Below are 138,929 nucleotides of genomic sequence, written 5' to 3'. Positions count from 1 at the left end.
GAGCAACTCCAGTGTAGGAGCCCTCCCCCCAGACAATTCACTATTTAATCCACCTAGTGAACAGTAACTGCCCTTAATGAATAGTGCATTCCCCTGTCAATTGCCTTTTGCATCTCCACCCCTGCACTGAATAGCCCTGGCAATTGGCAATAAAATATTAATATTTTTTTATTTATAAAATAATACATAATAATTTTATTTGTAATTTCGGATAAGATTTTTAATCGTTCTCGTTGCACCACGTGTCATTATCCGAAAAGCCAATAGCAATAAAATTTTTGTATTTTTGTATTTATAAAATAATTCAAAATAATTATATTTGTTATTTCGGATAAGATTTTTAATCGTTCTCGTTGCGCCACGTGTCATTATCCGCAAAGAAAATTATTGGTGATGGATTTCCGATAAGATTTTTAATTGTTGTGTCAAGGCACGTGTCATTATCTGAAAAGACAATTATTGGTGATGGATTTCTGATAAGATTTTTAACCAATCACGTCGTGCCACGTGTCACAATCCGATTACAATCTTTGAGGATAGATTTCCACCAGATTTTTAACGAATGACGGCATGCCACGTGGCATTATCTACAACCTAATCCCTTCTAAATCCTCCATATAATCCCCCATCCATCCTCATAAATCTCACACCAATTTTCTCAAGATCTCTATCATTATTCATAGTTTCTGCTTCCTTCTTCGCCAAAATCCCTATCATTATTCATAGTTTTTGCTTCCTTCTTCACCAAAATCCCTATCATTATTCATAGTTTCTGTTTCCTTTTTACAATGTCTTCTTCTTCTTCTTCAAAGATGATGTGGGAAATCGAGCAAGAAGAGGAAGAATTGTTTAACCAATCACAAGGAATGTTCAATGTTAGGGATTGGGCCCAAAATGAGATGGAAGAGGATGACGAGCGTAGACGAAGAGATGACGAATCAAGAATGGCAGGAGCCTCACAATCCCGTCGAGTCGTCCAAGCTGTGGCTCATATCTGCAGGCCCAACCGTGCTGTAAACATTGATAGAAACAGGCAACGACGAGGTCAGGAGCTCTTGGACGATTATTTTGTCCGTAACAGTGCATTCCCTGAAACATACTTCCGACGTCGTTTTAGAATGGAACGACATTTGTTCAACAAAATCATGGGCGCTGTTTGCAACCATGATTCTTACTTTGTGCAAAAGCCGGATGCTTTTGGTGCTATGGGTCTCCTGCCTCAGCAAAAAATTACTGCTGCCTTGCGGATGCTTGCATATGGAGCAGCTGCAGACCAAGTGGACGAGATAACGAGGATGGGACAATCAACCATTCTTGAGTCCCTCATGAGGTTTTGTTCGGCAATCGAATCTATCTACACCGCAGAGTACCTCCGGAGACCTACTCATATGGACTTGCAAAGGCTTCTGAAGAAAGGCGAGATGCGAGGTTTTCCAGGGATGATTGGAAGCATTGATTGTATGCACTGGACTTGGAAAAACTGTCCAAGTGCATGGCAAGGCGCTTATGGGGACAGAAAAGGATCAAAAAGTATCATTTTGGAGGCGGTGGCATCTTTTGATACATGGATTTGGCACGCCTTTTTCGGGGTTCCGGGAGCTCAAAATGACCTCAACGTCCTTGCCCAATCCCCAGTGTTCAACGATGTCCTGCAAGGAAATGCACCAAAAGTCACGTATGAGGTCAATGGACGTATGTACGACGGGCCATACTACCTAGCTGATGGCATTTACCCAAGGTGGTCAACATTTGTCAAAACAGTGCCACGTCCGCGCAGTGCAAAGGAAAAACACTTTGCAAGATGTCAAGAAGGGTGCAGGAAGGATGTGGAGCGTTGTTTCGGTATCCTCCAAGCTCGCTGGGCGATCATCAGGGGTGCTGCCAGATTGTTTGATGTAGAGTCGCTTCGATCCATCATGATGACGTGCATCATTCTTCACAACATGATTGTGGAAGATGAGTACGATTATGAAGCCGTTGATGAATATGAGCCAGACACGATGAACAATTCAAGAACACGTATATATTGTGCTCATGACGCCACCGATGAGCCCGTGCAACATGAGCCATTAGAAAGGGATGGACGTTACAATGAAAGGATCATCCAACGATATACTGCACTTCAAAGGTCAAATATGCACAATGCCCGCCAACTTGACTTGATAGAGCACCAGTGGGAATTGAGGGGTGCTGACGATACTTAAGTTCATTAGTGTTTGTTTTTATTTGGTGTGTTTATTTTATTTTATGTGGTGTGTTTTTTTAGTTCATTTAGTGAGTTGAAATGTAATTTTATTTTATTTGGTGTTTGTTTTTATTTGGTGTGTTTATTTTATTTTATGTGGTGTGTTTTTTTAGTTCATTTAGTGAGTTGAAATGTAATTTTATTTTATTTGGTGTGTTTATTTTATTTTATGTGGTGTGTTTTTTTAGTTCATTTAGTGAGATGAAATGTAATTTTATTTTATTTGGTGTTTGTTTTTATTTGGTGTGTTTATTTTATTTTATGTGGTGTGTTTTTTTAGTTCATTTAGTGAGTTGAAATGTAATTTTATTTTATTTGGTGTTTTTTTTATTTGGTGTGTTTATTTGGTGTGTTGATGTTATTTTATTTGGTGTGTTTAAATGTGTTTTGAATAAAGTACTAAGTTCAATAAATTGGAAACAACATAAAGTACTCTATTCAATGAATAAGAAATTACAACCCGAATAAGAAATTACAACCCGAATTGATTGGAAAATTATGGGTTCGTGAATGGATGATAACCATCACCTAACCAATTTGTGGTGCTAGGATGATCTTCTCTTGTCATGCTAGGATAATCTTCTCTTGTGGTGCTAGGACCATCTCCTCTTGCTCTCGCTTCTCTTGCACGCCTCCTTCGCAACACATCCGCTTTCTCTGACTTCCAAAAATATTTAGAGTCTGGAGACTTCCCTTCTAAAGGCTCATTCATAATGTCACGATCTCGTTCAGCCATTCTTTCTTCTCTTCTATGTTCCCTTTCTTGCCGAAGTAGTTCTCTTTCTCTCTCATCAGCTTCAAATTTTCTCTCAAAAGCTGCAGCTTTTGCATCCTCTCTAGCCTTATCAGCCTCAAATTTAGCCATTTCCCGGGCCAAATTCAATTCACCTTGGCGGGCAAGATCTTCCATATACTTTGCATAATCATTCTTGGAAGCATTACCTTTTCTCTTTGAAGCCTTCTTACCTTGAGGCCTAATTGGATAACGGGTCGACCTCGACGCTTGTTCAACGGGGGGCGTTTCAGGCACTTCTTCATCATCTTCATCATGATCATGCGAGGCATGCTCAGGTGTAGAGTGTAGAGGGGTGCTGTTCATGAAAACTTCTGGACCGATATGCACAACTCTAAATTTAGGACAATCTTTGACAATATTCCAACATTCAAACCGGGTGAATGTTTTGTTTTTGCTTTTGGTTTTGGCACCATACCAAGCTTGTGCTTGAAGTTCCTACACAAACAAATAATTATAATGAGAATAGGTAACACATAAATAATTATAATGAAAGTATGTAACAAATAAATAATACAAACAAATAATTATAAATGAAAGTAGCTAACAAATAATTATAATGAAAGTAGGTAACAAATAAATAATACAAACAAATAAATATAATGAAAGTAGCTAACAAATAATTATAATGAAAGTAGGTAACAAATAAATAATACAACCAAATAATTATAATGAAAGTAGGTAACAAATAAATAATACAAACAAATAATTATAATGAAAGTAGCTAACAAATAATTATAATGAAAGTAGGTAACAAATAATACAAACAAATAAATATAATGAAAGTAGCTAACAAATAATTATAATGAAAGAAGATAACAAATAAATAATACAAACAAATAAATATAATGAAAGTAGCTAACAAATAAATAATATATTGTTACCTGATCCGTTAAATTTTCCCCACTTCGAAGATTACCACTAGCTTGTGCCAAGGCGTCTCTCCACGTACTAAACGATTGACTAAGTAATTTCCAACGACTGGACATCGATTCCTTAGTTCTTTGCCCACCAATTTTCTCAAGATAATTGGTATGAATAAGACTCCACATTTCTCGCAACTGCATCTCATTACCCGTAATCGAATCATGAGTAACTTGAACCCAACTAGTACACAACGCAACATCTTCAAGAAGCGTCCAATTCGTACCTGGTTGAGTAGTCATTTTGTTGGAAAAAAATTGGATTGAAACTTTGAAAGAAAGATAGGAATGTGGTTGAAAGTAGTTGAGAAAATATGAAATTGTGGTGTAGGGTAGAAGATAATGAGAAGGTATTTATAGGTGAAGTGAAATCAAAATTTTTTATAATTTTTCATAATTTTTTTTCGGATTTTTAAGAATTTTTTTACATTTTTTTTTAATTTTTATTCACCTAATTAATCTCTGCCGTTGGATTTAAAAAAATTTAAATTCCAACACTCCAGATTGTGCCACGTGTCACAACGGTAACATTTTAGATTTTTAAACTGTTTTTTCTTTTTTTTTTTTAATTTACAAAGCCTAATAACGTGGACCGTTGATCTTAGATCAAACGGATGAAATTAAATTAGATTTTTAAATGTTTTTTACCGTTGGAAATCCAACGGCCCATAAAATAGGACCGTTTCAATCAAACGGACATGGGGAAGCCACGTGGCTTCCCCAACGGTAACTTTTCAAAACTGAAATCGCGGGCCCCTGCCCTGTTTTTTTGTCGGACGACTCGCGCCCACGCGCGCGTGAAACGCACGCGCCTGACGCAGCCCTCGGGCTCTCGGGCTGGCAATCCTCGACGGGCCTGCTCCTCGGGCCTCGCCTGTCGCTCGGGCTTCCATACGCTGGAGGTCATCCCCCCAGCAATTTGCTACTGTTTGACCCACTGGCCCCCGAGCAACCTCCCACGCTGGAGGTGCTCTTATAATTGGCTAGTCCTAAGGGAGAGCAGTCTTTTCTGCATTCAAATTCAAATTTAATTATACTGTTTTGATCGAATTTATTATCTTGTTAAAATAAAAATTCGTCACAAGCATGTACAACTTCATGTAATTGTTTAGCCACGAAAATACATTTTGCTCGTTTACTCGATGAACAATGTTAAGTCCATCGAAGCTAGTGGTTAGGGATCTGCTGTCCCTAATTTTGTATCTCCTGCCATATCTCATTCTAATTATGTCATTTAATAACTCTTAATTTAACAGTGTCAACGATTCTTAATATTTATTTAAAAACAAAAATTGATTCATTAAAGAAAATTGAAAACCAAAACAAGAAGTCTGAAAGTCCTTTTTGTCAATTGTCTGAAAGTCTATTAACCTGAACGGCTGGATAAAGAAACAAAAAGTTGAACCCCATCAGTTCTTAATCAATTCCCAACTCCTAAGCAGGCTAAACCTTTTTTCCTTGCCAGGTTCAATTCCTTGTGGGTGCTGCACATGGACAACTCGACCGAGGACTTTCACAGAGAGCCGGCGAGCAAGATGGAGGCTGCGAAGGGCGAGACGATGCGGTGCCGTCTGTTTTAGGCTGGACGAGAAGACCTCGTTGTTGATTTGGCTATGGAGGCTCTGACGATGGTGCTGTTTGAGGATTTTGAGAGCGCACCACCGATGGGATTGGGGTTTGACGGTGAGGAAGGTGGTTCAAATCAGACTGTAAAAGTCATGAAGCCAGTGGCCAGTTTCAATCGATGATTAAAATTTTGAAGAATGGAGGTTGCAGGCGAAGAAGATGAAGTTTCAGAATAACCCGGAGAAGGTAATATGTAATAATTAGGGTTCTCCTTAATAATTAGGGTTCTCTTTACTTTCCCACTTGGAATTAGGTTTTCCTTTACGCAGAATAACCCGGAGAATGTAATATGTAATAATTAATAACCTAATACAAACCCTAAGTTAAGGAATCCTACTACTTGCAGGAAACTATTTTAGATTCTAATTCCGAGTACAATTAGGGTTTGTTTCCCAGTGGGAGCCAACGAAAACTGTATATATATAGAGGAGTTGATCAACTTTTCTTAGAAACAAGAAAAGCCAATGGACTCGTCATTTGGAAAGTTGATTTCTAAATCTCTAAAGAGACCTGGCGATTTATTTTTCCCCACCCATGGCAGCGAACTGGCCCCTCCTGACCTGCAGACTAAAAAAATTCGCATGACTTACAAGGCAAGCGTGGAGTACGGTGGACTTAAACCGACGGCTGATCGACAAAACCCCGCTGCCGACCGCGATGAATCGTCCAACGCTCTTCCCCTTGATCCAAATCCTACTACTGCCCAAGGAGATCAAAACGCTGATTTGTTTTTGAGTCCATCTACACCCAACAAGGCCAAGGCGCCGATTAATATTGCTGATGGCACTTCGGTTTTTTCTGCTCCTGGTTCGTCCCGTTCCCGCGATCAGAGGTGTTCAACAACGCTGGATTTAGCCCGAAATTGGCCACGTCCCGTTTGGCATAGCCCGTGGAAGATTTACAGGGTCATCAGTGGCCACCTAGGATGGGTTCGCTCTGTTGCTTTTGATCCAAGCAACAGATGGTTCTGTACAGGATCTGCAGACCGGACAATCAAAATATGGGACGTAGCAAGCGGGACGCTACAACTTTCTCTTACCGGACACATTGGGCAAATACGAAGTCTTGCCGTTAGCACCAGGCAACCCTATTTGTTCTCGGCTGGCGATGACAAACAAGTCAAATGCTGGGACCTTGAACAGAACAAGGTTATCCGTTCAAATCACGGTCATCTTAGTGGCGTCTACAGCATGGCTCTCCATCCGACTCTTGATGTTTTAGTCACCGGGGGACGGGATAGCGCATGCCGTGTTTGGGATGTTCGTCTCAAGAATGTGCAAGTTCATGCATTGACTGGACACGAAGATGCAGTTTGCTCCCTTCTCACTCTCCCAACGGATCCACAAGTTATTAGCGGGTCTCACGATACAACTGTCAAGCTGTGGGACCTTAGAAAGGGAAAAACCTTTTCAACTTTAACGCATCATAAGAAATCGGTGCGGGCAATGACACATCATCCTAAGCTAGATCGGGGTAATTGCTTCGCATCGGCTTCAACAAACACCATCAAAAAGTTCAACCTTCCGAGGGGGGAGTTTTTGCACAACATGCTCTCCCAACAGAAGTCCATTATCAACGCGATGGCCGTCAATGAAGATGGAGTTATGGCTACAGGAGGCAACAACGGTAGCTTGTGGTTTTGGGATTGGAAGAGCGGCCACAACTTCCAGCAATCCCAAACAATTGTACAACCGGGCTCGCTGGAGAGTGAAGCTGGGATTTATGCTCTTTGCTACGATGTCACTGGCACAAGGCTGGTTACTTGTGAAGCTGACAAGACAATCAAGATGTGGAAACAAGACGAAAAGGCCACCCCGGAAACTCATCCTCTAAATTTTAGGCCTCCTAATCTTAGAGACGTTGGGCGGTTCTAGCTCACGGTGTGCTTACTTTGTTACTACGATATTGAAGTTTTTTATAATGTTTATTTTAATTCTGCTTCATAATGTATGCGTTATCATCATGGCTTGAATTTTATATGCTCAGTGTTCATACTGCAGTAGGAAGGAAGGCAAGAAAGTGAGTGTAAAAAGTTTTTCCTTTGCGTCCTGTTGCTGATGCAGTCTTTAGGTTTATGTTGTTGTATGAATCTCTGATTCCGGATGTTATCTAGCTTTGCTTTTATGCCAACCGACTGTTGGTAGGGTGGTTGAGGCAAAGAAGACGATACATAAGTGAGAATTTGTTGAATAAGACATTCTTCTGGCTGTTATTCTAGCTCTGATTAGCCTTTCATTTTTTTGTTTTTGATTGGTCCTGTTTCGCGGGTTTGATTTCCTCGAGCAAAGTTTGAATCTTAATATTGCAGTGAAAATATAGGATATCAAGCTGGAAAACCCATCGCGTACTCTTTGATTATTGCTCATGACATGAGGTACCTTGGTGCCGAAACAAATTTGAACTTGCTGAATATGAACTCTAGTGTGTATTTGTGTGCGTCTGTGTGAACAGTATAAAGATCGTCGTTTTTCCCGTTTAAGATTTGAAATTCAAGTGTGCTTATTAGGCAATCTGAATTCACAGTATTCAGGTGCAGTTGTCCGGTAAAAGTCAATGTGTTGGAATGTATATTTGGAATTTCTGCAGAATCTCCCAGCAGGAATTCAAGCATCGGGGTCGTCATGTCTTCAGTAGAAAACAGGAATGCTTGATTGCCGAAATTATGTAAACTATCTTGCGGTGGACCTGTTTGTTGAAATGCTGTAGGAGTACTATAAGAAGATTACATATTCGATTCTGGCCAATGACTCGGTTCAGTTTGTGTACTTGGTCTGCAATTTGATTACCAAGGCTTTTCTTCTTCAGCGGAAGAGGAATGGTGCTGTTGCGAAGAGGAGGAAACGAGGTGGGTTTTGTATTGTTTGTGTTTATTTAGTTGTCCTCTAGGTGTTTCACGTTTTGCTCCAGTGAAACTTAATTGTTAGCAGATTGAGGTTCGTTTTAACAACCCTCCATCTCTCTGTGTGTTGCTTTCAAATTTGCATACTGTTTCCCATGATCCTCACTTGAGTCTTGAGATATCCTAACATCACTGTTCCAATTTCTTGCAGTCTCTCCGTTCCAAGTACAGAGGCAGTGTTCCATTGCTTCTGATGAACACAACAACGACACATGAAGATGCCTCTAAGGTTTTATACTCATAGCAGCTTGTGTAATATAGGTCTTGGAGAAATATTCCAATTCAAACTTTGATATTCATCCTTTAAACAGTTTTTCATATCTAACTCGTATCTTATTGAATACGTGGTTGTTTTTCTTTTCCTTCTCCTTTTTGGGTTATTGGAAGCTGGATTAGGACTTACTTGTGAATGTATATGTTCTAATTTACACAGACCACCATCCAATACATCTATCATGCCTGTACAATCACAAATTAATTTCCCTTGACAGTAAGCATATTGTTGACCAGTTACACTACTTCTGTTCCTTCTGGTCATGGAGCATTGTTCCTTTCCCTTGTGAGAAACATGAATTTGAACCAATGTATAAAATAGTACCTGCCGAGAGGTGGTATCCGAAAGGTAAACTTGACTAATATGTTAAACAATTGGTAATGAACATTTCTATTCTCTTTCAGTTTTAGGCAGTCTTGTCATACATTTGCATTCAAATGCGGGGTGTTATAAGTAAATTGGTGGTGTTTGAATGAAATTTCAACTCAAATGAGGGGTGTTATTGGAGACACTGAATGCTTCCTTGTGTAAAACTGTCTTTAAATTATTTTCCAGGATAAAAGGGTATTTTCCTCAATGCAGGACCAACAGGAACACCAAGCAGGATGCAATATGATTTTGATGAAGGAAGATAATAGATAGTGTTAGACATCATCCATGCGTAACAGTTTTCAGATTTGCATTTACTAACTGGTTTAAATATGAACTTGTAATATGAGCAGTAGAAAGTCCATTTTTTCTCTGCTTAGATCTGAACAGTCGAGTGTGTTATTAGGAAATTGGAAATCGGAAATCATGGTATTCTGTTTCAGCTGTCCTATACAAGTTGATGATATATTACTGGAATTTCTACTGAATCTCCCAGTGGCATGCATGCATCTCGGTTGTCATGCTTTCTTTAGGAAACAGGAAATTTTTTTGCAGAAATATATATGTCTCTCTTGGAGATCATAAACAAATACAACAAGGCACAACGGACAGTTATTTTTCATTAGTTAGATCCGGCTTTTAGTAACCTTCCAGGGCTCAAGATGCAGTCAAGAACAGAACTGCAAAATCTCTAGAAAGGGCTTACAGGACTGGCGATTATTTAACATAGAGATATGGAAAAAAAATCCAAAGTCCAAACACATGAAACTATTTATAACTTAAGCTTGCCGTGATCACAGTTTAAGGGTCACCAGCATGGAAACCTTTATGCTTGTAGGATAACCCACTCGTGTTCTGTGATATCGTCAAATGATACACTAGCTCATCAAAACAGAAAATGGTGCACTCACTGCAAGTGAAGATAAGATATAGTCTCGCTTCACATACCATGTATGATGCAAGCAATTTTGTTTCCGAGGGGCTGCTTTACTTAGATGGTCATCTCACTTGTTCTACGAGAGAGAGCTGTGAGTCGATGTATACATGCACTCTACTGATATGGACAATTCAAATACATGCAGCTTAACCTCTATCTCAAAATTGCAAGTCAGCTGGGAACAACTTACTAACTTGGACTCATGGGTGTCAGAGGCAAGTGAATTTTACAGGTTGTAAATTGAAAAACTCACCGATTGGTCATTCTGCGTTGAATAATGTAAGTGTTTGTTTCCTCGTTTAAAATGCATCGGCAGTTTAACTGTTGTTCCCCACAGTCGGCTTCCTCAAAACTTCAATCGGAGCTACTGTTGCAAGTGTCTCACCAAATAGTATAAAGGTACGAAGTTGGGCTGAATATGTTTTATGCGATGATTTATATAGTAATCTAATTCTAATTTTTCTATTGCATTAGCAATCAGCCCAACGATTTGATTGATTTTCTTGCTTGCCCAATCTAATGGTCAGCATAATTGCACAACATCAATGCATATAGATTCAGAGTGCTCAACTCCCATCCTATCATCTTAACCATTTGAGTGATTACAATAGATTTCTTGAAAATAATCTTAAGGTTACTCCCTTTTATAAATGTCTAGAGAAAAACTTCGATAGGCTGCATTTCAAGTGCGTGTGTTTCATGGTGAAAATTTTAATTTTTTTTAATGGGGGTAAGGCTAGCCGACATTCACCTCTCCCAGACCCTGCGTAAAGCGGGAGCCTTGTGCACTGGGTACGACCTTTTAGTATTATTATTATTATTTTTAAACTCAGTTTCTAGTCTATGATGTAAGAGAGAAATTAAAAAATTGAAAATTGAAGCCTACGGGGTTTATATATTATGGACTTCCAGTTGTCTGGTTTTCCTTGGAGTCAACGAGGTTAAGTTTGAATTTGATGACCATTGTTGCCAAATTTCAACGAGGTTAGTACCAAATTCATTAGGGAAACTCAACCTTACCAAATTTTGTAAGAAAATCAAACAAGTAGTCAATAAAAGACGGCTCATTCAGTTGAGACGTCAAGTAGAATTTACATGCCAATAAGCTTCATCCTCGAATAGAACTTACATGCAATTGAAACGTCAGAGTAATGATATTACAGACTAATCATGCAATGTTCTACAAACTGATTAAAACACATGACAATACATGATAGGGGTGTGCTATCCACACACCCCATTTTACTTATCACACACCTTTTGATAATTTCTGTCTGTTGATCTTTTTCAATTCATCCGATCCGACGGCCGAAAATTAAAAAGATGTGTGAGAAATAAAATGGGATGTGTGGATATCATACCCATACATATGATGAATCTGTGATATTACCATGTTAAAATCTGGATTGTTGTTAAGTTTCACTGGTCTTAACTCCGAAAGTATTAGTAAAAAGATTTTATTGAATGCTCCGCAATACCGAATACTCAGGAAGTTTTAATAGGACATGAAGTGTGAAGATTGTTGGATCGGTGTTTGTAATATGACATACAGAAAGTAAAACCTAGATGCATCATAAGTTGGCGTGCAGATTTACCTGGACGGCACATGAGTCAACTACTTAACTACTTCCCAGATGACATTTAATTTAAGGGTCCGTCCCCTAACTCGAGGAATGCCCATCACAAGGAGAGATTTGTCAGTATACGGGATGGTACATCACGTGTCATTAAACAAATTGTGAGATATGTGTGCTAAAAAGTTAATACTTTAAAAAATAAAATTTCTCATAATTCATATTAAAACATGTAGTGTACTGCTTGTGTTTCCGTCACAACTAAAAATTTCTCCACCACAAGCAAGAAGTTAACATTGGTCAACTTTGGTTTTGCCATATGAATATGGTACGTCACTCCCTTTGAACTTTCACTTGTTTTCTTTTCTCTTTGGTTGTAGAGATATTTCTCTTTTCTCTTTTCTTTTTCTTTGGTCGTGGAGATTTCGATACATTAAGTACCCGTGCATAAATCATGTGTCCAAGTCGTAACAGACTGATGTCGATTCTTGTTTCAACAGTCTGTTATGGTGACATTAGAAAAAAATTGATTTTGTTTCTAGGTTGTACCAGCATTTTAAAAGAATCACTTACCATATGTTTCTTTATAAAGCAATTTTAATAAAAAAACACTTTTAACGAAAGTGCTTATGAGCATGTGTGCATTTTACACATGCATAATGCATACGTTTTTACTTTTCTTAACAAAGAAGATAAAAATATTAGAAGTTGGGGGTTCAAATTTGAGCTAACATTTTACAAGTTACCTTGAATATAAGTTTGAAATGTCATAACACAAGTTATCAATTATAAATCATAGAATATAAAAAGTATCGTACATCTATATTATAATTCGTAAATTATCGTATAATATTTTTATTGAGGTTGGTATTGAATTTCAAATCCTAAAAGGACTAAAAAAGAAGTTAATCCCAAGAGTAAAGTAGCTGGAAACAAAGGAAGGTTTGAGGCTTTATGCAGCTTTGTGCCGATGGCAGAGCCACCTAAATCCTTGGAGTAACGAGCACTCCAATATTATTTCCAAACAAACATGGACTTTGATTCCCGATTAGGAGAATAAAGTAAACACCAATTAAAGCTCTTTTACTCCTTAATTGCATTAATTAGTTGCTTCACCCTCTAAGAGTATTGCTAAACAAGTCATATAGTTTGTTTGGTAGAACAATCATTAAATAAACAAATGAGGAATCATGAATTAACAATGGCACACTCTACTAAATCATAGACCATACATGAGGTTACTCAAAGATTCAAAAAGGATATATTTTTTAGTATGCTTGGAATACGAAGTGATACACTATGTCACCATACAAGTGGAGAGACACTTGAAAATTAAAAATTATCTTCACTTATATAATAACATAGGACATGGATCCTTTCCGAATCCATTGGTCCTAATCCACCAACTCACATTATATGGGTCATTGAAATTTAATCTAACGGCTGCAAACATGATCCTATTTTAAAAGTTATAATAATTTTAGTCGTTGGATCAAATTTCAATGGACCAGATGATGTGACTTGGTGGATTAGAACCAATGGATCCGAAGAAGATCCATGTCCAATAACATAGATCAAGTTACTCAAAGATTAAAAAAAATGGTGAGATTTTTTAATGTGTTCGGAACACAGAATGATACATTAGATGTCGTTATATAAATGGAAAGACAATTGAAAATTAAAATTAATCTCTATTTATAATAACATGTCGTGTATCACTCTGTATTCCGAACACACTAAAATAAATTTCCATTTGAAGGACGTGCAATGCAATCCCAATCACAATTCCAATCTCAATCCCTACCACCAATGGCAAAGGTGGTGTTGACGTTTGGGTGTCGCTATCGGGGACATGCACGAACGTTTCCTCATGGAATTTAGTGTTCGTGTCGACGTTTGTATTCATCAATTAATTGTTTGCTGCTTATTATTGGTTTACTGACTTCACACCTGCAACGTGGGGCCTTGCCAAGTCACCTACGCAACAACATATATGGCAGTACACGAGTCCTGCTTCCAACATTTTGTATTTGTATTTGTATTCGGTTTTTGTATAAAATTTATTTAAAAAAATATTAAGATTAGTTTAAAGTTTTAGTATAATTATTCTTTCTTTTGTATAAAATGTGAAATTACAACCACAACAAAAAAAAAAAAAAAAAACCCTTCAGATAAGCATAATACAAATATTTCTAACAACAAGCATCAACGACAAAATTCACCGTTATAGAAATATAAATGTATAACATATTTTTCTTGCTGTCCTGTTATTATATTTATGATACATAAGTTTATTTGACTAAAGATCTATGGTTGGCGATGTGACAAGCTTATCTATCAATCAAAATTTGTGTTTTGGTACAATAAAATTACAAAATTTCTAATAATCTTTCTTCCCCGTACTGAAATTACCTTTATACCTTGCGTACGTACAAAATACAAAGAACGAAATCCTACAAGTGAGCATAATATTATACAATTACAAACATAAAGCAATGAAAGCATGGATTTTATTTTAATTTATATTTCACTTGCGGAGTATCAAGAGAAAATCTTTTTTCTTTTTTTTTTTTTTAAGAAAAAAAAATCAAATCAATTTTGGTAGGTGAGGAATGAGTGGACAAAACAAAGGGAAAGGGTCAAGATATTAAGATGGGAAGGGGAAACCCATCTTAAGATTCTTAACTATCCACCATCACCAAAAAGTTGTTCTTCTTTCTGTTTCTTTCTCTTTTTATTTATTTTGCTCTCTCTCTCTCTCACTTTTCCTTTGTTGTTAAGAAATAATAATATTACTATTAATAATTAAAATAAAATGATTTTCTGATTTGTTTTTTCCCTAATCATTTCAGTAGAAATGGTAAAGGTAGGCTAGCCGACCTTATTGTAATTGTCAAAGAAGTGTAGCACAGCTTTATCATCTACGAGACGACGACGTTTTTTGGACTCACTATTAGAATGGAAAGAAAAAGAAATCAGATGGAACAACCAACGAATACTGCTTTGGTCCTTACCCTCAAAAGTCATTTCTCTTTAGAGTTAGATATTTAAAATCATTTATCTTTAGAGTTAAGATATTTATGTTTGGGTAATGCGGGAGACTAACTTTATAGATGAAATTTTAGAAACTAAATAATATGAAAGTTGATAATTTGTTTACTTTTTAAACGTTGATAAACATGCTCATTCATATTGGTGACACATCGTTTAGCTTGCAAATTTTATCTTTAAATTTAATCTCCTTAGCATTATCCTTTATGCTTACGTACAAATTACAAGATAAACATTTTATATGGAATGCATTATTGAGTGACGCGATCGGAGGCCACATAAAGTTAGGGGATCAAAATAAATAATCTTATACTTTTATGTGAGATGTACTATCAAATGACATGTCAAGATGGAGACCCAATTAAATTTTTGTAACGAACTTTTGACACAACAATATAAAAAAGATATACTATATACTACATAATGTTTCGATCATAATTAAATATTAAACTCGTTATTTATCAAGGAAAAATAAAACCAAATCAGACAATTGCACAACTACATGAATTTGAATAAAAATAAAAAAGTACTTTCCCAACCGTGAAATTTTAATGAACAACGTAAGCCAAACGCCAGCGTCAAAACCAACACACACGGAGAGAATGAAAACCCACACGTTCCAGGGTCAAGTAAAACCACATGACGCCACGTGTCAAATCATTTGGATGCGTACTCCCATCCCAACCTCACGAGAGATTTTTTAATATGACCATCACACGAGATAGTATATCACGTGTCTTTATATAAATGATGAGTTATGTACGTTAAAAGGTTAATAACTTAAAAATTAAAATTTTTCATAATTTTTATTAAAACACGTAATGTATACCATCTTCCCGAATAAAAATTTCTCCAACCCCACCACTCACTGACCGCTATAAACTTAATAGAGATGCCTTTACGCTGCCACAACAACTGCCGTCTCTCGCTCCCTCTCTCCCTCCTTTTTACTTCCTTTTATTTGACTCTGCCTGCCATTAAAGCTTCCGCCTCGAGCTTTTGCTTCCAACAAACAAAAACCAACAAAAAACCAACGACCAACAAACAAACGCTAGCTCCTTCCAGCTCTCTTTCTTTCTCTCTCTCTCTCTTGTTTCTCTCTCTCTATAATTATGCTATGGTGAATTGGCGACGGTTGTCTTGTTGATATCTGAGCGCGAGAGAGAGAGAGAGGGAGGGGGTTATGGGGGCGTGCGTGTCAAAGCCGGAGGGGTGCGTCGGAGGGAGATTGAGCTCGTCGAAGAGGAAGAGAACCCGGAAGAGGAGGAGAGACGGGCGGGCTAAACAGACTCCGGGTCGGGCCGGTCGGTTGTCGGAAGGATCGCCGGACAAGTTTGATCGGTCCGCCCCGCCTGATCGCTCCACCTTCAACAACCCCACTTTCCAAGGTCCATTTTTTCATCTCTCCCTCTCTCCCTCTCTAGAATCCTCTGTTTTATAAGTTGTTAAATGGTGAAATTTTGGAGCTTTTTGTTTGGAATTGAGTTATTTTTCTGGTATTTATAATTCTGGGTTTTTCTTTTTTTGTTCATGGGAAAATTTGAGCTTTCTTGTGAGTACTTATCTTGATAATTAAAAGAACGTGATTGATTAAGATAATAATTAAGAACATCATAATTAAGATTGAGCAATTGACCAGAGAACATGCTGTAATTTTCTTTGAGAACCACCAAATGTTTAATTTATGCTATGATTTTGTTTCTGGAAAGGTTCAGTCTTTAAGTAAATCCGTCTCGGAGCTAGTTCATATTTGATATGAAGCAAGAAGATATTGCTACTGAAAGATTATGTTGTCTTGGTCTTTTAATGCAAATGGCATTCTGGAACAGAATTTTATCCGACAGATTATTCAGGATTTCGGTGGCATTTTCTTTTTCTTCGAACATTGTAATTCTTAAATTGCGTTTTACTGTAATTTTTTCTATGGCAATGGTTCCTGATTGTTGTTAAAAATGTCATCGCATCCGCAGAAGGTAGTGAAGACGCATGGTTTGATCCGGTTGCAAGATTTGAGTCCGACTGCGATGAAGATTTCCATAGTGTTCAGGATGGTAAAGTTTCACAGATGTCTGATTTCAGTCATATTGTATTCATTTTCATGTTTTTTTCTGATTAATTAGATGCTTTTATGTTTGAATTACTGAAAGTCTTGATATTTGCAGAGGTGTTATCTGTGAATGGATTTGAACGCGTATCCGTATCAAGCAATTTGTCATTGAGAGATGCCAATTGCGGAGAGTATAATATTATTGACCTGCATGCCTCATCGGCTGATCAGATGCATAAGAGAGGGGATTCTGCAAACAACTCTGTCAGTGTAGTTTCTCAGAAGAGCATTAATCATATCATGAGTGGTAATGACGTTGATGGACATTCGACTGCTGAAGCAAACCAACCTGTGTTCCTTGATGAAATCTCCTCTTCTGTGGATGAATCTTCTACCAAGGAGGAAGGAATATTGGACAATTGTGGGATTCTTCCAAGCCATTGTCTGCCTTGTCTTGCTTCAACTGTTCCATCGGTTGAAAAGAGAAGGTCACTGAGTTCTAGCCCTCCAAGTGCAAGGAAAAAGGCTGCCATAAAACTTCCCTTCAAATGGAAAGAAGGACATCCTAACGCAAGTTTATGTAAGAACCAGAACTATGTTTTGATGTGCCAATATGTTACATGCAAATGGTAGACACACATATTATCCTTTTCTTTTTTATCGTATTATCATGAGTATGCATTTTCTTTAGTCTTTAGACGCAGTATTGGCATTCGTCAAGCAGGTATGTTCAGTTTAGCATAAAGATGTCATAATATTTCGTTGTAAGTCTTAGTGTTCGTATATTTTAAGCATCTTGACTCTTTAGTCTAGCGTAAAGATATCAATATGTAATTCCTTTAACTAATCCTTTTTTTTGGGCATATTTCCAGTGTCCTCAAAGATGCTTCTGCAAAGACCAATAGCAGGTTCTCAAGTTCCTTTCTGCCCTATGGAAAAGAAAATGTTTGATTCTTGGTCACATATTGAGCCAAATTCTTTCAAAGTTCGGGGACCGAATTATTTTAAGTAAGATTCCCAGAGGAAAGTATTCAATTACTTAAAGCACTAGTACATGTACATATGTACATATGTACATTCATATAGGTATAGGACATATTCATAAATAAATTCACACACTTTTTATGTTAACATAATCTAATAAAAAATAGTAGTAGTTGTAAAATAGTGATTGTAAGTGGCGTCCATCAAAATTTGATATTCTTTGTTGCAGGGACAGAAAGAAGGAACATGCTCCCAGCTATGCTGCATATTATCCATTTGGTCTTGACGTATTTTTATCTCAGCGAAAGATAGATCATATAGCTCGGTTTGTCGAGCTGCCTGTTGTTAGTTCTTCTGGAGATCTTCCCGCTATTCTTGTTGTAAATGTACAGGTAAGTTTGATCTCCCTCTCCTCTCCCCGCCTCTCTCCTTTTCTAATTCTCCTGTAATGCACAGTTGTCCATCTTTTCTAATACTCTGTTATTCTTATGCGGAGTATGCCCTTAGTAGTAGACTTCCCAAACTATCCAGCTCGGATTCAGAAAATAAGTTGAATCGAAATACTTTCTAAATAGCCAATAAGCTGTAACAGTTGAGGAGTTATACCCTTCCACCTGTGACAATAATTTTCCAGGCTAGGTTCTAACTTTAAGGCTCTCCCACTCTACCCACCGACCACCGTCCACCGCTTAAACAAAGGTCGGGGCCAGACAAATGCATCTTGCTCGTTTTAAATTTGTAGCTCAAATTGAGTTCAAGATGGGTAGTTAGTTTAGATACCTTCTCGTTAGTTAATGAGATTCAAATGGCTTTGCTTTCTAGATATGTGTAAATATGTTCAGATTTTGTAATACTGTCCTTTTCGTTAATTCTACAGGTACCGTTGTATCCTGCTGCAATTTTTCAGGGAGAGACAGATGGAGAAGGGATGAATTTTGTTTTGTACTTTAAGCTTAATGATATGTACTCTAAAGAACTTCCACCTAATTTTCAAGAAAATATCAGAGTAAGATGGAGCCTTTTTGAAGATTCTGTTGTATTCCCATTTCATATTGAACTTTATTCGTAAATATCATATCTTCATCAGTTATGATGCTGGGGGGAATCGTAGCATACCTTAATAATTTACTAATCCATGTCCATGCCTTTTTTCAAACCAGAGGTTAATTGGCGATGAAGTAGAAAAGGTCAAAGGTTTTCCTGTGGACACAATTGTTCCCTTTCGAGAGAGGTTGAAAATATTGGGACGTGTTGCTAATGTGGAAGATCTTCACTTGAGTGCACCGGAGCGGAAACTTATGCAGGCTTACAATGAAAAGCCCGTTCTTTCACGTCCTCAACATGAATTTTACATGGTGAGTGTGTTTGGATTACTTTAATTGCTTACTTCAGTCTTCCAAATTCGCAATCGATTTATATGGCTTCTTAAGTGTTTCTTTTCTTGCTAACCGTAATGGATTTCAGGGAGAAAACTACCTCGAGATTGATTTGGATATGCACAGATTTAGTTACATCTCTAGGAAAGGGTTTGAAGCGTTCCTAGATAGACTAAAGCACTGCATATTGGATGTCGGGCTCACGATTCAGGTGATTTTCCCGGTAGCAAGTTTCAAACTTCTATAATTAATCCCTTATTCTGTTCGTTTGCTGGCCTTTTGAAGTTATTCATCCATACCTTATATTTGCATTTCGAAACAGGGGAACAAACCCGAAGAGTTGCCGGAGCAGATCTTATGTTGTATACGATTGAACGGAATTGATTACATGAACTACCACCAACTGGGGTTGACCCAAGATCCCCTTTAACCCCCCCTGTAAGTGATGGGATTATGTAAATCTTATAATTATTCATTAATACAGCTCAAATTCAAGAAGAAATTCTGTCATCTTTTGTGTCGTTTTATACTCTAAAGAATCTCCATGAACTGAGGCAACAAGCATCCTTCAGTTTTCAAACTACTTAAAAGATCAGATGCTTGAAAGAAATATAAATTTATATAAATCGGAGATTTAGAGCTCTATTCCAAAAGTTATTTGGCTGCATAGATAGGAGGCCTTCAACTAGGCTTTGCAGGGAGCCAGAGGCTTTCCGCATAAGCCATTGTTTCCGGAGTAAGAGCTTTTCGGAAAGTCACTGAGCGGTTTACCCTCTGGGATTTTCCCCTCCAGAAGATTGTCTGATAAGTTCAACGTTTTTAGCTCTCTCAACTTCAACAACCCGTATGGAATTTTCCCGGAAAAGCGGTTTTGCTGCAACTCGAGAGTCTTTAGCATGCTTAGATTTCCCAAGGCCTCTGGCAAGTTGGAAGCTAACTTGTTTGCGTGGAGATCAAGCAAAATCAACCTTTGCAAGTTTGCGATTGAGTCGGGGATCTTTGAAACAAGTGAATTATCGGACAGGTTTAATGAGTAGAGCGCCTGAGCAAACTTTCCATCTCCAATCCATGTCGGAATGCTTCCGGTGAGATTGTTGGCTGATAAGTCTAGTTCTTGTATGAGAGTCAGAATCGTGCGTAAGAGCTCTGGAATTTGGCCCTGAATTCCGCAACTTGCCAAGGAAATTCGAGAAAGAGGCAACTCTGCAAACCATTTTGGAACGGAGGAGAATCTCAAACGGTTGAATGACAGATCGAGCGAGTTGAGATTTTTGAGGGAAGACATCTCAGAAGGCAGTGATCCTTGAATCATATTGTGAGCGATGTTGAAGTATGCAAGATGTGAGAGTTGACCAATGGATTTTGGAATTTCTCCTTCAAGCTTGTTATTTGATAAGAAAGCAACTTCGAGCGAAACCAGATCTCCGAAGTTGGGTGGTATTTTTCCGATGAGTCGATTATTCTGCAGCCTTAAGAGCCTGAGAGAAGTCATTTTCGCAGAGCTTGACGGGAACGGAATTGGCCCCTCAAGAAAATTAGTGTCCAACCAAATAACTTGAATGGCTGAAAGATTAGCCATTGAAGGTGGAAGCTTACCGGACAAAAGATTGTTTGAAAGATCAAGGTCTTGCAAGACTTGCAACTGACCAATTCTCTGTGGGATGTGACCAGTTAGAGAATTGCTATTAAGATCCAAATGCACCAAATTTGTCAAACTTGCAAGTGAATCTGGCATACAACCCGAAAGGCGATTCGAGTACAATTGTAGCGAACTCAGATTCTTAAGGCTACCAATGCTTGATGGGATTGACCCAGAAAATTTGTTCCCAGGCAGAAAAAGTTCTTCTAGATTTGAAAGCCTACCAATGGATTCTGGTATTGGTCCAGTGAGGCTGTTTTTGTAGAGGTAGAGCTTTCGGAGACTCGGAAGGCGAAAGCCTATGAGTTTTGGGATCTTCCCGGAAAGGCCAGAGTAACCACCAAGATGCAGAACTTCAAGGAATGATATGAGAGTTATTTTGGAAGAGAGAGAACCTTCCATCCAGGCATCGAAAGGAGCATCATCTTTTGTCATGAAGCCTGGTAGGTTGATCTCTGTCACTCTGCCGGTCCTATTGTCGCAGGTAATGCCATCCCACGCGCAGCAATCACTGCCAACCCATGTCGCTAGGCGGTCGGAAGTGTCAACGTGGATTCCGGCCTTGAAACTGGTTAGACCTTTGAGGTCATCGGGGTTGCATGCTCGGTTGGGACTCGTGTTTCCCTCTCCAACTGTTGAGAGGGTGATGAGTAGCACAAACCCCCATAGAAACTTGGTCATCTTTGCTTAATTAATTGGGGATTTGGAGAATATTTGTTCTGAGTTTAACTTGTATTTTAGGGCTTAATATATATAGGCATGGTCGGATAAAACTTGTCTTGTACTTGAAGAGTAAATCTTTGCAACCATTTTTTCGACTCGTTAAGATGCCATAATTATGCACTTACTTTGATTTGGAATCCAATGGTTGAAATGCCTTAATTATGCACTTACTTTGATTTGAAATCCAATGGTTGAAATGCCTTAATTATGCACTTGCTTTGATTGATCATGTATTCTTGTATTATTGTTAGTAGCGAAGTTAGAAATTCTACCAATGGGGAGTCAACCTTAAATATCCATAAACTTAAATTGAAAAAAAAAAAAATCATGAATGCTTATATAATAACACAAAATCATAGTTTGAAAACTCATTGAAGACAATTTAAAATGTATTTTGTATATTAACTTCTAAATTTCTAAAATTGGAAAGTATTTGCAAACTTGTTTTACGCATGAAGAGTAAATCTTTTGTACTATTTGTGCAATGTGTTCACAAAATTCAATATAAAAGTAGATTTTGCATATTGTTTGTGATCGTAGAATCTTGTATATCCAGTATGATAAACGAAAATCTTATATGTATTTTGTAAACTATTTAATGTAGGACTAGAGCAAGGAAACACGATGAGTTGCTTATCTGAGTAATTAATAATTATACTGTAACGTTTTATGTTTTGTTTCTAACATAGGTAGATCAAGGATGGCAATGGATCGATTTGGAAACGGAAATGCTATATCCATCTCTATAACCACAAAAATTAACCATATCCATAACCGCAAATTAATCATCGGGTATTATCTATAATCATAACCACCGGATAATGGATTTTTTATCGGTTAACGGTTATATCCATCTTCATTAATACAAAAAATATATTCGCCCAATTGACGCATGATAATTTAGTAAATATTAATTTCGTCATTAAATATTTGATGTATAAAATGATTTAATTAATGGATCTTGTGGAACATAAAAATTAAAGCTAAACATTGATAATGTTGGTTGATCTTTGATATCTCGCATAAATACTATTAAATTCTCATAGATTTTGATTAATATCAAAACTTTTGAACTTTGCCCCAAAATAAAACTCACACAATGCAATTTTTGTATTCTCAAGGTAATGGATTCGGTGAATAATGAAATACATATAATTATATTATATATTATTCAGTTCGGATTCGAGTACGGATATGGATTGGGACCCCTCTAACCATATCCAAAACCATAACCGAATAATATTCACGGTTTTTCCCCATACCCAAGATATACCCAAATTTTCATACTCAAATCCAATCCATTCGGACGGTTATCCACGATTATCAGGTTTAACGGTTAGAATTGTCATTCCCTCTTTTTCCTTCCTTGAGAATTTTTTCATGTGGTTTGCCCAGGACGAAGTTTTTTCAGGACCACTTTCTTATCCATGCTCTCAAATTAGTTCCTTTAATGACCAAAGAAAGTGTTTGCACGTGATGGTATTTACCAAAACACAATCCTCCATGTGATGGCCTTGTTTATTGTTTAAACAAGTCAAAGGAAATTAATGAATCAGAGTATTTTGCTTCTAATTAATCATAAAAAAATGTTGAATTCTCCTTTTTCTAGTAAACTAAAGAGTGGTTTGCATTCCGATTCATATTCCCATCTACATATGTTATATTTCCTAATTTAAGTTTGAAATTATTAAACATACTAATCTACATGTGCTTCTACATATGTTTTATTTCTTAATTTAAGTTTGAAATTATCAAACATACCATTCTACATGTGCTTCATTATCTTCTTCAATATGTACAAGACGTAACATGAATGAGAAGCACATGTAGGTTTAGCCAGTTGTTTATGATAGTGTTTGGGCCCAAAATAATAGTTTGGGCCGAAGGTAGGATCATCCTCGGCCCGGGAGGCCGTGCGGCGAGAGGGCCATGGATCGTTCAACCCGTGGGCTTCCAAGCCTAGGTCGGATAGATCATAACGCAAGTCGAGTCCTAGTACAATGAGGAGTCTCGGCGGGATCAGTAACCCAGAAAGCGAATCCGGCTCAGTTAAGGACTAGGTTCACAATCCTAGTGAAGATAGGACTGGTCGAGGTGGTGTTGATCCGGAAAGGAAGACCTAGTCCGAGTAGGATTTTAACTTGGATTCAAGATACAGCGCTATAAATAGGGGAAGTTGTGCGTCAGAGAGGGACCCCTGCAAATCAATACAAAATTGCCCTGCGCAAATTCTCAACAACTTGAGATCTTTTTCCTTTTTCTTTTTCGCTGACACATCTTCCGTTGGCATCAACAGCACTGTGGAAGCAACCGGTGATACCTTAAGTCGGCATAGATAGCTCTGTCACCGTAGAATTAGTCGTTCTCGCAGTATCTTCCGTTGGCATCAACAGCACTGCGGCGAGAGCGGTTGATTACCTATCCAAGTCTCGGTCGAGAAGGGTTTCTAAATCCTTATTGGTCGAGGTCATCTCATTAGCCTTCTCGGCGAAGTGAGGTGTTACAGTTATTACATTCGGCACATTGAAAGCCGAATTTGATATTGAACTTCGTAAGAATAGTAACCTTGTCTTCAGGTTTGAGAGCCCAAGAGGCCGAGACGTGTTCCTTTCTCGGCCGCAATCGCAAGACGCAGAAGTCAGCCGCGCACCCAACGCAACATCAACAAAATTTACTCCGAGGCCGAGCTCGGCCGACGAGTTGGCACGCCCCGCAATCACCGAAGGACGTAGTTAGCTTTTAGATTACTCGGCCTGCGCGCCACGTAGGCTTTGTAGTTTCTAGGGTCAACAGATAGTATCTTCGGCCCCGAACTTACTGACCAGCAATTCCATATAGCTCATCGTCCAACACATTTGGGTTTAGGCAGTTATTTATGATAGTATCTCCAGCCCTGAACTTACACACTAGTTGTCAACATCTTTATAGCTATTTGAGCTACTTCGGCAAACCAGTCGTCCTCCGGCTAAACACTGCCCAAAATAAATAGCTTTATCAAAGGGTTACACTTACACTGAGCAATGCTAATAGTTTCATCAAAGGGTTACACTTACACCGTGTGCTAATATTCCCTGATAAATTGATCACTGAAAAAACAAAAATAGCTATCGAGCGAGTTTTACAATGGTGCCATTTGATTCCGAGTGCCTAAAGAGATTCGCATGTGTCACCGGTTGTTTATAACTATGTATCTATCTTTCTCGGCACAAATTAATTTTTTTTTCAATTTTTTTTCATCAGATGTGATTATGAAAATTAGAGAGAGAGCGAGAGAGATAGAGAGAGATTGGGGACCTTATCACTCATGGCGTGGCATTTGGTGGTGACGTTGACATCGTGGTCGAACTGGGATGTTTTGAAGGCCTTGAGGCGATCTTTGAGTGGAAGATTGCCTTCGAGTTCCCACGAGTCTCCGATGCTCGACGAAAACGATCCGTGTGAAAGATGTGAAAACGTCGTCGAGTTCATTGTTAATTAATGTCAATTAACTGTTTAATTAATTGGTTTTCACGTTTTAATTAATCTGTAAGCAAAATCAATGCGGTGATTTCATGATTTTGGTCAGAGAGATAGAGCTTGCAGTGGGAGGAGGAAGAGGAGGCAGACACAGGCGGGAAAACGATATGCTCATCCTTTGCAACCATTTTACAAACACTTAGGACTCGCTCGCTTTATTCTATTTGGATTTGTCGTAACCATCCGTTGGCCTAAAGAATGGAATCTATCATAGCCGTTGGATCTTCACTTATATAGTTTCGTGTTTTGTTTGTAAAATTGTTCGTAATATTAGAATTGTATCTGTTTGTAAGTGTTTTTATAATGACTAATTAAAAGTGTTGCTAAGAACATTTAACAAAAAAATTTTAAGTATTTATAAAAGCAATTTGAGGTGTTTTTTAAGTTTTGCACATGAATTTCGATAAAAGTTTCAACCTGTTTTTTTATACAAAAGATATAGAGAGTGGGAAGGAATTTTTTCAATAAAAATTATTGTGTGCTTCTAACCGAAGTTTTTTTAATTAGCAAAAACAATTACGAGTAGAAATATTTTCTGCATAAGCATTTACGAATTTCCGATGCATGAAATAGCTCCACAATTTGACTTTCGTAACAAAAAATATAATCCAAATAAGAATAACTGGTAAACTTTTTGTTCTTATCAAACATCAATTTCATTTGAAATTTGATTATTCCCAAACAAACAATAGGAAAATAAAAATACATATTTTCTTCTTGGTAAACATTCTATTTTCCCGTGCCATTTATTTCTACATAAACATTTAACTAGGCTAGAAAAAGTATACTTAAATAAGCTAGTAAATCAAAGTTTTAAAAACATTTGAAAAAGGGACACTTTGGATACGGTCCTAACTACCAATGTTATTTGATTGAAACCTTTGGAGTTTTTAGTTTTTGATGGAAGTCCCTGACATTAATGTATAATGTGTTTCTATGTAGGTATTATATTTTTAAATTAAAAATAAAATTTGTAGTTATTTATATTAACGAGATTTAAATTAAAACCCATAATATATGGGATTAAAAATATTAAAGATAAATTATACTCTCCAATATATTGTGTATATACATGTATACATGGATACGTTCATAAAAAAACTAACCAAAAAATTATTGTACCAAAACTTGGGTATATTTTTCAAAAAAAGAAAAGAAAGAAAAGGGCTTAATAACATTATTAATTTCTTCTATTAAACGTGACATGGATACATTCTCAAATCAACGAAATAGAATGTACCCTTATAAGTTTAAAAATAGATTATTATTAAAAAGATTGAATGAAATTTATATAAAAAATGGGTACATATTATATTAAAAAAAGGGTACATTTTTCATATAACAAATTGGTATATTTAAGAATGGGTACATATCAATTTTTTATAAAAATTAATGGGTACAAACTTATTCTTATTTTATTTTTTATATATTTGAAATGTTTGAATTGAAGATTAATTAAGAGTTTAATAAGGGTGCGAGTATTAAAACTCTAAATCAATTACTAATTTTTATTATGAAAATTATGTAACTTACATGTAATTCATTAATATATTAATGCTAGGAACTTTGATCAAAATATAAAGGGTAAAAGACTGTTTACTACCCTCATGTTTCATGGTTTTCAACATTTAGTACATCAAGTTTTTTTCGTCTCAGAGTCATACATAAAGTGTAAATTTTGGGACAATCTCATACATCCTTTAGTCAAACTGTTAAATTTGCCGTTAATTGTGACGTGGCACCCATGTGGACAATGACTGGGCGCCACGTGTCAGCCACGTTTTTTTTTTTTTTTCTTTCTTCTTTTCTTCTTCTTCTTCTTCTTCTTCTTCTTCCACCCGACTGCAACATTTTTTTTTTCCTTCCTCCTTCTCCTTCATTCCCCTTTTTCTCCTTCTTCCTTCTCTTCCTCCGAATCTGGGGAAGTTTTTTTTTTCTTCCTCCTTCTTCCTTCCTCTTCTTCTTCTTCTTCTTCTTCCTCCGAATCTGCCCAGATTCGGTTTTTTTTTTTTTTTTTTTTGAGGAAGATGAAGAGGAAGGAGGAAGGAAGAAGGAAGAAGGAGAAGAAGAAGGAAGAAGGAGGAAGAAGAAGAAGGAAGGAAAAAAAGAAAAGAAAAAAAGTTGCAGTCGGAGGAAGAAGAAGAAGAAAGAAGGAAAAAAAAAAAAAAAAAAAGCCGAATCTGGGCAGATTCGGAGGAAGAAGAAGAAGAAGAAGAAGAAGAAGAGGAAGGAAGAAGGAGGAAGGAGGAAGGAGAAGGAAGAAGGAGGAAGAAGAAGAAGAAGAAAAAAAAAAAAACTTCCCCAGATTCGGAGGAAGAAGAAGAAGAAGAAGAAGAAAAAGAAGGAGAAGGAGAAGAAGGGGAAGGAAGAAGGAAGAAGGAAGAAGGAAGAAGGAAGAAGGAGGAAGAAGAAGAAAGAAGGAAAAAAAGAAAAAAACGAATCTGGGCAGATTCGGAGGAAGAAGAAGAAGAAGAAGAAGAAGGAATAAGGAGGAAGGAGAAGGAAGCAGGAAAAAAAAATTCCCCAGATTCGGAGGAAGAAAAAGGATAAGGAGAAGGAGAAGGAAGAAGAAGGAAGAAGGAGAAGAAGGGGAAGGAAGAAGGAGGAAGGAAGAAGGAGAAGGAGGAAGAAAAAAAAAAAATCCCCAGATTCGGAGGAAGAAAAAGGAGATGGAGAAGGAAGAAGAAGGAAGAAGGAGAAGGAGGAAGAAAAAAAAAAAGTTTGCAGTCGGGTGGAAGAAGAAGAAGAAGAGAAAGAAAAAAAAAAAAGTTCGCAGTCGGGTGGAAGAAGGAAGAAGGAGAAGGAGGAAGAAAAAAAAAAAAGTTTGCAGTCGGGTGGAAGAAGAAGAAGAAGAGAAAGAAAAAAAAAAAGTTTGCAGTCGGGTGGAAGAAGAAGAAGAAGAACAACGTGTCACAAAAAAAAATGTGGCTGACACGTGGCGTCACGTCATTGTCCACATGGGCGCCACGTCACAATTAACGGCAAATTTAACAGTTTGACTAACGAATGTATGAGACTGTCCCAAAATTTACACTTTAAGTATGACTCTGAGACGAAAAAAACTTGATGTACTAAATGTTGAAAACCATGAAACATGAGGGTAGTAAACAATCTTTTACCCAAATATAAAAATTGATAAGATCTTAATCAATGAACATTAGAACCTAGAGATCAAATACTAATTTTTCTTTTGAAAAATAATTCCCAAATATAAAGCTAGCATCCCATGATTTTATTGGGCTTGAGCAACGGCTTCTCAGTCGTCACCGTCCCATCATTTCCGGCAAGAGCCCGGTACTTATCCTTCCTGGTGAACCCGGTGCATTCATACGAAAGGCTGGCCGCTATAACCCTCTGTATATAATTCGCCACCTCATGGCTCGACTTTCCGCCCCCATACGTCAGCTTAGCTGGCAGCTTGTTCAAAAACGTCACCTCGTACGCGGGGCTCGGGTTCATGAAGAAGTAGAAGGGGTCCATCCCTTTCCACCCACGTGCGGTGGTCCCGTGAAACATGCTCATCTTGTTCACCATCGCCACCGGGACCAGTTCGTCCGTCAGCTCGGCGAAAAGCGCCGAGAATCTCAAGAGGAAGGGCTCTCGACACGTGGTGCCTTCCGGGCAGATTGCCAGGTCACCCTCTTCTAGAAGCTTCTTGATCATGGCTGCGTCGAGGGCCCGATCGCGGTTGAGGCGGACGGTCTTGATTGGGGAGATGAACTCGGAGAGGCGAGAGACGGAGTAGGTGACGGCGGGGATGGGGCGGCCGAGGGCTGTGGAGAGGAAGATGGGGTCGAGGAGGGTGCGGTGGGAGCAGATGAAGAGGACGCCGGTGTGGCTGGTGGATTTTTTGAGGGCAGGTGGTGGGGTGCCCTTGACGGTGACACGGACGCCGAGGGCCCAGAAGGCGTAATAGACGAGCGGCATGGGGAGGAGCGCCCCGGCGGCAATACGGAGGCAGGCGAGGAAGAAGCCGATGGGGAGCCAGAGGAGGGTGAGGAGCGCCATGAGAGGTGTTGGCTTTTGAACAAGGCGGCCGTCGTGGAAGATTATGGGCTTTGGTAGCTTGTCGTTTGTTACTGCTTCCACTTTTGGTTTGGCTGGCACCATGTAACCCTCCTGCAACAATTTTTCACATTTACATGTTTCAAGTAAATTTAGTTAATGACACAAACAATGCTAGAGAGACTAAAATTGTGAAATCTAAAGGACATAGAAGTTAATGATTGATTTATTACTTACACGTCGATAAATGTGCTTATTCTTATTGGTGACACGTCATTTAGTTTGCAAATTAGTCTTCAAATTTGGTCTCCTAACATTACCCTAATGACACTAATTAAAATAAAACAAAAAGTAATTGTAGAAATGTCTTATGGCATGTAGTATTTACCCTTATTACAATTTTCATAACATATTCCTACTGACACTTCTTGTGTTTTGGTGCCTTGTACAGACTTCGGACACAAGAATTCCTCTAAATCGAATGGATTAAGGATTAAAATTAAACAAAATAAAACTAAAAACGAATAGCAAGAAAATTGTCGAACCTTGCACAGTTTCATGAAAGGAATGTCAGTGTGTCTATCACCAAGCCCAATCTCTGGCAGGACATCTCCAAAAGCCTTCTTAAGAGCATCTGCCTTGTTCTTTCCCACAAGCACACCAGGTGGGGAAACAAACCCTGTAGCCTTACCCTTATAAGTGGCCACTTCCGTCCCCAAAACGGTGTCGAATCCAAGAAAATCCTTCAAAAACGGCTCCACCATGATCCTCGGATTTGCAGTAAGAATACATCTCTTTTCGCATGCAGAGATCACGCGCCAAGACTCCGGGTGCAAATCACTCGAGTAAAACTTAGGCAGCACGGCTCTGGCCACGGACTCGATCTCCGAAACCCTAACCCCGGCAAACGTTGCAAAGATGAGAACTTGGATTCCGGCTGATTCCGAGACAAAGTAGTAGAGGAGTCCGGCTAGTGGTGTAACCAAGATCAAGAACAGGAGCCTTAGTATCCCACCAACCTCAAAAGCAATGAGAGCAAAGTAGGGGAAAGAGCTCCGGCCTCTAAGCAAAGTCCCGTCCATATCGGCGACCACTGTGTGCTTTTCCCGTCCATCCGATGTGCATTGATCAACCGTCGGGAAGGTCGTCGTAGTCATATTGTAACAACTTTTGTTGTTGTTACAAAGTAAACTAGAGATAGTAAATATTGGCACACTAAAACTTTGATGATACAATAGAGGAAAGAGAATTTGAACTCGGGTTTAACATCTAGAAAACTATAGTACTCTCTAGCTGATTTTTTTTTTTTTTTTTTTGAAATAGAAGTTGTGCATGCTAGGTATATATAGAGAAACATACAATTTAATGCCAGGGTGTGTGACAAATATGGATTAGGGTCTAATTAATTGATTACAACAATGAGGAAAAGGTGGCATTGATGAGAGGCAACTTAGTTATTTATGGAAGATCCAAGGGTAGGAGACCCTTGTTTTTGGAGTAGCAGCAATTGCGTGCGCGGCAATTTGCTTGTCGTTATTTGTTTCCACCGCCACTCGTTCGTTTGTGTGTAGTTGAGCATTTTACAGATGCATATGATAAAAGCTGAGTGCGACTTTCCTTACCAGATAACTGTTAACGTATATAATTAATTATTTTTTGCTTACTCAACATGTATTATTCATGCAATACAGCGGGATGGCTTAGAGCTGATAAATTAGTGATATGACATGTGTCATTCATCTGTCAAGTTATTAATCCAATGAATGTAATGTCTCATGAGCTAATAAGGAAGACTATAAAAAATACATTTTCAGTTCATGAGACATTACAATCATTGGATTAATAACATGACAGATGAATGACACGTGTCCTATTACTAATCTATCAGCTCTAAGCCATCCCGCTATATTCCATGAATAATACATGTTGAGTAAGCAAAAATTAATTAATTATATACGTTAGATTAGTAATAGGACACATGTCATTCATATGTCATGTTATTAATCCAATGAATGTAATGTCTCATGAACTGATAAGGAAGGCTATAAGAAATATGTTGATGCACAAAATCAGCGAAGACTTTGGTACAACAGAAAGTGTCAGGTTTTGTGACCTTCGCTTGGTTGCTTCGGTCACTAGTGAGGATAAGTACGTAAATGAATAGAGACAGAGAAGCAAACACAGGATGTACGTGGTTCACCCAGATTGGCTACGTCCACGGAGTAGAGGAGTTCTTATTAGTAGTGAAGGGCTTACACAAGTACAAAGGATCAAGCTCTCAATTTAGTGAGTTCTTGTGAATGATTTAACACAAAATGGCATTAGGAAATATTGTGGGGGAATGACCCCTATTTATAGAAAAACTTGTAGCTTTGTCACATTGACATGTGTCATGTTATAATTGGTTCTTGATGTTGACACGTGCTGCGCTCTGATTGGCTTCTAATCTTGACACGTGTCGAGTAGTGATTGGCCTCCTGGTCGGAGGGGAACTCTTCTGGGTCCTTGACAGTATAGCGTTGGCCGGTGCTCGGTAGTTTCGGGATTGGTCAAGTATGGTACAAACAGTGCTCCCCTAAGTTCCCGAGTGAGGGAAACTCCTCGGTTGGGGACTTGCAAGATCCAATCCCTTGAGTAATCACGAAACTTCTAAGTACCGAAGTGTGGTCTGATCTTCATCTGCCCTTCTCTGGAAGTACCTTTCCTCCATCCGGGAATGGTGTATTTAGCTGATGTTGACGCACAAGGTAATGTATCAATTTCACTTGAAGCTTAGTTGTAGTTTCGGGCTTAGTCAAGTGTGATACAAACCCTATAGTAGGAGTCCCCCAAGTCGCCGAGCTAGGAGATCTGCCGAAAGAGGTGACAGACAAGGTAAGCAGTCAAACTTCCAAGTAAGCAACCCAGGATCAGAGGTTTGACGTCGGCTTCCGGTTGATTGTTCTCATTCTCCTTGTCTCTCATTCAACTGCCAGGATAAGGAGAAGCAAATGGATAAGAGATGATATGAGATACTTTTGCTTTTGAAGAAGTAACTTTCCACAGGCTTATTCTTGAACTGTGCTGGAGGGTGTTCTGGTGCCCTTCAGAGTATAAGGCCGACTCAAAAATTTGAGGGTCAAAACAAGTCCATCAAATCTAGAGTACGTTCGACCTTGATGATATGGGATACTTTTGCTGTTGACGGAATAATGAATGTGGTATGGAAAGGTGTCGTGCTGTAGTGATCTGTTTCAGCTCACCGTTGAACCTTCTGCTTCAATCTTTTGCATGGCAGAAGTGGTGTGCAACCTTTGCATTTAAATGGTCCTTCAGAACATTCCTTCATAGTGACTCATCCACGCTTGGCAGCTTCAGTGTAAAGAGCCAATATCTGATCAACTGTCATGAGGTATTTGCCGGTGGAATTCGTGACCTTGACAGCAGTTGAGGATGAGTACTCGAGAGCAATGCTAAGTAAGCAACCAGGCAAAGGCTCCAGGCAGTCAGTTCCAAATTGGAGGTTTGATTTCAGGTTCCGACTGACTGCTCTCTTTCTCCTTGTCCTGCAGGTGTGGACAAGGACAAAGACAAAGACAGGGAGAAAGCATGATATGGGATACTCTTGCTTTCGACCCTGATGATATGAGATACTCTTGTTCTTGGTGTGGCTTATTTGCTGAGGTATTATCGGGGGGAAATAAAGCTGAGTATTTCGAGAGGTTATGTTGAGGGTGCCTTTTCGAATGCGAGAAAGGGTTGAGCATTTTTGCAGGTTTGCCTGTCCGTTGAGGAGGGAGGTCAATGTATATAGGGATTTCCCAATAACAAGTAGTAATGCTATTCCTTTACCCTTCTTGGTCACAGCAATGTAGGGGGAGCTGCCAGCTTCACGTGTTTTAATTTTGTCAGAGCACTTTGAAAAAGTGGTATGTGGTATCTGGAAAGCTGATATTACGTGTGGAGATTACAGACAAGCTTTATCTAAGGAAATCTGGCTCTCGAAGTTCTGAGAGTTGTGCCTCTTCGGTTTTCGAACAAGCAATCCCGTCGAGGATCTGACTCTCGAGATTCGGAAAGCGGTGCTACTCCGGTTTTTGAGAAAGTAATTATGTTGGGAGTCTTTTCTCGAATGTGAGTAAAGGTTGGACGTTCTTGCCAACCTGTCTTGCCGCAAAACACGGAGGTCGACACACATAAGGACTTTCCAGTTGTCAAGCAGTGGTGCTGTTCCTTTACCCTTATGGGTAATAGTAGGGTAGCTGGAACTTCGAAATTCTCGTGCCTAAACTTTGTCAGAAATCTTTGACAAAGTTATATGTGGTACCCGAGGAGTTGATGGTGCATATGGAGAGCGGTGATTGATCAGTAAGATTCACGTGCTTTCTACTTCACCAGAAATCTTCGACAGAGTGCCCGTAATTTCCGCAAAGCTGATTGTGCATGTGACAGGTGCTGACGAGGCTGAAAAAGCAGGTGCTTCTTCGATTTCTGAGATCGGCCCTCGTGGTCTCTGAGCAGCCCAGCTTTTGAGAAAGCAAACACCTCTTCGATTTCTGAGATCGGCCCTCGTGGTCTCTGAGCAGTCCAGCTTTTGAGAAAGCAAACGCCTCTTCGATTTCTGAGATCGGCCCTCGTGGTCTCTGAGCAGTCCAGCTTTTGAGAAAGCAAACGCCTCTTCGATTTCTGAGATCGGCCCTCGTGGTCTCTGAGCAGTCCAGCTTTTGAGAAAGCAAACGCCTCTTCGATTTCTGAGATCGGCCCTCGTGGTCTCTGAGCAGTCCAGCTTTTGAGAAAGCAAACGCCTCTTCGATTTCTGAAGCTCCGTCGAGTGCAGATTTTTATAGAGGCTGGCATTAAGTTCCACATCACACTTGAATCTCTACCAGTAGAAGCTCATTTCTTGCACTTCTAAGATCTTGATTTGTCTGACCTCTTCCTTCTTCAACACATTTGAAAATGTCTGGACCCTCCGACCGTCGTTTTGACTTGAACCTTGGAGAAGAGACAGCCATGCCTTCTCCAGACAACATATGGCGCCCATCCTTCATATCCCCTACTGGTCCTCTTACCGTTGGGGATTCTGTGATGAAGAATGATATGACCGCTGCAGTGGTGGCCAGGAACCTTCTCACTCCCAAAGATAACAGACTACTTTCCAAACGGTCTGATGAGTTGGCTGTTAAGGACTCTCTGGCTCTTAGTGTTCAGTGTGCAGGTTCTGTGTCTAATATGGCCCAACGCCTATTTGCTAGAACCCGCCAAGTTGAATCATTGGCTGCTGAAGTGATGAGTCTCAAACAGGAGATTAGAGGGCTCAAGCATGAGAATAAACAGTTGCACCGGCTCGCCCATGACTATGCTACAAACATGAAGAGGAAGCTTGACCAGATGAAGGAATCTGATGGTAAGGTTTTACTTGATCATCAGCGGTTTGTGGGTTTGTTCCAAAGGCATTTATTGCCTTCGTCCTCTGGGGCTGTACCTGGTAATGAAGCTTCAAATGATGAACCTCCAATGCCTCCTCCTTCTGGGGTTTTGTCAAGTACTGAGGCTCCGGATAACCACCCTCCGGTGCTTTCTCTTTCTGGGGCTCTACCGACTGCTGAGACTTCCCCTAAGCAACCTTTGTGAAGGCTCCCTTTTGTTTGTTTATTTTGACTCATGTATATGTACATATTTGTGGCTTATCGAAAATATTAATAAATAAGCTTTGCTTCATTTCAACATATTGTGTTAAATACACCAAAGCCTTCTTCATAAAGTTCTTTGAATTTTTGCTTTTGTTGAAACCTGTATTGTTGAAGCTTTGTGAGTGAAGCATGTAGTTTGAGGTAGTGTTCCCTTAATTTCCCGAGTGAGGAAAACTTCTCGGTTGGAGACTTGAAAAATCCAAGTCACTGAGTAGTCACGAACTTTTGAGTACCAAGGCGTAGTAGCATATGGTGGGAGTCCCCAAAGTCTCTAGTCGAGGGAGTTGACGAATGAGGTGTCTTGCTAATAGTCCATGTCGTAAGTACCAAAACTTCATTCTTTTGTTTTCTAAGTGGTAGCCCCGGACTTTTTCTTCATAGATTTTGTTTATGAAGGTTGCTAGGCCCGAATAAGTGGAATTGCAGAAGGTGTAACCGTTGGTGCATTAACATCATAATGGAAGCATCACAATGATGGAAGCATCACAATGATGAAAGCATCATAATGATGAAAACACCATAATGATGAAACATCATAATGATGTTTCTTTGGTGGAATTGTTTTTCATTTCCCCTAACAACCGGAATTGTTTTTCAACATAACACCATCATCTGTAGGTCGAATCACAAAGTTGTCTTCATGAAAGTTGTTCGTTAATTCCTTAACTACAACATATCCAAATTGGAGAGCCATCGGAGCAGTACAACTCCAGAAATCCAGGTATGATGAGTGACTGTTTATCATTTGTCTGTCAACCCGTCAGATTTGTTGTGAGCTTTGAAACTCTATTTTCTCTTGCTCAGATCAGCATGCTTTCTTCATTGAAGTTGTTCCTCAGCTTGTGAACTACAACATATCCAAATTTGAGATCCCTCGGAGCTGTATAACTCAAGAAACTCAGGTATGATGAATGACTGGTTATTATTTTTCTGTCAACCCGTCAGATTTGTTGTGAGCTTCGAAACTCCATTTTCTCTTGTTCAGATCGGTATGCTTTCTTCATTGAAGTTGTTCCTCAGCTTGTGAACTACAACATATCCAAATTTGAGATCCCTCGGAGCTGTATAACTCAAGAAACTCAGGTATGATGAATGACTGGTTATTATTTTTCTGTCAACCCGTCAGATTTGTTGTGAGCTTCGAAACTCCATTTTCTCTTGTTCAGATCGGTATGCTTTCTTCATTGAAGTTGTTCCTCAGCTTGTGAACTACAACATATCCAAATTTGAGATCCCTCGGAGCTGTATAACTCAAGAAATTCAGGTATGATGAATGACTGGTTATTATTTGTCTGTCAACCCGTCAGATTTGTTGTGAGCTTCGAAACTCCATTTTCTCTTGTTCAGATCGGTATGTTTTCTTCATTGAAGTTGTTCCTCATCGACTCTTTCATAACATATCAAAAATTCAGGATGAACTAACGGTTAAATATTTCCAGATCTTCGAAACATCACAACAGCTTCGAAATCTGCAAGAAGCCGACTATCATGTTTGGAGCTTCAACACTTTAATTTCCGTCGCTCAAACAGAAATGGTTCCTTCTTGAAAGTTGTTCATATGCTCAAGAACTATAGGGTGTCCAAAATTCAGCTCCATTGGAGAAGAGCAGAGGTTGCAGAAATTTGATAGATGAAAGGAGGCGGAAGAGGGAGAGAGAGAAAAAGTCTCCTGGGTTGGATTTCTATTTTGGGGCAGATTCCAATTTTTGTAGCACCTTCATTATTGATGAATTGCTTGTACTTTTGTCCATTATGAAATTTGGGACTTTGGCTTGTTGTTGGATCTATTATAATATGTTTGAGAACATATATAAGTGAATAAATAAGAAGGAAAATTTTGGGCCCTTGTGGGTGTAAAACAAAAAATGTTTATGTTTACCCAAGTGTTTTTGTACAAGTTCAAGGGCATCTTGGGTTTTGTGAACAAAATTTGTTTATTTGGAGCAAGGTTTTGTGTTGAAGCTTTGTAGGTGAAGCTTTGGTGTTGAAGCTTTGTGGGTGAAGCTTTGGAGGTGAAGCTTTTCGGGTGAAGCTTGTTAGGTGAAGCTTTGTAGGTGAAGCTTTTTTAAGTGAAGCTTTGTAGGTGAAGCTTTTTTAAGTGAAGCTTTTCGGGTGAAGCTTTTTAGGTGAAGCTTTGTAGGTGAAGCTTTTTTAAGTGAAGCTTTGTAGGTGAAGCTTTTTTAAGTGAAGCTTTTCGGGTGAAGCTTTTTAGGTGAAGCTTTGTGGGTGAAGCTTTTTAGGTGAAGCTTTGTGGGTGAAGCTTTGGAGGTGAAGCTTTTCGGGTGAAGCTTTTTAGGTGAAGCTTTGGAGGTGAAGCTTTTCGGGTGAAGCTTTTTGGATGAAGCTGTTTTTTTTTTTTTTTTTTTTTTTTTTTTTTTTTTTGGCGCTTGACACGGTCTTCATTTGCTTGTTTTGTAGTGACTGTGGAAGACGGATTGCTTTCTGATTGAGAAGGGTTCCGGCATCGCTTGCTATGAATGTAAAAGAGTGAGGGCTGAGTTGGCTAAATTACCTCTTTATTGAATTCATTGCCAAATGGCCTTCATTACATAGGATGCCAAACGGCTATAGCTCAACACTTGTACATCGTGAGTCTATTTGTAGTAGTACTTCAAGTGATCAGCGTTCCATGGATGGCCAAGGGTCTTGCCATCGGAGCTTCTAAGTGTGTAAGAGCCAGGGCGACTGATGCCAATGACTTCATACGGTCCATCCCAGTTTGGACTAAGTGTGCCTTCACTCGGGACTCTGTCGCAGAGTAATCTTTTCTTTAAGACCCAGTCTCCTATTTTGAAAGAACGAGGCTTGACCCTAGAGTCATAATAGTTGGAGATGCGCTGCTTGTAGGCGACATTCCTCAAGTGAGCTTGGTTTCTGTGTTCCTCGACTAAATCCAAGTTGAGGGTGAGTTGTTTGTCATTTTCACTTTGAATGTAGTTCTGGACTCGGAATGTTGCTTGCTCGAGCTCAACAGGGACAACCGCCTCTGTGCCAAAGGCAAGTGAGAATGGAGTTTCTCCTGTTGAAGTCCGATATGAAGTGCGATATGACCAAAGAACTTGGGGTACAAATTCTGGCCAACAGCCTTTAGCTTTGTCCAAGCTGGTTTTCAAAGTGCGCTTGATTATTTTGTTGATGGCCTCAACTTGTCCATTAGACTGGGGATGAGCTGGAGAGGCAAAGCATAAGTTGATGTTGAACTTAGAGCAGAACAACCTGAACTTCTTGTTGTCGAACTGTCGCCCATTGTCAGTGACTATCGCATTGGGAATGCCGAATCTACAAAGGATGTTCTTCCACACGAAGTCTTCTATCTTTGCCTCAGTAATGGTTGCCAAGGGTTCTACTTCGGCCCACTTTGTGAAGTAGTCCACTGCAACGACTGCGTAACAGACTTTACCCTTCCCTGCCGGCATTGGGCCGATCAAATCAAGTCCCCACTGGGCGAAGGGCCAAGGGCTGATCATAGGAGTAAGAGGCTCTGGAGGGGAATGAGGAATAGCCGCATATCGTTGACATTTGTCACATGAGCGGGATACTTTGATGGCATCCTGGTGGAGTGTTGGCCAGTAATATCCTTGGCGAAAAGTCTTGTGTGCTAGGGACCGAGATCCAGCATGATCTCCACAGACTCCCTCATGTATTTCCCGAAGGACGATTTCCGCCTCGGCAGACGTAAGACACCTTAAGTATGGCAGGCTAAAACCTCGCTTATAGAGTTGATCATTGATGATCAGGTAGCGGGTAGACTTGTATCGAATTTGCTTAGCCTGGACTTTATCATTTGGGAGGGTGCCATGAGCAAGGAAATTATAGATCGGGGTGATCCAACTATCCCCCTGTTGTAAGTTGCATACTTCTGCGGCCATGGTGCTTGGTGTTGCCAACAGTTCGACATGAATTTTTCTTCCAATCTTGTCTTCCACAGCCGAGGCGAGGCGAGCCAGGGCGTCTACATGACTGTTTGCCGCTCGAGGAACTTGGGTGATCTGGTAGTGGAAGTGCTTGAGCAAAAGTTGTGTTTGCGCAAGATATGCTGCCATGGAGCTGTCCTTAGCATCAAAGTTGTTGGTAACCTGGTTGACCACCAATTGGGAGTCACTGAAAATATCAATTTGTTTAACCCCGAGGTGTTTGGCCAAACGTAATCCTGCTAGAAGGGCTTCATACTCGGCCTCATTATTTGATGCCTTGAATTTGAAACGAAGAGCATACTCCATTGCTACTTTGTCGGGTGTAGTCAAGACTAGTCCCGCTCCACAGCCCTGTTGGTTGGATGAGCCATCAACATACAGACTCCATGCTGGGGTTGTTGGTTCTATCTTCTGAGCTTCCGGGGGTAATGAAACCACTGCTTCAGGTGTAGAAGCAATGTCAACCGGATATGTGAAGTCAGCAATGAAGTCTGCCACTGCTTGGCCCTTCTCAGCTGGCTTTGGTTGGTAGGAGATGTCAAACTCACCCAACGCTATTGCCCATTTGATCATTCGCCCTGAAGTGTCAGGACTTTGGAGTATCTGTCGAAGAGGATAATTGGTAAGCACGATGATGGAGTGCGCTTGGAAGTAAGGGCGGAGTTTTCGAGCAGACATGACCAATGCCAGAGCCAATTTCTCAATGTTAGAGTACCGTGTCTCCGCATCTTGTAAGGCTTTGCTAGCGTAGTAGACAGGTCGCTCAATATTCCCATCCTTTCGAATGAGAACGGAACTTACGGCTGAAGCTGATACCGATAGGTAGATAATGAGAATGTCTCCTACCTCGGGCTTGGAGAGTAGAGGGGCTTTACTCATGTACTCCTTGAGGTTTTTGAATGCCTCGGCACATTCATCAGTCCATGTAATGTACTTCCTACTTCCCTTAAGTGCTTTAAAAAAGGGAGCACATTTGTCTGTGGCATTAGAAATGAACCTGGTTAAGGCTGCCACCTTGCCAGTAAGGCTCTGGATGTCCTTTGAAGTTACCGGTTCCTTCATGTCGAGGATTGCTTTGATCTTCTCGGGATTAGCTTCAATGCCTCGTTGGCTAATCATGAAACCTAAGAATTTGCCAGAGCCTACGCCGAAGGCACATTTGTTGGGGTTTAACCTCATTCGATACCTCTTCAAAATAGTGAAAGTTTCAGATAGGTTGGTGATGTGTTGGTCAGCATGTTTGCTCTTGACTAACATATCATCAACGTAAACTTCCATGCTCTTCCCAATCTGCTCGGCGAACATTGAGTTGACTAGTCTCTGATAAGTCGCTCCTGCATTCTTTAGGCCGAAAGGCATGACTTTATAGCAGTATAGTCCTCTGTCGGTAGTGAAGGCTGTGTGTTCTTGATCCGAAGGGTTCATGAGGATTTGGTTGTATCCTGAGTAAGCATCCATGAAGCTCAGGAGTTCACACCCGGCCGTAGATTCTATAAGTCTGTCAATAAGAGGAAGAGGGAAGCTATCTTTCGGACACCCTTTGTTTAGGTCGGTGTAGTCAACACACATTCTCCACAAGACCTTTTGAAGCAAAAGACTTTCTTTGGTCGGATTTTTCTTAACAAGGACCACATTTGCTACCCATGTCGGGTAATTGACTTCGCGGACAAAGCCTATGCCTTTGAGTTTTTCAACTTCTGCTTTCATTGCCTCGTATCGTTTAGCGTCATAAGATCTTCGCTTCTGTCTCACCGGCTTGATCTTGGGGTCAATACTCAAACGATGACAGATGACATCGGGAGAGATGCCTGGCATGTCCTCGTATGACCAGGCGAAGACTTCAGTGTTCTCTTTCAAAAAAGATATCAATGCTAACCGAAGGGGTGGTGACAATGTGGTGCCAATCTTCACCATGCGATCTGGATAATCTCTTGAGATAGGTACCTTCTCCAACTCTTCAGCAGGTTGGGCTTGCTGGGTGAAAGAGTCATCTCGAGGATCATCGGGTTGATTGTTGCTATCAGGAAGATCCAAGTTCGCTTCATCTAGGCTGGTCTTTGTGACTTGGTCATGTACAGACAGGGTTTCCTTGGGTCCGGGCAAGTGTTGTTGCTTAACTGAAGTGTTGTAACATGATCGTGCACTAAGCTGATCTCCTCTGATGTAGCCGTTGCCATGGGGGGTTGGAAATTTCATCAACAGCATATGCGTGGATACCATAGCCTTGAGATCATTGATGCCTGTGCGCCCAAATATGACATTGTATGCCGTTGGGCAGTCAACCACTAGGAAGTTAGTGGTAATGGTAGCCGTGTAAGGGCCTGTACCAATAGTAAAGGGTAAATGTATGCTCCCTAAGGGTTGCACGATATCACCGGAGAAGCTTATCAGAGGAGAAATCGAGCGATCGAGCAAGTGTTCAGCTACACTGAGTGCCCTGAAAGCTTCGGCAAACATGATATTGACCGAAGCCCCTGTGTCTACGAGGATTCGTCGAACATCAAAGTTGGCTATGTGAGCCTCCACGATCAATGGGTCGTTATGAGGGTAGATGATGCCTCTTTCTTCCTCAGGGTAGAAACATATCGGATCCCAGTTAGGCTTTTGATACTTCCCTCCCCTGATGTCTTCCACGTGAAACACTTGGTGACCAGGCCTCAGAATTCGTTCACTGTTTTTCATGGCCCTATTGGAAGATTCAGATATGGGTGTGCCGCCGCTTATGGAATATATGACATTCACCTGGCGTTGGTTACGGTTATCCCTTTGAGGGTGAAGGAGGAATTGATCAATTTTTCCTTCTCGTGCCAAAGCTTCAATACGATCACGGAGGATGATACATTTCTCGCTATCATGGCCGTTATGCTCATGGTAGCAACAAAACATGCCCGCGTTATTCTGGGGCGTGTAATCTGGGTGCCTCGGCTTTGGCTTTGGTATCAGGTGAGCTATGCTGGGGTAAATGGCCGCGCATGTGGCATTCAAGGGCGTGTATGTCTCATACCTTGGGGTAGGGGGTATCTTGACGCGGGTTTGACCCACTGCATTGACTGCCTGGGGGCGAGCGTTATTGTGGCGATACCCTTGGTTATCGGGATAGTGTCCCTTACTCTTTTTACTGAAAGGAGAGTGGTGAGGATGGAAATCCTTCCTCTTGCCTTGAAATTGATATGTCTGTTGATTCGGTGAAGCATTATGCAAGGCATGGGGAGGTGCCACTGCTGTTTGGAAAGTCGAGGTCTTCTCATTTAGGTGAGTCTGGCTTCCACCTCCCACTTGTTGATAAAGGATGGTTGTAGGGGGTTTCTCCTGATATGTCTTTGCCTCGGCGGAGGCATGGTTATAAGCCTGCGCCATCACCTCAGAGTAAGTCTTCCAAGTATTGGCATTGATCATGTATTTAAAGAAACAATCACGTAGGCCTGCCGTGAAGGCTTTGAGGGCAGTCTTGTCGTCTGCCTCGGCACACCGGGAGTATTCATGGCTGAAGCGGCCAGCATACATACGTAATGACTCGTCTGGCTTCTGGCGGATAGTGTACAAGTCATCTGCAGAGTGCAAGCGATCGGTTTGGAAAATGTGTTGGGAAACAAATAGTTTCCTCAATTCCTCAAATGAGTCTACCGTCTCAGGTGTAAGACGACAATACCAATTTAGAGCTCCACTAGAGAGGGTGGAGGGGAAGAGAAGACATCGCTCTTCGTCGGTGTGCATCCGATATGCCATGGTGGACTCAAAGAGGTTAAGGTGCTCAATCGGGTCCTCTTTTCCAGTATAAAGTTGCAAGCCAAGCTTTTGCTTTGTCTTTGCTTGAAGGGGGGTGTTGAGGATCCTCCTTGTAAGAGGGCCAGGCCTGGGTTGGTTCCAGTCAGGTATTTCAGCCTGACGTTCAGCCTTCAACTTGTTTACTTCCTCAAGAAGTTGTAGGACAAGGGGGTCCTGAGCGGAGTTATGTGTCACTGGAGCTTTCTTTCGTAAATCTCCATCTCCTATTGGAATTAGGAAGGTTTGATCAAGGGCATGTGATTTTTCCCTGGACTCGCTGTACTGGCTTCCAGGGTATGTCTGTCGGAACACCTCTGAGTCCCCTGTACCCTCATGTCTCTCTAGGACTTGTTGCCCCTTCCCCAAATTGGTGGCCGGCTTGGGCCGTGGCAGGGGACCGAGTCTCTCAGAAATCCTTGGGTCATTGATCTTTGAGCTTATATGGATGGAATTCTCTCGACGTTGCTTCAGGAAATCCCGACAATCGCGAAAGACGGCTTTCGATCCTTCTGCCCCTTCAGCAAAGAGGTGTCTCCCTCCACTTCTCATGGTTCGGGTCGAAGCAACTGGGTTAAGAGAAGCCTCATGTTGATTATCAAGTCGAGGGGTAATCTGTTCCCTATCAGGGATATCTATGTCGAATGCATGTGACCCTCCATGTTGGAGGGCACCCAGTTGATGGTTGACTTCCACGGGGGCAACAAGCTCTCCCACGGGGGCAACAAGCTCGCGTGTCTGAGCTTGCCTAGCTTTGTGGAGTGTCTCGAAGAGCTTCTCATATTGCTCCTGGAGGACCTCATTCCTCATTGCTATCTTGTTGTTCTGAGCTTCCAACTCATCGACTTTAGCTTGAAGAAGAACTCGTTTTCCTTCCTTCTTTCGTTGTTTCGCACTATGTGCAAGGGGGGTGTCATTCTGTGTGCTGTGGCTTCCTTCGCTTCCCATGTTGGAGAGGGATGCCTGATCAAAAGAAAGTGTACGAATGATAGAAACCAGCTTGACACAGCTGAAGAGAGTAGGAATAAGTGTCGTTTCCCACAGACGGCGCCAAATGTTGATGCACAAAATCAGCGAAGACTTTGGTACAACAGAAAGTGTCAGGTTTTGTGACCTTCGCTTGGTTGCTTCGGTCACTAGTGAGGATAAGTACGTAAATGAATAGAGACAGAGAAGCAAACACAGGATGTACGTGGTTCACCCAGATTGGCTACGTCCACGGAGTAGAGGAGTTCTTATTAGTAGTGAAGGGCTTACACAAGTACAAAGGATCAAGCTCTCAATTTAGTGAGTTCTTGTGAATGATTTAACACAAAATGGCATTAGGAAATATTGTGGGGGAATGACCCCTATTTATAGAAAAACTTGTAGCTTTGTCACATTGACATGTGTCATGTTATAATTGGTTCTTGATGTTGACACGTGCTGCGCTCTGATTGGCTTCTAATCTTGACACGTGTCGAGTAGTGATTGGCCTCCTGGTCGGAGGGGAACTCTTCTGGGTCCTTGACAGTATAGCGTTGGCCGGTGCTCGGTAGTTTCGGGATTGGTCAAGTATGGTACAAACAAAATACATTTTCAGTTCATGAGACATTACATTCATTGGATTAATAACATGACATATGAATGACACATGTCATATTACTAATCTATCAATAACATGACAGATGAATGACAGATGATTGGCAATTTGGCATATTGTCCATATTTTCCTTCCACCAGTATGCCAAAATTTATTGTTTCATTTATGTTTTTTTTAAACAAAAATAATAAAAGTTGAGTTGTTGTTGGTTTAAAATAATACTTAAATATGTTACCAGTTAAGGTAAGGTAAGTGAAATGCTTTTGGAAATAACAAAAATCAAATTTAAAGGCAGCTTCAAATTTGACATCTTTTTGTCTATGTCAGCTTAGCCTTTATTTCCATGTCATCTTTGCACTACAGGAAAATGAATTATGAGGGGCAGATTAAAAGAATCGCATCTATTAATGAGTTTTTAGAGGCATAAATATTAGGGAGCTTTAATGAAAAGTGATTGAATTAACTTTTATTTAATGAAAAACCACCATAAACTATTATTTAATAAAAATGGCTTAAATTTTAATCATAAGGACACAAAACTTTTATCCTAGGCCCTACAAAACTAAAACACACAGGCTCACCAAAAAGCCCAAACCGCATAACAATTAATATTCCAAAATTGCCCCTAACGGAGCCTAACCCAGGCCCGTTAGCCGAAGTTACTAAAATTCATCATCCCTCCCAACGCCATTAATGTTCACCAACCCCTTCACACTGTACAAAAAAATCGAAACCTCCATTACTCCAAACGTCAAGATCTTAAAGCGTTTTCAAGTTCGATTCAAGTTTTCAAACAATAATCTACACATCAAATCCGGAATTTCTCAACCCAAAAACTACATTTGAAGACGAAAAACTGAAAACATTCGAACTGTATGTTTGCAGAGTCGAAATCGGACAAACACAGGTACGAACCTATAATTTCTGATATTCTTGATGATTTCTTACTTTAATTTACTAAATATGTGCATTTGCATGTTTGAGATTCTAAAAAATGAATTATGTTTCCGGTTCACAGTTCTGATTTACATCCAGACGAAAACACACAAAAAATTTGGGAAATAAAAGCAACAGAGAAGAAACAGAGGTACGTACCACAAAATTTCTGATATTTTTGGTGATTTTACAGTAATATGTAAGTTTGCATGCTTCGAATAGCAATGTTTCTGCAAAATGGTATATTTTTACTTCACTTTAATAACTGCTCGTTTTCTTATAACCTTTAAATAGTATTTTCTTGCCCTCATATGTTGTTTTCTTTGCTTAAATAGCTTAAATAACTTAAATATAATCAACATTCTATTTTGGTGGTGTTTTAGTTTAATAGATAGTGTTTACAAAATAGTTCACGATTTTTAAGTTTAATAAACAATGTTTACAAAATAGTTTACAATCTGCTTCATTTGTAAATAGAATTGAAATGTAAGGAAATAGTAAAATCTGGGATGCATTCACGAACGAGTGTGGTTTTCTACTTTAGTTTGATAAATAGTTCAGTTTGCTAAATGTTTCAGTTTGATAAATAGTTGAGTTTGCTAAATAGTTCAGTTTGATAAATAGTTCAGTTTGTTTTGTAAAAAAGTGTGGTTTTCTAGTTAAATTTGATAAATAGTTCAGTTTGTTTTGGTAAAAAAGTGTGGTTTCTACTTCAGTTTCATAAATAGTTCAGTTTGCTTTGGTAAAAAAATGTGGTTTTCTAGTTCAGTTTGATAAATAGTTCAGTTTGATTTGGTAAAAAAGTGTGGTTTTGTAGTTCACTTTGATAAATAGTTCAGTTTGCTTTTATAAAAAAGTGTGGTTTTCTAGTTCACTTTGATAAATAGTTCAGTTTGTTTTGGAAAAATAGTTCAGTTTGATAAATAGTTCACTTTGCTTTGGTAAAAAAATGTGGTTTTCTAGTTCACTTTGATAAATAGTTCAATTTATTTTGGTAAAATAGTGTGGTTTTGTAGTTCAGTTTGCTAAATAGTTCAGTTTGCTAAATGGTTCAGTTTGATGAATAGTTCAGTTTGCTAAATAATTTAGTTTGATAAATAGTTCAGTTTGCTTTGGTAAAAAAATGTGGTTTTCTAGTTGGAGACCAAGCCCGAGAACGGCTCTGAGCCATGCCCGGACTCGTTTTTGCTGTCAGGGTCCGAATTCGAGTCCCGGAAACGGGTAATGGTTATTCCCTGCGGGATGACTCTTGGGTCTCACATAACGGTGGTGGGCACGCCTAGGTGGGCCCACTCGGAGTACGACCCGAAGATTGCGATACTGAAGGAGGGGGACGAGGCGGTGATGGTCTCTCAGTTTATGATGGAGTTGCAGGGTTTGAAGAACGTGGAGGGGGAGGACCCGCCTAGGATACTGCATTTCAATCCGAGGTTGAAGGGGGATTGGAGTGGGAAGCCGTTGATCGAGCAGAACACTTGTTACCGGATGCAATTGGGGTCGGCCCTCCGCTGCGAGGGGTGGAAGTCCCTGGCTGATGAAGATACCTGTAGGTGGCTTCAATGTGTTCTAATTGCTTTGCTTAATGAATTGAGAGGTAAGGGGTCTTTGTGTTTTTGGGTTGTATTTAACTAAATTATAGTTTGGTAGGTAAAGAGTATATTATATTAGATGTGCCAATCTAATCTAAATAAAGCGGTTGCGGTTCTATTATTTGGTGAGATTGTTATGTGTTTTCTGATTCTTTTGTTTTGTGAAGTTGATGGACAGGTGAAATATGAGAAATGGATTCGTGACGATGACAATAAGTCGGAAGAATCGAAGGTCACATGGTGGTTGAACAGGCTGATAGGACGAACAAAGAAGGTGACCATAGACTGGCCATACCCTTTTGCAGAGGGAAAGCTGTTTATTCTTACTGTAAGTGCTGGTTTGGAAGGTTTCCATATCAATGTTGATGGTAGGCATGTCACTTCTTTCCCTTATCGCACGGTGAGTACCTTTGTGTTGTGATATTAACCTACAATGTAAGGAATGCGGAATATCTTAAAATCTTATTCACGGATTGACAGGGATTTGTTCTTGAGGATGCTACCGGACTATCTGTAAATGGAGACATTGATGTGCACTCTGTGCTTGCAGCCTCCTTGTCCACATCACATCCTAGTTTTTTGCCTCAGATGCACCTTGAAATGGTTACTAAGTGGAAAGCTCCGTTTCTTCCCTTTGGGCATGTAGAGTTGTTCATTGGCATTCTGTCTGCTGGCAGCCATTTTGCGGAGCGTATGGCTGTGAGAAAGTCTTGGATGCAGCATAAATTAATCAAATCTTCACGTGTTGTGGCTCGTTTTTTTGTAGCACTGGTAAGGAATGCAGAATGCTTGTTTTGTGCTTTGATAAATGTCAACTATTTACAGTATTTGGAATTATATTTTGACAGCATGGAAGAAAGGACGTAAATGTAGAGCTTATGAAAGAAGTAGATTATTTTGGGGACATTGTTATAGTTCCTTATATGGATAACTATGATCTGGTAGTATTGAAGACTGTTGCAATTTGTGAATATGGGGTACGCTTCATAACAAGACTTCAAATTGGCTGTACTTATTTTTTTCTTATGGATATACTTAACATCAATGTTTGTGGTTCTTTACAGGTTCGCACTGTGCCTGCAAGGTATATCATGAAGTGCGATGATGACACCTTTGTCAGGGTGGATGCTGTGCTCAAGGAAGCACGGAAAATTCATGGGTATAGAAGCTTCTATATTGGAAATATGAACTACCACCACAACCCTCTTCGCCATGGTAAATGGGCAGTGACATATGAGGTATGCATTCTTCTGCTCTTCACCAATTATTCTAAACAACAAATTATACAAACTTGAAATTGATGTTCAACTTCTACTGTTTGTAAGTCCTTTCTGGTATTCTCTAAACCATTAAGTAATTCTGATCTTCTCAAGCTGTATATGTCCTTTAAATATATTGCTTAATGTGATTAACATTCTCTTCTCTGATTTTAAGGACAAACGTTTACAACTTGTGATTTACAAGTTTTTCTTCGAATGCTTAGCTTTCATCTTGTGCCTCGTGTTAATACGTTTTCTGGTAAATTCTGTTTGTGACACCTCTTAGTTGAGTGTTGATGCTTTGGATTAGAGTAATATTTTTTAGCAATCAAGAGACAGAGGAACAAATTTTTACTTACCCACCATTAATTTGACAGCCTTAATACTCTTACCAAACTCTAGCTTTTATTGTGAATATTTTATTCGGTTTTCTTATCCACCTGATTGTCATTTGCCTCATTGCGTATGTTGTTGTCTGCAATTGTGACTGGTGATAAGAATTAGATAGTATTTAGCTCCTAACAATCAATAAGTCGTTTAACGGTGTCGCTTTTTAGTTCACGTTCATATAGAATTGGTATATGGGTTGTGTCATGAACAATCTCTCATCCTTCATATTTTTCCTTGGTGAGCTCCAGGAATGGCTTGAAGAAGATTATCCACCCTATGCAAATGGTCCAGGATACATAATCTCCTCTGACATAGCAAAATCCATCGTATCCGAGTTTGAAAGGCACAAGTTGCGAGTATGTGATGAACATACTGTTTTTTCTTGTTTGCATCTGTATTCCGTGTACAGGTCTCCATATCTTTAAATTAACTTCTGTTCTGTGCAGTTGTTCAAGATGGAAGATGTGAGCATGGGAATGTGGGTGTAGCGGTTCAACAAATCTAAACCGGTGGAGTATGTGCACAGCTGGAAGTTCTGCCAGTTTGGGTGCATCGACGACTATTACACCGCGCATTACCAATCTCCGAGACAAATGATATGCATGTGGGACAAATTGCAACAACAAGGGAAACCCCAGTGCTGCAATATGCGATGACCAGGAATGACGCATTGATCAAACATTTTGCTCACAGTATAAAGAATGTGAAAAGAAGAATACAGAGAAACAAGTTTTGCAGTCATAGTATACCGCTGTAAATATCCGGTGGGGGTTAATTCTGTCAATATTTTCTCACCTAGTTTAGTTTCTAAGTCCCTCATTTACCGTCTTTACTATTGTAAAGAAGCTAGATGGAGAAAGTTACTGTTCTGCCCCTGTAGAATCTAGCCAACCATATGTGGTGATGTAACCGTGGATACAGAAAGAGCCTTTGTAATGAAAGTTGATTCTTTCTGAGTGGTGAAAATGCTACAAAAAGATGGAACCAAATTCCCTAATCTTCTTTTTATATGCCATTTCCTTTGGGTTTTTGAGTTCTTTTATCTTATTTTTTATATAACATTCGGGCAAGATGAAAAGTACATTGGCAGAGCTAACTGACCCAACCTAGTTATTGCTAGGAATATTGCGGAGAAATCTCAACAGTTTACAACAACAAAAAGTTGAATCTCAACATATTTTATAGGATTCATAAAAAGTTCAAACCGCAACTTGCATTTGAACTTTAAAATCCAGCTACGAAATTTCACAATCTACAATACCAAAAGCAATAACCAAGCCAAGCAATAGATTAACCCAGTCCCTGCAAAAACACCACAAACAAACAGACTAAGTTGATTAGACCAGTGTACTCTCTTTACCGTCCCGGAATGTGAATAAAAAATTGAAAAATGAAACCACAAAAGGGTAAAAGGATAGATTGAATACGTACCAATCTGCCACGATCGAGGCCTTGAACCATAATTATATGAAGCTCCAAAGAAACAATCATTAGTGGTGTTGATCCCACTGGGGCAATTACATATAAATGAGTTGTAATTCCCATAATACCCGCAAACCCCGTTACTCCTCTCACAATTAGCACACGAACTCGGATACTCGTTGTTCACACTAAACTTGTACTTGAGGGCAATCCCGTACTTCCAACTATTAGGATCAGACTCACGTTCGTTGAAGCTGTAAAACCCTGAGTAAGAGCTGCACCGCAGCTTCTCCAAATCCATCTCGAAAGCCGGCCCGAGATCCACCGGCGTGTAAACGCAACACGTGGATGTGGGGAGGTTGATTGTGCTGATCGCCTGACATGAGTACAAGTAGCTACAAATCGGGGAACCTTGGTTGTCACATAGGGAGATTTTTGAGCTGTTTTTTTTGTCAGTGTATAGGGAGTTTTGTTGGAAGATTGGAGAGGTGGAAAGTGAGCAGTCGAGTAGGGCAAAAACGTTGTCGTCTTGGAAGTCGAAGGGTGCGTCCCAGTCTAGGGCAAACCCTTTGGATTGTTGTTTGCATGAACATGTTGACATGGAGGGGTCTGAGATGTACATGACCTTGTTTGTGTAGTCTATGTTGGTGATGGGGTAGGATCCGGTGTGGGTTGTGAAGATGGGGTTTCCCTGGCTGCACGACACGTGAGGGTTGAAGCGCGGGTCGCCGCAGCCGGGGTCGCTGCCGAATGGGAACTTGAGGGGGAGTTCGCCGCAGGATCTTTGGCAGGTTTGGGAGGAGATGAAGGTGAGTTGGAGGAGGAAGATGGAGAGGAAGGTGATGGAGAGAGTTGGTGTTGAAGGAGAGCTAAACTTCATCCTGTTGCGAGTTTGGAGAGGAGGAAATGATAAGTTTGATGAGAGGGTGTGGAGTGAGGCCTTGGTGTTGTGTTGGTATGTATATATATTATGAAGTGGAACAAGAAAACTTAGTGAGTTTACAGTTTTGGGGCCAGGGGTTTTCGATAAATAAAACTACTTGTATCATCTCAACTGATGTCGAGTTAGTGTAAGGTATACTTAAGAAAATAGTATACTAGACGATCACTTGAGATGATACAAATATTAATATTCCGCCGAAAAGGAGCATGTAGTTTTGGATCTCATCAACACTTTCGATTGGCAGTAGCTAGTTTTGTTTTTTGTTTTCTTCATTCCAGTGAAATAGAGGAAGTACGGAATCAAACTCGATACCTAAAGTGCAAAGTTAAATGTTCATACCCACTTAGCCAGACTACTAGCTAGCTTTAGATGTTCCGTGATTCTCTTTTCCCTATTAACAGATGCCTTTGTTCCACCTGCCTACCTTTGAATTGATTATCTCCCTCTTTCTCAAATGACATCTCGAACAATAATTTAATTAATGGAGACACGAAGTAATAAGTTACTAACCATTTAATCTGATGAACGGTTTAGGAATCAATATTAATTCACCATGCAGTTCCTTGGTCACATAACTCACATGGCTTGTAACCCTAACTATCGACTTGCTTCTGCACAAAGCACTTATGCTAGAAAGCACTTTATTAAAAACGCCGACACCGGTTTTTAGAATCTGAAATTTTTTTAATTGTTTTGTCAAATGCACTGCTTTGAGCATTCTTAATTAGTTACCTGAATTCACTTTTAATCATTTCAAAAGCATTTTCAAAAGTAATATATTTTTTGTGATTTGAGATCCCCATACGGCTACCTACCCATAGTTTCGTCCCCAAAGCAATCGTAGCCCTAGCTTTCTATATAATTTTTGAATTTCCATTCACAAACTCAACTTTCTGCTTGGAGTAATGAGTATATATTCCCCACCACTACCACTTCAGCCCTAAATCAGAAAAAAGAGAGATCAAAAGCATAGTGTTCTGGAATTAAACCGGATTGAAAATGCAGCAATGATGATTTGTCCTCCATTTATTGAACTTTTGCAAATTATTTATGTCATCATCGTCGACATTATTTGTTGATAACAAATTTTATTCTTAATTAGTTTCCAATAATATATGTAACTGGGGAATAGTTCTTTTGGTAGGGTATCCAAACTAAAAAAAATTGTTAAGCGCAAGTCGTGGATTGCCTTAGTAGAACTTTATACGTACATGTGAGAGGGGGAATTGTATCAATGGAGAAGAACTTACTCAATCACGACCTCATGGTGGCAAGATGATTATAAGTTTATCACATGATGTTATTTGTTTGGGTGTTTTTTTCTTTAGGTAAAGTGATGTTCTACCATTAGAGTAAAAGGAGAGATATTTGAGTTAAGTCACCCAATGATTTTACCACTATAAGTATTGAATTCGTATTCAAGTGAGCCGAACTGAAGACCTTCTATTTATAAGTGGAGAAGAATACAGTCAACTCTAATGCTAGTAGTGTCATTTGCGGGGATGATAAGCTTGAGATCGATTACCTATGTGTTCTAATTGCATGCAAATTTCTCTCGTTTAAGTTAAAACACACGATAATATGTTATATAAACTCATTTATCATTTTGAGCCCGGCCCAAGTTATTTGATGTCCATAACTTGGCCCAAACATATAGGGCCCAGTTAAATATCTTTTTCCCGTATTGTTTCTCTCACTAAAATTAAATACCTGCCGGAGGAGAGTGGAGGCAGAATGAAACTCGAGATATTTACAGGCAACAGCCATCCTTCTGAAAACAAGTTTCTGGGAAGTTGGAAGCTTTCGAGCTTTTCACAGTCGACGCACGTCTAAGGTAACACCTCTCATGCATCCCAGCTTCAAAAGCTTGCCCCTTTTGCCACCTTGTTTCTTTATTTTTCAGTTTTGAGTACTTTTTATTGATTGCTCACCAAGTGTTTGATAGAATGCGTGAACCACTTTTAATTTGTTTTAGTTAGTGACGGAGTGTGGGTGTGATTGTGAATGTCAATTTGATGAAATTTTGGAACGTTTTATCGGTTTCGGAATCAATGTAGATGATAGCAACTTGAATGGTTTCATTGGTTTTGCAATCAGAATTTGTTCATTGTTCAAGTATTGCCATGCAATGCAAATGCGCTACTCTCTGCATTTTAATGAAATTCTCTGTTTGTAAATGATGTTTGTCGAACGAACAAAAGTTGGTTATGATATGTATGCTTTGATGTATAGGCGCTATATTTTGTTTTACGAGAGTTTTTATATGTTTAGTGTTTGTGTTTAATTGTTACCATACAGGTGATGTGATGAAGCAACCTCTTTGCTTTGGTTCTTCTAAATGGAGGAAAGCCGCTGCATTACTAGAAAAGGGTCCCAAAAATTGTTCTTGATGGGTTCCTTGAGTAGATATGAAGGGGCGCGCCATCTTGTCAGTCTATAGTTTTCAGATCTCCCATCATCATCTTTGCTTAAATCTTGCTGTAAATTCTTCACTATTCATCTTTAGGAGATGTTTGAGTCATGGAATTTCCTTAGGAGCAACACATACAAGGCCTTTTCCTGACTATTCCCCCAAGAAACCGTCCATCAAAGATGCCGAACTTGTACATCGCATCTCCACCACAATTAAGCTTCGCTGCTCTGAGCCCTTTTGCAGTATTCTGAAGCCTTATGAATCTCATTTCAGGTCTGACCATCTTATTTGGGTCCTCATGAATATTAAGAATGACTATAAACTAGTGTTGGATTTGTTTGACTGGGCATGCTTACGAAGGGACCCATCATTAGAAGCCCATTGTGTCGTTGTACAAATTGCTGCAGCATCAAAGGATCTTAGAACAGCACATGAGCTTATTCATAATTTTTGGGCAAAACCCAAGTTAGATGTTAGTGTTTCATTCGCTCGCTTTTCTGATCGGTTGATATACACTTACAAGGATTGGGGTTCAGATCCCCATGTGTTCGATGTTTACTTCCAGGTCCTTGTTGAAACTGGGATGCTCAATGAAGCAAGAAAGCTTTTTGATAAATTGTTGAGCTATGGGTTGGTTATCTCTGTTGATTCCTGTAATTTATTTCTTACTCGGCTATCAAGCACCTTTGATGGGATTGAGATGGCAATAAAGTTTTTCAATGAATATCCTGAAGTGGGTGCTCACTGGAACACCATATCATACAATATTATCATTCATTGTCTTTGTCGATTAGGGAAAATAAAAGAAGCCCACCATTTACTCCTCCAAATGGAGTTGAGGGGTTGTATACCTGATGTTGTAAGTTATAGTACTTTAATCAGCAGATATTGTTATGTTGGAGAACTACAGAAGGTGTTGAAGCTCATCAAGGAAATGAAAATAAAAGGATTGATGCAAAATTCCTATACCTATAACAGCATAATACTCCTTCTGTGTAAGACTGGTAAACTATCTGAAGCAGAAGTGTTACTGAGGGAGATGATGGTTTTGGGAATACTTCCTGATAATGTTGTCTACACTACTCTAATTGATGGATTCTGTAAGTCGGGGAATGTTCCTGCTGCAAGTAGGCTATTTGACAAAATGCAGGGTAGGAAAGTTGTCCCTGATTATATAACATATACTGCCATTATTCATGGATTTTGTCAAATAGGGAAGATGACAGAAGCAGATAAGTTCTTCAATGAAATGGTTAGCAGAGGATTAGAACCAGATGAAGTTACTTATACAGCACTTATTGATGGTTATTGCAAAGCAGGTGAGATGATAGAGGCGTTTTCTCTTCACAACCAGATGGTTAGCATGGGGCTTACCCCAAATGTTGTCACTTATACGGCACTGGCTGATGGGCTTTGTAAAAGAGGGGAGGTAGATGTAGCAAACGAACTTCTTCATGAGGTGTGTAGGAAGGGCCTTCAACTTAATGTCTGCACTTACAACTCAATTGTTAACGGCCTTTGTAAGTCGGGAAACATAGCGGAGGCAGAAAAATTGGTGGAAGAAATGGAGGCTGCTGGGCCCTGTCCTGATACTATTACTTATACCACTTTGATGGATGCATATTGTAAGATGAGAGATATGAGTAAGGCTCAGAAGGTCCTGCATGAGATGCTCGATAGAGGGCTTCAACCTACAGTTGTCACATTCAATGTGCTGATGAATGGATTTTGTATGTCAGGAATGGTGGTAGATGCTGAGAGGCTACTCAAGTGGATGTTGGAGAAGGGTATAGTGCCTAATGCCGCAACCTACAATTCTCTCATGAAGCAGTACTGCATTAGAAATAATATGCGTACTACGACAGAAATTTATAGGAGCATGTGTGCTGGCGGGGTGATTCCTGATAGCAACACCTATAACATTTTGATAAAAGGGCATTGTAAGGCAAGGAATATGAAAGAGGCATGGTTTTTGCATAAAGAAATGGCAGGAAAGGGATTTATTCCCACGTCAAGTTGTTACAGTGCACTTATTAAGGGTTTTTTCAAGAGAAAGAAATTTGCGGAGGCAAGGGAACTATTTGAAGAAATGAGGAGACATGGTGTGGTTGCAGATAGAGAAACATACAACATTTTTGTCGATATGAACTATGAAGAAGGGAACATGGACATTACTCTTGATCTTTGCAATGAAATTATAGAGAATTGTCTTGTTGGCAAGCCCAAGAACGAAGACACGTAGCAGAATTGCTCTAATGGGATCTCTTGGAGAGAAATTCAGTTTTAGTTCCTGCGGACTCGCATCTACGATAATATCATCACGGTAATAGTTCTCATCCCGATGTGTTTAGTATGATATAGGATATTGCACAGCCTTTCTGAAATGATGATATTGAAATGTTAGTAAGTTCTTATTGGTATCATTTCTAGACTTTTTCCCATTACTTGATGAATCTACACTGCACAGGTTATGAGCTATTACTCTTTGTTAGCCAGGGACCTACATATGTACCTGGCTATCGAACATTTGATACGAAATCAAAGATAGATGAAGCTGGGCCCTAAGGAGTAGGGCTATTCCGTAAACAGATCCAAGCAATCTCAAGATGGCTATTTCGCTCAAATGTTCTGTTGGATTTCATCACTGCCCAAATGTTCTGTAAACACGAACCTCCTGGTATATGTAGATTTTTCTTCTTTCATGATTTGACATGAAACCGTTCCATGCAGCTTAGAAATGTTATGTCAGCATTCTTCTGATCTTAACTACTTTGGCTGGGTGCAGCACTCTTGGTAAAGTTGGAGGATGTTAAAGCAGAGAACATGCAGAAGTGCTTGCATCCCAGAAAATCAGCAAAGAAAAAAGTTAAGCTGATACGGCGTCACCAGGGGCAAATCGCAAGGACAACCGCTTCAAGGGCCAACTTAAGACCAAAGAGACCGAGTGAGAATGAAGGGACTCGGAAGCAACTCGGAAGAATTGCAAACTTGGGACTGCCCCGAAATGCTTTCTGGTCTCAACGAGCCATTCCGTTGCTTTGAACCCCGATAGATTTGTAACATGACTGTTTTTTTGCAAAGATTGCTGCTACTTGTGTATGTTTACAAACAAAACCAACAAATCAATACGAAAACACGTCACGTGAATTATGAAATCTACACACAAGTAATGAAAATCAGTTTATTCAAGAAATTCAAATCCATATTGCACCAGCCGGGAATCGAACTCGGCCAATTACACCTTCACAGTTTAGAGAGCTCTCTGTACTAGCAGTGATGCCACAAATCTTATAAATCCGGATATTATAGAAAAGAGTGCACACCAAAGCAGTAGCACCAGTGGTCTAGTGGTAGAATAGTACCCTGCCACGGTACAGACCCGGGTTCGATTCCCGGCTGGTGCATTTGCCCTGATATTGATTTTTTGTTTCTTCTTTTGTTTTAGTTTTGTAAAGCTGGGTGGGTTGACCGCCCTATATGATATCTCCTTTATCAATCTTTATCACATTTATTTTTTTGTGAGAGATGTGTGCAGGGAACAAGTGCCCAGCAGAAATGACTGAATGCAGAATAAGCCACGCAGTTCCAGTTGTTGTCGTCTTACGTGCTCCCATCTCAGCCGCACTACACACCAACTTCCTATCTGAACACAAGACCGAATAGAAGTAGGTTGAATACGCTGAAACTCAATATGGCAAAAAATCAGGACGAGAAGTTAAAATACGTGATAATTTAACTTTGATTGCATGCAAATTTTTCTCAATTATCTAGACCTAGTAGCATCTTTCATAAATAATACATTATCATGTGTTTTAAAATTATCTATGCAAGTCTCTTCCCATCCACACATTGGATATTAACTTCTTTTTCCTGCCTTTGAAACCTCTCCCGACTGCCACACATATTGTCATTACTTTTACACCAAAATATCACTTTCTATACCTTTACCTTCTCCTTACTATCTTTCATGCACATTCATAAATAACCGGATCCCAAAGCACAGATTTTGCATCTGCATTTTGAGAGCTTTTCTTGTTTGCGAGTAAATCTGAATCATCAATCATGGCGAAGAGCAACGTGAAGGTTTTGGGAGCGTGGCCGAGCCCATACGTGATGAGGGCTCGGGTCGCGCTCAATATCAAGTCGGTGGAGTATGAGTTTCTGGAGGAGACATTCGGATCCAAAAGCCGGCTTCTGCTCCAGTCCAATCCCGTCCACAAGAAAATCCCAGTTCTGATTCATGGCGACAAGCCCGTTTGTGAATCTCTCATCATTGTTGAGTACATCGATGAGGTTTGGTCCTCTGGCCCATCTATCCTCCCTTCTGACCCGTTCGATCGCGCTACTGCAAGATTCTGGGCTGCCTATATCGATGAGAAGGTAACTGCATGGTTTATCTTCATGTCCTTAATTTTTAATTGTTGTAGGCTGATTTCATTAATTTATTATTATTCTTTTGGATTATCCAGTTAAATGTAAGGGATTTGATGAATGATGCACGTCGCTTTTTGATTCTTTGCTATTTAAAATATGGGGTGGTTGCGGCGACGGCAGAGAAATGACGGCTCCGACCCTCCAAAGAGGGGCGGACAACCGCCAATCTCCCTGGAGCGGAGCCTCATAATTTAATCAGTGTGATTCATTACTTGATGAAATATGTTTAAAGGTTTTGTTGCTACTAGCTAGTCTTTCTCTTTATTAGGTCTCGAATAAGATCTATTTGGAATTGCTTATAGAATGATTAATATCTGCATAATTGCTTCGTACAAAAGAATTTTCCAAACGTGTTCTAAAATATGTTCACTTTTGTATATATTGGTGCCTCTGGTGCAGTGGTTTCCGGCAATGAAAGGCATTGGTGCTGCTCAAGGAGATGATGCAAGGAAGGCAGCAGTCGAGCAAGTTGCCGAGGGGCTAGCTCAGTTGGAGGAAGCCTTTCAAAAAACCAGCAAAGGCAAGGACTTCTTTAGTGGAGACAAAATTGGGTACCTAGACATTGCGTTCGGGTGCTTCTTGGGGTGGCTCAGAGTCACAGAGAAAATGAATGGGGTCAAACTTCTGGACGGCGCAAAGATCCCAGGGCTGGTCACATGGGCTGAGAAGTTCAGTGCAGATCCTGCCGTGAAGGATGTCATGCCGGAGACTGACAAGCTGGCTGAGTTTGCTAAGATTCTTGCGGCCAAAATGAGAGGTGCAGGGGCTCCCAAATGATTAATTAGTGAATCTAATTAACGGATCTTGTTTATTTAAACGAGTGATTAAGTCGGATGTGTTAGACTGCTGTAGTTTGATAAACTCGGGGACTTTGGCCTGTTTTATTTTGTGTCTGGTTTTTATGTTAATTTGACAGTGAAATAAAAAATCGTTTAGGTGAGTCTATTAGTTCAGTAGTTGTTTTTTATACGAACCATTCTTGATTATAATATGGGTAGACGATTTAATTGAAAGAAAATAATTATGTGAATAATTGTCAACTATTGATGCGTTGTGAGATTCACTTGCGCTACTTTCGTCTTGCACACAGGGGCTCAGAATCAGAACAGTTATAGGGTAGGGTTAAATATTCTTGGAATGAATCTAAAAACTTCACTCAAAAGTCAAGGCTTGCAATTTTTATTTTGGCACAAGCCCGAAAAAGCTCTAAAAACAACCCTAATTTAGTGATTTTGGAAAGAGACTTTTCTACATCTCGATACACCGCTCCGGGTGTTCGAATCGATCACAAATTGAGCGTTAACTAAGTTAAGTAATCGTGATGAGGGCTCGCATTGCCCTAAGCTCAAATCCGTCGACTACTGAGTTTCTTTCAGGAGGCAAAGATGGCAGCAATCGAGCAAGTGACAGGAGGGCTGGCGCTGCTGGGGGAAGCCTTTGAGAAATCCAGCAAAGGCGACGAACTATTTTGGCGGAGATGAGATCGGATACCCATTTCATTCGGGTGTTTCTTGGGGTGGCTCATTCTAAACGAGAAGCTGCATGGAACCGAACTGCTTGACCAAACGAAAACGCCGGGGCTGGTAAAATGGGCTGACAAGTTTTGTGCACATGCTGCTGGATGGTATACTTAAGACTGACAAGCTTGTTGAGATTGCTAAGATTATTGCTGCCAAAGCAAGAGCTGCAGCGGCTCTTAGGCGAGGAACTTACATGTATCTGAGACGTCAAAGTGATAGTATGCAGGCGAGACATATGTCGACCATAGTTTCATAAAACTTATAGCCTGGCCTTATTTTTTTGGTCTGCATGTAGTGTGTGCTTATTCAGCACTCACAGTAGAGAGCGAATCTCCCGTGTGAAGTATTTTCTTTTTTATGTTCAGAAAACAACACACAATATGCATATGGGAAGACCGAGGGCTCGAATGAGTTATCATCATCTTCTTTCAAATATTGTCAATAACGAGCTAGCCTTTCCTTCAGTCTGAGACCACTAAGAGCACTCAAATTCTAACTCTATATTCTTGTATTTTAGTATTAAAAAGGTAATGAATTTATGTATTTTGGTTTTGTTCTTCGATACAAAGACTCAAATATTTGAGTTTTGAGTCTATGAGAAGAGGTTTAACAATTCAGCTATGTGCATTGGAGATGATTGACTCAAAACTCGTATTTTAGTTTTAACAATTTCATTATGTGCATTGGAGATTATTAGACTCAAAACTCAAATCTATTTTCTTTTCACTGAATAATATTTTTCCTAATTAAAAAAAAAATTAACATGGGCTCCACCTTGAACTCAAATTTCATACTTGAGTCTCAGCTTCTTCAGAAACTTACATGAGTTTTAAGTCCCAATGCATTGGAAAACCTTAAACTCATATTTAAACTCAAATATAAAATTTGAGTCTAACTTTTCTCATGAATTCAAGATGCTCTAAGGGACCAAATATTGAGGTACTTGTGCCCTTTCCAAAGTAAAATGACTTAAAACGTTTGTGTTCCAAGTGTCATATTCTCAAAGAGTAATGTTATACACAACCCTTTTTTTACTTTCACACACCTTTCTTAAATTTTTATTGTCGATCTTATAAATTAAAAAATAACAAATGACAAAAATTAACAAAAAAATATATATGAAAAATAAAAATACGTGTGTAAACCAACGATTCTAAAAACTTCGCACATCATAAAGTTAATATCCACATGCACAAGTGTCAGGCGCCGTTGTGTGCTTTTGTTATTTTCCCCCATATTGGTTATCATTGGGGTGGGATTGAAATTGAACCCCGAATAATGAATAGAATCAGATCCAAATTCCAAATGTTACTGCCCCAACCGCATAAGGAATAAGCCCAATACCAAGTTGGGTCTGATTCTGATATGCCTTTCTCCAAAATATGACAAGCCTTTTAATATGTTTACTTAATAAGAAAACTATAAATTGAAATGGCACCTGGTTGCTTATGGTATAAGATGTGTTATTTTCTTTTTACGTGGACGAAAAATAATGCGTAAACGACAATGGAAAATATGATTTATTATAAATCGAAAAAAATTAAACAAAAGTGGTTAAACAAGACTATTATTTCTTCATTTCGACGGTTAACGCATAAAGAATTTAGTGTGCGTTTCTATTTGAATGTATTTGTATTACGTGATGTATCAATCTTACTGCATCAAAATTTGGTAAGTTTTGGTACATAACATTTCTACTTTGTTGTTTACAAAAATAATATGTGATTTATTAAGATAAATATGTGGATTATTAAGACATTGAAAAGATCACACGAAAAGACTTCTTTAAGAAAATCAAGGACAAAAGGCTGAGTAGGCCGATGCCAATATTAGACTACGCACCAAACCAACCGCGACAGCTGAGAACGACCTTCGTATTTCCTCTACTATTTTCACACTGATTTTCCGATTTACGGGCGAAAGAAAACAAAACCCAGCACCGGTTTCTGCAAAAAAGCTCTCTTCTTTTGATCGGCGGCGAGTAGAGTGGTAGCCTCAGCTAGCTAGAGAGAGTTAGAAATGAAGGGAGAGTTAAAGGTGGATAAGTTTGGATACGAGGTGAGGACCTCTTCAGACGCCTGCATCTCCGCCATCAACGCCTTCTACGACCAGGTGGGTACCATCAATTTTTTACTCTTTCTCGATATCTATGGCTTTGGTGTGGGAAAATCTGAGATGGGTTTTTGAGATTTTTCATTTTTGATGAGTGAATGAAGGTTTTGAATTATGGCCGGCGGCGGTCAGTGATATTGGAGGCGGCAGCGCACGACGGCCAGTGCGTGCTTGCTAACATACTGGCTGCCCATTTCCTCTCCTCCTCCGATCCTTCTCGTGCTCCTCCTCATCTCCAAGCCGCCAAGTCCCGGCTGGTGAGTTTCTTTGGGCAAATTTAACCCTTTTTTTGTTGATTAATTTTGGATATTTACTTATGTGGCGTGATGGGAAATTTGTTGTGCAAAGGAACAAGCTACCCCGTACGAGAAAGCAGTGTTTGCTGCTGTCAGTTGTTTGATTTCTGAGGATAGAGACGATGATGTTGCTTTTGAGTTGCATTCAAAGGTGGGCCAGCGCCAGTTCCTCTCTATTGGGTTTTTATTTCCTTGATGAGCATATCTTACTTGGTTTCTTAAGCTTTTCATTTGGCAGGAGGATTCTCTCCGGATCCTCAAATTGTGTCTATTCATCATATGTTCATCATATACTATTCATATTTAATTTAAAATAAAAGTATTTAAAATGATTTATGAGCTTATGATATATGATAAACGGACACGATTTAAGGATCCGGAAAGGATCCTCATTCTTTAATTTGTGGTTTCTTGGCAATTGTAACAAGGTCGTTAGTAACTATTTGGTCAGTCATGCTGGTATAGCAGATTATCCAGCGCAGAAACTGAGTTGGAAATCTGCCTCAAACTATAAACTTTTTTCCCTTCAAATTCCAATTTTATGGATACAGAGTTGACTGCTTAATCTTTTACATGATTGCTCAATCACCTGCCTATGGAAATCTGCTCTTATGGTTTAGTGGCATCTTCTCTAGTTTGCATAACCGATATATCATCCCGAACCCAAGACACAAATGGGTGTTAACGAAGCATGATGTTTTCAACTATGTTTTCAATTGCTTGTTTCTCGTTGTTTTTTACAATGGCAGATACGGTAGGAAACATACTGTGTGGTTCAAGTATTTTGTATAAGAATGACAGCCCTTCAACATAAGTTTAGTCTTTATTGTTTGTACTGGCTCTGTCGGTTACATGTTTTTTCTTTTTTTCTTTTTTTTTGCAGCTCTTGAAATGTTTCCCTAAAGATTTGGCTTCTCTGAAAAGGGCCCAAGGGCTCTGCTTCTACACGGCTCGACCTGATCTATCGCTGGATCTTGTTCAACAGGTTCATTTCTGTATGTGATGTTTATATTTTCGTTGAATAATGTTGCGCACAGTGGAAGATACGTAATTTATTAGCTGCTATTTTTCTGGCATCTTGCGTGAGTATTGAGCAATTTCAACCAAATAATAAAAGTTTATGGCGTAAGATATAGGTATTAGGAGAGCACATTGTTCTGCGGTTTTGAGCGTTTTAAATAGTAGTCGAATCTTTTTACATTTTCTCAATTGCCTCGTAACAATTTTCTAACAGGTTCTTCCCAGCAATGAACAAGAAGATTACGTGTATGGCATGCTTGCTTTTCCTTTATTAGAGCTTGGACGCATGGAAGAGGCTGAGAAAGCTGCCAAAAAGGGATACAAGATCAACAAGCATGACAACTGGGCGCAACATAATGTGAGCTTTAATCATTTACTCTGCTTCATATCACTATCTGTTAGTTGTGCAAGAAGTTTCTAATGCTTAAGTTCTTGATTGTAATTCATGTGTTCTTAACTTATGCAGATGTGCCATGTTCTTCAGTACAATTGCCACTTTAAAGAAGCAGTAGAGTTCATGGAAGAATGTTCACCTTCATGGAATTTGTGTTCGTCATTCATGTATGCATATTGAATTAGTTTATGGTTTGATTTTTTTTTCTTTCACTTTACTTGGTAATTAGATGCTAATAAGTGTGACAATCATCAGGCTTACACACAATTGGTGGCATGTAGCTCTTTGTTATTTAGAAGGCCATGCTCCAATCCAAAGAATCCGAGATTTATACGACCATCGAATCTGGAAGGAGTTGGAGAAACCTGATGCTGCACGTCCAGAGGTTTGTTGAAAGTATTTTTTTAGATCACCCAGCTCTTTTGCATCTTCCGTTCCTAACGTCTTGTGCAATTAGGTCTACTTGAATGCCCTTGGGTTGTTGTTACGGGTGCATGTTCGAGGTGAAATGGATGCCTTTGAGGACCATTTGAAGACCTTAGCTAATTGTGTGACAGATCAAGTAAGTTAAACCTTGGGTTCATTTTCATTTTTCTCAAGAGGTGCGCTCGTTTATGCAGCAAAGAATAGTGATTTGAAAAGTGCAGAATGCACCCATATAATAAGGGATAGCTTGTATAAATGTGTAGAAGGAGAATATTTATTAATTTTTCGATCGCTAGAACTATAATTTAGGAAAGAATTATATGAATTGGTAGCTCTTATTGCAATGTTATTTTGCTAGGTGATGGGCATTCCATGCTTTGTGTGCTTTAATTGTTGTCAGACACAATTCTGTCATCTGAATTTGCTCCATTTTGTTCAGGCCAACTGGTATTTAGAGTGGCATCTTGACGTGTTAATTTTATGGGCGTTGACTCATACTGGTGAAATTTCAAAGGCAGAAGAATTGCTTAAGGGCTTAAAATCCAGGTGAAATAACCTTCCACTCACTCAAAAGCACTCTATCAACCGCTATCTTTCAACATATTAATTCCTACTTTGGTCCTCATGTAGAATTGCTAAGATGAACAAGAAGAAGCAACAGTTCATGCAGAAAGCAATGCTGGTTTGTTTTGATTGCCACCTCCCCACTAATTATTTTATTTTATCTATTGGAATATTATGTTATCCTTTTGTTCATTTCTTTCTGCATCGTCTTTTCAAAAGTTAGCTTTATATTTGTATTCTGTATTGATCTCACATTACACCACCTACTGAATCTTCTTCGTAAACGGAGCGTGGCATTGAACATTTTATGGGCAGTAAGAAGTTGTGTTGTTACTTTTATCCAGGGCTCTTTCACCCGTACTATCAGCAAGAGAATGAATTTAGAAGATTATCGTTGTTATATTTGGTTTATCATTATAAATAACAGGACAACATCTTCGTTATCAGCTTGCAGAAGCCACGTACGAGTATGGGATGGGTAATGAAAAACAAGCATTAGAATTGCTTGGTCCCGACTTTGATGCGGATAACTGCAAGGTATTAACATTGAGAACTGATTTCCTTGTTTTATTCTTTTCTATTTCCACATAGAGAAGCACTAAAGAATTCTTATGTACTATCATTCAAGATGATCGGGGCATCGGGTGAACAGCTTGATATATTCAATGAAGTTTGGTACTGTATGTTGCTTAACAATGGACAAGCTGCAAAAGGTATGATACACACACTAATGTTTCGCCATCAAACCCCACCGGTGATTTTCTTCTGACTTGTGTGCGGATTTCAGCGATTGAAGTGCTTAAGAAGCGGATCAAAACAAGAGAGGGTATCCCCTTCCTTAGGCGCCTGCTGGTATATACATCTGCCATACTAAATGACGTACTTTAGCTTCGTAATCCTCGATTAGAATGTGAGCAGTAGGAACGATTTCAATCCGAACAGTTTCATGTAACGGCTTCATGTCTTGCTTGCAGGAGAGAGGCTATAAACTGGCAGGCAGGGAAGAGGAGGCAGCAACTGCAAGTGAGGAAGCCAAGCGTTTGGAGAATGCATATTTCCCGTAACCAGTAAGATATCACAGCCAAGCCGAACACTTGCACATCTCCATGACCTTGGAGTGAGAAAACCAGGTGTTGTATGTGTCCCCTGTATTATGTGTACTATCTTTCAACATTACATTGTACTTCCAATGTTCCATCTACATGGCATTCTCGTGCAGCATGAACAAATATTTACATTTTGTTTCAACTAAAAGAACAACCTAGTTTCCTGCTTTGGAAACAGTTAGTTGATGCTTCTTTCTTTTGCAATTATGTGTTTACAACAGGAACCAGCATGATGGTTAGACACTTTCATACAACTTATACGCTCGCCAGTCCACACATCTCTCTTGTTCCCTTAACTTGATAACGGGAATATAAATTCGTGATAGCTAAAATTCTCCACTTTCGTAGACAAATTAATTGGGAAACCAAAATTGAAAATTCCATGCTAAAAATCACATTTATTACAATGCTTCGATACATGACACATATAAACAATGAAAGATAGATGTGCGGTTTAGGATTCAGAGAGAGAGAGAGTAAAAGCCAGAAGCAGGCGAAAAGCAGAGGGGAGTTCCAAAGTTTAACCAAACACAAATCTCTCCCTGCATTCACAAGTCGCAACCATCTCTGACTTGCCCCTCACTCTTTCACTTAGGTGACTTCAGTTGTCGGTCAAAACCCGCACATGCACACCAGACCCCACGCCACGCCCACGGGCCCCACACACGTCCAATTAAATCATCCCTTTGCCACGTCCTCACCCATCACGTTCGAACTCGAAGCCCGGGACACCCCACGTGTGCGGCTCCTGATCCGCTTCAGCTCCTCCACCACTTCCTTGGCGTCCGGCCTGTCGTCCAATCAAATCATCCCTTTGCCACGTCCTCACCCATCACGTTCGAACTCGAAGCTCGGGACACCCCACGTGTGCGGCTCCTGATCCGCTTCAGCTCCTCCACCACTTCCTTGGCGTCCGGCCTGTCGTCCTTATCCGCTGCAACGCACCTGAACGCCAGCTCAGCCGCCGCATACACGCCGTCGGACACGTCCCCGTCGACAACCAGAACCGGGTCCACCACCTGGTGTAGCAGGCCCGTCTGGATTTTCTGCACCACCAAATCCGCCAGCGCCAGCTCCCTCTTGTCCCTCCGCTGGTCCACCGCCTTCAGCCCCGAAATCAGCTCCAGTAAAACGACACCGAAACTGTACACGTCACTCTTGTCGGTCAACCGGAACGACCGGTGGTAATCCGGGTCCAAGTACCCAGGCGTACCCTGCGGGCCGGTCCAAACGTACCCGGAACTGGACGACGTCCTTTCGGGGAAAACCAAGAGCCTGGAAAGCCCAAAGTCCCCGACTTTAATCCCCATATCTTTCTCGACGAAGATATTCGACGACGTTATGTCTCTATGGACCACCGGTGGCACCACCGAGAAGTGCAGGTACTCCATAACCATTGCGGTTTGCAGAGCAATGTCGACTCTCACCTGCCACGTCATCGACCCTTTCCGGTAGAGGCTCTTGGGGCCGTGGAGGTGGTCCGCGAGGGTGCCGTTGGGGACGTAGTCATAGACGAGAAGGAGGCCTCTCGGGTCGCTGCAGTAGCCGTGGAGTTTGACTAAATTTGGGTGGTCAATGGAGGAGAGGATTAGGATTTCGTTGCAGAAGCATTTGTTGGAGAAGGCTTTACCGGATGCGGCGGCGCCGCGGAGGGGTTTGTGGAGGTGTTTTACGGCGACGACTCTGCCGTCGTAGAGCTGACCCAGATATACAGACCCGAACCCACCGTCCCCGATTTTGCGTTTCGGGTCGAATTGGTTTGTTGAGGATTCAAGCTCTTCGTATGTGAAAACTGGCGGGAGGAGGTTGGCGGAGCGGTGGCGGTGGAGGAACAGAGCTGTTGGGTCTTCTTCTGTTGCGGCGGAGCTTAATCTTTTGGACCTGAAGACGGCTATGACAACAGAGACGACGAGTAGGAAGCAAGCCAATGTGAACACGGAGGACAAGATGGTGATTCGATTCGGGTTGTCTTTGCTAATCCACGGCGGCGTGAGGTGAGTTTCGTCGTAAAAACAGAGGAATTGCTTAATTGGGTCGGAGGAGTTAAAGCCGCAGAAGCCATTGTTGGACTTGCATGCTCTGCAGCTGGAAAAGTAAGAGTCTTGTGCTTCGTCCCACTCCAGCTCGATCCCAATTTTGAGGAAATCGTCGAGAAAGCTCAAGACGTCGTCGTGGCAGCCCTGCTGGGTGACAGGGCGGTGCGGAGATCCGCAGTCGTTGAGAAGCTTGAGTGGGTGTTTGATGAGCTTGCAGTCCCAAGGGCAATGGCTGCAGTTGGGAAGATTTGGCGAGAAGCAAGGCTTGAGAACTGAGAGGCGGGAGCAGGAGGCGTCGGATATTCGAAATGGGGTGGCGGAGATGTTGATGGAGCGGCTAGGAATGGAAGGATAGTTAGAGGACGAGCAGTTTGTGACTGTTGAGTTGGTGGTGTGGGGAGAGAGGAGAATCGAGGAGGCGATGGGATCGTAGCTGATGAGAGAGAAAGAGAGGTTATTGATGGAGATGGTGGAGTGGGGGGCAGAGCATTTGATTTGGAAAGAAGGGTGGCCGCATCCTGGTGAAGAAGAGAAGGGGAACGGCGGCGGTGAAGTGAATGGTGGACATGAAAATGTGGAGAAGGACGATGGTTTTGGGAAACATGAGTGGGCGGCGGTGGCAGCTGAGTAGAGTGTTAGGAGGATCAGGACTGAGAGCGCGACGGAGTATGGTGGTAGTGGTGGTGGAGGCATGGATGTGGAAGGGAATGGGAGTGGGAAGGGAAAGAGTGAAGTTTCAGCAGTCATGAGAGAAAAAAAATTGAGATTTTGAATCCGAGGGTCACGTGAAGTGAGGTGGAGATCGAGAGAGAGGACAAAAAAACTCGAAAGCGGTGGTGGACCTGGTGGGTGAATAGTGGTGATCGAGGTGGGTTGAATAATGGTGAAAGAGTTTTTCATTGTGAGTTTGAGTTTTATGTTACGTAGCATTTAACGTTATAAGTATTGGACGATATGTATTCACGAGATTACAGTAAAAATAATAATTCAAATTATCCTAGTTTAGACAATGTTAATCACGAACTAATGGTCTAATGGTAAATGGTAGCTTGCGAAGTTTCATTCAAACTAAAAACTAAAGGTCTCTGGTTCAAAACCATAGTTTGCCACCTGATTCTGAAAAAAAATGGCTATTAGCTTTAGTTTTTTTTCACAGTTTTAGTGAAAAAAAAAAGCTAAAAACACAAAACTGCAAAACCCAGCTTTGAAAAATCAGTTTTTTTTCACATCTGTTTTACATAAAAGTTTATCAAACACTATAATACTATTTTTTTTTTCAAAAGCACTTTTACAAAAAATGTTACACTCTGCTGCTTTATTTCACAGCTGTTTATTCTCACAGCACAGCAGAATCAATTTTTTTTTCAAAATACAGCAATACCAAATCAACCCTTAGTTAACTGTTGAGGCTGCCACACTTAACTAGAATCGAAGAAAGATAGCTCACACAAATTGGAAACATGAAAGTGGTCGAGCTAACTGATGAGAGCCTTTTTAGCCTTTAGAATAAAAAGGTTATCATGTGGAGGGTAGCTACATACAAGTACAGCCAAATTAAGATGAGAGAGGACAGACAGCCTGAGGCCACAGCGGACTACCATAGGAAAGCCCACCCCTACTACCTAAAACAAAGAAAGAAATCCATTCCCATATAGCAATAGCCTTTATGTGAATTATTGTGTAACAAAAAAGCCGCCCCGCCGCGGCAAGCAGGTTGACAAACGCAGGGACGCAGGCTCGCTTACACAGAGGTAGAGTATAGTCAGCTAACCGTTAGCAATCAACGCTAAAACTTCTGTGCTTAATAAATCGTGGAAGCTTAATATCCCACCTAAACTTCGTATTTTTGCACCACCGAGAGTATATTTTTTTAGAAAATGAGAAGGAGAGAGAGAGAGAGAACGTGAGGAAAGTGAGAGGTTTTTGTTTTTGGTTTTTTTTTTTAATATTTGAGGTATTTTAACATCACATGTAGGTGAGATTTCAATAAAAAATAGTAAAATTTTGATCTATGAAATTACATTATTGCCCATCATTTTTTTTTGTGATAAAAGACTAATTTATCTTTTCACTCTCTTTTGGCTGACAAAGAGGATTTTATTAATTAGTAGAGATATACAATGAGTTTATGGCAACGTATTTTTTATTCGTGGTGGCAATCAAGGTTTAGGGTATAACTACATGGTAAAATATCATAGACATAATTGTTTTGCGTTCATGCAGTAAAACGTCTTCTACAAGCAAATTTTAATTATTGTGATCAAAGATCCAACAATTAAAAATTTCAAATATGCTATAACAATCTTTATATTTCTCGAAGTTGAAATTACAACCAAGTAGTCTACCTTTATCTCCATTAAACCTCTTCCCTTCCTTTTCCTTTTCCTTTTCCTGTTCTTCTATTCTCTTGCCTTTCATTTCCCATGGTGAATAATGCTTTTACTTTTATCTTTATAGAATGTCACATCACATTCATACATACTTTAACTTTTTTAAGCTCTGAAATTACTTTGGTATTATTAACAGAAGCTTCGGATCTCTCGATTCAAAATGATTGCCATTTTATTACTGCTTGATTAATTCAATCATGACACAATTTTGCTTTATATATGCAAGGATTCTTATCAATAATGAAGTTTGTAGCTGTTTTGTACTGTCGATGTTAAAAAAAAAAGAAAAAAAAAAGAGGTTTGTAATTGCAGGAATAGGATCCTCTTTAGATTCTCTTTATGCGAATTCGGATGATCAATTAATCGTGTTCATTTATCGTAACTCATGCGATTAGAAATCATTTTAAAATTGAATATAAATAGTACCTAACAAAAACTGATCACACGACGTATAATGAACAGATACTATTCATTGATCCCCGAATCCCACAAAAGGGATCCGAAGAGGATCCTTGTCTGTAACTGTGGATAATTAATTGTTCTTAACAATAAAAAAAAGGGTGTGCTATCCACACACTCCTTTTTACTTCTCACGCACTTCTTATTAATTATGTCATTTGATCTTATTTAATTCATCTGATCTAACGTCCAAAAATTAAAAAGATGTGTGGATATCACACCCCTTAAAAAACTAGGTCCCTCTGGTGTGGGTGTTTAGGGCTGCGGCCGATGGAGGGAGAGACGTGGTGTTTATATATATTTTTTTCAAGTTTTTCTTTTATTTTCTTTATGAATTAGAAAATGTTTATTTGATTAACGGTATAATCTAGCATTTATATTAATTTTGCTGTTTTACCTATTTTTTATATTTAACTTTCATGTGGCGTATTTTTATTGGTTTACATTGTTGTCATTTGACATGTTAACGAAAAATTAGGAAAGTGATCATATCCGGATCCCTTCCACCCAATCTTCCTCATCAAACAATCAGGGCCCTTGAAATTTAATTCAACGGCTAAAAACACGGGTCAACTTGAAAAGTTATAATAACTTTAGCCGTTTGATCAAATTTCAAGGATTCATGTTGTTTGATAAGCAGGATTAGATGGAAGGTATCCGGAGAGGATCCCTTTCCAATCCCTTTCCAATTAGATAATGTCAGAGGTTTAGTACAATTTTGCATATTATATTTCCGGTTTGTCTGCACCATTGGAGATACTCTACGTTAAAAGGACGGGAGTTCCAGTCATTTTACTTCAAGCCTGAGGTAGGCCCACGTCTGGATCAACGTGAAAGCCCATCCAGTTATTAATGGCCCAGTATAACTTTCGTTCCTTGAGACAACAATATGTATGACCCATACAAAACGTTGATAGGATTGCAATGCACGAACTAAAACTGCATGGCCCATGTCACTTTCATTTCTCGGTTTATTTTTCGTATTTGTTATATTTTTCTTTTGTTTAATTGTTTAGACTAGCGGCACGTAGTGGACTAATCTGGTTGTTGAGAGCCTTTTATGCGTCACGATTTCAAATTCTCTCTAACTCATATTAGTATAAATTAATTTAGAGTATTGTTTGTAATAAAAAATAATTTTAATTATTAAGTTGTTTGAGTTGCAATCAGTTAGAACTTGTATAGTCACATTTGATATATACATTGTATTGCAGAAGTCGACTTCAATTTTTGCATTAAAATGCTCATAGTAGTGTATCTTACTATTGTATTTAGGATTCGTTTGGAACTACTTTTAAAATTGCTAAAAGTGTTTTTTGTGAAAATATTTTTAAAACCAATCTTTAGTAAAATACAACTAATATTGGAAAATCACTTGAAGTGATTCCTACAATAAGCACATAACAGATGCTTCTTGCCGCAAACACTTTAAATTTTTTTAGAATCCAAAAACATTTTCCCTAAAACTCTTTTAGTCGTTTTAAAAACATTTCCAAAATGATTCTTACACTCTCTAGTTTAAAATGGACAATTGAAGGGAATATTGATATGGTACAATGAATTTTTTTGAGAAACTAAGAAATGCATGAATCTTTTTAATATGTGGTAAACAAAGATACATGAATTAGTTCTTATTATTTTTGGTACGAGATAAATTATCGTTAGAAACAAAGAATGTAGTATGTGAATATCATAAATGTTATGTTTTTTTTTTTTTGGTCAAATATCATAAATATTTTGTTGGTAGAAAAGGAGTGGGGTTCGAAAATATTTTACCGACTGACTGCAATGCGAAGAATTGTCCAAAATAATCTGGTCGGTCCACGAATATGAACTTCTAGATGATACGACAAACGCCCTCGTACGCGTTGCCATTCCAAGACAAAACCAGTCTCTATTGAAGCCATCAATAGTCATGAGCCCTAACCCTAATTCCGATACATAGGACGTGAGCCCAACTTCTTCGACTCGTCAATGAATTGCAGCCACCGGGAAATTTCGTGGGCCATCACCAAAGTCCCTTATCGTCATTTCCTTCTCATCTTTCTTCTTGCGTAATCCAAGTGCTTGACTATAGTAATCTTCCAATTAAGTGTCTATTTGTTTTAAGAAGGTGAAAATACCGTTTTCTAACTCTATGCAATTGAGTTTGAATTTTTTATGCTTAAATTTTATAAATTTTAATTAGTAGGAGTGATAAGTTTTTTATATTTGATTGCAGAAATGCTTAATGTTCATTATGTTGTCATCATATCATCGTTGCATGATTGTTATATCATCGTTTAATCATCACGTGTGATAAATATGTAATCTTTATTAAACACATGTAACAGGTTATTCCTACTAATTATCATAAACACTTCAATTTAACTTTAACGCATTGTTTTATCGCGTTTACCATAAAAACTCTTCTAGCATAAGTGCTTCCTACGTTGTCCATCCCAAACGAGTAATATAAACCATCTAGAAAAGCAGTTTAATACCAACAAGCAAAACCCAACACAGCCACCCTTTTCCCAAACCCCAATTTGACTAAAAATTTCACATACTATACTCATAGTCAATTTTCATCCGCATCCACAATCTCATTTTTTGACCATCAATCATGGAGTTCTTCAACACCGCCAGGGCGGTCAAGCTGCGAAGCCACCTCGACAAGTACCTCGTCGCCGACGACAACATGGAGTCCGTCCGCCAGAGCCGGAACGGCACCTCCCGAAAGGCCCGGTGGACGGTCGAGCTTGTTGAGAACAAACGCCACGCCATCCGTCTCAAGAGCTGCCACGGCCTCTACCTCACCGCCACCGACCTCCCCTTCCTCCTCGGCATGACCGGTAAGAAAGTCCTCCAGGCGGAGGCCGACAAGCTCGTCGACTGGAAGTTCGAGTGGGAGCCCATACGGGACGGGTTCCAGGTCAAGCTGCGGACGTGGTGCGGCAAGTACTTGCGCGCCAACGGTGGGCCGCCGCCGTGGCGAAACTCCCTCACTCACGACGACCCCACCACGTCAACCACCCAGAACTGGATTTTGTGGGACGTTCTGGAGGCGGAGGTTCCGGCGTCAGAGTCGTTGACTGACTTCTTGCTGTCGCAGCAGTCGAGTTTTTCGTCGTTTTCCGACGAGCCTAACGGGTCGGAGCACGGGTCGCCCCTTTCGGTGTTTTCGACCAGGTCGCCTAGAATTATGTCTCCTAAGCCGTCGTTGAAAAACCTGGTTATGACTACGAAGCCGTCGTCGAAAAACCTGGCTAAGCAGGTATGTTTAGTTTTTGCTTAATTAATTTTAGTTAATTAGTCTTATTAATCGTGATTAAATTTTAATCAAGCATCTTTGTTTGATCATGACATACCATGTTGATCGTCTCTGATTAACCATTGTCACATTTCCATTTTTTCCTTTTCACACTCATGTTTTCTTTTTGGTTTTTAATTAATTTTCAATCAAACAACTATAAAATAAAAATTAATAAATGCGTGATAAAAATAAATAAAATTGTGTAAATCACTTATGTGGATGCAAATTTCTTCCTCCTCGATCTTGGACGATTTTGCACCTACAAAACAATTAACACCTTAGGTTAAGGCCAAGAGCCTCACGCGCCCACGATGAATGGGGGGCTTTGGCAAAAGAACCTCCGATGCCAAAGTTAGAATTTAGAGAGAAAGAATGTTTAGAGAATTTTGGGATTTTTGCCAAAGTGTTGGAATTAGCTTTTTGGTGAGAATGGGAGTATATTTATAGGGATAGGAGGTGGCTAGGGTTTTTAGGTTTAATTAGCCAATTTATTATGATAAATTTGCTAATTAAACATAAAGGGAATAAATGGATGGTTATAGAATCAATTAGCTAGCTTAATTGGGGTAGTAAAGTGGGAAAAGATAGGGAAGGTAGAAAGCTTAAGGGGATGGCCGGCCATATGATGTTTTAGGGTTGAATTGGTTGTATTTTGTGGTTATTTGGATATAATGGATGGTTTAATTGAGAATTAATGGGTTAATTAGGCAATAAACCCATTAATTAGCCAATTAACATAATTTAAAAAGAATGTGTTTGGGAATTACCTTGTAGAAAGGATTTGATGAGATGGACTTTGAATTGTTACCTATTTTGGGCACTTCTGTCTTGGTTGAAAGAGGGTTGCCCGCTGCTTGCGCATAGGAACCTCGTTGTACTGCAAGGGTATTTTTTTCCTTTTTGTCCAAAAAACCCACGTGTCGCCTTGTGAATATTTTTGGCTCCACAACTTCTCTTAATTAATCGTCAGATAAATTGTTGGTTCATCCTAAAAATGCTTAGTGGTTGAATCAAATTATGTGGTCATGCATTTAGGCAATGGAATGTTATAATGTTTGGTGATTGGACATGCATGTAGAGTGTACACTCCTAATTCCTAATTGAGTGAGGAATCTTGCATTTTTGGGCAAAAAGACATTGACTCATTTGATGCATGTATTGCGCAACTTTTATTTGTCTATTTAAAATTTTCCACAAGAAATTGTTAGGAATCAAATCATAAAGTACCTTTAAGATATGAAATAAACTTACATGTTACGAAGTTTGTACTTTTAAGATACTTTTAAATATTAAACACAGAGTATATGTTTAGATAATGTGTGTATTCACTAGTGACACAAACGAGCACCATAATAAAACATCTCGAGAAAATAAGACGGACCTATCATCAATTAGCACGTGATTTAGCCATAATTAGCAATGTTTGATTGCAACTGGCGTGTAAACATATATTTAAGTAGCTACTAAACACAATACCATTTCCGTATATCTATTGAAGTTGATGGAATTTAGTTCCCTAATTGCAATATAATCTCAAAAATGCACATACTATGTCACCAACCCTTCCCCACTACAACTTAATGCGCACTACTTTATTAGTACACATCACATTTGGTCAAGTTTTCACTCCTTTCCTCTCGATCCCTCATCGTGCCATATTCTATTGTACACGTGTCATGAAATAGACAATACACTTTTGTAGTGGAAGTGGACAATTCTATCCTCACCTACAAAAATATATTAAGAGGGGTATGATATCCACACACCCCTTTTTATTTCTCACACATCCTTCTAATTTTCGGTCGTCGGATCGGATGAAATAAAGAAGATTAACGGACATAAATTAACAAGGGGTGTGTGAGAAGTAAAAAGGGGTGTGTGGATAGCACACCCCTATTAAGAAAAGACTTGGTAGATTTTACTTGTCACGGATTCGATATTTTTAGGTTGGCTTACATGTGTGATATTTTTTGGGCTAGTTAGGCGTGCTACCATAAATTAAAAAAAAGTGAAAATTTTCAATGGTATCTTAACTACTCTCATTTTATCATTAAACCTATCACTTGAATGATTTAGTGAACTCAAGTCTATGTGAATGACTTCATGACACTGCAAATCTAATAAATTTTCATATAAATTAACTTTTTTTTTTTGGGAAATAAAAATTTACTAGTTTGCGTTGTCACGAAGTTATTCACATAGAATGGACCTAACTAAATCAGCATTCTTATTAATTTAACCAAAAGGGAAGATGGTAATTTCAAGAACATATTTGCCAATTTGGATCTTCTTCAGACCTTAGTATCTAGATTTGACTAAAAAATTCGGACTCTTGGTCAGTGTGAAAAAAAGATTGGAGCTCTGAGTTTGTGTGAGGTGGATCAGTAAAATGAGTTAGTAGAACTGTCGAATTCCATCTGAATGATCTGAATTGCCTGATTCTTAGACTCCGAACAATGAAATCCAAAGAAGATCTCTATCGCATACTCCTCCCTAGGAACTCCCATCCCCATATTGTCCATGTTTTGAATGTGACTCTAGGTTTGTTTTATTTGGTGACCCTCTGTGTAATTTGCTTCTGATGCATCCTATATCAATCATAATTAAGAATAAGAAAAAGAACTCGGGCCAGGCCCATGAAGGGAAGTCGGCCGCTCAGAGGCTCTCCACGCGGAACCCATAAAGAGATTAGGCCACGTGAGCGACACGTGTACACAATCGCGTGGCCAATCACGCGGTAGGTGATGGGAGCCACTGGCGTTTGTCGTTACTTGACCAGTACAAGTTCAAATTCATCGCATCTTCAAAGCGTACACTCCACATTTGCTTGTCCGAATTAGATTTTCAGAAACCGAAAAATCCGTTAGATCTTCCGATTTTTTAATCCGATACCATTTTTCCGCAGATGAATACCAACAAGTTCCGAATCGGAATGGACTTCTTCCGCAACGCCAAGGCGGTGCGTCTCCGCAGCCACCTCGAGAAGTACCTCCTGGCCGAGGAGGACGAGGAATCCGTCACCCAGGAGAGAAATGGGTCATCCAAGAGAGCCCGGTGGACCGTCGAGTTCGTGTCCGACTCCGACCACATCATCCGGCTCAAGAGCTGCTTCGGCAAGTACCTCACCGCCTCCAACCAGCCCTTCCTCCTCGGGATGACTGGCCAGAAAGTGCTGCAGACTCTGCCGCAGCGGCTCGACTCCTCGGTCGAGTGGGAGCCCGTCAAGGATTGCAAGCAGGTCCGGCTCAAGACCCGGTACGGCAACTTCCTCCGAGCCAATGGGGGACTGCCGCCGTGGCGGAACTCGGTGACTCACGACATTCCTCACAGAACCGCAACGCAAGATTGGGTTCTGTGGGATATCGATGTTGTCGAGATTCGTACCAACTCTCCGGCTGCGTGGCCCACCGGACCGCCGCCGCTTCCCCATTCTGATTCTCTGGATTTCGATTCCAGCTCCCCATCAGCCGCTTCCGTCAAATCCAGCCATTTTTCAAGACAAGGGGTTTGTTTCTGAATTGGGTTTTCTTAAAGTTGGATTTTTTTTTCTTCGATTTAATCTAATTTAATTTGATGAATTATAAATTGCAGTCGAGTGATTCTTATGTGGAGTCGCCGCCGAAGGAGGGGAGGACTATATATTACCAGATAGCTGAAGATAACGGCGATGTGGGTGATGAAGCAGTGCAGGGCTACTCTATGACTTTTAAAGGAATTGGGGTTGATGAGTTGACTCGTAAGCTCGAGGAGGAAACCGGGATTGAGGGGATCATCGTTTGTGCTCGAAGCCCTTTGAATCACCAGCTCTATCCACTTCGATTGCAGCTTCCCCCGAACAATGTGACCATGCAGGTTGTCCTGGTGTTGCCGAATTCAAAAGGTGAGGCTTTTGTTAACTTCGATTAATCACTGCTACCATTACTTCATGTTCAATGTACCAATTGTGACCAATTCTGCGAGTTCCGATGCCGTTTTGCTGAAAAATTTTGTGAACTAAAAGTGGCAACCAGATAGCATTGGCTTCTCTATATAAAGATGTGCTGTTTTAGTCTTATAAGGAGCGAAAATGTCGATTTGTAGAATGGAAAAATAGAGTGTCTGTCAAATGCATTACAGTATATGGCTCCGAATTGGAAATCTCATAACCATTTCCAATTAGAGTATTTAGAAATCGCGGTTTTTCTTGTAGCGAGATTGAAGTTAAAAGACAATGGTTGTCGAGAGCGATTCAATGCTCGCGTCAATTTCTTTCGGTTTTTCTTGTTAACTGAGTTGTAAGTGACATAATCTGTATATACATTTCCAATTCCCGATTGAGAGACTTGGATTGATCTTGTCTTCTGCTGTTGCGTACGCCTTACCATGTTTTCCCCTTTGGTGTATCAGCTGGGAAAGATCTTGCAAAACAGGGTTTGTTATAGGAGGCATCGTCATCAAACGGAAATCAAAGTTTTGGTCCGGCTGCAAATATACACTCTCATCATCTTCTGTACATATTTTGATTTGGGAGACTTCTGTGTATGGTATACCAAGGATTCGAATCACCGGATAACGCGGAGTCCTGCCTTCGGTTGATGTCGCAACAGCTTAAGTACATGATGTGCAGAGAGTTGAAGGACTTGTGTTCTTGTCCTTTTTTTTTTACTTGGGACGTACTTAAATCTGTAAAAATTATGCTTTTTGTATGAGCATTTTCAGATGAACCGGTGGCTTTGTTCCTCCTGTTAATTTATCTTTTATCCACTTTTATTTCTTTCATATGCATTATATATATATATTTTTTTTTTAAATAGTAGAAATAAATTAAAATCTTCTAATTCCAATAAATCTTTCGAAATTTTTTTTTTCAATAAATCTACTTAATATTTTCTAAACCAAAAACTAATATGCTCTCACAAATTCATTTGCACACCCTAACTCAACGTAATAAATATATGAACGTATATATCTACAAGGGATATATGAAACCTAATTAAAAAGGACAAAAACATAAAATATTTACAAGTAAGACACAATAATATGTGATTAACCTTGATTACCAAAAAACATATAATAAAAAACAGAAGAAATAATTAGGAAAAATATAAAAAAAAAATTTATGAATATTAGTGATGTGTAAATCCTAATGAGGTTTGGATTCTTTTGAGATGATCCATTATTCATATAATTCTTAATCGGATGATAAGTCATTCATAATTTCTTGTGCTGACAACTCAATATGTAATTCGACTGGCTATTTAATTGAAATAATATTAGGAAATTTTATTCAGACCTATTTATCCTTATTCTATACTCAACTTATCATTTTTAATCTTAATATTGGGGAGATTTTATTTGCACCCCTCTTTCTTGCTAATCTATACTAATTAATAAAACACTCATTGTCAACCAAAATCTTATGAAATTACCAGTTTAACCCTCTAATTAAAACAGAACATTAATAAGAAATATATGGCAAAAATATAGTTTCACATATCAAATTTTACTGTTTTTTTCAAAATCACATCTACATGTAATTCTAATATATCTCTAATTAAAAATAAATAAATAAAATTTCCTAACCCACATTCTCTATCACTCACTTCCTCTCTCTCCTTCTATTTCAAATCCACCCCTAAACTTGAGCCGCTGCCATAGCCCCAACCCCAATCCTAAATTGCGCTCCGCCTGCGGCCTTCTCCACTCTTCGACCCTAACCCTAAGTTGTGCTCCGTCAGCGGCCTTCTCTGCCGACGTGCATCCCCAAGCTTATCGGTGAACCAAGGTCAGGGATCTAGTCGATTTCGTCTTCTTAATAGCTTTTTTTTATTTTTTTTCCTCTGAAAATGTTGATTGAACTAGGAATGTCTGTTTTCTGTGGCAATTTTTGAGGATTTATACTTCTTATGATTTATTCGTTTATCACTCTTTATTTTATTTTAATTTCATTCAATTTTTGCAAAAGGGGAAGCAGTGAAGAGAATAGTTAAACAACAAAATTAATTAATTTATTGATGATGATGATGATGAGAAGTTTGGTATTCTTTCTCAAGAAAACAAATAAATTTTAATAAAATTATTTAATTTAATTTGAATGCCATGTACAAATTTTCACAAGGTGCTTGAAAAGCTTGTTGCCCACGGAGATGTCGGGGGAAGCGAGATCGTTTCTTGTGGCGCATTGTTGGGAGATGGACTCGTCAGGTGCAGTCTATCGAGTAAAACTCCAAGGAGGAGTCCCTCTTGATCTACTTGAACCTGTGTAGAAGTTCTTCGAGAAGGAGCCGCGTCCTTATCTTCACTCTCAGTGTACATTCAGATTCAGACGCTGCCAAACCCCCCCCCCCCCCCACTTTTATCGGATATAACCATGGATACCACTTCTGAAACATTCCCTGCCCCTAAAACACCTAAGCCGCTCGGGTCTGTTGTCTGTGCGTACGGACACATCTACCATATTGCAGATCCCTTGTCCGGAACTCCAGAATGCAACTCAAAGATTCCGAACCTATCCTTTGCGCGTTATAAACCTGGTCAGGAAACTTGGGAGACACTGCCTCATTTTCCGTATTACATAGAGTGCCGCTTTATGTTTATATGTGGTTATGCTGTTTGTCGCGGCTGGATTTTGTTTTCCCTGCGTCACATGAATGGGTCAAATTACAAATCTATGCTTTTCATATCAAGACACAAGAATGGCATTGAGTTACATCAGGTCACACTGGCTTCGTTGGGAGGGCCGTGGTTGTAGACCAGACTATCTATGGCTTGTTGTTAACTTGTGATAAAGTGCTAGCGTTCTCATTTGGGATCAGTTATGGTGAAGAGGGTTGCAATATTGCATGTAGACTAAGCACACCCATACCATTGCAAGTCCTGGATAGTGCTCTTAAGCCATCTTGATTCAGTGAGTTGACAGGGCAATTGGTTCATCTGGGAGACAAGGATTTTTGTCTTGCCCAGACTAGAGACGACGAGTACTCTTTTGTTCATCAAGATATTTGTATCACCACTTTTCAGATCGTTGCCGGAGAAGAAGGATGTCCCATGATCAAGACCGTGCATTCAACTGTTTATACTGTGGACACCAATGAGTTGGGTCCTTTTGGTATTTACTGCAGCTTCACGGCCTAAGTTTCCTTCAAGTCTCCCATTTTTATCATCTATAATGGTAACTTGTACATCGCGGTTGTCATTACTAGAAACACACATAATCTCAAGAAGTCATTGACCTCACCTGAACTGGTTTGAATAGGTGTAGGCAGACCAAAATTATGACGCCCATCGAAGAAATTTTAATGATGGGACTGGACTCCTTGTGCCTCTTTGGCACACAAATATTTCGTAGGTTTCTGTTTCTCTTCGTTTTTTTACCTTTTTCTTTCAATATAATTTTAATATTTGTAGTTGCTTACGATTCTGTGCAGAAACTTACCGAGGGTTATTTGTATTCTCTTTTTGGCAAATTACGTTCACGAAGAGCTTGAAGAAATGACGAACTATGTCATTGGGGGCGATCAGCTCCGATTAATCAATGTCCAAAGGAAACTTGGGATTGTTAGCTGTTCTGAATTCAAGAAGGAGCTAATGCATTTTAGGAACATGCTTCGCAACTAATGAGTACTCGGAACACTTACTGGCCGGAGCGGGATGCTTTTCTGAATTACTTTAATCATTGCAACGACAATATTTCGTAAGAGTTGCTTATGAATTATCTCCATTTCAATTTTTTTTACTTGGGACTTACTTAAATCTGTAAAAATTATGTTTTTGTATGAGCATTTTTGCATTTTCAGATGAACTGGTGGCTTTGTTCGTCCTGTTAATTTATCTTTTATCCACTTTTATTTCTTTCATATACATTTTATATATATATATATATATATATATATATATTTTTTTTTTTTTTTTAAATATTATAAATAAATTAAAATCTTCTAATTCCAATAAATCTTTCCAAAAAAAAATTTCCAATAAATCTACTTAATATTTTCTAAACAAAAAACTAATATGCTCTCACAAATTCATTTGGACACCCTAACTCAACATAATAAATATATGAATGTATACATCTACAAGTGAGATATGAAACCTAATTAAAAAGGACAAAAACATAATATATCTACAAGTAAGGCACAATAATATGTGATTAACCCTGATTACAAAAAAAAAATACAAAAAAAAAAACAGAAGAAATAATTAAAGATATAATTAGGAAAAAAATATAATTTTTTTTTTATGAATATTAGTGATGTGTAAATCCTAATGAGGTTTGGATTCTAGATGATCCATTATTCATATAATTCTTAATGGGATGATAAGTCATTCATAATTCGTTGTGCTGGCTACTCAATATGTACTTTGACTGGCTATTTAATTGAAATAATGTTAAGATATTTTATTCAGACCTATTTATCCTTTTTTTTTTTTTTTTTTTGAAGAACAGACCTATTTATCTTTATTCTACACCTAATTTATCATTTATTCGCACCCATTTTCCTTGTTAATCTATACTAATTAATAAAACACTTATTGTCAACCAAAATTTTATGAAATTACCAGTTTAACTCTCTAATTAAAACAGAACATGAATAATAAATATAGGGCTGAAATGTAATTTCACACACCAAATTTTACTGTTTTTTTTTCAAAATAACACCTACATATAATCCTAACATATATCTAATTAAAAATAAATAAATAAAATTTCTCACCCCACATTCTCTATCACTCTCTTCTCTCTCCTTCTATTTCAAATCCAGCACTAAACTCGAGCCGCTGCCGCTGCCGCAGCCCCAACCCTAATCTTAAATTGAGCTCCGCCAGCGGCCTTCTCCACTCTTTGACCCTAACCCTAAATTGTGCTCCGTTAGCGGCCTTCTCAGCCGACGTGCATCCCCAAGCTTATCGGTGAACCAAGGTCGGGGATCTAGTCGATTTCGTCTTCTTAATAGCTTTTTTTATTTTTTCCTCTGTGAAAATGTTGATTGAACTAGGAATGTCTGTTTTCTGTGGCAATTTAATTTCATTCAAAGTTTGCAAAGGGAAAGCAGAGAAGAGAATAGTTATACAAAAAAAAAAAAAAATTATTTATTGACGATGATGATGATGATAATCCACCTCTTCAGGGATCCATTGAAGGTTTCCGTCCACTCCAAGCTTCATCAGGTGTCATGTTTTTAACAAAAAAAGTAGGGCACCTATTCAAAACATGAATGGACCACAAAACTGTTTCAGGCCAAAAACTTTTAGGAACTCATCCCTTTACTAGCAAGCTTCTGACCATGTTGAGAATGGTTCGGTTTTTTCTCTCTGATTCACTGTTTTGCTGGGGTGTATATGAGGTAGTGAGTTGCTTTTGAATCCCTTGCTCATCACAATAAACTTCAAACTCTTTTGAGCAATATTCACCACCACGATCGGTTCGTAAGGTTTTGATCCTTCTTCCACTTTCGGTCTCAACTAGTGCATTGAAACTTTTAAATGCATTAAAAACCTCTGATTTTTCTTGCAAAAAAATACACCCAAGCCTTTCTACTGAAGTCATCAATAAAAGAGATAAAATAGTTCTTTTTACCATTCGATAGTGGACTGATTGTACCACATATGTCTGAATGCACTAGCTCCAATAGGTTTTGAGCTATCCACGCCTTTCCTTTTGGAAATTGATCACGATGTTGTTTGCTAACAACACATTCTTCACAGACTTCATATGAAGGTGTGATCATAGGAAGGCCAGTCACCATTTACTTATGATGCAGTGTCATCAAGCCATTGAAATTCAAATGGCCATATCGAAGGTGCCACAGCCACAATGAGTTGTCTTCCTTGGCCATCAAACAAGTTTGGACAATTTTGATCTTCAGCGGAAACAATCTGTTTTGGCTCATTTGAACAACAGCAATGACACCCCTTACTGGATCATATATCTCACATGCATCTTTCTGAAGAGTTATTATATAACCCTTTTCTTGTAATTGTCCAACACTCAACAAAATTGTTTTCAAACTAGGCACATAAAACACATTCGAAATTGTTTCAACAAAATCATTCTTAGTCCTAATTTGAATATCACCATTTCCCATCACATTAACACTTGACCAATCCCCAAAGCTCATGGTAGTTTGAAAGTTTTCATCCAAAAATGAGAAAGATGACTTACAGCCACTCATATGATTGCTGCAACCTGTGTCAACATACCAGACTTTAGAATCAATCTTCTTCTTGACGTGGAAAGCCATCAACAGTGTCTCATCATCATTTTTTTCAGCAAAGTTGGACTTATCTCTTATCTCTTTGTCTTTCAGTAGATTCGTGTAGCATTCATTGTGATAATGCCCAAGATTTCCACACCTATAACATTGGATGTTGGACTTGTCAACTTGTCATTTGCCTCTATTCTGAGAGTGATCATCATGTCTCTTGGAACTTTGGTGTTGTCTGTCTCCATCTCGGTTGCCTTGACCACCTTGACCTCTTCCTCTACCTCTACCTCGGCCTCTTCCTCTTGAGCTTGAGGATTCAGAAAAGGTAGAAGCTTTCAGAGCATGTTCTTCTAAGTTGACATGTTATGTGGTCCCACGGTTCAGCTGCTGCTCATGGACCAACAATAAGCTTTGAAGCTCATCAATCGACATCTCCGCAGTGTCATTTGACTATTCAATAGAGCAAACGATGTAGTTGAACTTTGGAGCCATAGATCTTAAGATATTCTCTACAATGGAGCCATCATCAAGCTTATCACCATGGATTTGCATTTTGTTTGCAATCCCCATGGTCCTTGCAAAATACTCGGTGACAGACTCTCCATTCTTTATTTGGAGAGTCTTAAAGTTTCGTCTTAGGGCCTGAAGCTGTGCATGCTTCACTCTTGCTGACCCTTGGTACTTTCTCTTCATGAAGTCCCAAATGTGCTTGGAAGTATCCTTCTGGAGAATAGTCTCCAAAATAGCACGATCAATTGATTGGAATAGGTAATTCTTTACCTTCAAATCCTTCAATTTCAGTTCTTCAAGCTTCCGTTGCTGCGCAACCGTAATCGTACTTTCTTCGGGTACAGTATGTCCCGTTTCCACAAGATCCCAGTACTTTTTAGACCTTAGGAAATTCTCCATCAACATGCTCCAATGATTGTAGTGACCGTCGAAGCGAGGAATGGCTGGTTGAATGAAATTCTCTGCTGGCTTGTCAGACGCCATGGATGCTTGCTACTGCAAGGATGAAAAGCTGCTGCTTCTATGAGAGATTCTCGACACAGGCCCAGTGGGGGCTTTGGTACCAAATGTTGGTTAAACTTTTGAAATTGTAAACTTAAGCTTACTGCTAAAGAGATGGCTAAGAAGCTCTGAATTTCATTAATTAACTTGAATGAGAAAATTACAACTTAAATAAGAAAACAAGTCTACTGCTGCAAGAAACATAACGTCCACTTTGTAGATTTTGTGGAACTACATACCACGACTCCAGCATGAAAAATTAAACCTAACCATGACTCCTACAACTTATGGATTCTCCTGTAGACTAGGTAAACAGGTCTCCTAACTACATGCAACCACTTTATTGAAAAATAAATAATCTAAAGATAAATCTTAACAGAATTGGGAAAGGAATGATTTAGAAAGAGAACATGACTGCACCCACCTTCTCTTTCTCTCCCTGTAATCGCGCACCCAAACCCCCATGGAAAATTAAACAGTAAGTAATTGAATGGCAAATCCAACAGTGAGATAAGGAATTGATTAACGAATCCCCAAATTTAGGGTGAACAACCTGTTAGAACCAACCCTTTGGGCCTAACACTTCTCCCCCAGTACGGGCCCTTTTGTGAATAATCACCCTGCCTTGTTTTCAAGCCCATTTCCCAGGCTCTTGGAACGACACAGCTCGACTGGCGTTTCCCCAATTAGCTAGGGTTTCTTTCCAATTTGGACTTGATATAAATATGTATAGGGGTGGATTTTTTTGCCAAATTGCCGTGCCATACCAATTTTGTGTTAAATTTTTTGTACCAATCGGTAATGGTACGGTATTGTACCGTACAGAAATTTCATGGTACGGTATTGGTAATGGATACCATTACCACGGTATTACCGTACCATACCGAAAATACAATATAATATATAACTTAGAAATTATATAATAGATAATTATATAACACATATTTATAATATTCCAATAATTTGAAAATAAAAACCTACTTATATTAGTATTGTTGTTGGCGACTTTGATCTCTTGAAATTGTGGAAATTAAACACAAAAGAGTTCATAATTCTTTCACAAATAGCCAAAATATCTTTGTAACCCCCACTTCTACTTTTGCTAGTGAAAATGCATTTAACCTAGGGAGGAGGGTTGTGGACCCTTTAGGGTATCATTGACTCCTAAAATAATGGAGGCACTAGTGCGTACTAGTGGTTGGCTTAGGGCAGATAAATTAAACTTCTACAAGGAACCAACGGAAGATATGCTTCAATTTTACAAGGAAATGGAAGAAGAGAAAACAAGAAAGATATGCTTTAATTTTTTTAGTAAATTTGTTATTAAATGATTTTCAACTTTAATTATTCTTGCTACTAATTAATATGTTTTCTTTGTTTGTAATGTAGGCTTGACACAAACTCAATCTTCTACAAGTTCAATGCCTCTTCCAAAAGTTTCGACATTTTAAGCTTGAATAATTGATCAATGAATTCTCCTTTTTGAAGTTTACTTCCAATTTTCATTTGGTTTGAAACTTTAATTTATATTTGGATTGTTAACTTTTATTTGTTTTGATTCGTAACTTCTATTTGGATTGAAGCTTAATTTTCATGATGAATCTTGATGCATCATTTGAATTATTATGTGTGTGAATTGTGAATGATGAATAATAGATGAATTTAATCTATAATGTATGAGATAAAGGTACAAAAAAAAAGTTTTGCCCTCGAATTGGGTTAAAAAAACAAAAACAGATTTTGTCCCAAAATAAAATGGCAATTACCATTGCCATACCATGCTAACCGAACTTTTAGCAATATCGCACTTCGGTATACCGAAAGTTTGGTACGGTAATGGTAATAGATTTTACCAAACCGAAAGTTTGGTATGGTAATTGGTACAATGAGTTTGATACGGTAACCGTACCGAACCCACCCCTAAATATGTATTTATCTGGCCTCCGTGGAGAAGAGGTCAGAGATGAATGAAAGCAGTTTTCTTCCCTTATTTTTCTCCCTTTTCTCTCTTTAAATTTCAGGAAAATTAATGAAAAGAACTTGAAAACTTTGAGTTTTAATGACAAGGACAAAATAAAGGGTAAAATGAATAGTATCAGGATTGATTTTTTAGTATAAAAATATGGTTTTTCGTTAAAATAAACAGTACCGGTGCTTTTCGTTAAAACTCTCTTAAATTTCTGCACTGTTACATTTATTTAATATTTCAGCTCTTACTACCGATTGGGCGTACCACAACCCTACCTCCCCAGTATTTCGATTTAGACCCGCTCCTCCCATCTCTCAATCTCCGGAACAATCCTCAAATTTAGGGTGATTCGTGCACCCACCCCATGTCTCTACACCCCTAGCCCCTCACTCGAATCGCCCATCCACCGTCTGTGCAAACCCTAGACCCACCCTCTATCACCCTTCTGATTGAGACCGACGTATAGCCGACCCATCTCCTTCGAGGCTCCGACTGCAAAGGACCTCTCCCCCGAGGCTTGGACCATCGACCACGCTCAATCGCCCATTCTCCAGGTGGGCTGCTCAACCTACTCTTAAATTTTGATAATCTGTTGTGTGTTGGACATTTTTTTTGTGAAATTTGGTCGCTTTGGATTAATAATTGTGCGTGTTTATTGATGAATTTTAGATGTAGTTTTGGTTTTTCGGTTACTTTCAGGGTCGGCCCTGAACATATAGATAATACTAGAAGTAAAAATATGGTTTTAACTTTTAACATGGTGAGATTATTTTTTTTCTTATTTGATAATTCATGTCACGTCATTTTGTGATTAAAGATCGTGTGAAAAGCTTATGGGGTTTTATTTTAAAGTTTCAAATCTCAAGGAGATATGTGAGAACACAATGAAGTTGAAACAAAATAAATTTCCAAGGGTGCAATAACTCTTAAGATTAAATTTATCAATTGAAAAACTGTTTTGATGTCACATCAACAGTTTTAGGATGAAAATCTACCGCCGAGAATTTTTGTACGATTTTTTTAAAATTATTATGAGTTGCATCCAACATCCACTTACTAATTATAACTTAGGCAATACGATGTTTTAAAATAACGAATTCAGAACTAGAATGCACACAATTCTTATCAATTGGTCTAACCTGATGTACCAAACACTCCCTTATTTATCTTGGAAAGTCATTCATGATTCGTTCTGTTGGCAAAGCAATATATACTTCGACCGGCTATTTAATTGAAATAATATTGCGAAATTTTATTCAGACTTATTTATCCTTACTCTACACCCAACTTATCATTTTTAATCTTAATATTGGGGAGATTTTATTTGCACCCCTCTTCCTTGCTACCCACGTTATTGCCTCTCTCTTCACTCTCCCTCTCTCTAGGTGACATTGAGATTTTATTTCCATCCCTAAACTCGAGCCGCTGCCGCAACCCCAACCCTGATCCTAAATTGCCCTCGGCCCGCGGCCGTCGCTGCCGCCGTGCATCCCCACCCCAAACCTATCGTTGTGAACCCTAACCCTGACCCTAAATTGTGCTCCGTCAGCGGCCTTCTCTGCCGACGTGCATCCCCAAGCTTATCGGTGGACCAAGGTCAAGGATCTAGTCGATTTTGTCTTCTTAATAGCTTTTTTTTTTTTCCCTTTGTGAAAGTGTATTTGTTGATTGAACTAGGAATGTCTGTTTTCTGTGGCACTTTTTGAGGAAATATATTACTTATGATTTATTCGTTTATCACTGTTTATTTTATTTTAATTTCATTCAAAGTTTGCAAAAGGAAAGCAGAGAATAGTTATACAACAACAACAACAACAACAAAGCCTTTTCCCACTAAGTGGGGTCGGCTATATGAATCCTAGAACGCCATTGCGCTCGGTTTTGTGTCATGTCCTCCGTTAGATCCAAGTACTCTAAGTCTTTTCTTAAAGTCTCTTCCAAAGTTTTCCTAGGTCTTCCTCTACCCATTCGGCCCTGAACATCTGTCCAGTAGTGACATCTTCGAACCGGAGCATCAGTAGGCCTTCTTTGCACATGTCCAAATCACCGGAACCGATTTTCCCTCATCTTTCCTTCAATTTCGGCTACTCCTACTTTACCTCGGATATCCTCATTCCCAATCTTATCCTTTCTCGTGTGCCCACACATCCCACGAAGCATCCTCATCTCCGCCACACCCATTTTTTGTACGTGTTGATGCTTCACCGCCCAACATTCTGTGCCATACAACATCGCTGACCTAATTGCCGTCCTATAAAATTTTCCCTTGAGCTTCAGTGACCTATGACGGTCACACAACACGCCGGATGCACTCTTACACTTCATCCATCCAGCTTGTATTCTATGGTTGAGATCTCCATCTAATTCTCCGTTCTCTTGCACGATAGATCTTAGGTAGCGAAAACGGTCGCTTTTTGTGATCTTCGCTAGATTGCTCCGGTCATTAGTATGGATAAGTATATAAATGGATAGAGATAGGAAAGCGAACACAAGATGTACGTGGTTCACCCAGATTGGCTACGTCCACGGAATAGATGAGTTCTCATTAATTGTGAAGGGTTTACACAAGTACATAGGTTCAAGCTCTCCTTTAGTGAGTACAAGTGAATGATTTAGTACAAATGACATTAGGAAATATTGTGGGAGAATGATCTCGTAATCACGAAACTTCTAAGTATCGGAGTGTGGTATTGTATTGACGTGCCTTATCTGTCTCATAGGTAAATGGGGCATCTTCTATGGAAGTACTCTTCCTCAATCCAGGGGTGGTATCTTTAACTGGTGGAGATGCACAAGGTAATGTATCAATTTCACTTGAAGCTTACTTGTAGTTTCAGGCTTGGTCAAGCGCGATACAAACCATGTAGTAGGAGTCCCCCAAGTCGCCGAGCTAGGGGATCTGCTGAAAGAGGTGACAGACAAGGTAAGCAATCATAGCTCCGGCTGATTGTTCACAGTCTCCCTATCTTGCAGGCAGCATGAAGGATAAAGAGAAGAAAATGAGAAGAGATGATATGGGATACTTTTGCTTTTGAAGAAGTAACTTTTCACAGGCTTATTCTTGAACTGAGCTGGAGGGTTTTCTGGTTTCCTCCAGAGTATAAGGCCGACTGAAGAATTTGAGGGTCAAAACAAGTCCATCAAATCTAGAGTACGTTCGACCCTGCTGATATGGGATACTTTTGCTTTGACAGAGTAATGGATGTATCGGCACGTGTGCTGTTACGCTTGTCTCCACATGCTTCCTTGTATCCTTCTCCCTTGCCCTATCTGTTCCTCAGGCAGATGCGGTATCTTCCCTGGAAGCATAAGATGTTGAAGATGAGTACTCGAGAGCAATGTCAGGTAAGTAATCAGGTAAGGGGTTCCAGGCAGTCAGTTCCTGGCTGGAAGCTTGATTCCAAGTACTGACTGATTGCTCTCTTTCTCCTTGTCTTGCAGGTAAGAACAAGGTCAAAGGAAAAGACAGGGAAAAAGCATGATATGGGATACTCTTGCTTTTAACCCTGATGATATGAGATATTCTTGCTCTAGTATAGCTTGTTTGCAGAGGTATTATCGGGGGGAAAGAAAGCTGAATATTTCGAAAGGCTTCGTTGGGAGTGCCCTCTCAGATATGAGGAAGGGTTGAGCATTTTTGCAGATCTGCCTGTCCGTTGGGGATGGAGGTCGACATATATAGGAGTCTCCTTAACAACAAGTAGTAATGCTATTCCTTTACCCTACTTGGTCATAGCACAGTAGTGGGAGCTGTCAGCTTCACATGTTTTAACGATGTCAGAGCACTTTGAAAAAGTGGTTTGTGGTATCTGGAAAGCTGATGTTGCGTGTGAAGATTACAGACAGCTTTATCCAAGGAGATCCGGCTCTTGAAGTTGGGAAAGTGTTGCCTCTTCGGTTTTCGAACAAACAATCCTATCGGGGATCTGGCTATCGAGATTCGGAGAACGATGCCTCTTCGATTTTTGAGAAAGCAATCATGCTGGGGGTCTGGATCTCGAGATTCGGAGAGCGGTGTCTCTTCGATTTTTGAGAAAGTAATCATGTTGGGAGTCTGGCTCTCGAGATTCGGAGGGCGATGCCTCTTCGATTTTGGAGCAAGCAATCTTGTTGGCAGTGTTTTCTCGAATGTGAGTAAAGGTTGGGCATGTTTGCTAGTCTACCTTGCCACGAAGCACAGAGGTTGACACACAGGGACTTTCCAATTATCCAGCAATGGTACTGTTCCTTTACCCTCTTCGATTTTTGAGAAAGTAGTCATGTTGGGAGTTTGGCTCTCGAGATTAGGAAGACGGTGCCTCTTCGATTTTGGAGCAAGCAATCTTGTTGGGAGTGTTTTCTCGAATGTGATTAAAGGTTGGGCATGTTTGCTAGTCTACCTTACCATGAAGCACAGAGGTTGACACACAGGGACTTTCCAATTATCCAGCAGTGGTACTGTTCCTTTACCCTTGTGGGTAATAATATGGTAGCTAGACCTTCAAAATTTATGTGTCTAAACTTTGTTAGTGTTGTTTCTTTGCTATTCTTTTACCCTTCTTGGTCAGAGCAATGTAGTGGGAGCTGCAAACTTCACGTGTTCAACTTTGGCAGATAACTTTGGCAAAGTTATCTGTGGTACCCATGAGCTACTGTTGCATGTGGGAAGTGGGTGATTGAACAGTAAGACTCATGTGCTTTCTACTTCACCAGAAGTCTTCGACCGAATGCCCATAATTTCCGCAAAGCTGAGTGTGCGTGTGACAGGTGCTGACAAGGCTGGAAAAGTAGGTGCCTCTTCGATTTCTGAGATCGACCCTCGTGGTCTCTGAGCAGCCCAGCTTTTGAGAAAGCAAGCGCCTCTTCGATTTCTGAGATCGGCCTTTGTGGTCTTTGCGCAACCCAGCTTTTGAGAAAGCAAATGCCTCTTCGATTTCTGAGATCGACCCTCGTGGTATCTGAGCAGCCTTGCTTTTGAGAAAGCAAACGCCTCTTCGATTTCTGAGCAGGCGCCTCTTCGATTTCTGAAGCTCCGTCGAGTGCAGATTTTTTATAGGGGCTGGCATTAAGTTCCAAAGCACACTTGAATCTCCACCAGTAGAAGCTCCATTCTTGCACTTCTAAGATCTTGATTTGTCCGACCTCTTCTCTCTTCAACACCTTTGAAAATGTCTGGCCCCTCCGACCGTCGTTTTGACTTGAACCTTGTTGAAGAGGCAGCCCCGCCTTCTCCTGACAACATATGGCGTCCATCCTTCGTCTCCCCTACTGGTCCTCTTACCGTTGGGGATTCCGTGATGAAGAATGATATGACCGCTGCGGTGGTGGCCAGGAACCTTCTCACTCCTAAAGATAACAGACTACTTTCCAAACGGTCTGATGAGTTAGCTGTTAAGGATTCTCTGGCTCTCAGTGTTCAGTGTGCAGGTTCTGTGTCTAATATGGCCCAACGCCTATTTGCTCGAACCCGCCAAGTTGAATCATTGGCGGCTGAAGTGATGAGTCTCAAACAGGAGATTAGAGGGCTCAAGCATGAGAATAAACAGTTGCACCGGCTCGCACATGACTATGCTACAAACATGAAGAGGAAGCTTGACCAGATGAAGGAATCTGATGGTCAGGTTTTACTTGATCATCAGAGATTTGTGGGTTTATTCCAAAGGCATTTATTGCCTTCGTCTTCTGGGGCTGTACCGCGTAATGAAGCTCCAAATGATCAACCTCTGATGCCTCCTCCTTCTAGGGTTCTGTCCAGTACTGAGGCTCCGAATGATCCCCCTCCGGTGCCTTCTCTTTCTGGGGCTCTACCGACTACTGAGACTTCTCCTAAGCAACCTTTGTGAAGGCTCCCTTTTGTTTGTTTATTTTGACTTATGTATATGTACATATTTGTAGCTTATCGGGGATATCAATAAATAAGCTTTCCTTCATTTCAACGTATTGTGTTAAAAACACCAAAGCCTTCTTCGCTAAGTTCTTTGAATTTTCTTTTGTTGAGGCTTTGTGAGTGGAGCATGTAGGTAGAGGTAGTGTTCCCTTAATTTCCTGAGTAAGGAAAACTTCTCGGTTTGAGACTTGGAAAATCCAAGTCACTGAGTGGGATCGGCTATATGAATCTTAGAACGCCATTGTGCTCGGTCCTGTGTCATGTCCTTCGTTAGATCCAAGTACTCTAAGTCTTTTCTTAGAGTCTCTTCCAAAGTTTTCCTAGGTCTTCCTCTACCCCTTCGGCCCTGAACCTCTGTCCCATAGTCGCATCTTCTAATCGGAGCGTCAGTAGGCCTTCTTTGCACATGTCCAAACCATCGTAACCGATTTTCTCTCATCTTTCCTTCAATTTCGGCTACTCCTACTTTACCCCGGATATCCTCATTCCTAATCTTATCCTTTCTCGTGTGCCCACACATCCAACGAAGCATCCTCATCTCCGCTACACCCATTTTGTGTACGTGTTGATGCTTCACCGCCCAACATTCTGTGCCATACAGCATCGCCGGCCTTATTGCCGTCCTATAAAATTTTCCCTTGAGCTTCAGTGGCATACGGCGGTCACACAACACGATGATGAGATGTTTGGTATTCTTTCTCAAGAAAACAAATAAATTTAAAAAAAAATTATTTAATTTAATTTGAATGCCATGTACAAATTTTCACAAGGTGCTTGAAAAGCTTGTTGCCCACGGAGATGTCGGGGGAAACGAGATCTGTGTTTCTTGTGGCGCATTGTTGGGAGATGGACTTGTCAGGTGCAGTCTATCGAGTAAAACTCCAAGGAGGAGTCCCTCTTGATCTAGAACCTGTGTACCAGTTCTTCGAGAAGGAGCCGCTTCCTTATCTTCACTCTCAGTGTGCAAGGATTTTCAGCAATTCCAACTCCAAGTTATATCGAATGGTACATTCAGATTCAGACGCTGCCAAACCCCCCACTTTTATTGGATATAACTGTGCCATGGATACCACATCTGAAACATTCCCTGCCCCTAAAACACCTAAGCCGCTCGGGTCTGTTGTCTCTGCGTATGGACACATCTACCATATTGCAGATCCCTTGTCCGGAACTCCAGAATGCAGCTCAAACATTCCGAACCCATCCTTTGAGCGTTATAAACCTGGTCAGGAAACTTGGGAGACACTGCCTCATTTTCCGTATTACATAGAGTGCCGCTATATGTATATATGTGGTTATGCTGTTTGTCACGGCTGGATTTTGTTTTCCCTGCGTCACATGAATGGGGTCAAATCACAAATCTATGCTTTTCATATCAAGACACAAGAATGGCATCGAGTTACATCTGGTCACACTGGCTTTGTCGGGAGGGCCGTGGTTGTAGACCAGACTATCTATGGCTTGTCGTTATCTTGTGATAAAGTGCTAGTGTTCTCATTTGGGATCAGTTATGGTGAAGAGGGTCGCAATATTGCCTGTTCACTAAGCACACCCATACCGTTGCAAGTCCTGGATAGTGCTCTTAAGCCATCTCGATTCAGTGAGTTGACAGGGCAGTTGGTTCATCTGGGAGACAAGGATTTTTGTCTTGTCCAGACTAGAGACAACGAGTACTCTTGTGTTCATCAAGATATTTGTATCACCACTATTCAGATCATTGCCGGAGAAGAAGGATGTCCCATGATCAAGACCGTGCGTTCAACTGTTTATACTGTGGACACCAATGAGTTGGGTCATTTTGGTATTTACTGCAGCTTCACGCCGTAAATTTCCTTCAAGTCTCTCGTTTTTCTCATCTATGATGGTAACTTGTACGTCGCGGTTGTCTTATATTATTTATCATTTCATTTAACCTCTTCCATATGGTTTCTGCTGTTTATCTCGCTTAGGGAGTTGAAGGATGTCGAACCTGAAGAAGGGGAGATTGTTGCCGTGCAAGAACCAGCCAAATCAAAAGGATGAAAGCTAGGACGAGGTAATTTAGTTAGTTAGCATCCTCACGTCGCTCCTAATTGAATTACTTGGAAAAACTATTTGACAGATTCGCATCTATTGATAATTTTGAATTTGTTGATTGCAGTTGGATATGTAGTGGGCTTGATGCCTGTAAGTATAACTAACAAACACTTTGTATCTTGATTTTGTTTAGTGCCTGTGTGTATCGCACCAAATGGACATTCCAGCAAACACACAAGTCACAAGAGCTAACCTGTGCCCACTTTTACAAGCTTCCATCATCATTAGCGTCAAAGTCTCTGAGCTAAGTTTCCAGCCTTAAAGGCTGTATCTGGTGGCAGATTTTCAAGTTCTAAGACAAGGCCGAGTAAGAAAGGAATGCACTATAGAACATTTTGTAATATGTGGTGCATTTTAAGCCCTCATATCAACAATCACTAAGACCTACTCCAATTCTTAGAGTAAAACTCAAAATTTAGGTTATAAACTTACCTCAACTTGCTCCAACCCTTGGGCCAAATATGACTTAAAACCCAAAACTTATTTTTGGGGCAAATTTAGCCAAGACTTCCTACTGGGTTAGTGGGGCAAACCCACTAAATACGTCTATTTTTTTTAGTTTTATATTTATTAATTCATTGAATCCAACAACTAAGATTTAATTTGATCAAATCCAATGGCAAAATAAAAATAAAAATAAAATAAAATCTAATGGACCAAATTTAAATCCAACAATTAAAGTAATTAAAAAAGTTTATTTTATGTGTTTCATATTCTTTCATAGTGTTTCATGACTTTCTTGGTGCTGGTTTAGTGATTTTTCAATATTTATCGGAATCTAAATATTTTTAAGTTAAAATGTTCATAAAATTAAATTAGAATAGTCGACATAATTTTTTTTTTCTTAAAAAAAAGTTACTTTAAGAAAAAAAATTATCCTAAATTCATTTTTAATAATCTCGGGCTAAAAATTTAGCCCATGGGTCGGATGAGATAAATTGTTTCGGGGTTAAAACCTAAAGGGTTAGAGATGGTCTAAGGAGATGGGGTGGACTAAGCCTCACGAGTCACAATGGGCTAACAATAATGTGGTTTAAATTCACGTTTGGCGGTAATCAAACATAAGACATTTCACTTACAAGTTAAGAGGAATACTACTAGACCGTAGTATTAAGTGGCTACTATTTTCACTTTTGAGTAGCAAAGATGGAATTAGACTAATGTCATTACTGAACTGTTTTATGACACACTAAAAAATCTAGTTTCTAATTACAAGAATTAGATTAAAGTCACTACAGAGCTGTTTTCTAATACAATAAAAAATCTCTTTTCTAACTACAATCATCGAATGCCCCAGTGCCCCCCGATGCAGGTCGACCGCCAAAATTTCAGCTTCACAAGAAAAACAATAACAATACTCACAATATCCCATATTTAAACAAGAAAGGACGGCGTATTAATCATTTGTTTCAAACAGGTTCAGAACCTCAAAACGACGTCGTCTGCCATATCGATCATATTCTCCGCTCTTGTATATGCGACACCTGTGCAAAGATTTCCGACATCAACGACCAACAAGAATCTGTGCAACTGTAATTACAAATATATTTCCTTTAAAAACTAAAAAATAAAAAGAATCTTAAAAATCAAAGTCTACGAAGATACTCAAAGTCTGCTTGGCTCCCACCTCACTGCACGTTGCCAGAGATTTTAGTTATTTAAATCCCCGCTGTGTCCTTCTCTCCAAATTCCAATCCCCCCACCACCACTCCATTGACGAAACGCGCACCAACCACCTTTGCTTTCTGCTTCATAAGCACTTTTCCACGACCGGCTTTTCTCCCCGACTACCATAGAGATATCGAATCAGGGCCGTAGATAATTTCGATCAGAGGAATCACATGGGTGTGGATTTCTACAGCGTGCTGAGGGTGAACCGGAACGCGACGCAGCAGGACCTGAAGAAGGCGTACAAGAAGCTGGCGATGAGGTGGCACCCCGACAAGAACCCAGTCGACAACGAGGAAGCGGAGGCCAAGTTCAAGCAGGTGTGCCAGGCGTACGATGTTCTCAGCGACCCCCAGCGGCGCCAGATCCACGACATCTACGGCGAGGAGGGGCTCAATTGCGGCGACCCGGAAGACATTTTTGCCGAGTTTTTCGGCGGATCTGGCGGCGTCAGGGACAGGGCGTTCAAGAAGAGCAGTGTGAATGGTGAAGGGCGTAATGGTAATCTGAAGAGTAAGAAGGTTGCGGCGATTGAGAGCAAGTTGACGTGCAGCTTGGAGGACCTTTACAGAGGAGCGAGGATGAAGATGAGGATTTCGAGAACCGTTCCTGATGAGTTCGGGTGAGGGTGAGCACTCTGTTTCTGTCTTCTTTTATTGTTGGGTTTCTTTTAATATGTCGGAATTGCTGCAAAGTCTGTTTCTTTGTTTTTGTTAATTGGGATTAAGGATTTGTGGAAAATGATGTGTTCGTATGGTTTTTGTTAATTGCGTCTGTTGACTTGTTTAGTTGACTTTGATTAAGGCATAATTAGCTGGGGAGTTTTGTTAATATGGTTAAAATTTCAGCAAACTGCCGTTTTAGGTAGGTGATCTTGACTTTCACTTAAATCAGAAATTAAATGGAAACATTTAGAAAAGGAATCGATTTTGGATTAGAATTCTGAACTTGATATAGTCCAAACGATATGTTCTTAATTTGTCCGAATTGAGAGGACGTGAGTTATGCCAGTTGAACAAGGCAGTTCATCCGTCGTGTCATTTGCGTTTGATCCCCTTGTCGTCGTAAGTTATAGATTAGAGTAGTTTCAACTGTTGAATACCGAAACACAATTTGTTTCCCAAAAGTTTTAGACTAGTTGTTCAAATAATATTCAAAAAACTACTTTGTTGCAGTAAGCCAAAGACTATTGAGGGAACCCTAAAGATAGACATCAAGCCTGGCTGGAAGAAGGGTACAAAGATCACATTCCCAGAGAAAGGCAACCAAGAACCCGGCACCTCTCCGGCTGATCTCATTTTCGTCGTTGACGAGAAGCCCCACCCTCTTTTCAAGCGTGACGGGAATGATCTTATGGTCACTCAGAAACTGTCTCTGCTCGAGGCTCTCACCGGAGCGTTCGTCAATCTGACAACGTTGGACGGAAGGGTTCTCGTGATCCCGCTGAAGAACATTATTATCAAACCTGGCCATGAGGAGGTGGTTCCTAATGAGGGAATGCCAATCTCTAAAGATCCGACCAAGAAAGGAAACCTAAGGGTCAAGTTCGACGTCGTCTTTCCGGCGAAGCTTAGCGCAGAGCAGAAGGATGATCTGAGGAGAGTGCTGGGTGGGGGTGATACCTAAGGTAATGAGAATTTATATGCCTAGGATAAAAACCAAATCCATTAACTCTAATTATCATTTAAACATTTAATCTTTCCACGGTGCAATTGTGCAATTGTGCAATTGTGTGTGTGTGTATGTATATATATATATATTTTTTTTTTTCTTCTTTTTGTCAAAATATATATATTAGACAAAATGATATCGGTTTTATTATAATTTTAAGAACTAATACAAATATCAAATAAGACATTCGAAATAGCATACCAAACGTCCTTAATCCAAACAAAACATAAAAGACCAACTCAGATGAACGAGTTGCCGCGGTACTATATCTTTTCCATTTCACTTTATTTCTTCCACTCTCACACGTGGGTGTCACATCATCATCATAATGTATTCCTGAATCCTGATCCAGCTTTAATTTACTCACATAATCAGTTAATTAATCATTTGATTAATTATGATCTCCTATGTTTCTCAATCTTCTTCTGCAGTTCATCTTTCCTAGCCCCCACGATCTTATCAACCACCACCCCTTTCTTCATGAATACAAATGATGGCATTGCCTGCACCCCAAACTCCCTTGCTACATCCTGCATCCATCCATTCATATTTATCAATTATATACCCCATATATATATATATATATATATATATATATATATATATCTCTCTCTCTCTCTCTCTCTCTCTCTCTCTCTCTCTCTCTCTCTCTATACGAGTCTCGTCTTTTTGGTCACCTAGTAATCAAAGATTCATGGTCACTCATCTTTAAATTTAATATCAAGGGTTGATATCAAAACATTAAAAACATGTTCATTTGTTCTCCACTAGTGATATTAAATTTAAGCATGAGTGACCATATATTCTTTCGCCACTTGGTAACTAAGATCACATTTCTGATATTTGTATGTCATGTTCGATCATGGGTCAATTTCAAATTTCAACAGAATGTTATTGATACTTCAAGAAGATCATTATGTTTTCCTGGATGCGAATTCCATCTTTATACTTTTGCAAGGAATCAGTGCGTAATAACGTTTTTGAGGTGTAAATAATAGTTATATATATATAATTAAAGAAAACTATGAGGAGAAGTATTCATGCATAAAAATATATACCGGTAGCTCGTCAACATCAAGCTTGACAAACTCGACGTCAGTGAATTTATCAGCGTAGTCTCTCAAGATTGGCTCCATGGCTCTACAAGGTCCACACCATGTAGCCGTGAAATCAATCACCATCTGTGCATCACCATAACCATAACCATCCAAACAAAATGATTAATCAACTAAGCAACTTCATTTAAATAAATAGAGTGGGGTATAATATAGTAGATTTATCATATGCGGAGCTTGATTATAAGCTCATTTAGAATTGCTTTTAAAATGGTTGAAATCGTTTTTGGTGAAAATATTGTTGGAACCAATTTTTAATAAAAATATAAGTAAATCCTAAAAAGCAATTAATGTTCTTTTTGGAAGAAGCACATAATTAATTGGTGCTTCTTGCAGAAAGTACGTCAAATGCTTTTAGAACTCAAAAATATTTTCTCTAAAAGCGCTTTCGGTCATTTTAAAAGTACTTCCAAACGAGCTCTATAACTTTCATTCTATAGAAACAATAGTACAGGGAGGGAGTATTCAAACTCGAGACTTTCAATGTAAGAATAGATGCTTTTAAACAACTGAATTACAAAACATATAAGCTCCATAAAGGAGTTTAATGATAGTTACCAGTTTATCGCTGTCTTTGGAGGCGGCGAAGTGGGTGTTCCATTGACCCTTGGAATGGAAGGACACGATGCGAGACTCGTGTCCATGTGAAGATTCATCCGAGTCTAGAATGTGTGACATGTTGCCTCCCATTTCTTCTTTCTTCTTCTTCTACTATTCTCTTTGCCTAAGACAAAATGATAAGCTGTTTCTTCTAGTCGACTGCGCTCGGCTGTGGATATTTGGTGTTGGTGGGAAGGTGTTTATATAGGCTTTAGGGCAATGGGCAAAAGTTGTATGGTGAACTTGAAGAATCGGATTCGTTCGACTCTTTGACAGCACCATTCTACTATGTGGCTCGAACACCGTTGAACTTAATTTGGAAATTTTTTAAGGCATCTAAGGTGGGATATTAATCATAAAAAAGGACTCTCTTTTATATAAACTCATATTCCTTTGCCTAGTGCATGTTTGATTCTTCGTTTGTACAACATTTGATAGAAAAATTGACTGTGAAAATGACTGATAGAGGGCCGAGTAAAATTTAATTTCAAGACTACAACTAATATTTGAATTCATGGACGAAATGCTTTCAAAACCATAAGTCAACGAATATTTCTAAGTAAAGTGTATTTATAACATATTTGTTGAATGGCAAGATGATTTGTCTGACCCAAAATGGGTTTAATCCATGAATGTTGAGATGGAAGCTCTAGAAAAGAATTCTACTTGAGATTTGGTTCCTTTGCTAAAAGGGAGAAAGCTGTGGTGTTCACTGTCAAGCAGAAAGTAAATCACTGTTCACAACATGGTGGCATAATCTATGTTCACGCACGGCACTATTCATGATTTTGTTAACAAAGGAAATCACAACAACACGAACACTGACTTTACAGTCAATACTAAGAAAAAGTGGGCACAAAATTAAAGCGTACATGTCACTCGGAACAAATTGCTCTAAAGTCAAGTTGAATTGAATATGCATGGTAAATACAAAAAAAGTATCAAATAATAATTTGGAATTTCTTTTATATTCATTGATCTTCAAAGTAAAGTATACATATATAAGTTACAACTAGTACATATGCACTTCGTAAATGTACGACAAAAGACTACTATTTATACATATAACTCGCAACATATTATCATATTATGAATTATATTTTCAACTAAGACGAACATTAGTTTTACTGATACGTCCACAATGCGGTAGACATAGCATTGTTTTTTGCTCTTCTTTATGGATGTTGTTAGGACGTTATAGTAGTTTAAGAGATATGCTCACCCTTTCCTTACAAGCCAATTTTTAACATGATCAATCGACTAGTATTAGAGTTATTGCGTACGGAAGCGCGGCGGTGTAATGTTAGGACTCAATTGTCCCTATATCAAAATAATAATGTATACTAATGTTGTTTAAAAGCTCTTGGCCACCTTTCTCTTTCAATCCGGTAAGGACAAGTTCTATCTAGGAGAAATTAGGTTTTTATTCTTCTTTTTGCTACTCCATTGATTAAAATCATATTCCTTTTCAATTTTTGATCAAGGTCCTTGGGTATTAATAACATTATTAATTATTTCAATAATAAATTTTTTTATTTCTAAATATATTCATTTAATGTTAAAAATGTTACAATTAGTATATTTATATTTATGACTCATTTTTATATCATATATTTTTTGTTTTATTTTGTACCCATTTTTACTTTGTAATTCTTTTTTAACTTGTACCAATTTTCTTTTCAGTTTTAATTTGTACCCATTTGCCCATATTTTTTAAAGTTTATTTGTATTTGTACCCATATTTTTTTTATTTGTACTTTTTATTTTGCTAAATGTACCCATGCTAATTATATGTACCCATTCATGTAAAACTTTTTAATCTTAAAATGTACTCATTCTTAAATATACCAATTTGTTATATGTAAAATGTACCCTTATATATATATATATATATATATATATATATATATATATATATATATAAAATCTATTCAATTTTTTTCTAATCCATTTTTAAACTTATATGGGTACATTCTTTTTTCTTTGATTTTAAAATGTATCCATGTCAAGTTTAATCGAAGAAATTTACTAATGTTATTAAGCCTAAAATCTTTTTTTTTTTTTTTTTTTTGTGATTTTGAAGAATGTACCCATGTTTTGATACAATAAATTTTTTGGTTAATTTTGATGAATGTACCCATGTATACACACACACACATTTTTAATCCCACAAATTATGTTTTTTTTTTAATTTAAAATCTCATTTATATAAACAACTAAAATTTCTAATTTTTAATTTAAAAAATTATAGTAATGTACATAGAAATAAATTATCACATTAATTTCAGGGACATCGATAAAAAATTAAAAACCAACAAGGTTTCAATCAAAGAATATTCATAACTAAGGACCGTATCCAAAGTCTCCCTTCTATCTATCTGCTAAGCGGACAAGTTCTATCTATATGCTCTTAGCAGATGAATCTAAGATGTTAATTAAGTCATAATAAACACCCAAAAAAAGATGAAATTAAAAGAAATTAAAAGTCTATGACAGAGTTGGTGAGTGGTATTGTTTCTGAATTTGGCATCTAATAATTCAATCAGTTTTCATTTTCTAATTAAAGGTAAATGCTGGGATCCCTAATTACACCAATTAGAGTGTAAAGAGCAGTTGGCTCTTGTTAATCTCAATAGACAGTTTTGCCACGACGTCAAAAACAAATATAATGGCATATATTCACCATTAGCATCCAAAACCAAAACTAAAAGTCAGCTTAGTTAGCAGAATTTTCTACTATCATCGTACGCAATATTTTGAAATATTGCCGAAATTAATAATTAAAATTTAACGGCAAAAAATTTCACAGTATAAGATACCTCGAAGCATTTGCCATGGGAGCTACAAAACAAGATATTCACTCAGAACTACAATTCTGTGAGTGAATGAAACCCATGAGCTACCAAATACTGTGGAATCTAATACAAAAAATTAAACGAGGCTAATAAAAGGGGAAAAGGCATCTCCTTTTTTTGCACTTTACGGTGGTTCCAATTGTTGCTTTGATCAAGTTGCCACCACCAGTGCAATACACATAAACCCACCACCACACATATGATAGATAGAGCATAAATCACCAATGAAATGTATGGGCAAACTGCGGCTTAAAAATGGTAACGAAAACATGTTTTCTAAAGAATTACAGGTTAGCAGATGCATGTTAAACCAATTAGTCAAGGCAACATATCTACATCTTCGAGTTCAATTCGAATCTCTCACTCCCCACATATTAAAATAACTTAGAATATATATTATTAGTTTAAAAGGTAACTTAACATTTATAGATGTTGCAGACATGAGCGTAACTATATTGACTAAAACATATATACTTCCGTCATTGTACACAAATTCAAATTTCTCTCTTTATAATTTGGATTAGTTTGTACTTGATGCTGAAATACTCTCTTTTCCTCTTTACCCTAATAATGTTGAAACAACTTTTTTGCAGTAAGCCAAAGACTATTGAAGAAACATCAAGCATGGCTGGAAGAAGGGTACAAAGATCACATATATTCCCAGAGAAAGGCAACCAAGAACCCGGCATCTCTGTGACTGATCTCATCTTCGTCGTTGACGAGAAGCCCCACCCTCTTTTCAAGCGTGACGGGAATGATCTAATGGTCACTCAAAAACTCTCTCTACTCGAGGCTCTCACCGGAGCGTTCGTCAATCTGACAACGTTGGACGGAAGGGTTCTCATGATCCCGGTGAAAGACATTATTAGCAAACCTGGCCATGAGGAGGTGGTTCCTAATGAGGGAATGCCAATCTCTAAAGATCCGACCAAGAAAGGAAACCTAAGGGTCAAGTTCGACATCGTCTTTCCGGCGAAGCTTAATGCAGAGCAGAAGGATGATCTAAGGAGAGTGCTGGGTGGAGGTGATACCTAAGGTTATGAGAATTCATATGCCTCGGATAAAAACCAAATCCGTTTTAACTCTAATTGTCATGTAAATATTTAATCTTTCCTCAGTGCGATTGTGCATACTAGTCTAGTTTGAAGGTTTGGAATCCATAAATGTAAGAAATGCTCATGGAGCGCCATAAATTGTAAGATTATTTTCTAATGGCTTATAACACTTTTCCTTCATGTTTGCGTTAAAGGTATTGCGAAAACTAAAAAATTGCATTTTTTCAAAAAGAATTTTTACTCGCGATGTTTAATCGGTTTTGTGAAATAAAAAAACTAGGGTGCTTTAGATTTTGGATCTTACAACTCATTATTTCTAGATAAAAACTCATTTATCTTTAAAAATTCAGTTTAAGCCCAAATTTAAAATTTGCAAACATATAGGAACACTATTGACCTATTAATACAATTTATTTACACTCATGCCACTCATACTTTATGGTCCTTTTTCCAAATCCCTAAATTTATGCCAAATTAAAAGTAGTAGAAAAAGTGAAATAAAATGTAAAAAGTGTTTGCATTAACCGTATCCATGTCAAACTAGAAAAGTAGTTTTTTTTTTGTTTGTCATATATTTTGTAGCAATTTTACCCATATTAATTGGTAGGTAAATTAGTTTGTTCCAATTATTTAAAAAAAATACTACACCTATATTATATATTTTGAATCAAATAACATTCCTCTAACTTGGAGGTAAATTATTTTCTATGTATTGTTATATATGTTAGACACGTTTTGTTGTTGTATAAACATGAGTGGAACATAATATTGTTGATTTTATACATCAAACTGCATTTCTTTTGTTATAGGTAAATTATTTTCCATGTACAAGTACTTATGTTAGGCACGTTTTGTTGTTGGTACATACAATATTTTGTATCATTGTAAAGAAAGATATTACATTACACCCATGGTATAATTGTTGTAGGTAAATTATTGGAAATTAATTTATAGTTAGGTAATGAACATTTTGCATCATTAGAAATGAACATTTCAAATAGTAGGTAGGCAAATTAATTTGTTCTAATTATATATAAAAAAATTACACTACACCTAGTTATATTTAATTTTTCCAATTATTAAAAAATATTATACTACACCCAACCAAATAATATTTATCTAACTTGTAGGTAAATTATTTTCCATGTATTGTTAGATATGTTAGGCACATTTTATTGTTGTATAAACATGGGTGTAACATAGTATTTTTAATACTATGCATCTAACTACATTTCTTCTTAATATAGGTAAATTATTTTCCATGTATTAGTACATATGTTAGGCACGTTTTGTTGTTGGTATAAACATTATTTTGCATCATTGTAAAAAAGAGATTTTATATTACACCCATGGTATAATTGTTGTAGGTAAATTAATGTGCATGTAGATAATGAAATACAATGTTCTAATATATTAATTAAAAAAAAAGATAAATTCAAAAGTATTCAAGAGTAGGGTGAAAAAAACCGAATCAAATAGTTTTATGAAAATTCAAAGCCTTTCTAAAAAATTAATATGCAATAAATTTTTAACATTAATGTCTTTTTTTTTCTTGTTGCAAAATCTTTTACTCTCTCCTTACAATTAGTTGTCTACATCAAATATGTAATAGGGGTATTTTAGGCATGTGAAAAATGTAAAATGTGTGAAGTAATATGAAATTAATGAATTTGCTTATGTGGATGCTAGTCATTGGTTTTTCTTTGAGTAAAAAAGTTATGTAGGGTTTTATATGAAGAAAATTGAGTTGGAAGGGCTAAAATCATATTTTCAGAAAAAAAAATTATCATAAGTTATATTTTCATGAAACTTTCCTACACCGCAAAGTTTTTAAAATTCATACAGGATATACCAATGTTCAAAAAGACAGAACTACGTTATGGCTAAGTTTTACGCTCGGTTGGAATTTTCTATTAATATTTTAAAAATGGTTTAAAAAGAAATATTTATGTCACTCAATTATTGACAATATTTTCAAATGTATTATAACATTGTCCTTAATGTATACACAAAAGATCTCGAGAAAACTCAACAAATTACTCATGATTGTTTAACTAATTTGCAAAATTCTAGTGGAATTTTTGCCGCTGCTCAAACTTCTTAAATTTTATGCAGAATATTTCATTGTAGTGCAGCAAAATTCCACAACACAGGTTTAATTAATCAAAAGAAAGCAATACAAAGTGATCCGTTAAATTTTAATGATACATATAGCTCACATTTTTTAAAAAAATAAAGTGAATTAGCACTTAAGAAATACAAACATACAAAACAATCGCGAAACTTAGAGAATACACAATCAATCTTATTTAGTCTACACCTTTTTTAAACAAAACGATAATGTTTTTATTATAATAATACAAATATTAAAGGGAAGTGTTATTGGCACTCAAAAAATCTCATTCTACACTCCTTACAAATGTATTTTTTTTTTCAAATATAGAAAGTTTAGAATATAGAATGAGATTTTTGAAGTGACAATAACAATTCCCATAACAAAAAGTACATTCGAGATAATATTTATGAGGTCTTCAATTCAAAAAAACTTTAACAAAGCATAAAAAGCCAATTCGACCAAACTACTTGCGACCGTACTACATTATTTCTTGTTCGCTTTATTTCTTCCACTCTCACGCGTTGGTGTCACTTCATCATATTCTCGATCGAGCTTTAGTTTAGTCACATCATCGGTTAATTAATCCTTCGATTAATTATGATATCCTGTGTTTCTCAATCTTCTTCTGCAGTTCATCTTTCCTAGCCCCCACGATCTTATCCACCACCTCCCCTTTCTTCATGAATACAAATGAAGGCATTGCCTGCACCCCAAACTCCCTTGCCACATCCTGCATCCATCCATTCATATTTACCAATTATATACCATACATATACATATATATTTGTATTTTCATTTCGTCACCTAGATCAAGAAATCACGGTCACTTACCCTAAATTTAATATCAAAGATTGATATCAAAATATTAAAACCATGTTCATTTATTCTCCACAATTTAAGGGTGAGTTACTATGTATTCTTTGGCCACTTGGTAACTAAGATAACATTTATGATATTTATACGTCATGTTCGGTCACGTGTTAATTTCATATTTCAACATGATGTGTTTATTTATTTTTTATTTTTTATTTTTTTTGAACAAAAGATAGACCTACACGAAGAGGGTAAGAGAGTGGGTTAAGCCTTAAAATGGGCTTGCTATAATAATATGGTTTAACTTCGCAACCAATCAGTGTATACTACAGAATAACGTTTTTAAGGTCTAAATAATAGTTTCTTTGTAATATATGTAAAATTTAAGGAAAATACGAGGAGAAGTATTCATTCATAAATATATATACCGGTAGCTCATCGACATCAAGCTGGACGAACTCAACGTCAGTGAATTTATCAGCGTAGTCTCTCAAGATTGGCTCCATGGCTCTGCAAGGTCCACACCATGTAGCCGTGAAATCAATCACCATCTATTCATCACCATCACCATCCAAACAAAATAATTAATCAATTGAGCAACTTTATTAAAATAAAAAAGAGTAGAGTATATTAGAGTAGGTTTATCATATATGGAGCTTAACATGAGCTCGTTCAACAGTGCTTTTAAAATGGCTAAAATTATTTTTGGTGAAAATATTTTTTGAACCAATCATTGTAAAAATGCAAGTAAATCATGAAAAAAGCACGTAAAGTTCTTCTTAGAATAAGCACATAATTATTGTTTCTTACAGAAATTAAGCATTTTAAGTACTTTTGGAACCTAAAAACATTTTCTCTAAAACTGATCCAGCCATTTTAAAAGCATTTTTGAACAAGCCCCATGACTTTCCTTTTATACAAACAATAGTGTAGGGAGGGACTATTCAAACTGGAGACTTTCAATGTAAGAATAGTAACAACTGAATTATAAAGCCTACAAATTAACTCTTTAAGGAGTTTAATTATAGTTAGTTACCAGTTTATTGCTGTCTTTGAAGGCAGCGAAGTGGGTGTTCCATTGACCCTTGGAATGCAAGGCCACGATGCGAGACTCGTGTCCATGTGCAGATTCATCCGAGTCTTGAAGGTGTGACATATTGCCTCCCATTTCTTCTTCTTCTTCTTCTTCTTCTACTACTCTCTTGTGTCTCTGAGAGATGGTGATAGAACAAAACTATAAGCAATTTGTTCCAATCGACTGCGTTTGGCGTGGATATTTGGTGTTGGTCCGAAGGGGTTTATATAGTGGTTTAGGACAATGGGGCAAAAGTTGTATGATGAACTTTAAGAATCGGATTCCTTTGCCTAGTGTATGTTTGGCTCTTCAATCGTAGTAAGTTTGATAGAAAAACTGACGGCCAAAAGGACCGATAGAGGGCAAAGTAATATTTAATTTGAGTACTACAAAATCTAATATTTGAATTCATGGACAAAATGCTTTCAAAACCATTATTCAATAAAAATTGCTATGGTTAAAGTGTATATATAGCATATTTATGGAATAGCAAAATGCTTTTTCTGATCCTAAATTGGTTAATACCATGAATGTTGAGATGAAAGCTCTAACAAAGAATTCCACTTGGGATTTGGTTCATTTACCAAAAAGGGAGAAAGTTGTCATATGTAGATGTGTGTTTACTGTCTAGAACAAAACAGATCATTGTTCACTCACGGTACTGTTCACAAAAATTCTTTTTTTTTTTTAACAAAGGAAATCACAACAATACAACCCCTAATTGAACACTTAGTACTAAGAAAAAGTGGGCACAAAATTAAAGCACACAGGTCACCAAGTGCGAACTGCTCTTACGCCAAGTTGAATTGAACATGTTAAATACCAAAAAAGTTTACACATGCACTTTATCGATGTAGGACAAAAGGCTACTATTTACACTTATCTAATATTTACACATATAACTTGCAATATATTTGATCATATAGTGAATTATATTTCCAACTGAGATAACACTCATTTTACTAATACGTCCACGATGCGGTAGATATAGCATTGTTTTTTTTTTCTTTTCTTCTTTTATGGATGTTGTTAGGACGTTATAGAAGTTTAAGAGTCTTTGCACGCCCTTTTTCTTACAAGCCAATTTTTAAAAAGAAAAACTAATGAAAATTGTTTGAAAATTTTGAGTTTTAACGATAATGACAAAATAAAAGGTAAAGTGAATAATATCATGATTGACTTTTTAGTGTAAAAATGTGGTTTTTCGTTAAAGTAAACAGTATCGAGAGCTTTTCATTAAAGTTCCATTTTTAAAATGATCAATTGACTAGTCCAAGAGTTATTGCATACGAAAACGCAACGGTATAATGTTAGGACTCAATTTTCTTCATATAAAAAATAACATATACTAGTGTTGTTTAAAAGCTTTCGAGCAACCTTTCTCTTACAAGCCGGTTTTTAGACAAATTCTATCCATATGCTCTTAACAGATGAATTCAAAATGTTAATCAAGTCAAAATAAACACCGCATGAAGATGAAATGAAAAGAAATTAGAAGTCTATGACATACAGTTGTGAGTGGTGGTGTTTTTGGATTTAGCATCTAATTAATTCAATCAATTTTCATTTTATAATTAAAGGTGAATGCTGGGATCCCTAATTACACCAATTAGAGTACAAAGAGGAGTTGAGTGTTGTTAATGTCCACGGGCAAGTTTTGTCACATGACGTCAAACAAAGAGAATGGCACATATTCACCATTAGCATCGAAAACCACAACTAAAAGTCAACTTAGTTATCGAAATTTTCTAGCATCCTTATACGCTATATTTCGAGATTTTACCGTCACATTTTTTATAAATAATACAATGACTAAATTTAACGGCAAAAGCACAGTACAAGATACCTCGAAGCATTTGCCATGGGAGCCGCAAAACAACATATAACTAATTAATTGAGGGAGGCTAACACAAGGGGAAGGGCATCTCCTTTTTTGCCCTTTCCGGTGGTCCAAATTTTTGCTTTGATCAAGTTGCGCACCACCAGCGCGTGCAATGCACATAAACCCACACCTACACATATGATTGATGGAGCATAAATCATCTGACAACATGTTTTCCAAAGAATTACAGGTTGGAAGATGCGGGAAATTGCGTAGCGTAAGGGAAGAAAATGCCCAAAAGTCCCATGTTTTTCTTGGTTGGAAACCGGCCACTTCCGTCTTCCCGAATTGGGAGAGCAAGAACAAGTCCTACTTTTTTGGAAGGGAGGGAGGGGGGGGTTGTTCTAGCAGCATATCCACGTCTGCAAGTCTAATTCGAATCTCTCTTTGTCTCCTTGCATGTTGAAGACGTATTAGTAACCACGTTAACGAGAACATACATACTTCTGTTATTGTGTCCGAATTCAAATTTTTGTCTTCATAATCTAGAATGGTTTGAAATAGACGTAAACATAGATAAAAAAATTATAAAAATAAAAACAGCATTTTAGTTAAAATAATCACATATATCATATGGTCAGAAATCATTTGAAATTTAAAAAAATCCGGCCGATATCCTTTTCCCTTGATGCTCTTTCTTGGAGGGATAAAAGCAGAAAAGCAAAAACCACTAAAAACTCAGAAAGTTTTTTTTGAAAGACTTAAAAGTTTATTCGTGGGGTAAAGGACTGGTCATTTCGCATTCAATGTTACTTTCTTCTCTCAATCTTTCCTTCGGAATTGGATTCTCGCCGGATCAATCCACGTGGGTCGTTGATAAAAAATCGTGCGATCATAATTAAATGTTTTAAAAGTAAAACAATCTCATTTTGCGTAAAAAATATAAAAAAGAAAAAAATTGTGATCGCACGATTTTTTATCAACGATCATTCTAACATTGAATAGGTCCATCCAAAACAAAAAGGGGCGATTTATAGCACTATTTTTTAATACAATTTCTTACACACTTTTTTGTAGGTCTATTTCGTAATCTATTTTAATGATCAAATCGTTTATCTTATAGAATATCATTCATAGATCATTTTTATAAAAAATTAGACAAATTTAAAACTATTAAAATATTTATTTTTCGTGAAAAAAAATAGACAAACATGTTTTTACAAAGAAAACCTTAACCCTTAATCCAACGATTATATGGTTCAGTTTTGAATGATTTTTTTTATAGATATAATCTTTGATGGAATACCTAAAAGATAAACGGTTTGAATCATTAAAATACATTACCAAATAAACCCTACAAAAACCTTTGTAAAAATTGGGTAAAAAAATAATACCATGGATCCGTTGTAAACTAAAATAGGCCATTGATATATCGCTAAATAGTAGAGTATTATTGATTTTTGGCTAAATAACATTTTATTTAATATCATTTTGTATATTGATCAACCTATGTGCTGAGACTCAACATGGATATAAGTAAATCCAAACACCGAACCATTGCCAAAAAAATATATTATAGTTAGAGAAAAATATATGAAAAATTTTATTTGAACCCATATAACCTCTATTTACACCAAACTTAAATTTTAAGTGTGAATTGTCTTTTTTTTACCATATTGCATAATTACTATCAAGTACATTATGAAATTAACAATAAAACTAAAATTTCTCAATAAACCCACAACCATCACCTAGGCACATGGGTTTGATTCACACTCTATGTTCTGAGAAATATTTACCACCCAAAAAGAGGAAAAAACAAAGTTTTGTCTAAAGAAGTTCCTTGAGAAGGGGTGGATGTATAGAACTCTAAGACACTAAGGGTATTCATGACGGCTAAACCCTAAGACGCTCTTAGATAAGGGTATTGTCCGCACCGCTCTCCATCAACACACCCAACAAACCTGGAATTGCAGTGGTAGCCCATGTATCAGGACCATGGTCTAAAATATCCATAATATCTCGGTATTTCCATCGAAATTTCCTTGTTTTTGGACTACCGATATTTCCGATATTTCCGATATCATCGATATTTTAGATCTTGCTAAGTCACTCATGTATCTTACCATGTAATGTATAAAGTGTAAAATATTGTACTAATTCATTACATATAAATGATTATAGTGTGTTTAAACTTCTTTCATTAATTACTACATATTTTCTACACTCACAATGTTTGCCAGCTCGCTATATAATCAACTTAAACCAGTTATATCTATCATGCAATGCATTTCCTTTCAATTTTTTTGTGATAAACTAAAAGATAATTGACTAAATAAACATCCTGCAAAGTTTCAATAAAAATTTCTAAGTTTTTCTTACAATTTCCGTGGTTTTTATTCAATTTCTATCGATATCGATAATATCCTGATATTTCCATCAAAATTTCCGTATTTTTAGACTACCGATATTTCCGATATCATCGATATTTAATACTTTGATCAAGACCAAAAGAACATCTGAAGAACTGAAGGGAGACTTCTTTTATGTCATTCGACGCAAGCTGGTTACTAGCAACATGCAGATAATTTTAGTTCGATCTCAACAGCCTAGCTGTTACGAACTCTACCCTCTTTACCCTTAACACTTTTCTTTTTTTTTTCTTTTTTTTTTTTGTGGTGAAACAATAACAAATTCAATGAAGTTAAGAATTGACTTAAACCAATATCTCTCTTCCCAAGCTCAGATTCATAGAAGCGTTGGACAAACTCGTTATACATTTGGCCAGTCCACAGTCTACAAGAGCACTATTTTTTCAGTAGGAGAGCCGCAACGCATGATGCCAGATTTAAAGCCCTCATGGCAGCTGTGGTGGCACCCCGACAATGATCTTCTCGATCAATCTTATGATTGCACAAAGTTCTTGATGTGTACTCAAGAATTATATTGACCATTCCAGAGTGATGGACAAAGCATTATTCAAAGTTTGTGGCTGACAGAATCAAAATCTTTCTTTTTTTCTTTTTTTTTTTGAAGTTGTCTTTATTTTAATGAAATGGTTCGCTCTTGACACGAAATCTAACATACTTTTTGGTTTTGTTCTTTTAATCTATTGGGTGTAAAGATAAATGTAAACATATTGAACTGAGCTTGTGAGGATGATTTAGATAATAAATTTGGATTTAAAGAGATTTTAACAGTTTTTTTTTTAATAATATAAGCGTAAAAAGTAAGCTAGATGTGAAAGTAAGTTATATAGGTTCAAATAAAATTATCTAAAATATATTAATCCATCAGGCACCGGAGTTAAATTATGTCAAATCATGTCCCAAAAATACTTCAACATCTTATACCTTTGAATGTTTTCGAACGCAAAACGCATTAACTGAACTACAGGCGACCAAAAAACATCCCAGATGGTGAATCCGTCAACCACCCACATACAAACCATGTCTCATGCAAGGCAGCAAACGTCTTACCCCCACCGCTTCATATAAAAACTAGAAAGAAGCATTCTGCAGAGACTGAAGGTACCGTTACGAAGCAACTCCAACGTTGGCCGAGGCATGACCGTCTTGAGCTGCACCTTGGTGGTTGTAAGATGCCACGCCGCCCCTACCCCTATTGTTATAGTGGGGTCTTGGATAATAATTTCCAGGCTGGTCGTAATACTGGTTGCGACCATTCTGGTAGGAACTACCTCCTCTGCCATTGCCTCGGCCTCCACGGCCATTAGTGTAACCTCTACGGCCACCTCCCCCACGACCACCTCTTTGGTTTTGATATGGTCTGCGAGAAGCATGCTGTTGCTCGAATTCTACATCTCTCTGGTTGTAGTCTGCTTCTGTTTCTAGCTGAACTTCTTCTTGTTGAGCTGAAACAGCCTCCGACGGATTTTCAGTCACCACTTCATCCTGCAAAAGCAATAACCTCCCACATTTCAATAAACTAGATGCAAATTCCAAAAAGAATTGACGGTGAAATGATAACACAAAAAGAATCTGTCGAACGCTAAGCTAAGAGCACCTTCTGAAGTTCCTCTGTATGACTCGATTGGCTATCACCAGTCTCATGTCCTTGAAAATTTGCAGTGTCTTCAACCTACAGAGCATAAAAAGAAAATTCAACACATATCACTTGACCAAAATTATTACTCAGTTAACAACAACAGGAACAAAATCAATTAATCACATTACACTAACCATAATTGATTAAACAACTTTCATTAAGTTTGAAGACTACATGCTAAAAATTTATTGTTCACAACAACTTCAAACAAATAAGGTGTAAAGCATGCACAAAGATAACTGAAGTTGAGAAAGGTGGTGACTGGAAGATGAGACAGAGTGTGACTGTTAACAGCACAGCAGGATGGATGCTAGAAGATGAGAAGGGGTGAGACCAAAAAACAGCACAGCAATGACCTTGGAACAAGGATAACAATGCCAAATTGTCAAAAGGAAACAAGTAAAAATTGCATGTTCACTTATTTTTCATCCACACTCGGCTAAACCAAAAAATTAAAAGTAAGCCATGAAAGTACCAACCTAATCGAAACCTTGAAAAGAAATATAGCTTTAGCATATCACCGAAACCTTGAAAAGAAATATAGCTTTAGTATATCAAAGAGATATAATAAGAGAAAGTTAGCCATGCATTAGACAGTCCGGAATCCAAGATATAGATCGATTGCACTTGTTCATATTGTCCCGCATATGCAACATAGGGTGAGACTAAAGCCAGATGTTTCATTCCCCTGCCCATACATGAAGGTTTAATCTTTTAATACCCTTTAATTTTTCTTTATATTCATTATTTTTTAATTAATACAACCACCACCACCTTTCTACCTCTGACCTTAAGAAGAAAAGAGAGTACTTTACCCTAATCCAAATTTTAATTACTGCAGGATTGAAATTCCAGATGGCAGTAATGTCTGCCTCCAAAAGTGGGAAGCATAAATTACTTCTACACAGCGCATAGAATTTACTATTGATTTGTCCCCTAGACTGAACTTATTCTGATTCTGAATTGTTCGTCACGCTGTTCCCAAGGACCAGAAAAAGTGGACGAGTTCAAATACCTCCTCAAAGTCCGAAGTTGCATTCAAATAAAAACAAGGGACCATGGGTTTAGGAAATATGCAGTATGGGGACCAAGAAATAGATTAATATAATCCTCTAAGAGCACTCAATTCAGACAAGGTCGGAGGGAAACCAAAAAGCACCTAACCTAACAGGGTAAAAGTTTTGAAGCATAGATTCATCATATCAAGTGTCCTTATAAAGAACAAAACAAAAAACGGACTTTTATTATGCATAGTTCATCTGTGAAGGAGATACCGATGTTTCATTTGAGCTAAAAACACTCATATTAATCTCAAACCAATACACCCGTGCATTTTGGAATCCTCTAATCATTATTAGGCAAAGTGTTCAGAAAAATTGTGATTCGTGTTGTCCTACATACAAGAAGTACATAAAATTTTAATGAAAATTTTCACCGATCAATGTTGGGGAGGCAAGGGCACACAAATCCAAACAGTGCTGTACTTTTCTGCCAAACGGAAGCGAATTCTAACAAAGTACCAATATCAACGTCGTAGGTGAAAGCTAAAACAAACAATCTCAAACTAACACAAAAGATTTACGTGGTTCAGCGTAAAGCCTACGTCCACGAGCAAAGCACGGCAAGAAATTTCACTAAACAAACAGAGATTACAAAAAAGTGTTTAAACTCTCAAAACCCAAATCCCACAATTTACAAACCCTAAACCAAACGAGTAGAGAACTCATACAAAGGGAGAAGATTCTCCCAAATTGCTCTCTAACTCACAAACTCACAAATTGACTCTCACCAAATTGTCACATGAATGAGCCACACAAAATACACTAACCCTAAGGTCCTATTTATAGTGCATAGGACTTATGTTACAATAAGAATCCTACTAGGAAGTAAATACAAATCCTAATCAAATAGGTAATTAACAAAATCCCTCAACCAAGGACCAACTAAGAAGTCTAAATCCAAACCAAAATAGGACACCAAAACCAAATAGGTAACACAAACCTTATTTTTTACATCATCCTAATTTTGAGCCGTAAAACCCAACAAACAGAAATGCACACAAGCAAGAATAAATTTTTTTTATTTCCAATAGATAATCTTCTTCGAGACCTAATTGTGCTTGCCTTTCATACAATCATAGTTTCATTCAGCACCAAATACAAATCTCTTCTATTCTATTTTATACTGTAAGTTTAAAATAAATTAATCATTCAGTATTTCATAGTTTCCCTCGCATCTGGAAGGGAATGCAGTGTCCAACAACTCATTCCTTCCTAAGACTGTTAATGCCAACTTCCAGCCACTCAATTTAAACCCTCCATAACCTTGTGAAAGCTACTACCATGCCTGAGAGTAATAAGGTCAAATCAGATCACTACATCTTACACTTTAAGGTTGGTATCACCCACGAGAAACATTAGCACGAATAAGAACACACTATTCCTATGCACAAATTATAAACGGAGATGTGGAATTAGTCTTTATTTTTGTTCTGTAATAAATACCAAGAGGCAGAGCAGCTCATAGAAAATATAAAAGAATAACTCATAAGAAATACCACAATAGTACAAATCATATGCAACGCAATCAAAACACCAAAACATCATAATGAAATAAGCACCTACATTGTTATTAGAACAACTCAAAGCAAATCACAAATGACGAAAATTTACAACTAAATCAATGATACCTTCTGCTGGAAATCCAGCTGAACAGGCGAGATGGACCCCTGTACCGGCACCTGAAACGGAGCATAGTTCCCTGCAGCTGCAACTTCTTTCATTTGCGGTGTTATGGTAAAGTAGTCCGATGCCATAATCTTACTGAGCCTCTCTCTTAAGCCCGCATCTACACACAAATTAAACCATTGATGTCATCAAAGCAGCCACATATAAAACATAATTTCAATCATTTACAGAAACCAACTAAATATTTCACAAAAAAGATAGAAACTTTACATGTCACACTGGAATTCGACTCAATGGGTTGCTCCGAATTAGCAAGCCAAAGCTTGGCGTGTTCGAGGCATTGCTGCAATGCATTCTTATGCGACAAGCTCGAATCGCCGGGCCGCGAGATCAACAACTCACCGAGCGACGAAATCAAATCCAAGTCCCTCGGGGCAAGCATCTCAGTGTCGTCGTCAGTGATGGTATCGTAAGTCAAGCAGCATTCTCTCTCGTGGGTCCTGGTTAGAATAATCCGGGTGAAGTCACTCTGCGACTTCACGTCGAACAAGGACCCAAAGTAGAGCAGATTCAGAAGCTCCTCGACGGCGGCAGCTTGGCGGTCGTCTGATTCACTGGGCTGGACGACATTGGGCATGTCATCGTGTTGGGGCTTCTCATCTGAGATAGGCTGGGTAGAGGCTGAGACATGATGGCGCTGCACGGCGAGGCTTTGCTCTTCGGCGACGGCGTCGGCGAGAGGCTGGCGAAGCTTCTCGAGTTCTTCGATTAGGGCAACGACCCCGGCCTTGGATTGGAGGACGCCCTCCTGCTCCTTGTTGAGGGCTTTGCCTTGGGCAAGAGACTCCTCCATCTGGACTATGCGGTTCTGCTTTTTGCGGAGGGCTCGGAGGCGCTTGTTGATGAGGCTGAGGACTGGTCCGTCGGAGAGGTCCGAAGCCGAGGTGGCCGCCATTTCGGCTTCTGGGGAAGTTCTAGGGCTTTGTGATTCGGGTGATCGGAGAAGCACCACCAGGCGGGGGCGGTGTGGTGGTGAGGGTTTCGCAGACAACGAAGCGGCGGGTGGGAATTTGGGAAGAGAGAGAGAGAGAGAGAGGGGCAGGGTGAGAAGGTTGCCAAATACTAAATAGCAGGTGAACTGTTTGGGGCACGACACAAACACCAACTTTTTTTTATGGAACACAACCACATTTTTTCTGTGTTTTTATTCAACTCCGCTTCAATTTTCGAATCCGGATTTTTGCCGGATAATCTTTATGAAATGATCCGGAAATTTGTTCGTTTATCGTATATTATACGAACAAAAATTATTTTAAATATATTTATTTAAAATTAAATACAAACAGTATTTGATAAAAAATGACTATATTATGTACGATGAATATACACGATTTATGAATCTCCATGATCCTCACCAAATTCTATTGGCAATTTTCAATGCTATCTAACATTTTAAATTTGATTTTCATGATTATTAAACTCTTTTTTTTTTCAATCACAATAATTCAGTATTCATTATTTGTATCATTCATTGTTAGGTATAATTAAAAAAAATTGTTGAATATTTTTTATTTACGTATTTATGATAACGCTGACTTAACTTCATCCTCTCTGAACTCTAAAACTCTAATTTTTCTCAATTAACACCTTAAAACTCAAATTGATCTCACATTACCTCATGCCGTCAAAATATTGTTAATAATTATGTTAGAGGTTGATCTGGCATAAAGTGGAATCCACTTCTTGCTATGCAAGTCAGCAATAAATACTAAGAAAAATTTGCCTAGAGCTGCTCCCTCTCTCTCTTTCTTTGGCTTATTTGCACGAATCGATCCATCCATTGGTGTACGTTGAGATCAAGGTGATCCCAGAACCATCCGCAGACTAGAAAATAAGCATGTGGAAGTCTTTTGAATACCCTTTTTTAGTACGCCTTTTTGTGTGCACTAGCACTAAGAGTAATGTAATATTTTTTAGGCATATCTCAGCAGCACTCGACATGTTGCATGTTTCTCCAACAGCACTCAACAAATGCTCTCGATAATACTCGTTAAATTGTGTAAACAACACTGGACACATTTTTTTATGCTCTTAATCACTTGAATTACAAATTTTCGGTTTTTTTTCTTTTAGTAGGTACACATTGCAAATTTAGTTAGAATTTCCTCCGGTTGATAAAAGACAAACATTTTTTTATGCGTAATATAACCGTTTTGAACATTGAATTTGTGACCCTCGAGTCTTAATTACTTCAGACCATCTCCAACTCGTCGCTCTTGACTCTTCCAATACACACAGCCAAATATTATACTTTTGAAATTTAAGTTCAGTATGTGCACATAACTGATGGAGAGAACATTATAATTCAAACTCAAACTTGGATATATGCACGGGAAACGGTTCAAGATCTTTTTTTTTTGCCATGTTTCTTCCTTCAAAGCTGTGGGGAACTGCCTCTGCTGTTTCTATCAATTCTTTTACATAAATTAGTACCGCCCAATTTCGATTCAAAATTAGCAGAACAAGGGCCTCGGGAAGTATTGATGTCAGCGCTAACTACTGTCATGTCATTGGAATAGGACTGCCAGGAAGAAGCAACACTTTGGACGTACATTGCTTCATGGATCTACTTCTTCCGGAAACCTAGCTTTCCCTGAAAAGATATACTGTATTTCCTCCTTCCAAGTCTGCCAAAAGCGGATCATTCAGCGTGGAAAGTGGAAGGGGGAGGGACAGATTTTACTAGTTTAACCATAAACAGTTACCTCGTGTAGAAAGGCAATCCACAAATGGGGCACGTTTGACTTCTGCGGATCGTTTCCTTCAGGCCCTCTCAGGAAGTACTTGCTACCAAAGCCAATGCGCCTGCACAAGGAGAAAAAAAGGAATTAATCATGGTGAAAGGTCTTCGCCTAAGCCGATCAAAGACATAATATATGGAGTGCAAGTTCAGTGCAAATGGAGACCAAAACGAGTTAAGGGTGAGGATCGGAGATCAAGAAATACCAAAGAGCGACCGTTTTCGTTACCTAGGATCTATCTTGCAAAAGAACGGAGAATTAGATGGAGATCTCAACCATAGAATACAAGCTGGATGGATGAAGTGGAAGAGTGCATCCGGCGTGTTGTGTGACCGCCGTATGCCACTGAAGCTCAAGGGAAAATTTTATAGGACGGCAATAAGGCCAGCGATGCTGTATGGCACAGAATGTTGGGCGGTGAAGCATCAACACGTACACAAAATGGGTGTAGCGGAGATGAGGATGCTTCGTTGGATGTGTGGGCACACGAGAAAGGATAAGATTAGGAATGAGGATATCCGGGGTAAAGTAGGAGTAGCCGAAATTGAAGGAAAGATGAGAGAAAATCGGTTACGGTGGTTTGGACATGTGCAAAGAAGGCCTACTGACGCTCCGATTATAAGATGCGACTATGGGACAGAGGTTCAGGGCCGAAGGGGTAGAGGAAGACCTAGGAAAACTTTGGAAGAGACCCTAAGAAAAGACTTAGAGTACTTGGATCTAACGGAGGACATGACACAGGATAGAACACAATGGCGTTCTAAGATTCATATAGCCGATCCCACTCAGTGACTTGGATTTTCCAAGTCTCCAACCGAGAAGTTTCCCTCACTCGGGAAATTAAGGAAACACTACCCCAACCTACATGCTCCACTCACAAAGCTTCAACATACAAGCTTCAACAAAAGAAAATTCAAAGAACTTAGCGAAGAAGGCTTTGGTGTATTTAACACAATACGTTGAAATGAAAGAAAGCTTATTTATTGATATCCCTGATAAGTTACAAATATGTACATATACTTGAGTCAAAATAAACAAACAAGAGGGAACCTTCACAAAGGTTGCTTAGGAGAAGTCTCAGCAGTCGGTAGAGCCTCAGGATGAGAAGGCACCGGAGGGGGATCATTCGGAGCCTCAGTACTGGACAGAACCCTAGAAGGAGGAGGCATCAGAGGTTGATCATTTGGAGCTTCATTACGCGGTACAGCCCCAGAAGACGAAGGCAATAAATGCCTTTAGAACAAACCCACAAATCTCTGATGATCAAGTAAAACCTGACCATCAGATTCCTTCATCTGGTCAAGCTTCCTCTTCATGTTTGTAGCATAGTCATGTGCGAGCCGGTGCAACTGTTTATTCTCATGCTTGAGCCCTCTAATCTCCTGTTTGAGACTTATCACTTCAGCCGCCAATGATTCAACTTGGTGGGTTCGAGCAAATAGGCGTTGGGCCATATTAGACACAGAACCTGCACACTGAACACTGAAAGCCAGAGAATCCTTAACAGCCAACTCATCAGACCGTTTGGAAAGTAGTATGTTATCTTTGGGAGTGAGAAGGTTCATGGCCACTACCGCAGCGGTCATATCATTCTTCATCACGGAATCCCCAACGGTAAGAGGACTAGTAGGGGAGACGAAGGATGGGCGCCATATGTTGTCTGGAGAAGGCGGGGCTGCCTCTTCAACAAGGTTCAAGTCAAAACGACGGTCGGAGGGGCCAGACATTTTCAAAGGTGTTGAAGAGAGAAGAGGTCGGACAAATCAAGATCTTAGAAGTGCAAGAATGGAGCTTTTACTGGCGGATATTCAAGTGTGCTTTAGAACTTAATGTCAGCCCCTATAAAAATCTGTACTCGACGAAGCTTTAGAAATCGAAGAGGCGCCTGCTCAGAAATCAAAGAGGCGTTTGTTTTCTCAAAAGCTGGGCTGCTCAGAGACCATGAGGGTCGATCTCAGAAATCGAAGAGGCGTTTGCTTCTTCAAAAGCTGGGCTGCTCAAAGACCACGAAGGCCGATCTCAGAAATCGAAGAGACTTGCTTTCTCAAAAGATGGGCTGCTCAGAGACCACGAGGGCCGATCTCAGAAATCAAAGAGGCACCTACTTTTCCAGCCTTGTCAGCACCTGTCACACGCACACTCAGCTTTGCGGAAATTATGGGCATTCTGTCGAAGATTTCTGGCGAAGTAGAAAGCACATGAATCGTATTGTTCAATCACCCACTTCCCACACGCAACAGTAGCTCATGGGTACCACAGATAACTTTGCCAAAGTTCTCTGACAAAGTTGAGACACGTGAAGCTTGCAGCTCCCACTACATCGCTCTGACCAAGAAGGGTAAAATAATAGCAAAGAAACAACACTAACAAAGTTTAGACACATAAATTTTGAAGGTCTAGCTACCATATTATTACCCAAAATGAACAGTACCACTGCTGGATAATTGGAAAGTCCCGGTGTGTCAACCTCTGTGCTTTGTGGCAAGGTAGACTAGCAAACATGCCCAACCTTTACTCACATTTGAGAAAACACTCCTAACAAGATTGCTTGCTCCAAAATCGAAGAGGCACCGCCCTCCGAATCTCGAGAGCCAGACTCCCAACATGATTACTTTCTCAAAAATTGAAGAGAGGGTAAAGGAACAGTACCACTGCTGGATAATTGGAAAGTCCATGTGTGTCAACCTCTGTGCTTCGTGGCAAGGTAGACTAGCAAACATGCACAACCTTTACTCACATTCGAGAAAACACTCCCAACAAGATTGCTTGCTCCAAAATCGAAGAGGCACCGCCCTCCGAATCTCGAGAGCCAGACTCCCAACATGATTACTTTCTCAAAAATCGAATAGAGGGTAAAGGAACAGTACCACTGCTGGATAATTGGAAAGTCCATGTGTGTCAACCTCTGTGCTTCGTGGCAAGGTAGACTAGCAAACATGCCCAACCTTTACTCACATTCGAGAAAACACTCCCAACAAGATTGCTTGCGCCAAAATCGAAGAGGCACCGCCCTCCGAATCTCTAGAGCCAGACTCCCAACATGATTACTTTCTCAAAAATTGAAGAGACACCGCTCTCCGAATCTCGAGAGCCAGACCCCCAGCAGGATTGCTTTCTCAAAAATCGAAGAGGCATCGTTCTCCGAATCTCGAGAGCCAGATCCCCGACAGGATTGCTTGTTCGAAAACCGAAGAGGCACCACTTTCCCAACTTCAAGAGCTGGATCTCTTTGGATAAAGCTTGTCTGTAATCTTCACACGCAACATCAGCTTTCCAGATACCACAGACCACTTTTTCAAAGTGCTCTGACAGAGTTAAAACATGTGAAGCTGGCAGCTCCCACTACCATACTATGACCAAGCAGGGTAAAGGAATAGCATTATTACTTGATGTTAGGGAGACTCCTATATATGTCGACCTCCATCCCCAACGGACAGGCAGACCTGCAAAAATGCTCAACACTTCCTCTTATCTGAGAGGGCACTCCCAACGAAGCCTTTCGAAATATTCAACTTTCTTTCCCCCCGATAATACCTTTGTAAACAAGCTATACTAGAGCAAGAATATCTCATATCATCAGGGTTAAAAGCAAGAGTATCCCATATCATGCTTTTTCCCTATCTTTTCCTTTGGCCTTGTTCTTACCTGCAAGACAAGGAGAAAGAGAGCAATCAGTCAGCACTTGGAATCAAGCTTCCAGCCAGGAACTGACTACCTGGAACCCCTTACCTAATTACTTACCTGGCATTGCTCTCGAGTACTCATCTTCAACATCTTATGCTTCCAGGGAAGATACCGCATCTGCCAGAGGAACAAATAGGGCAAGTGAGAAGGATACAAGGAAGCATGTGGAGACAAGCGTAACAACACACATGCCGATACATCCACTACTCTGTCAAAAGCAAAAGTATCCCATATCAGCAGGGTCGAACGTACACTAGATTTGATGGACTTGTTTTGACCCTCAAATTCTTCAGTCGGCCTTATACTCTGGAGGAAACCAGAAAACCCTCCAGCCCAGTTCAAGAATAAGCATGTGGAAATTTACTTCTTCAAAAGCAAAAGTATCTCATATCATCTCTTCTCATTTTTTTTCTCTTTATCCTTCATGCTGCCTGCAAGATAAGGAGAATGTGAACAATCAGTCAGAGCTCTGATTGCTTACCTTGTATGTCACCTCTTTCAGCAGATCCCCTAGCTCGACGACTTGGGGGACTCCTACTACATGGTTTGTATCGCGCTTGGCCAAGCCTGAAACTACAAGTAAGCTTCAAGTGAAATTGATACATTACCTTGTGCATCTCCACCAGTTACAGATACCACCCCTGGATGGAGGAAGAGTACTTCCAGAGAAGATGCCACATCTACCTATGAGACAGATAAGGCAAGTCAAGACGATACCACACTCTGGTACTTAGAAGTTTCGTGGTTACGAGATCATTCTCCCACAATATTTCCTAATGTCATTTGTATTAAATCATTCACTTGTACTCACTAAAGGAGAGCTTGAACCTATGTACTTGGGTAAACCCTTCACAATTAATGAGAACTCCTCTATTCCGTGGACGTAGCCAATCTGGGTGAACCACGTACATCTTATGTTTGCTTTCCTATCTCTATCCATTTATATACTTATCCACACTAATGACCGGAGCAATCTAGCGAAGATCACAAAAAGTGACCGTTTTCGCTACCTAGGATCTATCTTGCAAGAGAACGGAGAATTAGATGGAGATCTCAACCATAGAATACAAGCTGGATGGATGAAGTGTAAGAGTGCATCCGGCGTGTTGTGTGACCGTCGTAGGCCACTGAAGCTCAAGGGAAAATTTTATAGGACGGCAATAAAGCCAGCGATGTTGTATGGCACAGAATGTTGGGCGGTGAAGCATCAACACGTACACAAAATGGGTGTAGCGGAGATGAGGATGCTTCGTGGGATGTATGGGCACACGAGAAAGGATAAGATTGGGAATAAGGATATCCGAGGTAAAGCAGGAATAGCCAAAATTGAAAGAAATATGAGAGAAAATCGGTTCCGGTGGTTTGGACATGTGCAAAGAAGGCCTACTGACGCTCCGGTTCGAAAATGTGACTACGGGACAGAGGTTCAGGGCCGAAGGGGTAGAGGAAGACCTAGGAAAACTTTGGAAGAGACCCTAAGAAAAGACTTGAGTACTTGGATCTAACGGAGGACATGACACAAAACCGAGCGCAATGGCGTTCTAGGATTCATATAGCCGACCCCACTTAGTGGGAAAAGGCTTTGTTGTTGTTGTTGTTGTTGTTGCTACATGTGAAAATCCAGATTGGTAGACAGAATTTCTAACTATCTCGCAGAGGTCGCGAGCACTGAGCTTCCATACCTGCATTGTACTGATTTGATAAGATGCACATTACACGATCACGAGTATGGAGACTGGCAAATATCATAAATTAACAAACCTTTGCTGCAACACTATATTCTTCCACAAGTGGTTCTTTTGTCAAATGAATTTGGAGAGGATCATCGCTTGAGAGTGAAACATTTAGACCGCGTTGGAAGAACACATGAAAAGGGAATTGTTGCTCAAATGTGACATTGCTAATCCAACCAGCATTTAGAGGAGGTTACTAATTGTATTGATATCACATCACGTACAATGCAGAAGCAAAGGTCAATAACAAACAGGAAAATGAAACTCCATATATAAATATCGCACCAAATGGACAAATTCCAGCGAAACAGAAGTCACAAGAGCTAACATGTGCCAGGTAATACAGATACTGCAAACCGGGGGTTTTCCGAAGATTAATCCCATGAAAGATATTATGGCATACAAGGAATCCAGCAGCCAAATGGTCAACATCACCCGCCTGCATGAGTAAAAATCATGAGATCACAACGATCACTAAACAGTAATACCTGAGTTTAGGTTGCAGACAATAACCTCTCCACAGTGAGGCCGAAATTTGATTGTTTGCATTCCTTTTGATTCACGCAGCTGAAACAAAGGAAAACAAGAGAGTGAAACCAATTTCAATATCAACCAACTTAATTGATCATGGTTTTTATTTGCAGGGATAGGAAGTTCCTAACCTTATTAGGAGTGTACAAGTTTGCATAGCAGTAATACGCACAATAAGAGAAAGCGAGATTGAATTTATTAGGCTATTCAGATGGTGTTGGCATATGTTTAGTTGGATGCCGTTCTGGTTTACTTTCATCATTTACAACGTCAAAACCTACCGCCTGTTTTCAAACGATAGTCACGTTAACACATCTGATATGTAACTGGAACAAATGTAGTTGAGGATGAGAGTTTGGATCGACTGCAGCTTCAAAGAGTGGGATGAACACATTGTCTAAAATATTCTGGAAAGAGGTGACAATTCCCATATTTTTGTAGATATTGGACAACCGTGGTAGCGGCAAATTTAACTATTACTAAACCTTGTGAGGTAATGTAAGAAGATAGGTGCATATTAATAAGCCAAATTCCAACCACACATTTTTCCAAAAAAAAAAAAAATTCCAACCACACTTAGGCACATGACAAGGAGGATATACCTTTGGGCCTATGCAACAACACACATTGTGACCTAGACTTACCAAAGCCCGTACGGGTTTTATCTAATGAAAGCCCAAAGGCTTCAGTCCAAACAAATATTAATTAAATTTTATTAATCTAGTGTGGGTAAGGCTAGCCGACATTCACCTCTTCCAGACCCTGCGTAAAGCGGGAGCCTTGTGCACTGGGTACGACCTTTTTAGTGTGTTCACTTATAGAATTTAATTGATTCTTTTAACAAATTAAGTCCCTTTGTTCAAATAATAATGGATGATAAATTATTTTTTAAAAGGACTTAACTTGTTCAAATCAAGTTCCTTTGTTCAAATTTAAGGCCATCTCCAACTAAAAGGGGGCCAAAGGGCCATGTTTACAAAGCCTTGCAAGAAATTATTTTTTTAATAAACAGTGTCAAGTCATAATTTATATCATCTTTAACCGAGGGGGCCAAAGGTCATAGGCCAAAACATAGCCCTTTGACAAAAAATTCATCTCCAACTGAAGGGGGTTATTTTTTTAGTCCCCTCAATAATTTATTATTTTAGTTGAATTAATATGGTTAATTGAATTAAACTACCATATTAAAATAAAGTTTTTGGACATATTTTGAGTGTCACTTGTCGCTAAGGTTTTTGGACATAATTGAATTAAACTACCATATTGAAATAAAATGAGGTAAGATAGTATGAAATGATGAAAATGATGTGAGAAATGGTGTAGGAATTGATTAGGTATTTATAGGAAAAAAAAAATTAGATTTTTGTTTTTTGGAATTTCGTCTAAAAAGCTTTGTAATTTATCATAAGATTAAATTATGTTAATGCCAAATGCACCTGACATATGGCGTTGGAACAAACAGCTTCATAAAATTATGTTTTGTTATTTTATCGAAAAATAGAATGGAGCAACTTTTGGAATTTCAGGCTGAAAAATGGAATGGTATCGATAAATGGCATTGGCTGGGATGATGCATCAGGCTGGCTGGCTGGTTCATTTTGGCCAGCCTGTTGGCATGGTGTCTGATTTTTGGTCGGGTGGGCCCACAAGCGCTTTGATCTAACCCTCGATTGGAGACTGTTTTCGTGTCAAAACATGCTATATTTTGGCATATGATCGGGTTAATTGGAGATGGCCTAAGTGCAAGTAGTGCACCTGCACAGAGCCCTTATTTTGAAGGGTTCCAAATTATTGCTTATTGTTAGCGGCATAAATGCTTGCTATGATATAATTAAGAATATCGGTTTAATTATAGAATTGATGTTGGTATCGTTTAAAGAAGTAATTAGAATCATTGTGTATTATCTGTTGGAGTTGTAGAAATATCCGATGACGCTTGAATAAAGAGGGATTAGTGAATGTATTATTTTAATAACGCATCCCACGTTGATGTATGGAAGTTTAATGAAATTGACTCTTTTATTGTGAATGGCTTTTATTATTAGTTGTATATATCATGGCCTTATATATAAAACCCCGCAATTAAGTTAGAGACAAGATTAATATTGACCGAATCACTGTCTTAGAAACTTTGACACTTAGTTACATTGCAAACAAAATGTATTATTTGTTCTAAAAACAAAATGAATCGACCACCATTTTGCCCGACGACAAATATATGCATGATTTTCTCAAAAAGTTATTTGGTTAAGTTAAAATATTACGGACACTGAAACCCAATCACCCAATCTGTTTGGAATCCTAGAATCAATGACAATGAGCTCGCTCGACCCACCTCGTAGTTTCAACGGTTGATGTTGGCATTCTTCTTCTTGGTTATGGCGACCGATTCCGGCGGCTCACCTTCCTGTCTTTCCACGCAACACCCTCTTCATCTCCTTTTTCATCTTTGGTTCCTTTTCTCATCTCCTTTGTGGGTTGTTGGTTTAAGGAGAGGCGAGTGGGTTGCACAAGTTCCGGGCAGTTGTCCGCACCAAACATTAGACAAGATATCGGGCTAAAGATAACCAGCGCCTTGTTTGCCGGATGAGTAATTCTATTCATACCATGTTTTTATACTATATTTTTATACCATCTTAGGTGGCATCTGATGTGGACAGCCATATCATTTGAAAATTTTACTCAAGACTCTAGTCCATCATTTGAAATTAGTATATAATCGTTGTTGGTGAAGCAAGAACCGTTAGGACACTTGTTCAACTTTTCTTTTGAGAATTGTTATTAGCACTTCAAAATTCTTATTCTACACTCCAAACTTTCTATATTTAGAAAGAAAAATACACTTGTGAGGAGTGTATAATGAAATTTTTGAAATGTCAATAATACTTCCCTTTCTTTTATTCAAAGATATTTTCACAGTATGGGAGTGGGGATATAATTAATTGGTTGCAAACTCGTTTTTTTTTCTTCGAATTTATGACATTTTACTTACAAATAAATAAAAATACTACTGTAATACTAAGTGACCTTATCCAAATTATTCGAGATAGTCATATCCTTAGCACCAATTGAGTTGTTCTCTTCAGTGGCTCATTTTTTGAGTATTTTAAGTCATAAACCCAGTTCTTCATGGGCCTTCAACTAACTTAGGAATCATGTCTTTCAACCTGATATAGGCCCAGAATTCTTTCACGGTTCCTCTCCATAATTGGTAACTTCACCCACCTACCCACACGGAATCACAACACTCTCTCTATCACAGTTCCCATAAACATATGTCAAAATGTGTGTTCTTCGATCTTGATCTATACAGTGGTAGAGCCACAAGAAGACCAGGAGAGGCTCAGGCTTATTTTTAAATTTCTTCACTTTTTATGCTTTTGTTTATGTTTATTAGCTTGTAGTTTTGGTGTGTGCTTTTGTTTTTCTCATTTTACAAAAAAAAAAAAAAAAAAAAAGTGTTTTTCCATATTGTTATTAAACTAAAGTCAATATCAACTAGCATTTCGTAGTTAGTTTACCATTTTGCACGTATTTTTGTTCTACAATAAAACCGCAACTCTATGGAATAGAAGAAGAATCAATCTTGAAAAAAAAATTCTTGTACTTGCAGTTTTGAGTCATGATTATTTATTTTGGTTCAATTTTACTGTAGTTGTCACATCCTGCCTTAGGCCACATTCAAAACTAAACCAAATCGCGTAATATTATATGAGTTTTGAAGCTTGTGTTCCAAAGGGAGTCTAAACTTGGTCTCATGGTGTTGTTTTCTATAGATTTTATGGACGTTCCGGATCTGAGTGTGTCAGTAGTAGTATTTGATTTAGCAAAATTTACAAACAAGATTGCTTATGATCTCAATGCCATTTTTTTTGTTACTCAATTACTCTTTTTAAATTAAAATATTACATTCCAATACAAAAGAAGAAACTTTTTTCTCCTATTAATTATATTATATTTTGTCTGATTTCTTCATACGGCCTCGAGGCCCCTCCTAACCTTGATTTCTAACTTTGTTCAATGTTTAAATAATCACTAAATTGTCGATATTTTTGTCAAAATATCAACAAAAAAACAAGGATTGGTTTGGAAATGGGGGTGAAATGCAAACTTCACCTTGTATCAGAGAGATCTTGGAACATCAATGAATATTAACGATGTTTACCAATTAACTATAGAAATTTTTTTCCGAAATCCATTGCAGATTTCGAACTTATGGATGTTTTCTTTAGAAATGTTTCTCTAATTTTGAGTAAATCTGAATGAGTTAACATACCTACCCCATTACAAATTTCTGTAATTTACATTGAATGCAACTAATATTGATATCGATATTGATATATATATAAATATGTCAGATACGCAAATCTCAATATTTCCACTTATATTGATACTTTAGACACTGAATCCGTCACTGGACCTATATGCATATGAAATTCAGGGAGTGGAAGGCTCTTTTGCGTACACGCATGCATGACACTGCACGGAGGTAGAAACGTGAAAGATGGATCCATCATGCAACCAGGATCACGTTTGATTTTATGATTTTGAAAGGTATTTCCACTGAGTTAATTTGAGGCTTATCAAGTATATCTTTTTGACAGTTACAATCACTTGCTAACATTACGTACGCTCTCCAACTCATACAAGCAGTAACTAACGACACATTGTTCATATGTGGGAGAGAGGATTTTCAAATCGACTAATAGTTCGTGAACTGTTGATGGTCCAAGACTCCAAGTGTCCCTAGTAGTGGGTTAAGTTTGTGACCAATATTCACGTACTAGAAAGTGTACAGTTTCTTACCTTTCTGCAATACCTTGTTCATTTTGTCTAGGTAGCCGCATTGCAGATATGGTGGGATATGGTGGGGATGGTGATGATGGTGGAGTGGAGCTGTGGAGGTGGTGGAGACTAGGCAGGATCCGAGTCATGCATGCATATGACTGGTTTTGGACCAAAAGTGAAGGAAGAATTGCACAATATTTGAATGGTAATATTTTAGTTGATTCGAAACATCTACAATATTGTTATAGGTAATTGAATAGGCAACAAGCAAAGGTTTGATCAACCATATAGGCAAAAACTTGTTCCAATAATATAGAGATTAGACAAATGAGGCAAATCTTGCCTACTCTCCCCAAGTAGGTTATGCTGCACGCGTCAGCATAAGTAGGTTATGCTGCAAGGATTTGGGTTAAAGTAAACAATGAGATAGCTATACAAATTGATAAAAATACAACTAAACTGTAATGTTAAGTAGCAAACAACCATCGAGAATCCAAACCAAATTCTAAAATGAATTTCAAATCAAATCCCTTTTTGGAATTGAATTCTAAATTAAATGGATTTCCATCAATCCCTTTTGAGCAACTTTTAGTAATGAAAGCATAAGGTTCAATCAATCAATTAGGCAATCTCCAATAATAAAGAGACCAATGCTAGGTAGATCGATATCAGTCAAACTATACTTTAGTGCTTTTCATCAGATTGGTTTTAAATATTTTATTGTTGTGCGTAAGTGTCAATTATGAAATCAATAAACTAATACGGAAAAATATAACAAGACCAACAATTTATAATGACAAAAAGATTTATACTGGTTCGGCTTAAACCTGCATCCAGTTCGAAGACGATGAAGAAATTTCACTATTATCAAAATGGAGATTACACATAGAGTTTAACTCTCATATCCCAAAATCCATATATACACAATAGCTCTCACTCATACAAAAAACAAATAAAAAATATGAAAACACATAGCAAATCCCTTCTCTCCCAAAAACCACAAAACGTAGCATCAATATCTTTGATTGAATGATTACTAAAAGGGGTGTGCTATCCACACACCATTTTTTACTTCTCCCACACCCTTTGTTAATTTTTGTCCTTTGATCTTCTTCAATTCATCCGATCGGACGGCCGAAAATTAAAAGGGTGTGAGAGAAGTAAAAATGGGTGTGTGGATATCACATCCCTATTAAAAAATGGGGAGCAGGAACTCCTTTTCTCACTAATTAGAGCTGTCCGCGGACAGCTCCTTTTTCTCTCATGTGTCGCCGCTCTAAACCAAAAGGCATGAAGAATGCCTTATATCTACAGGAATTGCTTAGAGCAATTCCACCCCAGTGGAATTTGCCCAGGACCCAGCCAAAAAAATAGGCCAGGACCCAGTGAATTTGCTCCAGCCGACCCAATTGACTGGCACCCAGCCCATGCCAGTCTCTAGCCCAGCCCATTTTTGACTGACCAAGGGACTGGCCTGTTTGTTTTTTTGCACTGGCGCGTGGCCTTCACGCTCGCGTGGGCGCGAGTAGGAGACAAGAAATCAGGCGGCGGGGCCCGCACGCAAGCGCACTTAGACCACAACCCGGGGCTAGGCGACGTGGCCCACTTGCAGCCGTTGGATTTCCAACGACTAGTTATTCTAGACCGTTGGATTTTCAACGGTAAAAAAAATTGAATTTCACTTTTAAACTGGACCGTCCGATCACAGATCAACGGTCCACGTTTTTTCCCCCAAAAAATTAAGAATTCACTTTTAAAAAATACATAAACTTTTTAATAAATTTTAGATATTATTATTTTATTTTTTATAAATTCAGAAATTAAAAATAAAACTATTATTTTATAATAAAAAAATAATATTTTAATAAAATGGACTAGGCTATTTTTTGTTAGGGGTGGAGATGCTTTGGCCTATTACTGTTCAATGGAGTCTATTACTGTTCACTTGAGTGGATAAATGCGCTGGGTGCTGGCACAAAGTCCTTAGGGGTGGGTTTGCTCTTAAGAGGAGGGATCCCCATTTTTTCAAAAAAATGGAGACACACTCCCCACCGTTGAATTTAACTTTAATGAAATTGTGTGGTTGAGATTGTGTGGACTATGTTTTAATCTCAACCACACAATTTCATTAAAGTCAATCTAACGGTGGAGAGCGTGTCCCCATTTTTTTGAAAAAATGGGGATCCCTCCCCTTAAGCAACCTGTATATCTACATGCTTTCAAATTAAACCCTAGCCCATTATGGGCTATTAAGCAACCAATCTTTGGGCTCTAGACAAAACAAGAGGCCCAATCAAAATTGAGCCATTAATCCAACATTTACAACATGCATTCGTGCACGTCTTAAAATCCCACCACTTTCATAACCAAATATAAGAATTTAAGAGGGGTGTATTCAAATTCAATTGAGAATTTAAGAGATTTTAATGGATTTATAAATTAATGGATTTTTATGGAGTTTAATTGATTTGTATAGATTCCATATAAATTTTTGATTCAATTTCCTCGAAATCTCATGGGAATATGTGAGATTTGTGGATGCTTAAAATTCTAATTGAATACACATTGAATTTCAGAGAATCACTTAAAATCCTGATTGAATACCCCTAGATTCATTAAAAGAATTCAAATCTCTCAAAATCTCAATTGAATACACCCCCTAAATATGAGAACTTTAACGAAAAACTCCCGATACTGTTTATTTTAACGAAATATTACTTTTTTACACTAAAAAATCAATCCTGATATTATTCACTTTACCCTTTATTTTGTCCTTATCGTTAAAACTCAAAATTTTCAAACTATTTTCATTAGTTTTTTTTTTAATATTGCATTGAGAACTGTATAAATATTGAGAGCGAAAAATCTAATCTACCATACTCCCTAACTCCGGTCTATTTTATATAACTAAGCAGCTTGTCCTGGTCTGTCCATCCATGCGCAGGTCGACTTCTCAATACACGGCAGCTTCTTATGGTAAGGACAGGTAGATATCAGACTATTAGTAACATTACGACCAGAATGAATTACGTAGTTGCGCAGGGGTACTAAAAAGCTAACATTCAATTTGAACCATACACAGCACTTGCAGCCTGCATTCTTATATATACCTGCAATCTTATATATATATCTATATGAATATGAATGTTCAATTTGATTAGACGACTTTACCCACACGAAATAGGATCACTCCCTGTCTACCTCAGGGGGTAATTAGGGTAAGCTGGCTATAAGCCTGTGCACAGTAGATCGAGTACGTCGGAGATTCTGCTGGTGTACATGAGTATTCTAGGAGATGAGGATCGAATTTTTGGTAAGGATATGCATGAACATTCTAGGAGATGAGGATCAAATTGGTAGGGCCGGGTGCATGTTTTGTTGTGTGTATGTGTATGGGGTATGCTAGGGAGAATTTAAATCATATTTTGTAAATTATTAATTATATGACGTGATTTATTTGTGACATGTCATAAAGTTTATAAATATGGTCTAAAAGTTGATTTACCTAACATTGTCTATACACACACATTATAAGGTGAAGTTAGGAAATCATATTTTTAGATCAAATTTTTAAAGGGTTCGTTAGTGGTTAAATTTCATTTTTTAATTATCTCATCTCTCACATTCCACCTGTCTTTTCCCTCGTCTATCACTTCTTTCCCTATCTATTTATTTACATATACAACTAATTAACAAAATAAAAATAAACAAACGATAATAGCTCCAATAGTTCTTCTTTCACTAACAGTCCGACGATTGACACTCCAACCACAAATTTCTACAGAACAAGAGAAGGTTCCAAATTCGCAATAAGGACAAGGATTATATGCCCTCCTTCTCGTGCCCTCTCATACCTTCATGTTTGTGTAGTCACGATTAAGCCACGATTAAGCCACGTCAATACTTTATATTACTATTTATTTTTTTCTTATTATTTCTATAAAATAAATAATATAAAATATTAACGTAACTTAACCGTAATCACACAAAACAGAAAGATACAGAAAAGCACGAAAACAAAGAAGACAGACAATTTTTGTCCTCGCAACAATGCAATTTGACTGTTTGGAACACGGGTATGTCTCATATTTTCTCGTCTCGTCGACCTTGCAAAATGCGCGGCGCGCACTGACCGGTCGCTATCACATTAATCCGACTTTGAAAGCTTTTATATTCGAACAACTAGGAAACCAACAGCAAGAAGCCTGTCTTGTCCACCACCACCTCCCACTACATTTCGTATTGTGCTGTTCACTACAGCGCTAGCATTTCATGTTTGTGCTGTTAAGTCAGTTCCTATTTATGCTAGCTATACAACAGATAAGTTTGTCACGATGTGGTTCACTGTATTTGCTGGATTCTTCACTTATCCTGGCATGCTTAATTTTGTTGGTACTATGTATGTAAAGTATATATAATTATATATTGAATGTTTTGCCGTGTATATGGTTTTCAATATGTTCATAAATGAAATGATTTTTGGAAAAAAAAATTGTTGTTTTTGTTCGCTCACATTTTCTTGTTTTGCACCCACTCATAACTTAATTTTACCACTTTGCGACTATCATGTTATGCGTTACACATTGCTACTAGTATTGCAAACAAAAATAGGACAATAAATAGTTGGTTTACTAAAAAATTCCATTAATTTTTTTCGGGTATTATTTTAAAATTACAACATTAATTTATCCAATTAATATTACACCTAATGATATTCCATCTCAATTAATTGTGAAAAATTTTAGGTTCAAATCCCGTTAGTGTCGAGTTCAAAACTGATTTATTCCCTCTTAGTACATTATATCACTATATAAAAGCAAGACATATTATCCAATTAGGATTATACATGCTTTTATTCTAGTAACTCTTATTCATTAATTATATGAATATGTGAGTTTTAATGAAAATGACTTGAGCCAACTTTTATTTAACAAAAAACCACTCTAAATTATTATTTAGCTAAGGGGCCTAAGATTTAACCATAAGGACAAAGATTGCAAATTATGCACGGGCTGGCTTAGAAAGGCCAACAGCTGAAAATATGACTTTCCATAATTACCCCCAATAGAAACTAACCCAACCTACTACATACCTTAGAATATTTACAAACGAAAACTAATGAAAATGATTTGAAAACTTTGAATTTTAACGATAAGGACAAAATAAATGGTAAATTGTATAGTACCATGATTGACTTTTTAGTGTAAAAATATGGTTTTTCGTTAAAATGAATAGTACCGGGAGCTTTTATTTAATGTTCCCTATTTACAATTGTGCCAACACCCTCTCTCACCAACCGCCATTAACGTAAAACAACCACTAAACCATAACTTCCATCTTCTACTTCCTATTTTGCAAACAATTAAACTTCTTTCAAACGCCAAAAAAATCTATATACCTTGTTTTTCAAAGGCTGTCTAGCATTATTTGCATATCATTTATGATACTGATACCACAAATGTTTAGATCATGGAATTATCATTACATTAGCTAGAGCTACATGATTATGACCCTACAGAGTCTGCCCTAATTGTGCTTAATCTCATTTAAGTGGATCACAAAGAGAGGAGTGCATTTTTCCTTACCATCTTCAAGTAGTGGTAGCACTCAATGTTGGAATTTATTAGGTTTATTTAGGAAATTAATTAGAGATTTGATTTGATTTTGTAGTAGGGTATTTTTGGCATTTACGCATTAGGGTTTCTTAGGTTTATTGCTCTATAAATAGAGCTTGTAATTTAGTTTGAGAGTAAGTTAGCCACAATGTAGTCTCTTAGGGTTTTGTAGCCGTTTCGGCATTCTTAGTTTGTTTAATAATATTCTTATTATTTGTTAGTCTTGTTCGTTGCACACTCTGATATTAATCTGCTTTGGGTTGGTATCCGTTTGCTTGTGTCCGTTGTCATCCGTATTCGTCTCTGATCACCTGCTTGTTTGACGAAGCCCAGACCCGAGAACCACAAACTCGGATCGAGTTCGTCTCCGCCTTGGATCACCTGCAGTCCGCTCAGCACCACCATCTCCACTGCTACATCCACCCGTTCACCGTACCTGCACCCACTCGTACGAGTCGGATTTGTCACAACCCTATGAAGTCCCTTTTTGCAGTTTGATTTTGCACTATAAGTTTTTTGTTTGCTGCAATTGGTTGCAAGCCTCGTTTGCTGCAATTAGTTTTGCATGAATTGAAGAAAGGCAGAGAAAAGGAAGGAAAAAAATGAAAAAAAGGGGAGTAAAAAAAATAAAAAATAAATGGTTGATTGTTTGAGGCTTAGGCCCATACGGGCAAGAAAGAAATATGGTCCGTTTGGTTGGGTTTTTTTATTGTTTGTTCGGAAGTTGGAATTTGCATTGGCATTGGTATTGGCATTGGCATCGGCATTGGCATCGATATTGGCATTGGCATTGGAATCTTGCATTGGCACTGGCACTGACATTGTAATCTTGCACTGGCATTGGCATGGAAGTCTTGCACTGGCATTGGAATCTTGCACTGGCACTGGCATTGAAATCTTGCACTTGCACCGATGAAATTTCGTATTGAAATTGGCATCGGAAGTTAGCATAACAAAGCTTGCATCCACATCGTATGTTGGCAAACTCATGTCGTATACCGCCATGAGTTTGACGGGGGGTGTTGGAATTTATTAGGTTTATTTAGGAAATTAATTAGAGATTTGATTTGATTTTGTAGTAGGGTATTTTTGGCATTTACGGATTAGGGTTTCTTAGGTTTATTGCTCTATAAATAGAGCTTGTAATTTAGTTTGAGAGTAAGTTAGTCACAATGTAATCTCTTAGGGTTTTGTAGCCGTTTCGGCATTCTTAGTTTGTTTAATAATATTCTTATTATTTGTTAGTTTTGTTCGTTGCGCACTATGATATTCAACTCTCACTACCCTACTTATTATTATTGGATGAATTAAAATTTTAAGATTCATGTCAATCAACTACACGAATTTCAAAATTTAAACTTATTTAATAGTAATAAGCAGGATAGTGAGTATCACCATTACTTAAAAGTGGAAAAATATCACAAAAGAGGAACCATGTTTAAGTGGAGAAGTGGGATTGCTAAATATAAAGATGGCTATTTAATCATTGTAAGTATCATCGTCACTTAAAAGTTGTAAGAAAAAATATCGCAAAAAGGAACCATGTTTAAGTTGGGAAGTGAGATTGCTAAATATAAAGATGGCTATTTAATCATGGTGGTTTTTAATGGGACACCCCATCGGTCAGATCACTTGGTGACTTGGTGACTTGCTGCCACTTTACCCACAAAATTGCCCATTCGTTTCTATCCTAATCCAATGACTGTTGTCACTTTCATTGGATACACATAATCTTCCTTTCAGACTATTTAACTTGTGGATTTTACTATGGCTTCACATATGGACCCAAGCATGACGCAAAATTCTAAAGCAGGATGAAACCAAATCGCACAAGAAACAGAAAATTCGTCACAGCAAACTGCAAAAAAGAGATGCTAGCTAATCTCATATTCTTGTAAAAAATTTACTTCCAAAGTACTGTAATATGTTTTCATGTTTGTGATTCCATAAATTGATCAATTTTCTATTAAAAAAAATACAAAATGATGAATTTTGTTTTCACTGCACTTTGATCACTATTTTTATTGGGGTGTGCTATCCACACACCCTATTTTGCTTCTCACACACCCATTGATAATTTATGTCTATTGATCTTCTTCAATTCATCTGATCCGATGGTCAAAAATTAAAAAGGTGTGTGAGAAGTAAAATAGAGTGTGTGGATATCACACCCATTTTTATTTTATTTTTTCAGATATAAAAATAATGAGTGTTTTCTTCAGTTTTATAAAAGGAAAACTAATGAAAATAGCTTGAAAATTTTGAGTTTTAATGAAAATGACAAAATAAAGGGTAAAGTGAATAGTACCATGATTGATTTTTTTAGTGTAAAAATGTGGTTTTTTGTTAAAGTGAATAATACTAGAAGCTTTTCATTAAAGTTCCCTTTTATAAATTGTATGTTTTTGCACTATTTTCTCTATAAAAAAAAAATGGTTCGTTAAATGAGTGTTTTCTTCCCATAAAAAAATATTATGGGTTATTTTGGTTCAGTTTCATAAATAGTATATAATTTTCTGATGGTTCCAGCATTAATCTGTGTTATTTTTTGTTCAAATTCAGAATTAGTGTGAGTTATTTTGTTGTAGTTTCAGAAATAGTGTTTGTTTTGTTCCTTTCCATGAATAGTGAGGCTTATTTTGGTTAAATTTTAGAAATTATGTGAGTTATTTTGTTGTAATTCTAGAAATAGTGTGCGTTTTTTTATGCAGTTTCATAAATAATGTGAGTTATTTTGATGTAGTTTATAAATAATGTGGATTATTTTGTTTCAATTTTCATAAATAGTGAGTAATTTTGCTGTAGTTTCAGAAATACTATGAGTTATCTTGGTTCACTTTTAGAAATATTGTTGGTTATTTTGTTGTGGTTTTAGAAATAATGTTTATTTTGTTACATTTTAGAAATAGTGTGGGTTATTTTGGTGAAATTTTAGAAATAATGTAAGTTATTTTGTTGTAGTTCCAAAAATAGTGTGAGTTATTTTTGTGTAGTTTAAGAAATAATGTGAGTTATTTGCTGTAGTTTCAAAAATAGTGTGAGTTATTTTCGTTGAGTTTTAGACATATGTTTCTTTTTTAAATGGACTAAGATTATCTTCCCTCATCTTTTCATCTCCTTTCATCCACTCATTTCACATTCTCTATTTTGTCTTTTTCTTTCTATAAAAAATTAATATAAGATGTTAACGTAACTTAACCATATCCGTTCAAATAGGAGGGGAGGGGAGGGGAGGGAAAAAAAGATGGGAGAGAATCTTACTCCTTGTTCAAGTTGTCGACCTCCTCGTCTTTCACCTAGAGAGATTTTTTAGTGCGATCGGCACATGAGGTGGTACAACATGTGTCACTATACAACTGATGAGATATGTGAGTTAAAAAGTTAATAACGTAAAAAATAAAATTTTTCACCACTTACATAAAAACATATGGTGTACCACTCTTATTTCCGTCACAATAAAAAAAATTTCTCCTTCGCCTGCCGTCAAAATAAGGCAGCTCCAGCCGCCCGCCCTTATACATATATGATTTCTTGTGCTCCCGCCCTTATTAATTCAGAAATTAAATTAGTAAACTTTTAATCCTACTTCATGTTTTTCCATTCCAATTTCTAAAGAAAATTTCCAAAATTAGAAGAAATAAAATCAGAGAAAGATCATATTTTTCTGGAATTCAATAAATTATCTTCTTCTTTTTTCCACAAGCAAACAGAAAATTCATACATTCTAAAAAATAAAGCACCAAAAAACCCCAAAAAATTGTGAACTTAGGCCCTGTTTGGCACACCGTATAGGGCACCGGATAGTACTAATAATACGGTGTACGGTGTTTGGTGCCGTTTGGATTAAATAGGCACCGGATTAAATAATCCGGGCCCACGTTTTTTATCCGGCATTTACCCGACTGCTTATACCGTCCAAATTCACGGTATAATTTAGTCGGCCTCGCTCTCCTTCTTCTCCGCTCGCTCTCCGCTCGAACTCGACCCCCTCTCTCTCGCCCTTTCTCTCGCCTTTTCGAACTCGACCAACTCTGCCATTTTCAGCTCTGCCGTACCAAAGTGGCAGATTTTGGCGCCGAGCACGAGGTGGTCCTACTCGGAGACGATGATGCTGGAGCTCTTGATGTGGTTGTGGACGAATGTAGAGTCGAGGCCGGAGCAATGGTGGATGTAATCGAGGCTGTGGGCGAGGTCGGTAGCGATCTACATTC

General features: G+C 38.5%; 17 protein-coding genes, 3 long non-coding RNA genes, 1 other non-coding gene and 1 pseudogene across 27 annotated transcripts; 13 read left to right on the top strand and 9 right to left on the bottom strand.

The window, feature by feature from the left end:
• Positions 1–2,658: 2,658 nt before the first annotated feature.
• On the bottom strand, positions 2,659–4,345 carry LOC139193210 (uncharacterized). The gene is made up of 2 exons (XM_070816220.1): positions 3,923–4,345; positions 2,659–3,476 (listed from the first exon to the last, which is right to left on the bottom strand). The coding sequence occupies exons 1-2, from the start codon at positions 4,202–4,204 to the stop codon at positions 2,742–2,744; spliced, it is 1,017 nt and encodes a 338-aa protein (XP_070672321.1). The 5' UTR covers positions 4,205–4,345; the 3' UTR covers positions 2,659–2,741.
• A 919-nt stretch (positions 4,346–5,264) lies between these two features.
• Positions 5,265–7,804, top strand: LOC103402952 (protein pleiotropic regulatory locus 1-like). 2 transcript variants are annotated; one of them, XM_017323446.3, is made up of 2 exons: positions 5,265–5,773; positions 6,129–7,804. In XM_017323446.3, the coding sequence occupies exon 2, from the start codon at positions 6,169–6,171 to the stop codon at positions 7,459–7,461; it is 1,293 nt and encodes a 430-aa protein (XP_017178935.3). In that variant the 5' UTR covers positions 5,265–5,773; positions 6,129–6,168; the 3' UTR covers positions 7,462–7,804. The 2 variants fall into 2 exon arrangements, with proteins under 2 accessions (XP_017178935.3, XP_070671799.1); XM_070815698.1 differs by having other exon boundaries at positions 5,934–7,804.
• Positions 7,805–15,598: 7,794 nt separating this feature from the next.
• LOC103402953 (uncharacterized) lies at positions 15,599–19,608 on the top strand. The gene is made up of 9 exons (XM_008341741.4): positions 15,599–16,079; positions 16,662–16,742; positions 16,854–17,318; positions 17,611–17,746; positions 17,952–18,114; positions 18,600–18,728; positions 18,883–19,077; positions 19,187–19,309; positions 19,421–19,608. The coding sequence occupies exons 1-9, from the start codon at positions 15,875–15,877 to the stop codon at positions 19,526–19,528; spliced, it is 1,605 nt and encodes a 534-aa protein (XP_008339963.1). The 5' UTR covers positions 15,599–15,874; the 3' UTR covers positions 19,529–19,608.
• A 175-nt stretch (positions 19,609–19,783) lies between these two features.
• On the bottom strand, positions 19,784–21,418 carry LOC103402954 (probable LRR receptor-like serine/threonine-protein kinase IRK). Its single transcript, XM_070815453.1, has one exon. It carries the CDS (start codon positions 21,416–21,418, stop codon positions 19,784–19,786), a length of 1,635 nt encoding a protein of 544 aa, XP_070671554.1.
• Positions 21,419–28,024: 6,606 nt separating this feature from the next.
• Positions 28,025–30,399, bottom strand: LOC103451896 (glycerol-3-phosphate acyltransferase RAM2-like). The gene is made up of 2 exons (XM_008391335.4): positions 29,527–30,399; positions 28,025–29,095 (listed from the first exon to the last, which is right to left on the bottom strand). The coding sequence occupies exons 1-2, from the start codon at positions 30,136–30,138 to the stop codon at positions 28,193–28,195; spliced, it is 1,515 nt and encodes a 504-aa protein (XP_008389557.2). The 5' UTR covers positions 30,139–30,399; the 3' UTR covers positions 28,025–28,192.
• A 4,741-nt stretch (positions 30,400–35,140) lies between these two features.
• Positions 35,141–36,497, top strand: LOC139192927 (uncharacterized). Its single transcript, XR_011577484.1, has 5 exons — positions 35,141–35,374; positions 35,458–35,555; positions 35,639–35,736; positions 35,820–35,917; positions 36,093–36,497. It is a non-coding gene; the product is annotated as an uncharacterized lncRNA (long non-coding RNA).
• Positions 36,498–45,967: 9,470 nt separating this feature from the next.
• On the top strand, positions 45,968–49,082 carry LOC103403299 (hydroxyproline O-galactosyltransferase GALT6-like). 2 transcript variants are annotated; one of them, XM_017323434.3, is made up of 7 exons: positions 45,969–46,441; positions 46,604–46,836; positions 46,917–47,207; positions 47,285–47,413; positions 47,501–47,674; positions 48,334–48,441; positions 48,532–49,082. In XM_017323434.3, exons 1-7 carry the CDS (start codon positions 46,072–46,074, stop codon positions 48,571–48,573), a joined length of 1,347 nt encoding a protein of 448 aa, XP_017178923.3. In that variant the 5' UTR covers positions 45,969–46,071; the 3' UTR covers positions 48,574–49,082. The 2 variants fall into 2 exon arrangements, with proteins under 2 accessions (XP_070672320.1, XP_017178923.3); XM_070816219.1 differs by lacking the exon at positions 47,285–47,413 and having other exon boundaries at positions 45,968–46,441.
• On the bottom strand, positions 49,075–50,693 carry LOC103402950 (uncharacterized). Its single transcript, XM_008341737.4, has 2 exons — positions 49,517–50,693; positions 49,075–49,387 (listed from the first exon to the last, which is right to left on the bottom strand). Exons 1-2 carry the CDS (start codon positions 50,385–50,387, stop codon positions 49,338–49,340), a joined length of 921 nt encoding a protein of 306 aa, XP_008339959.3. The 5' UTR covers positions 50,388–50,693; the 3' UTR covers positions 49,075–49,337.
• A 1,440-nt stretch (positions 50,694–52,133) lies between these two features.
• On the top strand, positions 52,134–56,018 carry LOC103403298 (pentatricopeptide repeat-containing protein At1g05670, mitochondrial-like). 3 transcript variants are annotated; one of them, XM_070815709.1, is made up of 4 exons: positions 52,134–52,284; positions 52,749–55,186; positions 55,360–55,540; positions 55,649–56,018. In XM_070815709.1, the coding sequence occupies exon 2, from the start codon at positions 52,859–52,861 to the stop codon at positions 55,103–55,105; it is 2,247 nt and encodes a 748-aa protein (XP_070671810.1). In that variant the 5' UTR covers positions 52,134–52,284; positions 52,749–52,858; the 3' UTR covers positions 55,106–55,186; positions 55,360–55,540; positions 55,649–56,018. The 3 variants fall into 3 exon arrangements, with proteins under 3 accessions (XP_070671810.1, XP_070671809.1, XP_070671808.1); XM_070815708.1 differs by having other exon boundaries at positions 55,356–55,540; XM_070815707.1 differs by having other exon boundaries at positions 55,331–55,540.
• A 178-nt stretch (positions 56,019–56,196) lies between these two features.
• On the top strand, positions 56,197–56,267 carry TRNAG-GCC (transfer RNA glycine (anticodon GCC)). The gene has a single exon. It is a non-coding gene; the product is annotated as a tRNA-Gly (tRNA).
• Positions 56,268–56,381: 114 nt separating this feature from the next.
• LOC139193209 (glutathione S-transferase U17-like) lies at positions 56,382–58,237 on the top strand. Its single transcript, XM_070816218.1, has 2 exons — positions 56,382–57,243; positions 57,697–58,237. Exons 1-2 carry the CDS (start codon positions 56,926–56,928, stop codon positions 58,072–58,074), a joined length of 696 nt encoding a protein of 231 aa, XP_070672319.1. The 5' UTR covers positions 56,382–56,925; the 3' UTR covers positions 58,075–58,237.
• Positions 58,238–60,267: 2,030 nt separating this feature from the next.
• LOC103402947 (uncharacterized) lies at positions 60,268–64,939 on the top strand. The gene is made up of 14 exons (XM_008341733.4): positions 60,268–60,929; positions 61,034–61,186; positions 61,278–61,376; positions 62,109–62,210; positions 62,460–62,603; positions 62,712–62,806; positions 62,895–63,024; positions 63,097–63,201; positions 63,505–63,611; positions 63,696–63,747; positions 64,077–64,166; positions 64,258–64,342; positions 64,417–64,481; positions 64,604–64,939. The coding sequence occupies exons 1-14, from the start codon at positions 60,837–60,839 to the stop codon at positions 64,691–64,693; spliced, it is 1,410 nt and encodes a 469-aa protein (XP_008339955.3). The 5' UTR covers positions 60,268–60,836; the 3' UTR covers positions 64,694–64,939.
• Positions 64,940–65,088: 149 nt separating this feature from the next.
• Positions 65,089–67,775, bottom strand: LOC103402946 (LEAF RUST 10 DISEASE-RESISTANCE LOCUS RECEPTOR-LIKE PROTEIN KINASE-like 1.5). Its single transcript, XM_008341731.4, has one exon. The coding sequence runs from the start codon at positions 67,699–67,701 to the stop codon at positions 65,542–65,544; it is 2,160 nt and encodes a 719-aa protein (XP_008339953.3). The 5' UTR covers positions 67,702–67,775; the 3' UTR covers positions 65,089–65,541.
• Positions 67,776–71,535: 3,760 nt separating this feature from the next.
• On the top strand, positions 71,536–77,673 carry LOC103402945 (uncharacterized). Its single transcript, XM_008341730.4, has 4 exons — positions 71,536–72,876; positions 75,821–76,420; positions 76,507–76,795; positions 77,302–77,673. The coding sequence occupies exons 1-4, from the start codon at positions 72,226–72,228 to the stop codon at positions 77,334–77,336; spliced, it is 1,575 nt and encodes a 524-aa protein (XP_008339952.3). The 5' UTR covers positions 71,536–72,225; the 3' UTR covers positions 77,337–77,673.
• An 827-nt stretch (positions 77,674–78,500) lies between these two features.
• Positions 78,501–80,695, top strand: LOC139192904 (uncharacterized). The gene is made up of 4 exons (XR_011577458.1): positions 78,501–78,679; positions 79,013–80,065; positions 80,150–80,238; positions 80,322–80,695. It is a non-coding gene; the product is annotated as an uncharacterized lncRNA (long non-coding RNA).
• Positions 79,075–92,994, bottom strand: LOC139192905 (uncharacterized). Its single transcript, XR_011577459.1, has 2 exons — positions 92,856–92,994; positions 79,075–79,152 (listed from the first exon to the last, which is right to left on the bottom strand). It is a non-coding gene; the product is annotated as an uncharacterized lncRNA (long non-coding RNA).
• Positions 86,265–94,468, top strand: LOC103416532 (uncharacterized). 3 transcript variants are annotated; one of them, XM_029096134.2, is made up of 4 exons: positions 86,332–86,633; positions 92,716–93,768; positions 93,895–93,980; positions 94,155–94,468. In XM_029096134.2, exons 2-3 carry the CDS (start codon positions 92,744–92,746, stop codon positions 93,965–93,967), a joined length of 1,098 nt encoding a protein of 365 aa, XP_028951967.2. In that variant the 5' UTR covers positions 86,332–86,633; positions 92,716–92,743; the 3' UTR covers positions 93,968–93,980; positions 94,155–94,468. The 3 variants fall into 3 exon arrangements, 1 of the variants encoding a protein (XP_028951967.2); XR_003770184.2 differs by having other exon boundaries at positions 86,336–86,633; positions 92,716–93,746; XR_003770185.2 differs by lacking the exon at positions 92,716–93,768 and having other exon boundaries at positions 86,265–86,633.
• Positions 94,469–95,618: 1,150 nt separating this feature from the next.
• On the top strand, positions 95,619–97,401 carry LOC103416531 (uncharacterized). Its single transcript, XM_008354777.4, has 2 exons — positions 95,619–96,311; positions 96,865–97,401. Exons 1-2 carry the CDS (start codon positions 95,863–95,865, stop codon positions 97,313–97,315), a joined length of 900 nt encoding a protein of 299 aa, XP_008352999.3. The 5' UTR covers positions 95,619–95,862; the 3' UTR covers positions 97,316–97,401.
• An 82-nt stretch (positions 97,402–97,483) lies between these two features.
• LOC103416530 (thioredoxin H2-like) lies at positions 97,484–99,252 on the bottom strand. Its single transcript, XM_008354775.4, has 3 exons — positions 99,034–99,252; positions 98,419–98,541; positions 97,484–97,890 (listed from the first exon to the last, which is right to left on the bottom strand). Exons 1-3 carry the CDS (start codon positions 99,163–99,165, stop codon positions 97,756–97,758), a joined length of 390 nt encoding a protein of 129 aa, XP_008352997.1. The 5' UTR covers positions 99,166–99,252; the 3' UTR covers positions 97,484–97,755.
• A 3,302-nt stretch (positions 99,253–102,554) lies between these two features.
• LOC103413053 (uncharacterized) lies at positions 102,555–102,965 on the top strand (annotated as a pseudogene).
• A 2,341-nt stretch (positions 102,966–105,306) lies between these two features.
• On the bottom strand, positions 105,307–107,555 carry LOC103416529 (thioredoxin H2-like). Its single transcript, XM_070815816.1, has 3 exons — positions 106,951–107,555; positions 106,343–106,465; positions 105,307–105,831 (listed from the first exon to the last, which is right to left on the bottom strand). The coding sequence occupies exons 1-3, from the start codon at positions 107,080–107,082 to the stop codon at positions 105,697–105,699; spliced, it is 390 nt and encodes a 129-aa protein (XP_070671917.1). The 5' UTR covers positions 107,083–107,555; the 3' UTR covers positions 105,307–105,696.
• Positions 107,556–112,071: 4,516 nt separating this feature from the next.
• LOC103416528 (uncharacterized) lies at positions 112,072–116,745 on the bottom strand. Its single transcript, XM_008354773.4, has 4 exons — positions 115,837–116,745; positions 115,569–115,726; positions 112,838–112,912; positions 112,072–112,725 (listed from the first exon to the last, which is right to left on the bottom strand). The coding sequence occupies exons 1-4, from the start codon at positions 116,519–116,521 to the stop codon at positions 112,348–112,350; spliced, it is 1,296 nt and encodes a 431-aa protein (XP_008352995.3). The 5' UTR covers positions 116,522–116,745; the 3' UTR covers positions 112,072–112,347.
• Between the last annotated feature and the right edge of the window lie 22,184 nt (positions 116,746–138,929).

The sequence above is a fragment of the Malus domestica genome, chromosome 16, assembly GCF_042453785.1.
Source record: "Malus domestica chromosome 16, GDT2T_hap1".
NCBI classification, from domain to species: domain Eukaryota; kingdom Viridiplantae; phylum Streptophyta; class Magnoliopsida; order Rosales; family Rosaceae; genus Malus; species Malus domestica.
Note: the sequence above shows the minus strand (reverse complement) of the source record. Positions and strands in the feature narration are given on the sequence as shown.

Bases quoted from the DNA above. Each gene is read 5' to 3' on its own strand.
- LOC139193210 (XM_070816220.1), bottom strand. From the start codon at position 4,204: ATGACTACTCAACCAGGTACGAATTGGACGCTTCTTGAAGATGTTGCG. The intron at 3,477-3,922 runs GTAACAATATAT...TTGTTTGTGTAG, and splicing joins GGGAAAATTTAACGGATCAG to GAACTTCAAGCACAAGCTTG.
- LOC103402952 (XM_070815698.1), top strand. From the start codon at position 6,052: ATGGACTCGTCATTTGGAAAGTTGATTTCTAAATCTCTAAAGAGACCT.
- LOC103402953 (XM_008341741.4), top strand. From the start codon at position 15,875: ATGGGGGCGTGCGTGTCAAAGCCGGAGGGGTGCGTCGGAGGGAGATTG. The intron at 16,743-16,853 runs GTAAAGTTTCAC...TGATATTTGCAG, and splicing joins TTTCCATAGTGTTCAGGATG to AGGTGTTATCTGTGAATGGA. The intron at 19,310-19,420 runs GTGATTTTCCCG...ATTTCGAAACAG, and splicing joins ATGTCGGGCTCACGATTCAG to GGGAACAAACCCGAAGAGTT.
- LOC103402954 (XM_070815453.1), bottom strand. From the start codon at position 21,418: ATGACCAAGTTTCTATGGGGGTTTGTGCTACTCATCACCCTCTCAACA.
- LOC103451896 (XM_008391335.4), bottom strand. From the start codon at position 30,138: ATGACTACGACGACCTTCCCGACGGTTGATCAATGCACATCGGATGGA. The intron at 29,096-29,526 runs GTTCGACAATTT...AAATTGTTGCAG, and splicing joins CTTTCATGAAACTGTGCAAG to GAGGGTTACATGGTGCCAGC.
- LOC103403299 (XM_017323434.3), top strand. From the start codon at position 46,072: ATGGTTATTCCCTGCGGGATGACTCTTGGGTCTCACATAACGGTGGTG. The intron at 47,208-47,284 runs GTAAGGAATGCA...ATATTTTGACAG, and splicing joins CTCGTTTTTTTGTAGCACTG to CATGGAAGAAAGGACGTAAA. The intron at 47,675-48,333 runs GTATGCATTCTT...GGTGAGCTCCAG, and splicing joins AATGGGCAGTGACATATGAG to GAATGGCTTGAAGAAGATTA.
- LOC103402950 (XM_008341737.4), bottom strand. From the start codon at position 50,387: ATGAAGTTTAGCTCTCCTTCAACACCAACTCTCTCCATCACCTTCCTC. The intron at 49,388-49,516 runs GTACGTATTCAA...GTGTTTTTGCAG, and splicing joins GCCTCGATCGTGGCAGATTG to GGACTGGGTTAATCTATTGC.
- LOC103403298 (XM_070815709.1), top strand. From the start codon at position 52,859: ATGAAGGGGCGCGCCATCTTGTCAGTCTATAGTTTTCAGATCTCCCAT.
- LOC139193209 (XM_070816218.1), top strand. From the start codon at position 56,926: ATGGCGAAGAGCAACGTGAAGGTTTTGGGAGCGTGGCCGAGCCCATAC. The intron at 57,244-57,696 runs GTAACTGCATGG...CCTCTGGTGCAG, and splicing joins CTGCCTATATCGATGAGAAG to TGGTTTCCGGCAATGAAAGG.
- LOC103402947 (XM_008341733.4), top strand. From the start codon at position 60,837: ATGAAGGGAGAGTTAAAGGTGGATAAGTTTGGATACGAGGTGAGGACC. The intron at 61,377-62,108 runs GTGGGCCAGCGC...TTTTTTTTGCAG, and splicing joins CTTTTGAGTTGCATTCAAAG to CTCTTGAAATGTTTCCCTAA. The intron at 63,612-63,695 runs GTGAAATAACCT...GTCCTCATGTAG, and splicing joins CTTAAGGGCTTAAAATCCAG to AATTGCTAAGATGAACAAGA.
- LOC103402946 (XM_008341731.4), bottom strand. From the start codon at position 67,701: ATGCTACGTAACATAAAACTCAAACTCACAATGAAAAACTCTTTCACC.
- LOC103402945 (XM_008341730.4), top strand. From the start codon at position 72,226: ATGGAGTTCTTCAACACCGCCAGGGCGGTCAAGCTGCGAAGCCACCTC. The intron at 72,877-75,820 runs GTATGTTTAGTT...ATTTTTCCGCAG, and splicing joins CGAAAAACCTGGCTAAGCAG to ATGAATACCAACAAGTTCCG. The intron at 76,421-76,506 runs GTTTGTTTCTGA...TATAAATTGCAG, and splicing joins GCCATTTTTCAAGACAAGGG to TCGAGTGATTCTTATGTGGA.
- LOC103416532 (XM_029096134.2), top strand. From the start codon at position 92,744: ATGTCGGGGGAAACGAGATCTGTGTTTCTTGTGGCGCATTGTTGGGAG. The intron at 93,769-93,894 runs GTAAATTTCCTT...TATCTCGCTTAG, and splicing joins ATTTACTGCAGCTTCACGCC to GGAGTTGAAGGATGTCGAAC.
- LOC103416531 (XM_008354777.4), top strand. From the start codon at position 95,863: ATGGGTGTGGATTTCTACAGCGTGCTGAGGGTGAACCGGAACGCGACG. The intron at 96,312-96,864 runs GTGAGGGTGAGC...ACTTTGTTGCAG, and splicing joins ACCGTTCCTGATGAGTTCGG to TAAGCCAAAGACTATTGAGG.
- LOC103416530 (XM_008354775.4), bottom strand. From the start codon at position 99,165: ATGGGAGGCAACATGTCACACATTCTAGACTCGGATGAATCTTCACAT. The intron at 98,542-99,033 runs GTAACTATCATT...GGTGATGCACAG, and splicing joins CCAAAGACAGCGATAAACTG to ATGGTGATTGATTTCACGGC. The intron at 97,891-98,418 runs GTATATATTTTT...GGATGGATGCAG, and splicing joins TTGATGTTGACGAGCTACCG to GATGTAGCAAGGGAGTTTGG.
- LOC103416529 (XM_070815816.1), bottom strand. From the start codon at position 107,082: ATGGGAGGCAATATGTCACACCTTCAAGACTCGGATGAATCTGCACAT. The intron at 106,466-106,950 runs GTAACTAACTAT...GGTGATGAATAG, and splicing joins TCAAAGACAGCAATAAACTG to ATGGTGATTGATTTCACGGC. The intron at 105,832-106,342 runs GTATATATATTT...GGATGGATGCAG, and splicing joins TTGATGTCGATGAGCTACCG to GATGTGGCAAGGGAGTTTGG.
- LOC103416528 (XM_008354773.4), bottom strand. From the start codon at position 116,521: ATGGCGGCCACCTCGGCTTCGGACCTCTCCGACGGACCAGTCCTCAGC. The intron at 115,727-115,836 runs GTAAAGTTTCTA...ATTTGTGTGTAG, and splicing joins GTCGAATTCCAGTGTGACAT to ATGCGGGCTTAAGAGAGAGG. The intron at 112,913-115,568 runs GTATCATTGATT...TATGCTCTGTAG, and splicing joins AGCTGGATTTCCAGCAGAAG to GTTGAAGACACTGCAAATTT.